Source organism: Lichenostomus cassidix, chromosome 26 (assembly GCF_008360975.1).
Source record: "Lichenostomus cassidix isolate B80296 chromosome 26, HeHo_3.0, whole genome shotgun sequence".
NCBI classification, from domain to species: domain Eukaryota; kingdom Metazoa; phylum Chordata; class Aves; order Passeriformes; family Meliphagidae; genus Lichenostomus; species Lichenostomus cassidix.
The window spans coordinates 89559-205586 of NC_139506.1; the positions used below are offsets into that span (position 1 = coordinate 89559).

At 55.1% G+C, this 116028-nt stretch overlaps 12 protein-coding genes, 1 long non-coding RNA gene and 1 other non-coding gene across 33 annotated transcripts; 7 read left to right on the top strand and 7 right to left on the bottom strand.

Moving 5' to 3' along the window:
* Window positions 1–534: 534 nt before the first annotated feature.
* ELAPOR1 (endosome-lysosome associated apoptosis and autophagy regulator 1) lies at window positions 535–14420 on the bottom strand. 3 transcript variants are annotated; one of them, XM_085083057.1, is made up of 23 exons: window positions 13840–13959; window positions 12890–12973; window positions 11370–11490; window positions 10161–10353; window positions 8753–8900; window positions 8309–8389; window positions 7951–8056; window positions 7725–7874; window positions 6686–6774; window positions 6435–6612; window positions 5901–6029; window positions 5723–5813; window positions 5529–5634; window positions 5316–5453; window positions 4958–5212; window positions 4278–4451; window positions 3362–3527; window positions 2514–2610; window positions 2336–2437; window positions 1651–1777; window positions 1403–1581; window positions 1157–1322; window positions 535–916 (listed from the first exon to the last, which is right to left on the bottom strand). In XM_085083057.1, exons 4-23 carry the CDS (start codon window positions 10319–10321, stop codon window positions 800–802), a joined length of 2760 nt encoding a protein of 919 aa, XP_084939183.1. In that variant the 5' UTR covers window positions 10322–10353; window positions 11370–11490; window positions 12890–12973; window positions 13840–13959; the 3' UTR covers window positions 535–799. The 3 variants fall into 3 exon arrangements, with proteins under 3 accessions (XP_084939183.1, XP_084939182.1, XP_084939181.1); XM_085083056.1 differs by lacking the exon at window positions 12890–12973 and having other exon boundaries at window positions 535–868; window positions 13840–14420; XM_085083055.1 differs by lacking the exon at window positions 12890–12973 and having other exon boundaries at window positions 13840–14417.
* Window positions 14421–16216: 1796 nt separating this feature from the next.
* LOC146426819 (small Cajal body-specific RNA 2) lies at window positions 16217–16572 on the bottom strand. The gene has a single exon (XR_014856652.1).
* A 607-nt stretch (window positions 16573–17179) lies between these two features.
* On the bottom strand, window positions 17180–24682 carry TMEM167B (transmembrane protein 167B). 3 transcript variants are annotated; one of them, XM_085083237.1, is made up of 3 exons: window positions 24582–24682; window positions 18270–18401; window positions 17180–17870 (listed from the first exon to the last, which is right to left on the bottom strand). In XM_085083237.1, the coding sequence occupies exons 1-3, from the start codon at window positions 24622–24624 to the stop codon at window positions 17788–17790; spliced, it is 258 nt and encodes an 85-aa protein (XP_084939363.1). In that variant the 5' UTR covers window positions 24625–24682; the 3' UTR covers window positions 17180–17787. The 3 variants fall into 3 exon arrangements, with proteins under 3 accessions (XP_084939363.1, XP_084939364.1, XP_084939365.1); XM_085083238.1 differs by lacking the exon at window positions 24582–24682 and adding an exon at window positions 18990–19126; XM_085083239.1 differs by lacking the exon at window positions 24582–24682 and adding an exon at window positions 18792–18903.
* Window positions 22040–24334, top strand: LOC146426821 (protein FAM107B-like; the record flags this gene model as incomplete). The annotated part of the gene is made up of 3 exons (XM_085083037.1): window positions 22040–22221; window positions 22315–22453; window positions 23038–24334. Coding segments are annotated over 3 exons (441 nt in total), but the record flags the coding sequence as incomplete, so codon positions are not given.
* An 81-nt stretch (window positions 24683–24763) lies between the features above and the next one.
* On the top strand, window positions 24764–32396 carry INAVA (innate immunity activator). 6 transcript variants are annotated; one of them, XM_085083236.1, is made up of 9 exons: window positions 24764–24819; window positions 25411–25470; window positions 26182–26306; window positions 26384–26503; window positions 27198–27402; window positions 28636–28704; window positions 29189–29570; window positions 30261–30828; window positions 32037–32396. In XM_085083236.1, exons 2-9 carry the CDS (start codon window positions 25425–25427, stop codon window positions 32127–32129), a joined length of 1608 nt encoding a protein of 535 aa, XP_084939362.1. In that variant the 5' UTR covers window positions 24764–24819; window positions 25411–25424; the 3' UTR covers window positions 32130–32396. The 6 variants fall into 6 exon arrangements, with proteins under 6 accessions (XP_084939362.1, XP_084939360.1, XP_084939361.1 ...); XM_085083234.1 differs by having other exon boundaries at window positions 24781–25309; XM_085083235.1 differs by having other exon boundaries at window positions 24781–24943.
* A 718-nt stretch (window positions 32397–33114) lies between these two features.
* Window positions 33115–37673, top strand: SHISA4 (shisa family member 4). Its single transcript, XM_085082994.1, has 5 exons — window positions 33115–33407; window positions 34441–34612; window positions 35768–35901; window positions 36985–37167; window positions 37255–37673. The coding sequence occupies exons 1-5, from the start codon at window positions 33335–33337 to the stop codon at window positions 37299–37301; spliced, it is 609 nt and encodes a 202-aa protein (XP_084939120.1). The 5' UTR covers window positions 33115–33334; the 3' UTR covers window positions 37302–37673.
* Window positions 37674–38242: 569 nt separating this feature from the next.
* LOC146426824 (uncharacterized) lies at window positions 38243–41618 on the bottom strand. Its single transcript, XM_085082993.1, has 2 exons — window positions 40904–41618; window positions 38243–38899 (listed from the first exon to the last, which is right to left on the bottom strand). The coding sequence occupies exons 1-2, from the start codon at window positions 41379–41381 to the stop codon at window positions 38370–38372; spliced, it is 1008 nt and encodes a 335-aa protein (XP_084939119.1). The 5' UTR covers window positions 41382–41618; the 3' UTR covers window positions 38243–38369.
* A 930-nt stretch (window positions 41619–42548) lies between these two features.
* On the bottom strand, window positions 42549–63404 carry LMOD1 (leiomodin 1). The gene is made up of 3 exons (XM_085082992.1): window positions 62346–63404; window positions 44245–45819; window positions 42549–43404 (listed from the first exon to the last, which is right to left on the bottom strand). Exons 1-3 carry the CDS (start codon window positions 62604–62606, stop codon window positions 43378–43380), a joined length of 1863 nt encoding a protein of 620 aa, XP_084939118.1. The 5' UTR covers window positions 62607–63404; the 3' UTR covers window positions 42549–43377.
* LOC146426826 (uncharacterized) lies at window positions 43450–53069 on the top strand. Of its 2 annotated transcripts, none has more exons than XR_014856605.1 (3): window positions 43450–43888; window positions 44738–48285; window positions 50928–53069. It is a non-coding gene; the product is annotated as an uncharacterized LOC146426826 (long non-coding RNA). The 2 variants fall into 2 exon arrangements; XR_014856606.1 differs by lacking the exon at window positions 50928–53069 and having other exon boundaries at window positions 43467–43888; window positions 44738–47155; window positions 47255–49935.
* A 6601-nt stretch (window positions 63405–70005) lies between the features above and the next one.
* TIMM17A (translocase of inner mitochondrial membrane 17A) lies at window positions 70006–81469 on the top strand. The gene is made up of 6 exons (XM_085083061.1): window positions 70006–70146; window positions 75201–75300; window positions 76713–76776; window positions 77502–77630; window positions 78174–78284; window positions 80350–81469. The coding sequence occupies exons 1-6, from the start codon at window positions 70121–70123 to the stop codon at window positions 80418–80420; spliced, it is 501 nt and encodes a 166-aa protein (XP_084939187.1). The 5' UTR covers window positions 70006–70120; the 3' UTR covers window positions 80421–81469.
* Window positions 81470–82373: 904 nt separating this feature from the next.
* ADIPOR1 (adiponectin receptor 1) lies at window positions 82374–89290 on the bottom strand. Its single transcript, XM_085083060.1, has 8 exons — window positions 89137–89290; window positions 88793–89010; window positions 88017–88133; window positions 87086–87257; window positions 85973–86159; window positions 84794–84981; window positions 83406–83599; window positions 82374–83111 (listed from the first exon to the last, which is right to left on the bottom strand). The coding sequence occupies exons 2-8, from the start codon at window positions 88940–88942 to the stop codon at window positions 82983–82985; spliced, it is 1137 nt and encodes a 378-aa protein (XP_084939186.1). The 5' UTR covers window positions 88943–89010; window positions 89137–89290; the 3' UTR covers window positions 82374–82982.
* Window positions 89291–90627: 1337 nt separating this feature from the next.
* LOC146426829 (tetraspanin-18-like) lies at window positions 90628–93161 on the top strand. Its single transcript, XM_085082754.1, has 7 exons — window positions 90628–90684; window positions 90912–91106; window positions 91649–91723; window positions 91969–92067; window positions 92282–92461; window positions 92690–92773; window positions 93114–93161. The coding sequence occupies exons 1-7, from the start codon at window positions 90628–90630 to the stop codon at window positions 93159–93161; spliced, it is 738 nt and encodes a 245-aa protein (XP_084938880.1).
* A 788-nt stretch (window positions 93162–93949) lies between these two features.
* Window positions 93950–99377, bottom strand: UBE2T (ubiquitin conjugating enzyme E2 T). Of its 6 annotated transcripts, none has more exons than XM_085083205.1 (7): window positions 99256–99377; window positions 97777–97913; window positions 97186–97255; window positions 96364–96469; window positions 95635–95733; window positions 95180–95260; window positions 93950–94253 (listed from the first exon to the last, which is right to left on the bottom strand). In XM_085083205.1, the coding sequence occupies exons 2-7, from the start codon at window positions 97880–97882 to the stop codon at window positions 94128–94130; spliced, it is 588 nt and encodes a 195-aa protein (XP_084939331.1). In that variant the 5' UTR covers window positions 97883–97913; window positions 99256–99377; the 3' UTR covers window positions 93950–94127. The 6 variants fall into 6 exon arrangements, with proteins under 6 accessions (XP_084939331.1, XP_084939328.1, XP_084939329.1 ...); XM_085083202.1 differs by lacking the exon at window positions 99256–99377 and adding an exon at window positions 98872–99011; XM_085083203.1 differs by lacking the exon at window positions 99256–99377 and adding an exon at window positions 98851–98996.
* On the top strand, window positions 99274–114494 carry LOC146426831 (cryptochrome-1-like). 5 transcript variants are annotated; one of them, XM_085083196.1, is made up of 14 exons: window positions 99274–99408; window positions 102115–102268; window positions 102359–102507; window positions 103234–103694; window positions 104601–104717; window positions 105187–105339; window positions 106722–106869; window positions 107124–107264; window positions 108562–108732; window positions 109266–109406; window positions 109864–110015; window positions 111161–111258; window positions 111734–111844; window positions 113536–114494. In XM_085083196.1, exons 3-14 carry the CDS (start codon window positions 102484–102486, stop codon window positions 113625–113627), a joined length of 1809 nt encoding a protein of 602 aa, XP_084939322.1. In that variant the 5' UTR covers window positions 99274–99408; window positions 102115–102268; window positions 102359–102483; the 3' UTR covers window positions 113628–114494. The 5 variants fall into 5 exon arrangements, with proteins under 5 accessions (XP_084939322.1, XP_084939325.1, XP_084939323.1 ...); XM_085083199.1 differs by lacking the exon at window positions 105187–105339; XM_085083197.1 differs by lacking the exon at window positions 102359–102507.
* Window positions 114495–116028: the final 1534 nt, after the last annotated feature.

Here is a 116028-nt window from a genome sequence, read left to right on the forward strand (position 1 = left end):
GAGTTGGGAGGAGTCCGAGCATCCTTGAGCCCCCCATCAGAGCGGTCCCCGCGGGTCTGCCCGCGCACCCCGAGCACACCCAGGGTTCCTCAGCCACACCCCAGGCATACTGGTGGGCTCTGGGGACCTCCTACCCGAGGACGCCCTGCACCCCAGTTGTTCACGGGGGTCCCAAGGCCCTCCCCCCGCCCCTCTACAGCACCCCATGGCACGGCTGTGGCTGTCCTAGGCACCACGTGTCACCCCATGTCACCCCACTGTCCCCTCCCTGGGGGTCCCGGCGGGGTCCTGGTGCCTCCACCCGTGTGGGGGATCCCATCCCACTTCCCCCATGAGGAGGGGTGCAAGTGGGAGTCAAAGTTGCGCTGCCCCACCAAGCGTGTACCCCTACCCCTACGCACCCACTCCCACGCGTGTGACATCCCGCGCGCACCCACACACGATCCCCCCCCCCCATTTTGGGTACCCACGCTCAGCTTCCCGCACCCCCTACGCGTGCCCCACCGCCCCCGTGTGCCCACACACACGGAGCCCTTGTACAAACGCCACTCCTGTATTTGGCTGCTCGGGATGGGGAGGACACGGGGGGGCCATGGGTGGGGACACACGTACAAAAACCGTAACGAAGCTCCGGTCCGAAGCGGGTCCCTAAGGCCACCTTGGGGGGACGCGGTGGGGAGGGGCCATGGGTACCTCCCCTTCCCTTCACAGCTGCCCGGGGGCGGGGCGTCCGTGTGTGCCCCCTGCCCCGTCACAGCTGCCGAGAGGGGTGGGGGTGCGAAGGTGCCCCCCTGTCCGCTCACAGCTCCCGATCGGTGCTGCTGGATGAGGTCTTGAGTGGGACTGAGTCGAATCCATCCGGCATCCGCTGTGGGGTGGGGAAACTGAGGCCCGGAGCCCCCCTGTGGTGGGGAAACTGAGGCACGGAGCCCCCCGGAGTGGGGAAACTGAGGCACGGAGCCCCCCGGAGTGGGGAAACTGAGGCCCGGAGTCCCCTAAGGGTGAGGAAACTGAGGTCCGGAGTCCCCAGAGTGAGGAACCGAGGCACGGAGCTCCCCGAGGGGTGGGGAAACTGAGGCACGGAGCATCCTAAAAACCCACCCCCCACCACGTCTTCTCTGGTGACTACTCCAAGGTTGTGTTCCCCCACCCTTACCTTTGCCGTCAGGGCTTTAAGTTTTCCAAAAAGTGACATTTCGGTGGCAAAGAGCAGCTCGTCCTCCGCGTCCTCCCCCTCCATGATGGCGCAGCTGTCGGGCGACGTCGTCTCACTCTCCCGGGCCGCCGCGTCCATCACCAGCTTGGAATATTTGTACTCCAACCTGGCAATTCAGGCAGTGCCATCATTCCCCCGTGACATTACCAGCCCCTGTGTCCCCAAATTCCGCCGCGAATTGCTCACTTTTGAGTCTTTTTCCAGAAATAAGCGGCGAGCGCGGCCAGCAGGACGGCCACGCACGTCCCAGTGGAAATTCCCACTTTTAGCCAAAAATCCACACTCCGGCAAGCCTGGATCACTTGCGGCGGCAGCGCGTCCCCGCCGTGGCACAGCCGGGGCTCCCGCCACACGTAGGTGGTTTTCTGGTGGGGGGGGAAACGGTGTTCAGAGGCGGCGGGAGCCGCAGCCCAGCCCGGGGCACGGGGCGGTACCTGAACGCCGCCGATACAGGCTCCGACGATGGGGCGATGGTGGGAGCTGGAGCAGCGGGGACATCCCTCGGCCGTCACCCACAAGAAGTGGAAGGTGCAGCCGTCGCAGGTGCCCTCGGGGCATTTGCTGGGGAGGGACAAAAAGGGGAGGGGGGGTCAGGTGGCGGTAACACCCCAAAGTGGGGAGTACAGCCAAGGTGACACTCCAGGGTGGGGACACCATGATAGTGGAATCACCAAAGCAAAGCACCCAAAGGAAGTGCCTACCCATGAGAGCAGGAGACCTTGGTGGTCCCCAAACCCAAGGTCTCCTTTGTTCCACTGCCAGCCTGAGTACACGCAGGATGCCAGTGACACAGCCAGGGTGACACCTCAGGGTGAGGGACTCTGACACTATGGCAGTGGTGTCCCCAAAGCAAAGCACCTCAGGGACATGCCCACCCATGACAGCAGGAGACATTTGGGTCACCTTGAGAGTCCCTTAAGCCCCCTCGGTGTCTCCAGTGTCCCATCCCCCCCACTTGGGGACAGCCAGGGTGACACCTCAGAGTGAGGGATGCTGACACCATGATGGTGGTGTCCCCAAAGCAGAGCACTCCAGGGATGTGCCCTGACAACCCTGACAACAAGAGATGCTTGGGTCACCCTCCGAGGACCCTCGGAGTTCCCAGTGTCCCATCCCCACCTGGGTACAGCCAGGGTGCCAGTGCCGAGGCGCAGGGGGTCACAGCGCAGGCGGATAGTGGTGGCCCGGCCACTGCTGCAGGGCTGTGTCACGTCATTGGACCTGCCAGGGAACATGGGGGGTCACGAGGACAGTAGGGGCACCCTGTGGGTGTCATCCCCCTGTCACCTGCCTGCACCTGAAGAAGAAGATGATGTCAGGCAGGTCAGGGTGGCCGGGGGGGAAGAGCTCTGGGGGAGACACGATGCCGTCCAGCACAGAGCTGGTGGTGACACCTGCAGGGAGAGAGAGGTGTCTCCAGTCCCACTGGGGTGTGTCCCAGTACCACCAGAGTGTCCCAGTCCCAACAGGGTGTCCCAGTGTAAGTGTCCCAGTCTCATCTATGTGTCTCCAGTCACACCATGGTGTTCCAGTCCCACTGAAGAGTCCCAGTCCCACTGGGATGTCCCAGTAACTCCAGCATGTCCCATTCCCTCTGCAGTGTATCCCAGTCTCACTGAGGTACACCAGTGACAATGTCCCAGTTCCAAACAAGGTGTCCCTGTAGTGTCCCAGTCCCACCAAGGTGTATTTCAGTCCCATTGGGGTGTCCCAGTGCTACCAGAGTGTCCCAGTGCTCCTGAGATGTCCTAGTGCTGCTGTTCCAGTCCCAGCAGACTGTCCCAATCCCACTGAGGAGTCCCTGTTCCACTGGGTATCCTGCTCCTAGTGCCACTGGGGTGTCCCAGTCCCACCAGGGTGTCCTGGTTCCTTGTCCCACCCATGTGTCTGAGTACCACCAGGGCATCCCGCTGCCACTGGGGTAGGCTACTCCTTGTCCCACCCATGTGTCCCAGTGCTACTGGGATGTCCTGGTCCCTTGTCCTGCCCAGGGTGTCCCAGTCTCAACAAGGTGTCCTACTCTCAGTGCCACCAGGGGTCCCAGTCCCACTGGGGTGTCCCAGTGCTGGTGTTCCAGTGCCTGTTTCGCCCATGTGTCTCAGTGACCCTTGGGTCTTCCAGTGGCACGGGGTGCCCTCTCCTCACCCAGCAGGCGGTCTCCCAGGCTGACAGGCTGAGAGGACACAGCTGCGCGGGCACCAGTGACGTCAGGAGGCACCAGAATGGCCTGGCACACGTAAGAGGTGACCACACGGGAAGGGCCTCCCCGACCTGCTGTCATGTTGTCAGCACACGAGGCCATCTTCTTGCCCTGTGGGGACACACATGACACACGTGTGTGGGGTGGGAATGTGTGTGCAAAGGATAGTAATCTCTGTGTGCAGGGCTGCAGGTGTGCAGGTGTGGCTGCACAAGTGTCCGTTTGTGTCTGCATGAGTGTTCATGGGTGTCTGCACAACTGTGCAGATGTGTGTAACTGTGAATGTGTGACTGCATGAATGCATATGTGTGTGTGCAGGTATGATTGCATGTACATCTGTGTTTGCACACCTGCGTGTATGAACATGTGTTTACACATGTCCTTGTGTTTGCATGACTATGAGCACATATGCACGTGTGCCTGTATCTGCCCACCTGTGTGCCCCTGTCCCATCCACATGCCCACATGTGCATATGTGGTCCCATGCCCTCCTGCCAGCATGTGCCCAAGTGTGCCCACCAGTGCTCCCATGCCCACCCTCCAGAGTGCCCACCCATGTGCCCGTGTTTGCACTCATGTGTCCATCTGTACCCACGCACCCCCATGTATGGTCATGTTTGCACTTGTGTACCTGTGACCAACCATCCATGTGCCCAGGCGTGTTCCCATGCATGCATGCATGTTCCTGTTCTCTCCTGTGTGTGCCCCTCTGTGCCTGTGCGTGCCCATCTGTGTGCCTGTGCCCACTCTCCTGACTGCTCACCCATGTGTCCATGTTTGCACTTGTGTGCCCAGGCCCACCCCCCGCATGCCTGGGTGTGTTCCCATGTATGGACACGTGTTTGCCCCCACGGGTCTCACCTGGTGCCCGCAGGGGCTCAGGTGGAAGCGGTGGCTGTAGCGCAGTCCCTTGGGGGTGAAGCTGGGCCCAGTGCCCACCCCAGCACCCATGCCCAGCGTTGGGAACTCAAAGCGCAGCATCTGGCCTGGCAGTGCCAGTGCCAGGCTGCAGTTGTTGTAGCATAGCGACCGCAGCTGGGGACAGCGACAGGGACAGCAGGCTCAGGGACGGCCGTGGCACCCAGTGGGGACACTCTTGTGGGGACTGTGGAGAGCTGACACCACCCCTCAGAGATGACAGAGGCATGGTGGCACCCACCAGGGTCACTTACTGCCACCAACCAGGGTCAGATACTGCCACCCACCCAGTCACCCATCTGAGATGGCAGGGAGGGGCTGCTGTCACTTCACTGGGGACAGCTGGGGAGCTGGCATCACCCACCCAGGATTAGATACTGTCACCCAGCTTGTTACCCACCCAGGATAGCCACAGAGCTGATGACACCCCCCGGCGATACACCCGGGATGACTAGGGGGGTTGGTGTCACCCACCCCGATGGTGTCACCCTCCTGGTGCTGGCCTGTGCCATCATCTGGGACATCTTGGGAAGGGGGGGCAGGCTCGTGTCATTCCTCTGGCCCATTGGCATCACCCATGGGGACATTTAGGGACACTTAGACCCCCTGCCACCTCCAGTCACCTGGTTGCTGCGTGTGCCGGGGCCACAGGGGTGGCAAGTAGGTGTCCCATCAGAGGGGTGACCCTGCAGGTAGGTGCCAGGTGGGCAGGGCTGGCAGGTGCCCAAACTGGGATCCACAGCACTGCCAGAGGGACACGGGGCACAGGACCCAGCAGGCTGGGGAGCACAGCGGCGGCAGAAGGACGCCACCCCACCCTGCACGTTGGTGACGTTGATGCTGTACAGCTTGGCCACATCGCTGGTGAACCGCCGGCCCTGGCACCAAGAGCACTGTCACCATCACCCACCCAACCCCCACCAAACCCCCCAAAGTAGGGGCCCTCCAGCCCCCACCAAAGCAGGGCCCCCCAGTCCTCACCGCCTCGTGGTAAGGGGTACGCTGGAAGGCCCAGGTGAAGCTCATGGTCGCGTTCTTCTCCACCATGTAGGTGTAGGATTGTTTCCCCGTGGAGCCTGTCCATGTTTCCACTGGAGTGTTGGTGCGGGAGTTGACACCCTGCGGGGACAGGGGGATGGTGGCACCCCCCCAGTTCACTGTGTCCCCCCCAAACTGTCCTGTCCCCCCACTCACCACCATAAAGTAGAGCTCACAGCCAACACTGCATAGCGTCTCGAAGACAAAGGTGATCCTGGCCACCTCCCTGCTCTCCGTGTCCTCCAGCACTGGGCTCGGAGGGCTGGGGACAGTGTGGGGACACTGCTAGCTCTGCCCCATGGCCGTGTCCCCTCCACTCCCTGGGGACAGCCTGGTGGTCCCCACCTCACCTGAAGCCGGGGACCACCAGCGTGAGGATCATGAAGTCGCTGTCGGAGGCTCCCGCTGCCGTGTAAATGTAGTCCCCGGCCACCTCCCAGCCTGCAGGGACACAGTGACACTCAGAGGAGTCCTTGGCACTCCCCCGGGAGGGTACAAGGAAGGGTCAGCCCTCTAGTCAGCCACTACCTGCGATGCCCTTGTACTCGAAGTTGATGCCGCTGAGCACGGTGGTCTCCATGTTGGGGGGCAGCACGTTCCACCACTTGTACTCCAAGCCCAGCGCCGGCTCAGTGCCCGCCGGGCAGCTGAGGCAGGCTGGGGACAGGAGGTGACAGGCCTGCACCGGGGTGGCACCCACCTCCCCCTCTGTCAGCTTGGGGTGCCCTGCTCACCCCGTGAGGCCAGTGATGGGGACAAGAAGGGACAGCCCTGCACTAGGGTGGTACCACCTTCCTTTCCCTGCAGCTTGGGGTGCCCTGGTAACCACCCCTTGGGGAAAATGATGGAGACAGGAGAGGACAGCTGTGTACTGAGGTGGCACTCACATTCCTTAGGCAGCTCCAGGGACCCCAGTTACTCCTTGGGGACAATGATGGGGATATTCTTATTGGAGCCATGGGGACAGGAGAGGACAACCTTGTACTGGAGAGGCACCCACCTTCCCCCAGCAGCTAGGGGTGCCCCAGTCATGCTTTGAGGACAATGACGGGGCTGCCTTACCAGAGCCGTTGGAATAGGAGCCGTAGGGACAGGGCTGGCAGGTGCTGCCGTTCCCTTTGGCGAAGCCGGGGTTGCAGGGGGGGCACCGGGTCTTGACCCCCGAGGGTGGCAGCTGGGCTGCCTGCGGCAGCTCCTCACTGCAGATCTTGGGCTCTGCCCACTTGTACATCAGCTGGGTCTGCCATGGGAGCGGGTGAGCCGGGGGGGACAGCGGGGAACAGGGGGACCACCCCAGAGTGCCCCTGCATTACCTCCCCGCCAGCGTCACAGGCCGTGTGCGTGTAGAAGAAATCCTTGTCCGTGCAGGGGGGACGCGGCTTGCAGGACCCTGAGCCGGGCTCTGCCGACAGGGGACACAGCAGGTGAGCCAGCACTGCTCCCACCACGGGGGGGTGTCCTTGTCTTCCCGCCCACCTAAGAGATGGTGGGTGCTCCCTACTCCCCACCTCACCTCTCCCTTCTCCAGGGACACCCCAACAAGGGAGAGTGGAGGGACACAGGGACCCCTGAGGATGTCGGCTCTGGGTGGGAGGACCCCCAGTTGATGCATCAGGTTCAAAAGCGTACTGCAACACTGTCCCCACCTTGCGGGGTGTCGTCGTCTCCCCACTCACCATGGGAAAATGGGCTCTCCCTGTCTCTGACACTACCTCTCCCTTCCCGAGGGCCATCCCTGCAGTGCAGAGTGAGGGGACAAGGGGAACCCCAAGGCTCACAGGTAGGGATTTCCTGGTCTCCTCTCACCAGAGTAGGCATCAGGGTCACAAACGGACCCCAATGCTGTCCCTACCACATGGGATGTCCCTGTCCCCACTCCCAATCAAGGGATGGCAGGTCATACCTGTCTCCCACACCACCTTCCCCACGGGCACTCCCTAAGGGTAGCACCTCTGTGTGAGGGACCCTTGAGTGTCTCCTCTCACTGGCGGAGGTGTCAGATTCATGAGGGGACCCCAACACTGTCTCCACCTTGGTGGTATCCATGTGGCCCCACTCACCGTGGGAAATCAGGTCCTCCCTGATGCCCAGATTGCTTCTCCCTCCCCCAGGGCCATCCCTGCAGTGCAGAGTGTAGGGACAAAGGATCCCCTGAGGGTGTCAGCTCTGGGTGAGGGACCCCTGGGTGTCCCCTCTCACCAGCATAGGTGTCAGGTTTGTGAGAGGCCCCAACATTGTCCCCACCAGGGGATGTCAGGTCATCCCTGCTCCCCTCATCACCCCTCCCTTTCCCAGGGGCACATACTAGAGGGACAGCTCTGGGAGGGACAGCCCCCGGGTGTCCCCTCTCACCGGCGTAGGTGTCAGGGTCACAGGGCTGGCAGGCGGTGGCCCCTTTGCCGGAGAAGGTGTCAGCGGGACAGGGCTGGCAGGCGGCTGAGCCGGCGGCACCAGCGAAGGTGCCAGGCTTGCAGGGGAAGCACTCGGAGGTGAAGGCCACCCCTGAGAGCGGGAAGGGGCTCAGGTGGTGGGGACGGGGGGAGCGACCCCCGAGACCCCCCTCCCTGGCCCCACCCACCTGTAATGCCGATGTTCCTCACCAGCACCGGTTTAGGCACCTTGGACCAGACGGAGAAAGCGGTGGTCCGCCAGTACAGCACGTTGTTCCCGCGGCTCAGCTCCACCTGGGAGAGGGATATCATGCGACTGGGTAATCCCACTGCCAGGGATGGGATTGGCACCATGGGTGGGGGGTCCCACTGCCGGGGAGGGGGCTGGCACCAGTGGAGGGGATGTGGCACCCCGTCTGTCACCATCCACCGCCCCCTCCTCCGCCTGCAGCCTTGTGGAGCATCTTCTTCGCAGGGGAGGAACAAGAGACCCTAGGGCAGCACCATGGGACCTCCCCGTCATGTCACCTCCCACCCAACACTCACGCTGTGGAATTCCCAGCCCTTCTCCGTCGTCCGCATCCAGCGGGACTCTTCCACCGTGGGCTGGCACTGGTCGTTCTGCACCTGCAGGGACAGTGTCAGGGACCCTATGTTCACAGGGACCTTGCCATATCACCAGGGACTCCCCCCATGCCCCTAGGGACCCTCCCATATCCCTAGGGACCCCTTCTCATTTCTCCATGAACCACTGCCATGTCTTCAGGGGCTCCCCTCATGTCACCAGGGTCCACTCTCATGTCCCCAGGGTCCCCTTCAGGTCACATGGGACCTCTCCCATGTCTCTAGGGACCCCTTCATGACATCAAGGACCCCCCTCCCATGTCCCCATGGACCCCTCCATGTCCCAAGAGACTCCTCCCATGCCCCCACGGATCCTCCCATGTCCCTGCGGACCCCCACCCTCTACCCCTGTCCCCCGTCACCCACAAAGAACTCGAAGACGATGCTGCTGTCAGGGTAGATGTACTCGAAGGTGACGGTCCCCGACTGCTTGAGGCTCACAGCATACATGAGGGTGGCCGTGCACTCATCTGTGTTGGAGGCCACATAGTCCCCCAGTGGCACCCACGTTGACCTGAGGCAAGTGACATGACCTGGGGACCCTGTCACCACTCCCAACCCCATGGCAGGCAGGATGGTGGGGATGGCTGGGAGGGTCCCCAGGAAGCAGGGGTAGATGGGGGGCATGGGGGCTTGGGGAGAGCTTGGGGACATGGCAAGGTGTGGTGGCTGGACATGTATCCCTGGGGAGCATTCCCCGGCCTGGTGAGAGCCACGTGGCCTGCAAAGCGAGGAGGGTGGGGTCTCTTTATACTGGGAATGTGGCTGGATGAGGAATGTGTTGCTGGGAGTAGGGAATGGCTGAGAGGGGCATCAATGGTGCAGTGTGATGGTGTCGGTAGAACCGAGGGTTTGGTGGTTGCTGGTACAACTGGGAAGGTTTAGTGGTTGTTCGTACAATCTGGAGGGTTCAGAGACTGCCAGTATAACTGGGAGAGTTTCCTGGTTGTTGGTATAACCAGGGAGGTTTAGTGGTTGTTGGTACAACTGGGAGGGCTCAGTGGTGTGATACAGCCAGGAGGGTTTGGTGGCTGCCAGTACATCTAGGAGGGTTTCATGGTTACTGGTGCAACTGGGAGGGCTCAACAGCTGCTGGTACAACTGAGAGGGTTCAGTGGCTGTGGTAAAAACAGGAGGGTTTGGTGGCTGCTGGAACAACCATGAGGGTTCAGTGGTTGTTGGTACAACCAGAAAGGTTTAGAGGCTGCTGGTACAACCAGCTGGTGGGAAGTTCAGTGGCTGTGGAACAACTGGGAGGGTTTGGAAGCTGAGAGGGCTTGATGGCTGTGATAGAGCCAGGAGCGTCTGGTGGTTGCCTGTACAACCGTAAGAGCTCAGAGATTGCCAGTGAAGATCAAAGGGCTGTGGTGGTAAATAAAGGCACTGGTTGGTGGCACAGGGGTATGGAGACCCCCACAAGTGCTGTGGAGACCCTTATAGGTGCTGTGGGTACCTCCATGGGTGCTCCACCTCTGAGAAGTGTTGATGTGAGGGTCCCATGGGGTTGGGGTCCTGCCACTGCTGTGGGGGTGACACTGCTGGGTGTTCCCTTGCTGTGATCAGGGTGCCCCCACAGTGTCCTGTCACAGGGCCCCCACTGCCCTGCTGGTGTCATCTCCCAGGGCAAGATGACAGAAGGGGATGGGGTGTTGGGGCAGCAGGGTGCTATGGACGCACAGAGGTGTCACAGCACCCATCCTGCTCACTGTGCCCCATGCCCAGTCCTGCCAGGTACCCATGTGCTAGTGTCACAGCCAGTGACACAGTGACTCACGCTGTGCAATTCTCTGCTGCGTCGCCAAAACCATCATCCACCTCCAGGTTGGTGGCCACGTTGGCAAAGCCATGGGGCACTTCGTCCCACTCATCGAAGCGGACACCAGTGCCCAGCGAGTAGGTGCCCGCGGCACAGGGCCGGCATGTCTGCGCCTGCATCTCCAGGAACTCACCCGCCTTGCAGGAGAATGCTGCCAATGGAAATGGGGGGCATGGGGGTTGGAGGGTCACCCCCTGATCCCCCTGGTGCTACTACAGCCTCATCACCCTCAGCTCTGCTTTCCCAAGTGCTTCCAGCTGGTGGAGGTGCTGAGATTTCCCATTGTGACCATTCCACAAAGTGGAATGAGTTTTGGCACCTGATGCCCAGCTCTGCCCAATCCAGGCAGAATGTGACCCTCTGCCATGGAGCCAGGGCACTCCTAAGATTTTGAGGGGGGGAGCTGTCTTTGGGATTCCCATCCTGCTTATGCCATGCTTATGAATGAGTTTGTGTTAGGGGGACTCTCATCTTGCTCATCCCATCCTGGTACATGTGTGGGGTGGGGGGATTTCCATCCCAGTGTGTGTGGTGGGATTCCTATGGCTCTCATTCAATTTGGTGACTAAGTGTGATTCCCATCCCATCCTTGTGCATATCTGTGCGTGATTTCCATCCCTGTTATCCCATCCTAATGCCTGTGTGTGTGGGATTCCCATCTCATCCTATCCCAGTATGTGTGTGGGATTTCCATCTCTATCATCCCATCATGGTGAGTGCGGTTCTGTGAGGGGGATTCTCATTCATCCCATCTTGGTGCACATGTGGGGTGAGGGGATTCCCATCCCTCTCATCCCATTGCATGACCGCATGTGTGATTCCCATCCCATCCATGTGTATGCGTAATTCCCATCCATCTCATCCCATCCCAGCACCTGTGTACGTGATTCCCATCCCCCACTATCCTGGTGCGGTGTGTGATTTCCATCCCTCTCATCCCATCCCAGGAACTCCGTATGTGTGTCCTATTCCATCCCACTGTTTGTAGTGCCTATGCCATCCCATTCCATCCTTCCTGTTGCTGCCGTTGGAGCCACTGTGCTGCACTGGAATTGATGATGACTGCTCTTATCTCCCTGCTCTCTCCCACCCCTCGCCCTCATGTCCCATGCCTGCCATTCCCACCCCCTAAACCTGACCCCATCCCATTCCTGGTGGGAATCTCACAGCACTCGGTGCCTCTGACGGGGTCAGGCAGGCCAGTGCAGAGTCCAGGCGTGTGTGGCACAGCCACCCTCCAGCGTGAGCCGGTGCTGTCACATGCTGTGTACTCATAGTGGTACTCAGACTGCAGGAGACAGAGAGGGAACACTGTGGGAGCTGCATCCCAAGACCCCCCAGTCTGTCCCCACACCCTGTGCCCCCTGAGAGTGGCATCCCCCCGTCCACTGGGCCCAGATGTGCCTTGAAGGGATGGTTTTGAGTTAAGGTGTGGCAATGTCCTACGGTGCCCAGGGCCCAATGAGGTGGGCTTGGGAGGGTGCTCAGGGTGGGTGGATACTGGGTTCAGTGTGGGGAGATGCTAGGTGAGGTGATCTGGGTGGGAGATGCTCTGGATTGAGGCGAGCTGGTGACCAGGGGGATGCTTAGGGTGGGGCGGAATTGTGGCAGGAGGGGCCAGTATGGGGAGATGTTGGGAAATGGGGGTGCTCTAGGTAGGCAGATGCTGGGAAATGGGAATGCTCTGGGTGGGGGCTGGTGGGGCAGGGGGTGCTCAGGGTGGGGTTACCCAGAGTGGGGGAACCTGGGCCATAGGGATGCTGGAGGTGAGGGCTGCCTGGCTGGGGGGCTGCTGGGGAGGCTGCTGCAGGCAGTACTTCAGGTAACATGACACCCCCTCCCAGGATATGCTCCCTCAGAGAGTGTTGTGGGGTCACCCAGGATCTCCCTGACAGCTCACGGAACAAGACCGCCTTGGAGCAGTGACAGTCCTGCATCCCCTCTCTGAGGTGGAGGTGAACCCCCGTGTCCCTGCCATGCTCCTGGGAGCACATGGCACCGTCATGGCCCTCTGTGTGCCTTGGCGTGACCCAGGCGAGGTGACACACTTCGCTCATCAAACAGCTGTGGCACAACCCAGATACAGTGTGGGAGCACCCCGGGCACGGAGTGCGAGAGCAGGGTAGACCAAGAGGAACCAGGAAGTGCTGGAGACAGCAGGGGCACCGTGACCCCCCCCATCCGGCCAGCTGCACCAAGCTGGGACTGGCTCAAGGCTATCGAGGTGATGCCAGGGACAGATGGTGTGGCCAGGGTGAAGGCCACATCTGGGGGTGGTGCTGGGGTTTGGGGTACATGGGGGAGCTTCCTATCCCCCACAGCAGCTCTGGGGTGTCAGAGCCAGTGCTGTGGCTTTGTGCTCCCAGCAGCTGCTGGAGCGTGGCAGGTTGATGGGAAAACAACCGCTTTGATGTTCCCGTCAGCTGGAAATGGGGCGATGGGGGGGAAAAAGAGGGATGAGAGGGGAGGGGGGGCGGTGGGGAAAGGGGAATTGGAGAGGGAAAAGAGGGATGGGAAAGGAAAAGAGGGGGACAGAAAGGTACCTGCAGCACCCCCTGCCCATGTACAGGCAGCACGGACCTTGCCCCCCCCCCCCCCCCAGCCCTGGGATGGAGATGCAGAGGGAGGTCCCCACCACGCTGGGGGTACCCAGAGAGTCACCCCAACTTTCAGCAGCCCCAAACTACCACATTGCTCTCAGTCACAAAGGATTTCCTTGGGGAGATGGTCTTTTTTCTCTCTTCCTAAACTTTTCTAGGTTTTTATTAAATCTAAGTAAATTGACCTAATTCAGCCCCAGAGCGGCTCTGGGGGCAGGAGGCACCCCAAACTGCCACTGTCCCCCTGCTATGGCCAGGGGAGGGAGAAGGGCTGTCCCTAGTGAAGGACAGGGGACAGGGGACACCCTCTCAGGGGGACCAATCCCTCCTGGGGCAGGTGCCAGCCCCAGTCTATTGTTTCCAGCTCCGGATCGTGGAACACGGACAAAAAAACTGGATCACAGCAAAAAAAAAACCAAAAAAAACCATTCCTGGCCCAGATTAAATGCAGCCGCAGGTCTGAAAAAGGGGGAGGAAAATCTGGGAGAGAGGGGGGAGACCGAGGGAAGGCATTTGGGGATTCACCCGCTGTCCCCAATGTGGACAGATCCTGGTGAATGACTGATTCCCCCCAGTTTTTCTTCACAGGACACTTTGGCCACCGTGTGCTGGGCTGGGAACGGCACGTGGCCATTGGGAATGTCCCCCACGCTCCTTGTCACCATCCCCAAAAGCACTCAGGAAGGGTTTGGGGAGACCCCCAATGTATCTGAGGGGTAGAGAGTTGGAGACAATGATGGGGTGACGCCAGTTGAAGTCTCCAATGAGACCCTCGGGGACGGGCTAAGCCCCTGGGAGCAAAGTCTGACTCCGGGCCCCCCGGGGTTAGGCCAGTCCCTGCCGGCTATAGGGGACACCCCACCCCTGGTGCCACCGGGAGCCCCAGCCCCTACATGTCCCATCCTTGTCCCCCCATCCCATAGGGACCGGCCCCCTAGTGCTCCAGGAGTCTGTTTAATCTCCAGGGTGTGTGTGGGGAATTTGGAAGAGGAGGTGGGTTACCGGTTTTCCCCTCCCGCCATTCCCGCTGCCGGTACCTCCTTGCAGACATGTAGCTGCTCCCCGGTGCATCCCGGTGACACGGTGACAGCCAGACACAGAGCCAGCGGCATCCACCGGGCTCCGGTACCGACCATGGCGGCGGCAACGGCGGCGGCAACGGCGGCAGCTCGGCCCGTGCGGGCACCGGCGCCGCGGCCCCGCCCCTGCCAACGGCCCGGCCCCCGCGCACCTGCCGCCACCTGCCCCGCCCCCCGAACGGAACACCCGGGAACGGTACCCGGCATCGCCCCCGGGAACGGGAACGGCCACCCCTGGGAACGGCACAGGGCATCGCCCCATGGAACGGGCACTGGATCACGAATAGAACCCCCGGGAATGGCAGCCGGCATCGCCTCAGGGAACGCTTGCCATGAGAACGGAACCGGGAATCGCCATCGGGAATGTTATTCACGGGTACGGCACCGCGCACTGGTATCGGGAATGGAACTCCCGGGAACAGCACCGGCAAGGTTATGCCCGGGAATGGAACCGGGAACAGGAGCCCGGGAAAGGCATCGGGAACCCCATCATCCCTGGGAACGTATCCCTGGAAACAGGACTGGGAATGTAATCCCCGGAACGTGTTCCTTGGAAAGGCATGGAGACTCTATCCCTGCAAATACACCGGAATTGGCAATATCATTCCAGGAACGGCGCCGCGACCGTCTCGGGGCATCACGCCACCGCCTCCCACTCCCCCGGGGCGGGGGGGGGGAAGTATCGGGACACGGCGGGGGGGGGGTTTATGAGCCCCCACACCCCGAAGCCGCTTCCACCCCACGAGGGACTGTGTCCCACCCGTGTGCTCCTGAGGCCATGTCCCCACGGATTCAGGCCAGTCCCGGTGCACTGGGGGCAGGACGGGCGATGCACACATGGCTGTGTGCTCTGGACATTCGGGACACAAGGGCCATAAGGGGTACAGGGGATATAGGAACACGGGGGACACAAGAACATCAGGGATGCTGCATGCAGAGCTGAGGGACACAGGGAGATGGGGGGTCACAGGAGGACAAGGGGAATCCAGGGGATACAGGAACATGGCGGACATGGAGGGACATAGGGGATAGAGGAAATAATGAAACATGAGGGACATGGGAGACACAGAGGAACACAACTGATACGGGACCACAAAGGGACACTGCATACACAGCTGACATGGGAACACAGGGAGAGGGGGCACACAGCTGGACATGAAGGATATAGTTGATGTGGGAACATGAAGGACATGGAGGACAAAGCTGATATGGGGATACATGGAGATGGGGAACATGGGAGCTACAGAATCACAAGGGGACATATGGGAACACATGTAAATGGGGAACATGGGGACATGGGGGACAGAGTCGTTAACAGGACACAGAGGTCCCAGCTCTGGAGGCACAGGAACACCCTGCAGGTTGGGGGACATGGGTGACACTTTTCCATCTGTGGTGGCACAGGGATGCCAGCAGGTACCAAGGGCATGGGGGACATGGCCACAGGAAGAAGACATTCCTGTCCCCATGGCAGCAAGGGGACAACACCACGTCTACTCTGCCATAGTTAGAGAGTGTGGCATGGGGTGACCATGAGCCTGCCAGGCACCGTTGAGCTGGTAACCCCGCTCTCAGAGTGTCCCCACATTAGGGCCACCAACAGCAGCCACTCCTTCTCCCAGCAGTGCCAGCATCACAGCTGTCCCCTTGTGCCCATCCTCTTGTAACCATTGTGGCCACCCCTTGGTAATCACCCTACTATCGCCTTGTCACTAGCATGGCTATCCTCTTGCTACCACCACAGTTGTCCTCCTGTTATCACCATGGCCATCGTCCCATTACCAGCGCAATTGTCCTCGTCCTCCCCTGGTTACCATCACAGCCTTGTCAGCACCATGGCTGGCCCTCTTGTTACCAAGGCCATGCCCCGGTCACCACCGTGGTTGCCCCCTTGTGGCTATCCTTTTGTCACCGCCATGGCTGTCCCCATAACCACACACACTCAATAAAACACAGAGGAGGCCACACTCGTATTGTCACACTCGACGTGTAGCCCGGAGCTCACAGCTCTCGTGAGAAGCCCCAGTACCCCGCGGGGCCAGCAGGGCCCGTGCCCAGCTCACGCGTGGAAGGGCGCCGACACAGCCCCGTGCAGAGCCTTTGTGCCCCACACGGCTGCAAGGCCCGGTGAACGACTCCAGGCGTGCCACGGAGCACGCACATCCACAACGCTGGCATATCCCCCTGGTAAGTCCACACGGAGCCTGGGGCAGGGCCCACTTCCCGCCGCCCGACGTGACCCGGCGCTGGCTAGGCCGGGATGAAGCCGGGGCGTTTTGTCTCCTGTCGTTGTCGGAGCCGGGCCGGTGCCGGCCCCAGGGCTGCGTGCGCGGGCACGGGTCAGAATCGCAGAGCGCTCAGCGGCCGCGGCCTCGCCTATCTGATCGACTCATCCCGCCCGGCCCAGCCGCACAGCGCCCGAGGGCTTCGCGGCGCCTTCTTCTCACCTCGGCCCGGCAGGGCCCGGCCGATCGAATAAGATCAACGTGTAGGGGGAGGGTGCTGGCGCCTTACACATGCACGCTCCTGACACACTAGCAGGGGCCTTGCACACCAGTTGCACTCCAGTTGCAAACCAGTTGCACTAAACGCACACACGCACACACGCACACACACACGCACACACGCACACCATGCACACCATGCACACCATGCACACCACGCATACACGCCGCTACCACTCCCCGCCCGCCACTTCCGGTACCGCTCTTTATATACGGTGGCCGCGCAAGGCATGACAGGAATGCGAAGCAGCACTCCCGTGCGCCCCCTTCCGCCGGGAGGACCGCCCTGCACCGTGTCCCCCGGGCACACACACGGCACAGGGACGTGGGGCCGGGCACACTCACTTTGGGGAGGGCACAGTCCCCCGTGCCCCTCACTGAGGGGCTTCATCGCTCCCGGCCCCAGAGAGCTGGAGGAACCGGGCCAGGAGACCCCATTCAGCAACTCCCCACCCCACAGCCCCCCCTGGACAGGGAGCCCACACTTTATTTGCACAAATCCCCCCATCGAGGACCCCCACAACCATGGGAGCACTCCACCCCATAGCAGCCAGCCCCCAAGGATCTCCTCACACGCACACAATGGGACCCCCACCCCACACAACAGGATGTCTGGACAGGGCACCAGCCTCACAGAACACCCCCTTTCCCACAAGAACTCCTATCCCATAGGAAACAGCCCCACAGCACCCCCCTGCCCCATGAGAGCCCCAGACAGGGTACCAGTCACACAGGACCCCACAGGAAAACCCCGCAGGAGGTCCCACCACCCCACAGGACCCCCAGCCCAGTGCTGCCACAGGGGAACCTCCACTTTATTTGCATGTGGTGGTCCAGTATTTACAATCCGTGGGAGTCAAACTTCCCCACGGCAGGGGGAGACACCTCCGAGGGCGCCCATGCTCCAGGAGCATGGAAAGATCCCACTGATGAGGGGGGACCCTGCCCAGCCCCTGAAGCCTGCTACAGTCCCACCAGGACCCTGCTCAGCATCAAGAGAAAGGGCTCACGGGGCAGATCTGGGTCCTCCAGATCTGGGGATCTCCTCACTCACTTCTCCACGGAATTCATGAGAAATCCTTTTCCAACAGTGCAAAGATGCCCTGGTGGTGGTTGCCCTCGGTGAGTTCAAGGAGGGTAACGGGCCTCGATGGTCCCCAGGTTGCCAAATGCAGGATCCAGGCTGCTGCCAGGGGCAGGACTGGGGGCGGGCGGGGTGGGTGGTGTTCAGGGTCAGTACCAGGGTCTCCAGAGTCAGCACAGGGGCCCCTGTTTGGTACTGGGACACTGGAGTCAGTACCAGGGTCTCTCATTCATAGTGGGGTCTCCAGAATCAGTCGCAGGATCTCTTCTCTAGCCAGCCCCAGGGTCTCTCTGAGGTCAACGGTGGTTCCTCGTGTGGTCACTTCCCCACGAGGACATAGAAGGCCATGAGCAGACAGGACACAGACACGACCACATGCAGGCGGGTCCCGATCACAGCAGCTGTGGGTGGTACAGGGTGTGGTGAGACTGCATGTCCCCATCCCAGCTCCTGTCTCCCCATCCTAGCTCCATCCCCAATCCCTGTGTCCTCATCTCAGAACCCAGTGTCCCCATCCTGGACCAAATGCCCCTGTCCCAGACCCTAGACCCCAGCATCCCCACCCCAGACCCCAGTGTTCCCAATATCCCCATCCTGTACCCTTGTGTTCTCAGTATTCCATCCCATCTCCCAGTGTTCCCAGTATCTCCATCCCAGACCCCAGTATTCCCAGTGCCCGCACCACATACCCCAGTGCCCTCAGTGCTCCCAGTGCCCCCACCCTATAAACCAGCGTTCTCAGTGTTCACGGTGTTCCCAGTACCCCCCCGCCATACCCCAGCGTCCCCAGTGCTCCTCACCCTTGTGGCAGACTCCCCAGACACCCCTCCGCTCGGACAGGAGCCAGGTGCGCAGCCGGGGCACCTTCCGCAGGTACGCGCAAGTGCAAACCAGGAGCAGCCCGAACACCAGGAGCCCGTCCAGGGAGTAAACTGCAGGAAGAGGGGCGGGGGGAGGGAGGTGCTCAGGGGGCACGCCGGGCCTCTGCCCAGCCCCCGCTCCAAGGGGATTCCCCCACTCCATGGGAACAACCTCCCAGGTATGGCTCTGTGGAAGGACTAAGACTTCCTAGTACTCCCCTGAAAAGGAACAGACTTCCCAGTATGCCCCTCGAAGGCAATCAGACCTCCCTGTACCCCGCCCCCAAAGAGACAGTCTTCCAGTCGTCTCCCAAAGCCTCCTCCCAGTACCTCCCACACCTCAACACCTTCCAGCCGCCCCCCCCGCCCCCGACAGCCCCATCTCCCCTGCCGCCCCCCGACACCTCAGCGGTCCCCCCACGGTGCCCCATCAGCAACCCCCGCATGCTGAACCCCCAGAACCTCCCGTTCCCCATCGCTGGTCTTTGAGGCCCCGGACCCACTCGGACCCGCCCGGTCTTCCGGGCCCCTCCGTTTCCCAGTTCCCACCATTAGTCATGGCGGCCCCCGGACCCTTCCGTTCCCCAACAACCCCTCGTACCCCACCTCCCACTACTGGTCGTGCCGGACCCCGGTTCTCCCCAGGCCCCCCATTCCCACCGTTGGTCATGGCGCCCCCGCACCCCCCGGGCCCCCGAGGCGCCAAATCGACAGCGGAAGCGGGCGACAGGCACGGCCAGCCGAGCGCCGATCCGCCCAGCGAGGTTCCCGAGGAGCAGGCAGCCTTAATCGAGCGCCTATTGGGAGAGGTTGGGTGTGCAGCACCAGCACCAGTGCCCGCCCAGCAGTACCAGTAAACCCGGGCGCTGCTAACGCCCAGTGCGCCCAGGAGCTGCCATTGCGCTCAGCCATGTGTGGGCCAGTCCCCATCTCAGTCCCCCAGTGACCCCTCAGTATTCCCAGTCACCATCCCAGTCCTCTCAGTAACCTCCAATACAACCAGATCCCAGTGACTGCCAGGTTCCCCAGTAACTCACAATCTCCCCATAACCCCCCAGCACACAGTGCTCATCCCAGCCCCCAGTAGGCCCCAGTCCTCCCAGTACTTCCCCAGTGCTACCAGTCCCCATGTAAGCCATCAGTACTTCAAGTCACCCTCAGTCCTCCCAGTACCACGCAAGTGCAGTCTTCATTCCAGACCCCAGTGAGCTCCAGTCCTCCCAGTAAACCCCCAGAGCAATCTGACCCCCAGGTTCCCCTGTAACTCCCAGTCTAACCCTAAGGTCCCCACTCCCAGCTCTTCCAGTAACAACCAGTCCCCCCAGTAACCCTGAGTCCCCCAGTAAACCCCAGTGCCTCCAGTATCCTAGTCCTTCCAGTAATCCCCAGTCCCCCAGTAACATCATGTGCCACCTAATCCCCATCCCACTATCCTCCATAAGCCTCCCAATTGACCCCCAGTGCACTCAGTAACTCCCCACACCCCCAGTTCCTAAACTGGTTTCTTCAGTAACCCCCAGCTCCCAAGATGTCCCAGTCTTCCCAGTGACCCCAGTACCCCCAGTGTTCCCAATGCCCCTAGTAGTCCCAATGTCCCCATAGTAGTCCTGGTGCCTCCAGTGGTCCCCCGTGCTCCCAGTGTTCCCAGGGCCCCAAACAAACCTACTCTTGCCATTGCCCTATCAACATCAGTGCTCCCAGTGCCTCCAGTGCCCCTAGCAGTCCCAGAGCACCCAGTACTCCCTGTGGTCCCAGCAGACCCAGTGCCCCAGCAAACCCCGTGCTCTTAGTGCCCCCAGTGTTCCCAATATCCCCAGTGTTTCCAGTGCCCCCAGTCAGCCTAGTGCCCCTGCAGTGGGTCTGGTGCTCCGAGCATTCCCGTGTCCCCAGCAGACTCCAATGCCCCCACAGACTCAGTGTTTCCAGTGCTCCCCGTGCCCCCAGTGCTCTCAGTGCTCACAATGCACCCAGCATCAGTGTTTCCAGCATTCCCAGTGCCACCACTGGGACTGGCGCCCCCAACAGATCCAGTGCACCCACAGTGGTCCTGGTTCCCCCCTGGGCTCCTAGTGCCCCCAGCAGACTCCAGTGTCCAGAGTGGGTCTGGTGACCCCAGTGCCCCCAGGAGCAGCTGTGGCCACAGTGCCAGCAGCCCAGCGCAGGACATGTGTCACCGTCCCTCAGTCTGATCAGGGCTAATCCTGGGGTTTAGTGCCTTTTGCTGATAGGAGAAGGGCCACTGATCACTGCCACCATCACTGTCAGTGGCAGGGCACAGGGACAATTTGCTGGTTCTGTGGTACCAGCCCCACCTGTGTTCCTGCACCCCTGGCCCCCAGGGCAGAGGGACAAGGAAAGCTGGCACTGGGGACATGAGGGGGACTGTGGGGACTGTGAAAGCACAGAACAAGAGGGTGAGTGGGATGCCCAGGGGACAAGGACACCTGTGCTCTGGGTGGCAGGGGCCATGCCAAGACAGGTCCCCAGGGCCAACATCTGTCTGTACCCTGGTGTTCAGCCTGGGGACTCCTTGCCCTTCTTAGGTTCCAGAGTTAATGTGGAGAATATCCATTCTCCTCCTGCTCCCTTGCACCCAGACACCATGGCCAGCCACAGCTCCCAGCAGGAGGGACACCGGGGGTGACTTGGTCCTCACAGGTGACAACTTTGTCTTTGGCAGGGTGACAACAAAGCCTCGAGGAGCAGCACTTCGAGGTGCTGGGTGGGTACTGGCACCAGGGCATGGGACTGTGGGACCTGGGGAAATTGAGATGGGGGGTGATGGATACTCCAGGGACAATGGGAATGCCAGGGTTGATGGAGACATAGGGACAATGGGAACCTGGAGGTTATGGGGACCAGAGGGTGGTAGGAATCCCAAGGGTGACAGGGATCTGGGAGGTGATGGAGACACAGGGACAATGGGGACATGGAGGTTATGGGGACATGGGGGTGGTGGGAACCCCAAGGGTGATGGGGACCTGGGGTCCCCAGGAGCAATGGGGAACACAGGGACAATGGGGATGCTGAAGGCAATGGGGACTCCAAGGAGTAATGAGGACCCTGAAGGTTGATTAACACTACAGGGGTGATGGGGATCCCAGGGACAGTGAGGACTTGAAGGGTATGGGGACACCCTGGGCAATGGGGACACCTGGAGTGATGGGGACCCCGGTGGTGTTGGGAACCCCAAGGGTGATGGGGACACAGGGACAATGAGACCCCAAGGCTGATAGGGACCTGGGAGTGAGGGAGATAGCAGGGACAATAGGGACCCTGAACATGACAGGGACTCCAAGAAGTAATGAGGACCCTGAGGGATTATGAACAGGGGTGATGGGGACCCCAGGGACAATGAGGGACCTGAGGGGTCATGGGCACCTGATGAGTGGTGGGTACCCCAGAGATAATGAGGACCCCAAGGGGTGATGGGAGGATATGGGGACCACAGGGTCACCTGGGATAGGGACACTTGCACACAGGCATCCTGAGGCTGCTGGGGGCAGCACGTGAGGACCCTGGGATGTGTCACCACAAGACTCCAGGGGCTGGGGGACACAGGGGCTAGTGTCCAGGATCTCACCCTATGCCAGCATGTGCCTCCTCCCCACCGCCCAATGACCCTGTCCCAGGTTGTCCTATCCCTTGTGGTGACTCCATCCTCCCTTGACCCCATCCCAGTGATCCTCTCCCGTTGGTGACTCCATGCTTTTGGTGACGCATCCCCTGCTGATCCCCCCACCCCTCCACAAGGTGACAGGAGTAATGTTCTCTCCCCTGACCTGGCCCCTGATGGCCACAGGGGCCTCATTCAACCTAAGGTGTCAAACCCAATATGGAAGTCCCGGAGCCACTGGGACCTGGACCAGGAGCTGCTCTTCAGCCACAGCAGGTGAAGGGAACAGATCCTGGGGCACAGGGATGGGCCGGTCCCCAGCTGAGTGGCCAAGTGGGGTGGCCCATTGATATCTGTCCATCCCCACAGGAGGATCCTGCCCCAGCACAGGGCTGAACTCCCGCAGATGCTGGAGAGCTGGCGGTGGAGGCAGCTCTGGGAGGAGCTGCAGGGACACCCCTCTGACCTAGAGCAGCAGCTGAGGAAGCACCACCAGAGTCTTGAGGAGGTCTGTGATGTCTCTCTGTCCTTGTCTGTCTGTTCCAGCCTCCACCCCTGCATCCAGGCCAGCCCTCCTGTCTCCACCTCACCATCATCCATGCATGCATGCATCCATCCATCATCCATCCATGCACCCATACATCCGTCCTTCCATCCAACTTCCTTGCATCCACGTATCCATCTCTCCATGTGTCCTTGCATCATCCATCCCTCCATCATTCTTCCCTCCTCTGTCTATCCCTGCATCTGCCCATGCATCCATGCATCCATTAATTCTCCATCCATCCTCTTCCATCCATCCATCCATCCATCCATCCATCCATCCATCCATCCTCCACATGTCCATCCAGCTACCTATCCATGTCCTTCCCTGGGGACAGCCAGGTGCTGATCAGGCTGTTGGGGCAGTTGGGCTGAGTAATATCCAGGGAACTTGGGGGGTGGCTGAGGGAAGCTGGACAGGGGTCAAGGGATGGCCAATGGTGACCAGGTCATGGTGACAACTGAGGCAATACGTGGGTCAGGAGACAGCCAGGTCATGGGGAGGGCTGAGGGGATCCCAACTGGGCTCCATGGCTGCCCCTACCATAGCATGAGCAGGATGTTGCTTGGCTCATGTTGCTTGGCTCAACCCCTCGCCCTGAGTTCCTGGCGGTGCAGGACAGCCTGCAGAAGATTAAGCTGGTGGGGGCAGGTGCCCGGCACATATGAACTGAAGCTAGCCCAGTGGAGGTCCCTGAGTTCCCTGGCACACACTGGGCTACCCCCATACCCAGCACATCCCAATGCTGGGAATGGCACCCAGTGCTGCTATTTTGGGTGAGCTTGTGGTCAGGGTAGAGTACTGGAGCCTTGGTGTCTCCATGGTGGTGACAACCAGGGTGCCAGGGCTGGAAGGAGCTGGTAAAGCTGGGGCAGTGCCGGGGGTGGTGGGGGATGTGGGCAACACCCTCCCCCTGACCTGCACCTGCCACAGCACCATGAACCAAAAACCATCAAATAAAGACTTATCTGGTTTTCTTGATGGAAATGGGCAGACACAGAGATGGGGTGACATTGCCTTGGGCTGATGGCACATGGTGGGGACAGAGGGAGGCCATGGTGGCCACTGGTTCATTTTGCTGGTGGTGCCACCAGCCCAGCTGCAGCACGTGTCCCACCCAAGGCCTTCAGCCTTCCCCGGGTGGCACAGAGGCTTCCTCACTCCTGCAGTCACCTTCTCCTTGCTCCTCTGTTTTCTCCTAGTGGTTTTTTTCCATTTCCACAGTTAAATGTGTTTCACCCCTGCCCCTTCCAGCTACAGCTGGAGCCCGCTGGGAGAGAAGAGACACTGGTTTGGGCAGGCCTCACACCCATAGCCCCAGGCTGACAGCACCACTCTGGGCACTGAGGGGGAGAACAGGCCACTGTTCTGGGAAGTCTGCACCCCCCAAGCCTGCTCCTTGCATCCCCCTGCCTGCACCCTGCCTGTTCCCTGCCTTGTCACCTCATCCTGTCCTGTCCCATCCCGTGGGGATAAGCCTCTTCCCCACCTTGCCAGGTGCAGCAATGCAGGATATGCCAAACTCACCCCAATCCAGCTCAGAGGGACCATGGTGGCTGCAGCACCATCATTACCATAGCCTAAGCACCATCCTGGCACAATCATGGCACCATCCTGGCAATGCCCTATCACAGTCCTGGCAGTGTCCTGCTGTGCATGGCCAGGGCAAGGATGGGGACAATGGTTCCTGTGCTTGGCCGTGCCCACATGGCACCAGGGATGGAGCCTCTAGCCAGCACCATGCTGGGCTGTGATGCCACACCACACCAAGCCACACCACCCCATGCAGTGCTGTGCTAGGCCATGCTGTGACACATCTATACCGTACCATGCCATGCCATGCTACTCCACACAGTTCCATCCTACACCACACAGTTCCATGCCCTGCCATACCACAATGTACCGGGCTGAACCACACCATACTATACCATACCATGTCAACACAAGCTATACCTTGGTAAAACATCCCATCCCATGCCATATCATACCATGCCATACCACATTGAGCCATGCCATCCTATATGTTCCTATGCCACCCACCCTATGCCAAGTAGTGCCATGCCGTGCTGTGCCATTCCATGCCATGTTGTACCGTGCAGTGCCGTGCTGTGCAGTGCCATTCCGTGCAGTGCCATTCCATGCCGTGTCCTGCTGTGCCATGCCACACAGTGCCGAGTCACTCCATTCCGTGCTGTGACGAGCGGTGCAGCCGCTGGGGGCCGGGACGGGGCGGGGGCTGGGGCAGGTTGCTCACCCCGCTCCTCCCTCCGCTCAAGCCCAGACCCGTCCGCGCCCCGGCGCAGGAGAACCGGCAGCGGCGGCGGGCCCAGGTAAGAGATTCCCCCACCCCGCCGGGACCCCCGGGACCCCCGCCCTGCCTCTAGCCGCCCAGTGCGACGTGGAGCGGGTTGGGGAAACTGAGGCACGGAGACGCGACGGCGCTGGAAAAGCGGGGTGAGCCCCATCCCCGCCGCCCCACTGCCCCCCTTTCACTCCATCCCCAAGAGTTCGGGGGTCTTGGGGTGCTGGGGACCCTATTTTCCCAGGCCGGCGGTCGCTCCCACCCTAGGATTCGCCTCCACCCCAGACCGAAAAGAAAGGAAAACTGGGAGAGGTGCCCAGCGAAACCAGCAGGGGCGGGAGCGAGGGGCCCTCCGCCCCCCCCCCCCCCATGCCTCACCCTGACCACCTTTGACCCCCTCGAGGGTGTCACCCTCCCCCCGCCCCGCGCTGTCCGCACCCTTTATTTATGGCAGGACCTACAAGAAGGCAAAGTAAACACGGCCTCGCCTCCTCCTCGCCGCCATCGCGGCACGCCCGGTGGGACATGAGGGGTTTTGGGGATGCAGGGTGGGGGGCACGTATGGGTGCAGCCCGGCTGGGGGCGTGGGGACGAGCTGTGTCCCTGCTGTTGCCTGCAGGGTCCTGGCGCGGCATGGGGGAGGCAAGTGACACGGACAGCGGGATCATGCTGCACTCGGGTGAGAAGGGGAGGTTAGGAGTAAGGGAGGTTTTGGGGTGCCCCTGTCCAAAGCCCGTGGGTGCTCTGATAGACATGCCTCTCCTTCCCAGGCAGAGAACGGGGCACTTCAGTGCATGGGAACACGCTGGGGACACACAAGAGCTGCTTGGGGAAAGGTTTGGGGAAATTAAGGGGTGGAGGAATGGGGGGGCCCCTGAGTTTGGGGACGCACCCCAAATGTGGCGGGGGGATGTTCCAGACAGGATTTGACTCAGATGGGTTTGGCTTGGGATGGCTGAGTCAGGCTGAAACTTTCTTCTTGTAGGCCCCCCGCCCCCAGCAGGGACGTCACAGGTGTCCCACGGGGGCTGAAGGACCCATGGTGCTACTTGGGGGGATTTCATGCATACCCTGGGGTATTGGAGGACCCATGGGTGCTGCTGGGGACAGTTCATGGATACCCTGGGGGGGTTGGAACACCAAACGGTGCTGCTGGGGAGGAAGACGCAAGTGTCCCAGGGAAGTCAGAACACCCACGGGTGCTTCCAGGGGGGAGGGGAGACACAGCTGCTTTGGGGGGGCTGGAGCAGCCAAGGGTGCTGCTGATGGGGGGGAGGGTCACAGCTGCTTTTTCCTCCCCCTGCAGTGGAGGAAAACCAAGGCAAGGGAGGCTGTGGGGTGGCGAGGGGGTGGTACCTGGGTGCTCCAGATGTCTGTGTGTCCGTTCCAGGCCCCGACAGCCCAGTGTCTCCCCCGAAGGAGCGGGTGCAGGCAGGGCGGCAGCAGCAGCAGGTGCTGGAGGCCCAACTTGATGGCTGCATCCAGGAGCTGCGGCGGCTGTGCCTGCGTGAGGCGGTGAGCAGGGCACGAGGACCCCCTGCCTGCCCCCACATTCTGTCATGGCTCTGCTCAGTGTTCTGTGCTGACCTCAGGAGCTGACGGGGACCCTGCCCCGCGAGTATCCCCTGAAAGCTGGCGAGAAGCCCCCCAAGGTCCGGCGGAGGATTGGAGCTGCCTTCAAGCTGGATGAGATCGTCGTTCTGCATGAGGTGGTGAGGGGGTCCCTGGGGTGCAAAGGTGGTAGGGATCCCATCCCATCCCATCCCATCCCATCCCATCCCATCCCATCCCATCCCATCCCATGCCATCCACTGTGGAAGCTGCCTGAGGGTCACCTGGAAATGTCACCATCTCCATCCTGTGGGTGGTGGTTGGGTGCCAAGCGCTGTAGGTGAGGGGGTGTGGGGGTTGGCTCCAAGCACGATGGATGGTTTTGGGGTGCTGAGATGCACCAGTGAATGGAGGTGTTTGGGTTCTGAATGTGATATTTGGTGTTGGGGTGCCCAGGAGATGGGACAAGGGATTCTGAGCATGATGAGTGGTCATGGAGTGTTGAGTTAATGGGTTGTCATGGGGTCCTAAACATAATGAGTGCAGTTGGGGTGCTGAGGTGATGGTGTGGGGGTGTTTTAGGTGTGATTGGTGGTATCAGGGTGGCAGCATTATGGGAGGACATGGGTTCCAGATATTATGGGTACTGGTGGGGTCCTAAGCATGGTGGGTGTTGTTGGGATGCCAAGCTGATGGGAGGTGTTGGGTTCCCAGAGTGATGCTGTATGTTGGAGTCCCATATGAGATGCTGGGAGGAGTTGGGATCCTAGGTGCTGTGGGTGGTGTTGGGGTGCTAAGCATGATGGGCAGTTTGGGGTGTTGAGGTGTGGTTCCAAGCGTGTCTCCTGCCCCCAGGATCCTCTGGAACGGGAGCGGGCACTACAACTGCAGATTGCTGAGGCCTCCCGCCGGCTCTGCCACGAGGAGAACATCGGCCGGCGGATGCGGAAGAGGCGGCAGACGGCAGCGCTTCGAGAGGAGCAGAAGCTGCGGGACCTGGAGCAGGTCCTGAGTCAGCGGCGGCTCCTGGCTGGGCAGCGGGACACCAGCATTGCTGAAGGTGAGCCACCAAGCCCCACAGCTGATGGGGGGGATGCTATAGGGCAGCGAGGCAGAATGGGGTACTGCTTGGTTGGGTGCCCCTGGGGACTGTACCTGAATTCCCTGTGAATGTGCCCCACTGGATGCAGCCCAGTCCTCCATTCCAAGTGCATGCACCCCATTGGATGGACCCCAATATGCTATCTACAGTGCACCCTGTTCCCCATCCCTGGTGAATACGCCTCCCTGGATGCACCCCAATTTCCCATTCCTGGTGCATACATTCCTGGATGCACACATTCCTGAATGCACCACAGCTTTCCATCCTCTGTGAATACAACCCAGTTCTACACCAGCAAAACCCAGTTCTACACCAGCAATGAATGCGCCTCCCCGAATGCCTCTCAATTTATGCCATGGGGTAGCCAGTTGGGGTGAATGCACTCCAATTCCCTATCCCTGCTGAGTACACCCCTTGGATGCCCCCTGGAATGCTCTCCCTGGTATGTGCACCTCAACACTCTCTCACTGTCAATGTACTCTGTTGAAGGTGCCCCAGTACTTCATCCCTGGTGGTTGCACCCTCGTGAGTGTACCCCAAAACTTCATCCCCAATGTGTGCACCCCGACTTACCATCCCTTGTGTATGTACTCCCTTGAATGCAGCCCAGAACTTTATCCTCAGTCCATGCACGCTGATAAACAATTCCTAGTGTACGTACCCCCTGAATGTGCCCCAAAACTCCATCCATAGTGCATGCATCCTGATAAACCATCCCCACTGGTACCTCACTGAATGCATCTTGGTACTTCATCTCCATTGAGCGCATCTGCCTGAATGTACCCCAGTACTTCACCCCTGCTGCTTGCACCCCATAACTCCCCGCAAACAGCCATCCTCAGCACCTGCACCCAAAGAGGGGCAGGATGTGGCCCAGCTGCTGCGTCCCCATCCCAGTGGTGGCCATCCAAGGGGGTCCCCATTCTCTCTGTCCCTGTCCCCTCCAAGGACTGGGGCCACTGTGGCAGTACCTCCTTCCCTGCTGGTACCCCTGACCTGCCCAGCCCGGGCAGGCTGGGAACCACACACGGCTCAGCAGAGCCTGCCTGGCCGGTACCGCCACTGTCCTGGAGCATGTTGGGACAGGTGGCGTGGGAGAGGGGAGCGGAGGCCTGTGGGGACGCGCTGGGTGGTGTCGGGGCCGTGGGAGCGCTTTGGCACCCGGAGGCGTCGCTGGCTCTATTCTCACAGGGCCCTGCCCCGCAGAGCTCAGTGCCTCCGACGAGAGTTCCTTGTCTGACACCGGCCTGCTGGAGGAGGGTGAGGGGACTGTGGGGACCAGGGGTACACCGGGGAACCCCTTGTGTGTTTCCTCCATCCCAACCCTTGCCGTATCCCCTCCATCTGAGCCCCCTCCTGAGTGTCCACTCCATTCCATCCCTCTCTGTGTGTATCCCCATTCTAACCTCCTGCATGTCCCCTCCATCCCAGTCCTTCCGGTGTCTCCTCTGTCTCAACTCCCCTTGTGTCCCCTCCATCCCAACCTCCTCCCAAGTGTCCCCTTAATCTCAACTCCCCCTGTGTCCTCTCCATCCCAACCGCCACAGGTCCCCTCCATCCCACTCCACTGCCATGTGTCCCCTCCATGCCATTCCCCTGTGTGTCCCTTCCATCCCAACCCTTCCACATGTCTCTTCCATCCCAGGCCCCCATGTGTCCCCTCCATGCCAGCCATCCACCTGTTCCCTCCATCCCAACCCTCTCTTTGTGTTCTCTCCATCCCAACCCGCCATCTCTCCTGCAGAGGACACATGGCCACCAGGAACTGCTACCCCACAGAGGTCCCCATCTCCCAAGGACCCCACCAAGGAGGAGGAGGGGTTGGGGCCTCTGATGGTTCCCTCCAACCCCTGGCAGGAGACCAGTCTGGACAGACCCTACGAGAGGGCCAAAATTCCTGGCGTTGACCCTGAGGATAGGGAAACTTGGAGCTCCCAATGCTATCTTGGGTCCCTGACAGCTGCCCCCACCAGCCCTAATCCCACAGGATCCCCGGGGTCCAGGATGGGGGACCCTCCATACCAGTTTGTCCCCATCCGGACCCTGGTGCTGTGCCGGCAGGCAGGTTCCAGCGCTCCCAGCACCCCAGAGCCATTGGGACGTCGGGGACAGACCCAGTCTCTGAGGTATGTCCTGAACATGGGGAGGACAGACAAGGGCTTTTGCAAGGGAGGATGGAGTTCAATCCATGGGAAGGAGGACGGGAATAACCCTTTGAAGATGATGGACCTCAGCTCATGGCGAGGATGTGGGAAGTAATACATAGCAAGGATGGAGATACTCCCCGTGGGACTAAGATGGAGCTAACCCTGTGGGATGGAGAATGGGAGTAATCCTGTGGGAGAGGATGAAGAGAACCTCACGGAGATGGTGGAGCTAAACCCATGGGGTGGAGGCTGGAGATAATCCCATGGGGAAGATAATGGAGAGAACACCAAGGGAAGGGCAGACTTTATAGGGAGGATGGAGATAATCCCAGAGACAGGATGAAGGTAGTCTTGTGGGGATATGAGAGAAAACCCTATCGGGAGGACAGAAATCCATGGGGAGGAGGTTGGAGATAATCCCATGGAGAGGATGGAAGTAACCCTATGGAGATGATGGAGGTCAGCCCCATGGGGAGGATGAGCTAATCCCTTGGGAGGAGGCTGGAGACTGCCCCACAGGGAAGGTGGAGCTAATCCCATGGGAGGAGGCTGGATCTCTCTCTGTGGGGTGGCTGCACCCCGCACCCATGGGTGCATCTTTCCCAGGGCTCGCCCTGGCTTTGGGGTGAGGGGAAGGGTCCTCCTGCAGCAACAGTGTCCTTTCTGCAGGGTGGACCCGTGCTGGCAACCGGCCGAGCTACGGGGCCGCAGCGCTGCACCCCGCCGGCGCCCCACCTACTACACGGTCACCGTGCCCACGTCCTGCATCCCAGCCCCCGGCCCTACATGCTGTTCTGGCTCCGATGACAGCATCTCTGACCTCTCCAGCGTCTCCCACGCCACCTCTCCAGGCAGCAGCAGCCCCGACGTGTCCTTTGCAGTTCCACTGCCACTTGCCGAGCCTGGTTACTACCCACGGGGTGCCCTCCAGTTCCTGCCACCCACTGGCCCCCCAACTTTCCTGTATGAGCAGGATCTGGCTCCACTGAGGTACCAGCGCCTGGTGCCCTCACGCAGCCGCATTGTGCGCACGCCCTCACTCAAGGACTATGCACCTGCTGGGGCCCAGGGGCTCTCCAAAGCTGCTGTCACAGAGGAGCTCAAATCATGGCACCAGCGTGCCCGGCTGAGAGGTGCCCGGCCCCACTCCCTCGACCGGCAGGGAGCTTTCCGGAGACCCCATGGTGGGACCACCAGGGATGTGCCCATTGCTCGTGGAGTCCTGTCACTGGTTCAGGTAGGACAGGGGGTCTGGCTGGGGCAGGGATGGGCATGGGATTGTAGGAGAAGGAGGTCCCACTGGGTACTGCCCTGCAGGTAACATCAGTTGTCACCCTGAGGTGGTGTAGGGACATGTGGCTCTGGTGGGGTCCCATGAGGTTTCCTAGAGCAGGAGTGAAGTTCTGAGGGGGTCTATGGGGTTGAACCCCTCCTATGAGGGTTGTTGGGGCAGGACTGGGATCCCACAAGGGACCCTGGGGCAAGGAGCATAGCCTCAAGGGGGTCCTGAGGAGAGGATCATGGTCCTCAAAGGTCCTTTGGGGCAGGATCAGGACCCTCTGAGGGTTCTCTGGGCAAGTCCAAAGTCCCATAGGTTGAGTCTGGAGGGTCCCTGATGGTCCCCAGGGCAGGACCAGGGTCCTGAGTGAGTCCCAGCGGGAAGATTAGGGTCCTGAGGAAATCACAGGGGAAGAATTTGGGTCCCAGAGGGGTCCCTGGGACAGGACTGGGTTCCTGAGGAGGTCCAGCAGCAAGGACCAGGGTCTTGTGAGGGTCTTGGGAAAAGAAGTAAGGTCCTTCTGGGAAGGATGAGGACCTGCTGAAGATCCCATGGACAGGTGTGGAGTCCCACGTGCATCCCAGGGGCAGAACCAGGACCTCTGGGGCAGGACTGGGGTCCCATGTGGGTCCCTGGGGTAGGACCAGGACCTTAAGGGAGTCTCTGGAGCAGGACTGGGATTCCATGTAGGTCTCTTAATTTCCTTAAAGGTTCCAAGGGCTAGACCAGGATCCTGTGGAGGTTCCTATGGCAGAACTGGGGTCCCACAAGGGTCCCATGGGAAAGACCAAGATCTTAAGGGGGTTCCACGAGAGGCCCATGGGAGGGACCAGAACCTCAAGGAGGTCCCTAGGGCAGGACCTTGTGTCATACCCAGGTTCTCACAAGCAGGACTCACGTGAGTCCCTGGGGCAGCACTGGGGTGCCCTGGGGTGGGAGGGTCCCTGCAAACATTTCAGGGCTCAGCTCCCCCTCTCCACCTGAGTGTTTTGCTAGGACAGATGTTTCGCTAGACCCATGGCACAGCTGGAACACATGCTGGGCAAGTGGGGACCTGTGGCCATGCCCCCACAACCCTCCCAGCCCAACCCCTGTCCTGGGACATGCCGCGGGGGGTGCCTCCACACAGGGTGGGGCGCTGACACCCACGGTCTCTGTCCCCCCAGGGCCCCCCGGTGCAGGTGCTGCGGCACTCAGCAGCCGGCGTGCCCGTGCAGGTCTACATGCCCGAGAACGGTGAGATCGTCACGCAAGTGTGAGTGCCCACACCCCCACCCCGGGGCGGGGGGCATATCCTGGCTGGCCCAGGGACGGCAGGGATGTCTTGTGCCTCCCCACCCTGGTGTGGGGGCATGGGCGGGAGGCACAGCAGGGTGGGCAGGGGCTGGCCCCCACCTTGCATTCCCTCACTGGCACTGTGATGCTGATGGTGACGCCATGACCCCTGTACTTACGGTGACCTTGGTGTCACCACTATCCTCAATTTGGGGTTCTGGTCTCTAATAAAGGTGATGTTTGGGATATGTTGCCCTCAGGATGTGCCACCTCTGTGTCCCCTCTGAGGTCCCCCCTCCCTGGGTCCAGTTGGCATTGCCAGGATGGGACTCTGCAGATTTGGGGTCTGGCTGTGCTCGGGGCGGTAATGGGGAGAATCCAGTGCCAAGAGGGTGCCTCAGATCCAGCTCTGCACCCCTGGCACTTAGTGACCCTGGCTGGGAGGGGGAGGCTGGGAAAGGGGCAAAGAGTAGACGGGAAGGATGGGATGGAGGTGAGGAGTGCAGGGCTCAGGTTTGGGGTGCAGAAGGGCGGACAGGAAGGGTGCAGGGTTGGGGTGCAAGGATGGGTGAAGGAATGGGGTACAGGGGGAGGGAAAGGTGTTCAGGGAAAGGATGGAGTTGGAGATGGGGTGCTATGAACCGAAGGGATGGGGTATGGGGAGGCAAATGAGTGTTGGGGTGGGATGAGGTGGGAGAAGGGGTACTGGAAGGGGAAATGCTGAGGAGCAGGAGGTAGGGAAGGGATTGGATGCAGGGGATGGGGTGCGGGGGGTGGGGGGTGGTTTCAAGGACGAGCGATAGGATGGGGCGCAGGAAGAGGGGAGATAAGGGGGGATAGAGGGTTGGGGGGCAGTGCCAGAGAGGCCACTCCGCTCCCCGCATCTCAGCTCGGTCCCGTCAGTTCTCGGAGCTGGCGGCACCGCTCCTCCCGGTGGGGGCGGACGGAGGCCGGTGGCTGCGGCGGGAGGCGGCGCCGGTGGGGGCGGGAAACGGGGGGGACACCGGGCAGCAACCGAGCGCCGCCGGGCTGCGGCGTCACTGCGGGCCTGCGCCGGCACCGGCCGGCACTGGGAGACAGCGGCAGAGGGAGCGGCCCCGCGGCACCGGCCCCGGGAGCGGCCCCGGCCCCGGTGCCGCAGCGCAGCCGCCGTCCCCACCCCGGGCAGCGCCTCCACACCGGCCCCGGGATGGGGCCCGGCGGCCCCGGGAGCGGCTGGCCCCTGGCCGGGACCCTGCTGGTGGCCGTGGCCGCCTCGATGGGTAAGAGACATACGGGGCCCGGCGAGGGCCGGGGGATCCGGTGCCACCCTGCGACGGGACACCGTGACACCGGGATCACGCTGGGTGGGACCCGGTGCCGCTGGCCGTGACTGTGAGTCGTGGCACACACGGCCCCTTTGACCGGGGGCTGCTTGCACCAAAGTGTCCCCCTGAGCACTGCGTCCATCCCCCAAAACCCACCTCCCCTTTGCCGCTTTCGGAGTGTCCCCAGGAGCCCCTGACTCCCGGGAACAGCAGGCACGGAGCCGGTGGCTGCCCGAGGTGGGATGCCCAGCCCTGGGGAATTTGGGGGCTTCCCACGCACGAACCCCGTGCCTCAGTTTCCCCACTTGCCCCTGAGCTGCCGCGGTCCCATTTTGGGGTGCATGAATGCCGTGTGAGACCCCTGCAAAGCCCATCCCCGTAGCTCCCCACCCACTGCCCTGGTGCCTCCGGCCGTCCCCGGGCCTCGGCCCTCGGCTATTTCTGGGAAGACAGGTGGCTCCGGCCAGAAATAGAGCGGGAAGTGTCACTGGAACACGCAGGAGGGGGGAAAACTGGGGGATTCTGGAGGGATCTGGAGTGATCGCGGAGCTGGGTGGAATGGAGGGGGGTCTGCAAGGGTGTGGGCTGTATGGAGTAGGGTGTGGGGTGCATAGGGGCAGGGTTTGGAAGGAAGTGAGGCAGGATGAAGTAAGGTTTTAGGGGATATGGGGCAGGATGGAGCAGGGGTTTGGGGGTACATGGGAGCATACTCGGGGGATCCATGGGGCATGATGGAGCAGGGTATGGGAGGATGTGGAGCTGGGTATGAGGGACGGGGCAGCGGGATGGGGCAGGTTATTTAGGGGTATATAGGGGCACACCTTGGGGATCCATGGAGCAGGATGGACTGGGGTGCAAGGGAATAGAGGCACAGAACACATGGGACTGTGCCCATGTGGGGGATGGAGGGCATGGGGTGCTGCCAGTGCTCCCGACGGTGGCAATGGCCAGGTGCCCTGAGATTCCAGTGATGGGCAGCCATCCACAGTGGCTGGGGGCGAGGACTGCCTGTGGTATGTGGACAGAAACGGGTCATGGCACCCCGGCTTCGACTGCGAGTTCTTCACCTTCTGCTGCGGCACGTGCCACCAGCGGTACTGCTGCCGAGACCCTCTGCGCCTGCTCACTGAGCGCCAGCAGCGCCACTGCCTTGCCTTCAGGTGCCACAGCCAGGGCTGATGGGGCTGGGGGCTCCCCTGGGTGGGCTGGGGGCTGGGACTGGGTGCTGTTCACTGGGTGCTGTGCACTGGGGAGTGGTGCTGCGCAGTGGGTACTGGGTGCTGGGCAGTGTTATCTGGGCCCTTGTACTGGGTATTGAGCACTGGGTGCTGTGCACTGGTATTGGGTGCTGGATGCTGAGTGCTGGGTGCTGATGCTGGATACTGTGCACTGGTATTGGGTGCTGGACACTGAGTGCTGGGCATTGAGCAGTGGTGCTGGGCTGTGGTGCTGTGTGTTGAGCACTGCTACTGAGCACTGATACTGAACGCTGGGTGATGTGCACTGGTATTGAGTGCTGGTAAGTGGTACTGGGTGTTAGACGTTGGTATTGAGCAGTGGCACTAAGTGCTGGATGCTGGGTTCTCTGCACTGGTATTGGGCAGAGGCACTGGGTGTTTGCTACTGGGTACTGCTTCTGGGCACTGGGGAGTGGTACTGGGTACTGCGTTGCAGGTGTGTTGACAATGGGTGCTGGACTCTGACACTAGGTGTTGGGCATTGAATGCTGGTCACTGGGCAGTGGTGTTGGGTGTTGGATTCTGGTACTGGGTTGTTGGGCACTGGTACTGGGCACTAGTGCTTTGCAGTGGGTGCTGGGCACTGCTACTGGGTGCTGGGTACTGCTACAGGGTGCTGGGTACTGGGTGCTGGGGTCTTGGAATTGGTAGTGGGTGCTGGCATTGGATTCTGGGTGCTGGACACTGATACTGGGCACTGGACGCTATGCACTGGGCACTGTACACTGGTACTGGGAACTGTGCATTGGGGAATGGATACTGTGGACTGGTCACTGGTACTGGGTGTTGGCCACAGGGTGCTGGACGCTGGTACTGAGAATTTGCACTGGGTTCTGGGCAGCAGTGCTGGTGCTGAGCACTGGTTACTGCTACTGGATGCTGGTAACTGGGCAGTGGGCACTGGTACATGGCATTGGGTGCTGGGCACTAGTCACTGATACTGGGTGCTGGTAGCAGTGCTGGACACTGTCACTGGGCATTGATACTGGGGACTGGGCAGTGTCAGTGGGTGCTGGCTGGGGGTGTGTGCCCCGGGTGGCCCCCAGGCCCTGCTCCCCACGCCCGGGGGTCCCACAGCCCCAAGACCATCGCGGGCATTGCCTCAGCCGTGGTGCTTTTCATCGCCATCGTCACCACCATCGTCTGCTGCTTCATGTGCTCCTGCTGCTACTTGTACCAGCGCCGGCGGCACCCCCGCACCCCCCTGCAAGGTGTGGGGCTGGAGGGCAGGGCTGGGGATGCGGGAGAGGGGGCTACATGAGGAAGAGGGGGTGCAGGAGGGTCCTGTAGGTAAAGAGGGTGGAGGGGGGCTTGAGGGGGCCTAAAGGGATTTGGGGGGAACAGGGGTCTGGGAGGGGGAGTCTGTAGGGATGGGGGATACAGGGATGGGGGGTGCAGGAGGAGGGGGATCAGGAGGGTCCTACACATAAAGGCGAGGGGAGGGGTTGAGGGGACCTGGAGGAATGGGAGAGTGCAGAGATGGGGGATGCATGGATGGGGGCATGCAGGAGGAGACTCGGTGTATGAGGGTGCTGTACGTACAGGCTGGGGAGACTGAGGGAGCCTGGACGGATGTCGGTGGGAACTGGGGGTGTGTGTGGGCTATAGCAGTGGGAGGTGCACGAGGGTCCTGTAGGTAGAGAGTGGAGTGGTTAGGGAAGAGGCAAGGATGGGGGGCCTGGAGGGATGCATGGGGGGATCGGAGTGTGGGGGTTGGGCAGCAAGGGTGGCGGGGTGCAGGAGGGCTCCTGAGACACAGGATGCTAGGATTTTGGGGGGGGGCTCGAGGAATGCAGAGAGACCTGGGGGTGGAAGGGGGGAGCTGCAGGGATGAGGGTGTGCAGGAGGATCCTACAAGTACAGGGTGGAGGGTCTGGAGGGGCTCTGGAGAGGTGCAGTGGGATTGGTGTGCAGGGTGGAAGCTGAAGGGATGAGCGGGAGCGGAAGGGTCCTGTAAGTACAAGGTGGGGGGGGCAGTTTGGGGGAGCCAAGAAGACGGGGCCTCTTGGAATGTAGGGGGGGATCAGGGGGGTGGGGGGGTAGACTGCAAGGATGGAGGTTTAGGAAGCAGGGTGGGATAGAGGGATGGGAGGAGCAAGAGAGGTCCTGAGGTACAGGGTGGAGGGGTTGGGGGTGAGGTGGGCAAGGTGGTGAGACCTGGTGGGATGTGGGGGGGGGAATATTGGGCACTGGGGTGGGGGCTGCTCCTACCACCCCAGCACCCACCACCACCCTTAGACACTGTCCCCGTCCCTGTGCCTGGGTGCGGCAGACCTCCCCAATCTCTCCCACAGGCCCGGAGATCCCACTGTCCAGTTACCCCCCTGCAGCCCCCCCAGCTCTCTTCCCTGTGGACCCCAAAGCCGGCCCCGCGCCTCCCCAGCCTGGCTTCACCCCCATGGCCATGTATCCCCCACCCGGCCCTGCCGCCCAGTACCCCATGTACCCCTCCGGCCCTCCTGTCTACAACCCCACAGGTGAGCACCAGTGGGGCACGGGGACTCTCCTGATTCCCCGGGAGGGTGTCCGGTGGCCTGGTGACACCCCTTCTGCTCCCGCCACAGCACCACCACCCTACGTTCCAGCACAGCCCAGCTACCCCGGAGCATAAGGCCCTGTGGAGACCCCTGTACTCGCCGCCGGCCAGCGGGGCCGGGCTGGGGACCCCTGTGTCTCCCCTGATGCTGGGGGGGTGCCCCAGCTGGGGCTGGAGCAGGCTCTTCCTGGCCATCCTGGGGTGATCCGATGCCAGCAGCACAGGGCAGCCCTTGTGCTGCACACTGGGCCCTTTGTGGGTGCCTACCCCCGCCCCCCCCCTTCCCCCCACCCGCTCTGGGTGCCAGTGGCCCTGAGCACCTGCAGGGGGGTCCCCGGGGGAGTCCCCCGAGGGCCGTGCATCTCTGTCCCCTTGCACGCCCACCTCTGGATTCACCCCTGGCTCTTCCTCCCCAGGACTGGCATTAAACCATGTCTTGTGCCCACAGTCTGGTGTCATCTTGGAGACTCTGTAATGGGGAGAGAAGGGGAGAGCAACGACCCCAACCTCTTCCCTCAAGCTGTAAGATGGGAGGACATTAATTCCGCCCTGTCCTTTCTGCTCCCAAGCCTTCTCCATCGCAAAATTCTGTTGAGATGAGTAATTCCCACTAAATCACCGGCTGGGATGAGCCAGCCCAGAGTGCTGCCGCTCACCCAGCCCCCCTCACTCAAAACGGGGCCATGAAACCACCCCGGGCATCTTTTGGGTGAGAAAACAGCAAATTCAGTGCTGGGATGGGGACTGCAGGAGCAAGGACAATTCCTCCCCTGGACAGGACTAAGTGGGGGAGGGTGGGTGGGCTGAGTCACTCCGAGGGTTGTTCCTGGCAGGATTCTTCCCCCTCCGCCATTGCTGGCTAAATTTGGGACCAGAGTCCATGGGTCCAGGAGAAAAGCCAGGCAGACCCACCTGGAGGGACAAACCCCTGTCCCATCTCCCAGGCCCCAGCATCCCATCACCCCCAAAAACCGTGTGGGGAGCCTGGGGGTGGGAGTGGGGGGCAGCCAAGGAGGTACAGATCCGAGTTTTATTGAAGTGGGATGGAGGGGAAAAGAAATAATAATAAAAATAATAATAAAAGCAGTGAGGTGGGTGCTGGGTGGGAGGTGGTGGGTGTACACAGCCAGCTGCGTGAGGGGCTCAGGATTTGGAGACCCCCCGCTCCCGGAGGTAGAGGTCATGGATTTCGGCCAGGCTGCGGCTGAGTGCACCCAGTGCCTGGGTGATGCCGCGCAGCACTGCCGTGGTCTCCCGGCGGCTCTCAGCGTATTCCCGGCGGAACGCACGCATCTCCTGCACCAGCCGCTCACTGGACTGCACGAGGCTGAGCTGGGGGCACTCGGGGGTCCCGTCCAGTCCAGCCCCCCTGGGGGGCCCCTTGCCCGCACCGCAGTGAGTAAGCTGCTTGGCCTCCTGCTCCAATAGCAGACTGGGGAAGTCAGAGCCCAGTGGCTCCTGCTGCCCTCCCAGGTCGCCGAGGGAGAGTTCGGGGGGCGCGGAGCACTGGGGACTCCGATTCCAGCCCTCGCCCAGCTCACTGGGTGGGCAGATGCCGGTACAGGGCAGCCGGCGGTCTGAGCCGTGACCAGGAATGCCGTCGGCAGTGGGGCCGTGGAAGGGCTCAGTCTTCACTTCCACAGGCTCCTCCTTCACCCGCTCCTCCTTGACACCTGTGGGAGGGATGGGGAGCACAGGGCAGCTGGAGGGATCTCCCGTGTCCCCAGTGCCCCGTGGACCAAGTGACAGACCCTCATCTCCATCCCTGTGCTCCCACATCCCCTCTCCTGCACCCAGTCGTCATTCCATCTATACATATCTCCACAGTCCTGTGACCCTCATGGTGGTTCAACCCCATACCATGTCCCTTGTCCCTCTCCTGGTCCCAGTACTCCCATACCCCTGTCCTCAGTGAGGTGTCCCCATGTGCCTGGGTGGTCTCAGTACCCTCATGACCCTGTCCTAGCCCACACATATCCCTGTCCTGAATGTGGTGCCTCCATGTTCCTGTGTGGTCCTGATAGCACCATGTCCCCGTTCCAGTCCCAGCACCTGCATGTTCCTTGTCTCTGTCCTGGTACTGTCCCATGTCACTGTCACAATCCCCTCATATCTCTGTCCTGTTCCCAGCCCCTTCTTACCCCTGTCCACATCCTAGTGCCACCTGCCTTTGGTCCGCGTCCTAATCCCAGTCATCCACACCCTTGTCCTGGTACCTTTCTGTCATGCTCCAGGTGCCCCTGTTACGCTCCCTGTCTCCTATGTCCCTGTCCTGATCCTCCCACATCCCTGTCACCCATGTCCCTGTTCCAGTACTACATGTCCCTGTCCCTTTCCCCTATGTCTCCTCTGTGTCCCTGTCCCCGTGTTCCTGCCCCAGTCCCTCCATGCACTTGTACTGGTCCTAATGTCCTGGCCCCAGTTTTTCCCACATCTTGGTCGCAGTCCCCTCATGTCTGTGTTACCATACCAGTCACCCCCCATCCCTGCCCTGTTTCCCTGGATCTGTGTTCCAGTCCCTGCCTGTACCTCTCCCAGGCCTAGTGCCCCCATATCCCTCATGTCCCTCTCTCAATCCTCCATGTCCCTGCCCCTGTCCCCTGTATCCATGTCCCAGTCCCCCATGGCGTGGTCCCAGTGTCCCTGTCCTGGTTCCTGTACACACATATCCTGTTCCCGGTGCCTTGGTACAGGTCCCCTGCTCTTGGTCCTGGTTTCCTGTGTCCTTGTCCCAGAACTTTATGTTTCATTACTGGTCCCCTGTGTCCTAGTTACTCCATGTCCCTGTCCTGGTCCTAGTGCCTCTGTGTCCCTATTCCAGTTCCCCACATCCCTGTCCTGATGCCCTATGTCCTGGTTCCCCAGGTGCTGGTCCAGGTCTCCTGAGTCCCTGTCCCCATCCCACCATGCACCTGTCCCTGTGTCCTGGTCTGCTGTGTCCCTTTTCTGATCCTCCACATCCTGATTCTGGTCTTCTGTGTCCCTGTTCCTGCATGCACCTGTCCTGGTCCCAGTGACCTCTCTCAGTCTCATTTCTCTTGCATCCCAGTCCCAGTCTCCCATGTCCATGTCCTGGACCCCCACAACCTGGTCACAGTATCCCCATGTCACTGTCCTGGTGTCCCATATCCAGATCCACTCACATCCTGGTCCTGGTCCCCTGTGTCCCTGTTCCTCCAGGCACCTCTCCCAATCCCAATGGCCCTGTGTCAGTGTCCTGGTTTCTCATATCCATGTCCTGATCCTGGCACTTGTCCCTCGTGACCCTGTCCCTCCACACAGCTGTCCTGGTCTCAGTGTCCCTATGTACCTGTTGCTTGTCCCCACTTAGTAATCCCATTTCTCCTTGTCTCATCCCACCTCATCCGTGGTCCCTTCTTGGTCCCCCATGTCCCACCCTGGTCCCCCAGCAAGTCTCTGCTCTGGTCTCCAACGTCTGTGTCCTGGACCTCCATGTCCCTGTCCCACCATACCCATCCCAGTGCCTGTGTCTGTGCGCCAGTCCCCTTGCATCCCGGTCCCATCATCCCCGTGTCCCTGCCCCGTTCTCCCCTGTCCTAGTCCCGGTACCCCATGTCCATGTCCTAGTTCTACATGTCCGTCTCTCCACTCCTCCATCCCGGCCCCAGCATCTCCGTGTCCTTGCCCCGTCCCCACGCCTCTCCCTGCGCACTCACCTTTCGGTGCCGACCCCTCTGCGCTGCGCACGGGAGGGTCGGTGCTGGTGGCGCCGCGAGGTCCCCAGCCGGGCGCGGAGGCGGGCCCCGGGCCGGACTCGGCAGGGCCGTTCCCGTTGCTCCCGTTATTCCCGGTGCTCCCGGTGTTCCCGTTCCTGGCGACGGCCCTGCCGGCCGGACCTTGCCGCTCCAGCCGGTGCCTGCTGATCTTGTCCCCGGCACGCCGGCGTAGCCCCCGCCAGCGGTTCTTCACCTCGCCGATGTCGCGCTGGTGGCGGCCGGCGGCGTTCACCTTGTGCGTGATCCGCCACCAGATCTTCTGCTTCTCGTACGCGTTTACTGTACCGGCGGCGGCGCCGAATAGCAGCGGCTCGTATCGGAGCACTTCGCTCATCAGCACCTCCAGCTCCTGCAGCGTGAAGTTCGGCTTCCGCTTCAGCAGCCCCCGCCGCGCCCCGCCACCGCCCGCCGCCGCCATGCTCCCCGCCGCCGCCGTCGCCTCATGCCGCCGCCCCGCCGTCCATCGTCGCCGCCTTGTGCCCTGCGTTGGTTCCCCGGTACCGAGCGCGGGGAGTGGGGCCAGAAAACCCCCGATAGTCCCCGCCGGGCGCTGCCGCTACCGGGGTTGGGACGGACCGGACGGACCAGGGCTGCAGCGCCCCCCGTGCCGGCCCCGCCGCGCACCGCTCCGCCCCCGGTTCGTTAACGGCGGCCCCGGTGTGTTAACGGCGACCTCTTCCGGCCCCGCCGCGCACAGCAGCGCCCCCGGTAAGTTAAAAGCTCCTCCCGCCAGGCCCCCTACGTCTCTCCCCTGTAGCTGCACTGCCCCTGTCCGCCCGTGGTTTTAGGTGACTCCGCCGGTGTTGTGGTGACGCCCCTGGTATTTTTAGGTGATGTCTCTGGTGCTCCGACCCCGGGACCGGCCGGATGCTCGGTGCGTGAGGTCCCAGTTGTCCCGCGGTGCCCTGCTGGGGTCCCTAGTTAGCAGGGACAGCCCCAAGGGACAGGAGCGTGGTTGGGGGGGAAAGGGCGCGGTACCAATCCCGTTCCTCCCGCCGGGGCCGCGGCGCTGACCAGCTGCAGGAATGCCTCCAAAACGACGTTTTTGCTGGTATCGGGAGCAGCCTCTCAGCCACACATGTGGGTGCCCCGGGACAGGGGGAGTCTCCCAGGCGTGCTGCTGCACCCCCAAACCTGCCCGGCTCAGTGGTGCCAGAAGGGAGAGCAGTTCTGGGTGACCACCGGGGTTTGGGGTGACCCTGGGGCAGCCCAAGGGTGCCCTCAAAAGGGTTTGGGGTGACTGTGGGGTGGTCCTTAGCTGTCCAGTTCTGGGTGACTCCAGGGTTTTGGGGTGTCTGCATGGCGCTGGGCACCTGGTTGTGTCCAGCAGCAGCAGGGTGCTCTATTTGGAGGGGTTTGAATGTCCCATTTGGGGGGTCCTGGGTGCCCCATTTAGAGGAGCTCTGGGTAATTGGGTTGACCAGGTTGGGGTGTCCAGGTGGTCCCAGGGTGACCAGTTCAGGGTGAGCTGTGGGTGTGGGAGAAGGAAGAGCTGCCCCCGACTGGGGGGTGCTGAGGCCATTCCCAGACACCCCCTGCACCCCAGTCTGGGGTTTGGGGGAGTGGAGCTGTCTGAAGGCGAAGAAAGCGTTGGGTGAGCTTTATTGCTGATGCAGTGGCTGCAGTCATACAAATCGTGATCAAGGCATCACGACAGGAAGGTGTGGTGGGGTGGGCATTGTGTGATTCCAAAGCCCACTGCCCACCTTGAGCTGGTGCTTTCCCTGCTTCCCCTGAGGCAGATTTGGTTTCCATGCTCTGAGGGCTCTGGGGTTTCCCAGCAGTGATGTGGGTGTGTACAAAATGCCCTGAGCTCCTGGCCCCAGCCTGGCTTCCCCATGTCCTACCACTTCCATGCCCCATCTCTTCTCTGGCTGCTCCCTTCTCCAACCCTCCCATTCCTCCTGACGTCAAGCCTGAATCCCCGACCCCACAGTCACTGCTGTGCCTGAATCCCAAAACTCTGCCAGCCACCCAGAAGCCTTGTGATAATGTGATGATGGTCTGGGTGTCCCCTGCTCCCCCCAAGGTTGGGGGTACTCCCACTCACCCCACAGAGTATATACCTCTATACCCTGGATAGAGGGTGCCCAACCCTTTCATCGTGCACTGAGGCAGGTTTTCCATAAGGATCAGCTCTGCAGATCCCTGCTCTGTTCTCAGCATCTCTATCTGGAGCAGGGCACGATGCTGGCAGAAGAAAGAGCTTGAAGGCTTCACAACCATAAAAAAATAAATACAGCGTCCTCCATCATGTCCTGCTGGGCCTGGCCCATCCTCCGTGTCCCAGAGAGATCCTTGCTCCTTGGCCTTGGTCACTGCAGGTTCCAAAGGGCTCATCATGGAAACAGTCACAAGAAAGGTGAGTGTCTGAGGCTCTGCACTGGGCTGCAGGGGAAAAATCCTTACGTTCCCTACTGCAGCAGCTTCGGCAACTCCACCTGCAGGGAAGGACACCCTGTTACTGGGAGAGAAATGGGAAGGGGTGCAGGAATGTCCTTCCTGTGGTCCAGGGACATCCAGGGCAGGGTCAGATGGGATATTGGGAAGAAATTCTTCCCTGTGAGAGTGGGGAGGCCCTAACACAAGTTGCCCAGAAAAGCTGTGGCTGCCCCATCTCTGGAAGTGTCCAAGGCCAAGATGGATAGGGCTTGGAGCAACCTGGGATAGTGGAAGGTGTCCCTGCCCATAGCAGGAAAGAGATGGTCTCTTCCAACCAAAACCATTCAATGTCCTCTTTCTCTTAGCCAAGCTGGCTGTCCCCACACTCCAGCCCATGGAGAGCCCAGCAGGGACACATACCACCTGGAGTGAGATGTTTCAAGGCTCCATGCTGGGACCAGCATTGGAGATGCAGCCTCTCCAGCCATCCTGGACCACCTCCCACCTCAGGGGCATGGGCTCAGCCACACCATCAAGAGCTCAGTGAGTTTTAAGTTATGGATGGCTTCTTCCTTGTATTCCAACCCCTGGATCCTGGTGGATCTGCCCAACACTGGAGCTCCAATCCTGGAGCTCTGCCAAGGAATAGATCTCCTGTTGGATGCTCTGACAAGGGATGGATTTGCTGACCCCATCTGCTCTCTAGGGATGGTGTTAAAGGATGGATCTTCCTTCCCCATGTGCTTGGCAAAGGGATGGATCTGCTCCTGTGTAGGGATTAGGAGCATGGACACCCCACTGGAGGACAGCTATCGCCTGTCCACTGGCAGAGCGACAATGGGTGTGACCTCAGCCCCCAGCCCCCCCCATGGGTGGGCCCCACCTGGCCTCACACTTGCCTTCTTGAGTTGTTTGAGGTTGCTGGAGCGAATGGCTGCCAGGAGCTGGTCCCGAGAGTTCTTCTCCTGGACTGGCAGCACCCGGTCTCCCAACTTCCTCTGCGTGGCTGGTGAAAGAGAGTTCTTCAGGTTTTCGTTGATCATCAGTGGTGGGGCAAGTGGGGGAGGAGGTGGGGGCGGTGCGGCGGGTGCTCCCGCTTTCTTGGGAGAGCTTTTGTGGGAAGCCTTGGGGGATGGCTCCGGGGATGCCTTGGGGGAACCCTTCAGCAGCGCTCCGGGCTTAGGTACCTCCAAGAGGTCTTTCTTCTCCCCCTGTTCCTGTGCCAGTTTCTGCTCCTGGAGGCGTTTCTGCCTCTGTCTGTCCATGTTTCGGCTCAGCAGGTTGGTGACAGTCATGCGTGGCCCAGCCAGCTCAAAGTGGTAGCCCAGCTTCAGGAGTGTGGTGTTCTCCTTCAGGAGCTTCGCAATCTCCATCTCTGTCTTTCCCCCACAGATGTGCCGCTGGTTGTGGAAACGCAGCTCTGTCAGCGTGTTGTTCTGCAGCAGTGCCCGGAAAATGGCCAGAATGCCCTTGCCTGTGATGTGGTTGGAGTCCAAGTTGATGCTTGTCAGCACTTTGTTGGACTTGAGCATGATGGCAATGGCAAAGGCCACGTGGTCGTCGGCACGGGTGTTAGCCAGGGCAAACACCTTGACCACAGTGTTGAACTCCAGTGCCTCGGTGAAGCGCACCAGGGTCTCGTTGTTGATGCAGTCCGAGTTGTTCACGTTGACCTCAGTCACCTCAGCATCGTTGTTCTTCACCTTCTCAATGAGCTCGTCGAAGATGCTGGAGGCTTCATCATCCTTGGCTTGATCTGCAGAGCTGCCAGAGGAGGGCTTGGAAGGGCTGCTCCCAGCTCCTGCCTTGGCCTCCTGTTTCTCTTCCACCTTTTCTGCCTTTTCTGCCTCTGCCTGGGATTTATCCTTCTCATCTGCCTTGGATTTTTTCACAGCAGAACACTTTTCCTCTTCTTTTTTATCTTTTTCTTTCTTACCTTCCTCTCTTAGGTCTTTTTCTGCCTGTTTCTTTGAGTCTGAACTCTTTTCCTCCTTTTTGTCCTTCCCTGTGTCCTTTGATGCTGAATCCTTTTCTTCTTCCTTTTTTTCCTTCTCTGTCTCCTCCTTTGCTGCTGAGACCTTCTCTTCTTCCTTTTTATCCTTCCTTGCATTCTTTTTTTTATCTGAACACTTCTCTTCCTCCTTTTTATCTTTTCCTGCATCCTTCTTCAAATCTGAGCTCTTATCTTCCCCCTTTCTGTCCTTCCCTGTGTCCTTCTTCAACACCGAATCCTTCTCTTCCTCCTTATCCTTCCCCATCAGTTTTTTCTCCATGGCCTTGACTTTATCATTCATGGCTTTGTTTTCTTTGCTCTTGGTCTCAGTCTCAGCTTTACCTTTTGTGTCTGTTTTCTGAACACTTTCTTCCTTTTTCCCCACTTTAGTATCTTGTTCCTGGGCCAGGTCTTTAGAAGGAGATTCCTTTCCTTTTTCTTCTTCATTTTTGCCTCCCTTATTCTCGCTCAACCCGCATTCCTAATGAGAGAAAAACACCTGGGAATTACAGAGACAGGTGCCTCCGACCTCCAGACTCACCACCCCAGTCTCATTGTCACATGGGAACATCCTGCAGCCTGTGGCTGGCCTTTGGAAGAGGAATATTTGGCCCAGCTGAGGTCCCAGCTCCAGGGAAGGCTTCAGCATCCGAGTGTCTTGAAAGTAGGCAGGACTCAAGTGTGATGAGGTCCTGCTGCAGCTCTCCAAGGCAGCTCTGCTCTCCTTCTGCCTCCAGCCCCTTCCCGAAGGGCTCCAGAGGTCTGTGGGACAGCCTCCCTAACAGGCCATAAACTAACAAGCTGTAGGAGGCACCTCCTCTCATTACCCATACAAGTAACCATTTTTTAATAATCTAACTAGAGATAGATGTAGCACCTGTCTCCCTGTGAGCCCCAGGTGCTTTCCCACCTTTCCTAATTGGTTTCCAGCTGGATGCTCAGTGGCTTTGCACAGTCTGGAGCCCAACACTTCCCACACTGGCCTGGATGTGTGTGCAAGCAGAAGAGCACCCACAGCAGTGTCCCAAGTAACATTGCTGACCCAGCAGTGACTCCAACCCTGGGCTGTCCAAAACCATTCTCCTTTCAACAGCAGTTTGCAGTTTTGAGCAGAAAGCTGAGGAAGTTGAAACACTGCATTTATTGCTTTGTAATGCATTATGTTCTCCCAGCACATCTGTTCCCAGTGTCCAAAGACATTATAGGAAGGAAGGGCTTAACTTTGAGGGTCTGAGGAAAGGTCAGAAAGAATTTTTGGTCATTTTTATGAGCACCTGACCCTTACCCTTGGCACAGCCTGTCCTGGGCATTGCTGCTGGCCACAACCAGCCCCAGCAGCTCGGGGACACAGCCAGTGCCTCGTTTCAGCCTTCACCCAAGGCTGAGGGAATGAGAGGAGTCTCCACCAGCATTGGTACAACCTTTGATATGGTTCCCATCATTCTCTCTAAACTGCCAGAGGGCAGAGTTAGATGGGATATTGGGAAGAAATTCTTCCCTGTGAGGGTGGGGAGGCCCAGGCACAGGGTGTCCAGAGAAGCTGTGGCTGCCCCTCCCTGGAAGTGTTCAAGGCCAGATTGCCTGGGGCTTGGAGCAACCTGGGGTAGTGGAAGGTGTTCCTGCCCATGGCAGGAGGGGGAACTGGATGAGCTTTAAGGTTTCTTTGAACCCAAACATGTCTGGGACTCCATGACATGAGACACGTCCATTCCCACAGGAGAAGAGCCAATGCTTCAGGTGGCTGAAGGCAGATGAACTTCGCACTGGGACTGAGTTTGCTACACAGTGGAGGGTCCTACCATAAATTACACATCAAGGTTTGGCAATTTAAACTCCCTTCTCCCTGCTCTACAGCTAGGGAACACACAGGTCCTCACCACTGGCCTTGCTCATCATCTTTGCTGGGGGGTTTTTAGGACTCCAGGGAAAGGAGGAAGGAAGATGCCTCTGGGAGACGCAGCTATTGATGCCTTTACGATCTCCCTGGACCCTCTCAGGATTAGGACAGCACTGTGGCTTCACCACACTGGTTCCAGTTCCCGGAACCCTCAAATCTGAATCCAGACACCCTAGTCTGCAGTCAGGCTGGCCTCCTTCTCTTCTCCATCCCAGGGCTCCATGGTGTACATGCTGGGGCAGCATGTGGCTGTGCTCTCCCCATGCACAGCACTGCCAGCCCTCAGGGACAGATTTTTTGTGGAAAGAACTGGCGTGGCTGTGCACAGGGCAGCCCCAGGGACTGTTTGTACCTGGTGTATAAACAGATGCCATTGGGGACGAGAGAGCTGTTTATTTAGTTAAGAGATTTCTTGGCTCCCTGGCATGAGGCTGAACAGGGACAGGAATGCCCATGCCAGACCCCTACAGAGCCTGGCCTGTTGTCCACACAGCTCCCACTGCTGCCACCCCAGGGGACCAGGGATGGGGCTCCCAGAGTTGTCCCAGGGGCTGCAGGGAGCAGGAGATGCCACCTCCTCTGGCACTGAGCTGGGGGTCCTTCTCACCAAGCCATGGCCTGTTCCCAGCACCAGGATGGTGTACAGATACTCAGTGACATCCCGAAGCACTTTGGTGGAGGAAAAGCCCTGGCAGGAGGACTGTGTGGGATGAGGACACTGCTGTTCTCCTGCTGGTGCCCAACGGGGCCCTCTCCAAGGTGTTTGGGAGTGCTCAGGTTGCAGGTTCCTGTGACAAGGAGCATTTGCCCCCCTTAGGGCTCTGCAACCCTTTGGTGACCACAGGCTAAGCCCCTGTCATGTCAGAGCCAGTAGCCTCATTTCCACACCAATTGCTTTAAAAATCTTTCTCCTTCCCAGCCCGAGCTCATCCAGCCTGACAGTAGGGAGCCCTGAGTCTTCCCTGGGTGCCTTGGGCACATCCAAGACCAAGCAGAACAAAGGCTTTGGCCAGGAATGAGCAGGTCTTAGAGAAAGGGAGAAAAACCCTGGTGAGTATTACTAGCAACATCTCCCATGCTCAGAGAAGGTGATGGATTCCTCCGAGCAAATGAAACTAGAGGAAAAAGAGATCCATGGCAAATCTCTGCTTGGGAAAGCTACTGCAGCATGTGCTGGGAATGTCCTGTCATCCCATTATCCCATCCTTCCAACCATGGATGTGTAGCCATGTGTCTAGGTGCTGTGGTGTGGGGCAGGTCTGGTGGGAAGAGAGACCTGGAGCCAGAGAATGGGATGTGGGAAAGGAAGTGGGGAAAAGGAATCAGGAGAAAAGGAGTCAGGAGAAAAGAAGCCAGGGGAAAAAGAGCCAGCTGTGGCCCCATGCCTAGGAAAAAGGGAATGCAATAGATACGCAGTGACCATCATGGGTGTTTCTGCCACTGTGGGTAGCATTTGTGGAATCGTGTGCATCCAGCAAATTTGAGATGCACCAGAAGGATCCCATCAAAGAGCTGCAGGTTGCTGGAGGAAGTGCTGGATGGTCACAGGGGGTGGGAAGAGCTCAAGCTGCTTCATCTGTGGAGCTGCCTTGGGAGGGCCCTTGGCAAGTGCCTGGCTCCAGTGACAGCAGAGGGGGAGGAATCAGGAGGAAAAAAATCCAGACAAGAAACCAGATCTATGTTTCTAAAACCAAGGGTCACTGTGGCCCATCTCCATACCTTGCTGGAGCCTGGGAACATCTCCAAAGCAGGCCTGCCCTGGGCCCTGCCTGAAGGGCAGGGAGAGCTGCACATGTCTTTGTCCCCTCCTGCCTTTCTACCCATCCCTGGGCTCTCAGTGTGTCCCACTGGCCCAGACCTGGTGCAGGTGCCAGCTTTGGGTGTTGTCACCAGCCAACGACTGGTGACAATGCCAAAGCCCTCACCCCCAGGCTGGAAGTACAGTTGGAAATGAAACTTGGCGGCAAAGCTGCATAGCAAGGGATGGAGGAGAGAAAAAAGCACCTTCCCCCTGCTCTGGAACCCCTGGCTGTCCCTGTGGCCACCAGTAAAGCTTAGCCTGTAGCCAGGGCAAGCTGTCCCCTCTTCATGGCCATCCCAAGTCCTGCCTGCTCACTTCTCACTGCCTGCTGGCATATTTACCTTGGGTACCTGGAAACCAGTGCCACTGCACCTCCTCTGTGCCATTCCCTCTGCCACAAGCATGGTTATTAGGAGAATATTTTTACACAGCATGTCAGACCTTTAAAAATAAGCCTAACAAAAACAGCCTGGTACTTGGTTGATTAATCACCAGTGTTTTGATGAACTGAAATGCCTTCCCGTTTCCTCTAAATAGACTAAAATGAGCATTGCCATGGCTTGTTAGCATTTGTAACCCTCAAACCCACTCAGATGTTGCCTTAAAAGGCAAAGGAGACTGGGAACTTCTTGCCTGGAATCCAAGTGCTTGCTCTGGCACTGAGAAAGGGATGGGGCTGGGGATAGAGCTGGGGATGGGGGAAGTGAAGCTGGAGGTGGAGTGAGGGTCTCACTTCCTGCTCCGAAGGCCCCACAGCTCATTTTGGGGTAGAAAATTGCTGGTTTAATTGTAGTTATTGATCTGGCTGTTCGCTCGACAGGCAGAATGTGGGCATGGTCACCCTGCTGTGCCCAGAGCAGATTTCCAAGGGAAAGGGGAACACACGAGAGGAGAGGAGAGGAGAGGAGAGGAGAGGAGAGGAGAGGAGAGGAGAGGGGACGGGTTACCCAGGGATTCACAAATCCAGAACCCAAAATGAGGGAAGGGGCACTTGGTGGCATGACAGCTGCTGTTATGTCAGCCCCTGGCAGAGGGGATGTATGGAAATAGGTTTGCAGGAGTTTTGTCTTTGGAAGGGGTCAGCTTTCCCCAGCCTGAAGTTATTTTCAGAGGTATGTCCTGGGAAGAGTCCCTCATGGTCCCACCACAGCAGGACGTGCTTGGCTCAGCCAAAGAACAGGATGTAAGGATGGAATCACAGGGGCATGAACACCTTCATGCTGGCTTCAGGAAGCTGTGCCCCACTGGGGTTCAAAGAGGGCTTGGCTGAAAGGGAGAAGCTAGAAGGCCCCCAATATCAGAAGAGTGTGGAGCTGCTGGAGTTAGTCCAGAGGAGGCCATGAAGGTGGTCTAAAGGCTGGAGACCCTCTGCTCTGGAGCCAGGCTGGGAGAGCTGGGGGTGTCCAGCCTGAAGAAGAGAAGGCTCCAGAGAGACCTTAGAGTTCCTTCCAGTGCCTAAAGGGGCTCCAAGAGAACTGGAGAGGGACTTGGGACAATGGCCTGGAGGGGCAGGACAAGGGGGAATGGCTTCCCACTGCCAGAGGGCAGGGATAGATGGGATATTGGAAGGAATTCTTTCCTGTGAGGGTGGGGAGGCCCTGGCAGAGGCTGTCCAGAGAAGCTGGAGCTGCCCCATCCTTGGAAGTGTCCAAGGCCAGGGCTTTGTTGGACAGGGCTTGGAGCAACCTGGGAATAGTGGAAGGTGTTCCTGCCCATGGCAGGAAGTGGAATGAGATGATCTTAAAGGTCCCTTCCCACCCAAACCATTCCATGATTCAAGAGTCCAGGAGGCTCCTCTGTGCAGGTCACTGCTGGGGACACAAGTCATGATGCTCCCCACAAGGAAAAGGGAGTGTCAGCAAAAGATCTCAGGCCAAACCTGCAATTGCAGCTCCTGTGAAAGTGGCTCCAGGAATAGTGAACTCAACCTGCAGTCATGACACTGGCTCAGTCTCTTATGTCACCTGCGGCTCTGGGGGCCTCTGGAAGCCGAGTGTGAGACATGATGATACAAGAACCTCAGGAGCGCAAGGGGGGAAGCTTGAGCCAGGATCAGGCCCATTCCAATCACCCATGCTGCTGGGAAATCCACAGTCAGCTCCAAGGTGGCTGATGGTGCTTTCTGCACGTGCACCAGAGACCACCGTGACCCTTCTCTGGGGACCCACTGCCTCTCTCCTATCTGGCAGCTACCCCAGCAGGGCTATGCTGGCTGTATGACACATGGATTTGGTCACCAACAAAGACTGTCCCCCCAGAACCATCCTCCTTGCAAAGCAACCAGAATCCCTCTAGAGCTGCAGACGCAGGAATAACGTCCAGGCCAAAGGGTTGTTCCTCTACCCCAGCCTCTGCTGGGATAATAAACTCCTCCTATGGGACATTTTCCAGTTAATCTCTTGGCAAGGTATGGCTTAGACAACACCAGCACAACTCCATCAGTCCCACACAAATCCTGAGTGGCTTTTGAAGGTGGAAAAGCTGGGAAGTAGGGAAGCCCAGGGATGAGGGGAGACCTCTGAGACACAGAGAGACAGTTCACCAAAATCTCTTGGTCAGCTGGGGGGGTCCCAGACTGGTCTGGTGAGGTAAGGAAGCTGGGTTGGATTACTTGAAGGAGCAGGTTTAGGGATAATTATGGGTCCATGACTAACAAGCTAATCTGCTTTCACTGCCCGAGGGGTTTCAGTTTGTCCTACACATGCTGCTGAGCCCTACAAAGTCTCCAGAGCCACCACAAGACTCTGGGATTGAATCCACAGCTCTAACCTTGGCCATCACCCTCTGGAGACACCTCCCTGCCTGCGGAACTCTGAGGACCCCCATGTCTCCTCTATCCCAAATCCCAGTCAGGGCCCATGAGTGAGACATCAGCATCCCTCCATCCCTCAGTGTGACCCTGGCAGCTGAGGAGGCTGAGCACAAACCCTGTAAGAGCACCCTGGGGACAGGGATGTCCTCTAAGAGTGTCCCACTGCATGGAGAGGCCGTTGTGGTGACCAGGGGGCAAAGGCAGGGGGATTGCAGCTTGTTTGATGTTCCTGGTATTTGGGTACCTGCTCCTGGAGAGGGTTGCTAGAGTCAAGCCAAACCACAACAAACTGCCCAAGCTTCTTTCCTCCATTCCTCAGCCAGTTTTGAGTAACTTAGGTACAACTCAGAGCCAAGGACATTCCTGGAAAGAATGCTGTGTCCTTGGCTGAGTCCTGGGAGCTGCTGAACCTGGATTGCCAGAGACCTACAGAGGAAGTGGGACTGCGAGACTTCTGCTGACCCTGGGACACCCCAGACAACCCTCCTGCTGCTTGTCTGAGAGCACATACCATTGAAAGCTTTGTGGGAGACCCTGCTCGTATCCCCAGGGCTCCTTGAGAAGACCATTCCCAGGCAGCAAAGAGTTTCTTGGCATGTTTGGACTATTTTGGCACAAAGGAAGGGTGAAAGGACCTCAGCTTCCAGTACTGGGACACACATGACCCCTGGCCATGCTCTGTGTGCTAAAGCCCAGAGAGATGTAAACAACTCCCTGCCCTGTCCTGCTTCACATATTATCCTATCATTTTAAAGAGGAACTCAGTTTTTCCCCTTCCCTTCTGCCCAGACCTCTCTGACCCCAAATATCACTGTCTCTTTGCATGTCAGAGGCCAATGTTTTTTAAAAATCCCCTTTCTGAGATGCAGAACTGTTCTCCAGAGACTGAGCTGCTTCTGGCCCTGATTTTGCCTTTTTTCCTGAATTAAGGCCGATAAATATTTCAACATGCTTTCCTTTAATAGAAGAGCTCCAGCCCTTCCATAGAAACATGCAGCCATTTTCCAGAAAGCTGTAAAGCCACTGGATACCCTGCAAATGGAAACTTATGCTCCTCTAAAAAAAAAAATCTGGTTTTAAAAGTCCATGTTTTTCTCTTCTATTTGCTGAATTTCCAGCCCTTCTCCCACGGCATACCCATGGCTGAACTGGGTATTCCTAAGATGAGACCTTCTCCCTGGTTGTCTCTTCTGCATCAGGGTTTGAAAAGGGCAGGGAATGCCAGGGATTCACACCACAAACACCTCTGGGCTGGATTTCTGCCCAGTGCACTTTGTGGGAAGCCCACAAAAAGCATTCCTCAGATTTTTAGGAACAGGGAAACTGCAATTCAGCCCTAGCAAGTCTTAATCTTTTTTCTGTCCTTTGTGTCATGACGGCTGGATGCTCAAGGAGCAGGACACTGCTCCCAGCCTCCTGAGAACACATGGACACATCTCCAGGCCCCCTGCTGGTGCTGGTATTCCTTGGATCACATTCAGCAGCCCATGACACCATTACAGGCACCCCTTGGCCGTGAGCACCTGGTGTTCTGGCACCACATGTCCTGGGAACTGTGTCCCAGGACAGAACACTGAGTGGGATAGAGCTGAGCATGCCAGCGGTGACCATCTCTGGTTCTTGGGAACTGGGGAATTTCCCTGTAAGGAGGCAAATGGCAACTCCCTCTCCTCAGCAGAGGCTTCCATGGCTGTACTGGTGCTTGTTCCCATGCTGGGCATGTCCAACATACGCCATGGTGCCCCTGTCAGGAGGAGGGACCCCTTGGAGGCCTCAACAGCATGTAGCATAAATCCTCACTGTGTGTCATCCCTGGGCTGCTCAACACATGGTCAACGGGGCTGCACAGGACACCTCTGTGTCCTGGGCTGGCACCTCTCCAGTTGTGTTTCTGGAAATCACTGAATCATGGAATCACTATGGTTGGAAAAGCCCACCAAAATCAAGCCCAACTGTTCCCCCAGCATTGCCATGTTCAGCATAACCCAAGTCCCCAAGAGCTATAGACACACAGCTCTTAAATCCCTCCAGGGACAGTGACTCCACTACTGCCCTGGGCAGCCTGCCAGTGCTTTAGAATCCGTTTCATGCAGGAATTTTCCCCAACATCCAAATTGAACCTCCCCTGGCACAGCTTGAGGCTGTTTTCTCTTGTCCTGTCCCTTGTTCCCTGGGAGCAGAGCCCAACCTCCCTCTGGCTGCCCCCTCCTATCAGGGAGTTGTGCAGAGCCAGAAGGTCCCCCTGAGCCTCCTTTTCTCCAGACTGAACCCCCTGCCAACTCTCTCAGCTGCTCCTGGTGCTCCAGACCCTTCCCCAGTTCTGTTCCCCTCTCTGGACGTGCTCCAGCCCCTCAATGACTTTCTTGTCCTTAGCAGCCCAAAACTGTCCCCAGGATTGGAGATGTGACCCCACCAGTGCCCAGCACAGGGGATGGGCACTGCCCTGGTCCTGCTGCTACACCATGGCTGGGACAGACTCTTCTGCTTCCACAGCTCCAATTCCTTTCTGGTTTGTTCCACATTCTGGACAGCGGAAAGAACAGAGCAGGACTCTTGACCCTCCATGGTGTGTCTGTCCCCTGCCATCCTGCCAGTCACACCTCAACTTCAAAACATGCGCCCTGACACTGAGATCCTCTTGCGCCATCCTGCCGTGATTCCCACATGGAAAAGGGTGGGATGGAGCAATATGACAGGTTAATCCCAGCATCCTTCTGGAAGCTGTGTCACTGAGATGGTTTTAGTACACAAGTGATGTCATAGCACTGCAAAAGAGAGGGACAAATAATGGACCCGGCTCTTCTCCTCCTCCATGTCGATTTATCAGCTCAACACAAACACATACTAAACCTCCTGGGAAGCTCAGCCCATATAAGCTAAGCATTTCCATGAATCTATCTGCATCCCAGTTGTGCTTCCTGTAAATACAGAACTCAGATTTTTGCTTTTTTTTTTCCCCCCAGGTTTACTAGAAATCCAGTTTTTTTCCCTGCTTGTGCCCTTAGATGGACCATGGATCTCCCAGACTTGAGTGTGCCTTCAGTGTGACCACCACATCACTGGGAACACTTTGTGCTGCCCTGGTCACACAAGGAAAAATAAGAAAAGCAAGGCTTCTGTGCCCAAGCGCATTACAAAAACACCAATCCAGTTGTGAAGGTCTTTCTGACATAATATTTTTAGGAAAACAACTCAAAGCTGCCTGTGTTCTCACTTCAATTTGTTCAGCTGTTCTCCACACTGCAGATCTTCCTGGTAGCTTGTTCTTGCTTCTGTGTTCACCTTGGAGGGTTGTTTTATCATCTGCTACAGGTGACAGCTCCTACTTCTGCTGCTTGTCTCTCTTGTGACAGGGTTGGGACTTTTTCAGAAACCCAGAACGAAACACCCAAGCACAGACAACAGTTTCCATTTCTGAGCATTGAAAGGCAACAAATAAAAGGGATCTCATGGATTTCACAGAATTACAGAATCAATTTGGTTGGAAAAGACCTCTGAGATCATTGAGTCCAACCTGTGACTAATTCTCCCACCTTGTAACCCAGACCAGAGCACCGAGTGCTACATCCAGGCATTCCTTGGACACCTCCAGGGATGGGGATTCCACCACTGCCCTGGGCTGCTCCTTCCAATGTCTCATCACCCCTTCCATGGAGAAATTCCTCCTGATGTCCAACCTAAGCCTCCCCTGGTGCAGCTTGAGGCTGTTTCCTCTTGTCCTGTCCCTTGTTCCCTTGGAGCAGAGCCCAACCCCCACTGGAATCCACCCTCCTGTCAGGGAGCTGGAGAGTGACTTGTGCAGCTGGAGGGACCATTTGTGGCCTGCTTTAAGGACCAAACAGGAACAACTCAATACCTTTGGTTTCTTTCCAAATGTGTGACTAGTTTGGATATCCCTGGCTATCATCCATGGAGGAACTCAAAGCCCAGGGAGCTGCCAGCTCTATTCCCCTCTGTGTGCTGGTGGAAGGACACATGGCTTTGCCCACTGCCTACTCCATGAGCTGGGAGCCACTGGAGAAGCCCTTGGATGGATATTCCGGTGTCACCCACACCTTTCACCTCTTTTGGAGACCAGAAGCTGATCAGAACAACTTTGTTCTGGTCCATTCTCCCCTGTGAGGGTGGGGAGGCCCTAGCACATGTTGCCTAGAGAAGCTGTGGCTGTCCCATCCTTGGAAGTGTCCAAGGCCAGGTTGGACATGGCTTGGAGCAACCTGGGATAGCAGAAGGTGTCCCTGCACATGGCAGGGGGTGGAATGGAATGGAATGGGCTTTAATGTTCCGTCCCACCCAAATGAGTCTAGGATTCTGGGATTCTTTGAACGTGATTATCTCAGAGGTCTTTTCCAATCACAAAGATTCTCTGATAGGGGAAAAGAGACCAGGTCAGTACATGGCTGAAAAAAGAAAGGCAAGAGCTGGGAGTTAGTAAAGACTCTTGGAAGGCAGAAAGAACTGTCTTGGCAGTTGACAGAACCAGCTGATAAACAGAAGAGTTTCAGTACACACATTAGGGACAAACTGGGAAGATGCTCAAGGAATGATATAAACCCTGCTATTCCCTTGCTTGCAAATTCCCTCGAGTCTGTCCCAGCAAGTTGAATGTGGAGCTTGTTTTTCCTCCAGATATTTTCATGAAAACATGACAAGTTTCAAGCATTAATAAGAAAATTAAATCCTGACTTGTTTTCCTATGGTATTCAAGAAGGGCTCACTGCTGAGGATCTCACTTTCCATGGAGGGAAATCAAGTGGCTGGATTAAAAACCACTCAGCAGCAAGTTCCAAGCCTGAGAGTTAGAAAGGAAGGCAGGACTTTTTACATGACCTTCCCAAGGCCTTTGAAATCCTTCTCCATGGCAATAGGACCTGCTGTCCTCTGGCACTGGCATTCTTCAAACACGCAGAATTTGGATTAAATAAACCCCCTGAGGTCACTGTTTTTCCCTCTGCATCCAAACCAGGCCATGAAGAGCCTGTCCAGCCTCCAGTGAGGAGAGCCTGGGAACATGGAGACATTCCAGGAGCCTGCAGGGATAAGAATGCATGGATCTGGAACAGGAGGTGGTCTTGCCTGCAGAGGAGTGTACTTGGGGAGTGAGATATCCGAGAGGAAGGGAAAAGGTGCTGGAAGATACCTGAACCACCTCAGCTTCTCCTGTGGGAAGGGAGTTCAGTCTTCAGGAGACAAAAATAGAGGGACCATCTGCACTGTGCACATCTGGCTCTGGCTGTGCACATCTGGCTGTGGCGATGCACAACTGCCCTGGCATCCAGCATCCCCTGTTCAGAGCCTTCTCCTCCAGGAAGCTGGTCCCTGGGCTTCCATGGAAATAGATACCCATGACACATGTATCTTCCTAAAAGAAGTGGGTTTGTGGTCCTAGGATGACTCCCCTCCATCAGCAGGATAATGCTCCCTCATGCAACTTCTCTGCACTTCCCAGTCATCTGTGCTTGAAGCTGCATGAAATCAAATCAACCAGTTGGGAGGCATGACTGGGAACTCTGATGGGCTTGGGATATCCAAGCATCCTCCCCTTACAGGTGAGGTTCAAGGAGCATTTGGACAACTCTCTGAAGCACACAGTGGCATTTTGGGCTTGTCCTGTGTAGGGCTAGGAGTTGGACTCAGTGATCCTTGTGGGTCCCTTCCAATTCAGGATATTCCATGGTTCTATGAGCTGAGAGAAGGAGGCTCCATCCATTCCCAGGGAAGATGGTGGTGCAGGAGAAGGGAAAGCACAAGGAGGGGCTGCCTCTGCCACCAGGTGCTCAGTGTTTTGGGAGCCACCAGGGCCCTGTGGTGAGTCCAGGTGGAAACCCAAGAAGAACCAAGAACAGCTGCAGGTAGATTTTGTGGAATGCTTTGAAAAGCAAAACCTCCTGTTGTGAATTTGGCAGCTGCTAAGGAGGACTCATCCATCAAAGCACCAGTCCATGGCACATATGGTTCACATGGAGATCCTTCCCATGTGAACCATATGTGGGAACTCTTCTCAGCCAGGTCCCATCTGGCAGAGGTTTGCTGAGAGTGTTTAGGGCTGACCAAACACCAGTGGTAAAGACCATGGAATTATAGAATGGTTATGCTTGGAAGGGACCTTAAAGATCACTCCCTTAAAGACCACCATGGAAGAGAGCCCATGGATGGGGTGTTCCCAGGGTAGCTATCACTGCTCTCTGCACAGACACGTGATTTTTATAAATGTCACCAGCAATAGAGGAGGAACAGGACCAGCTCCCACAGACCCCATCTCCTCACACAGCTCAGCTCTCAGAGAAACCCATCCTTCAAGGACACCCGAACAGAGCCCCTGTGCCCTGGCACAAGCAGCTCTTCCTCTTTAGGACAGAAATCTCAGGCATGACACAAGGATTTCAAGTGACAGCCAGTCAGTCATGCCCCAGGTAAAGAGGGGACTCACAGCCTGATTGGGGGGCGGAAGGGACCTTAAAGCTCACCACATTCCATCCCCTGCCACGGGCAGGGACGCCTTCCACTATCCCAGGTTGCTCCAAGCCCCGTCCAGCCTAGCCTTGGACACTTCCAGGTATGGAACAGCTCCAGCTTCTCTGGGCACCCTGTTCCAGGGCCTACACAGCCTCACAGGGAAGAATTACTTCCCAAAATCCTGTCTAGACCTACCCTCTGGCAGTTTAATACCACAGTATCAACTTCACAGCATGTTTCTAACCTGATTTCTTTCATTACGTCTTTGCCTGCAACAGTAAAGAGCCATGAGCTATCAGAAATCATCTCTTCATTTACTTACTCATGAATATTCATTTAATTCCAGCTCCTGTGACACATGGACCTTGTTGAGCACATCCAGAGAGAGGCACTGGCCCAAGCCCCACCCTTGAGCTGGGTTATACTTCCACTCATTAGCAACACAAAGTGAAGATTAATTAATTACTGCATCACCAAGATGCGAATTTGGCTGCCCAGTGTGGAAAGGTTGGGGCAAAGCTCATGTCTATTTTGGGCTGTTTATAATCTGCTTCCTAGTTACCCAAGTTTGTCCTTTTCATCACTAAGAAGATCTGTTATAATGTAGTTCCAATATTTATAAATATACTCACTTCTCCCAATATTTAGGTGGGAATGGAGGTGCCTGGAGCCAGTCCAAGAACAGGGCAATGACTGCAACAACACTGAGATGGGCAGTAACTCAACCCTTCCCTTCAAAATACCTTATTTTACACTTTGGAGGAATTCCCAGCTAACAGACAACGTCACCTACAGAGATACCCATCAGAAGTTATGTAAGAACAGCAGGGAGGATATGAGAAGGACATGGAACTCCTGAAGCAAGTCCAGAGGAGACCAGAGAGATGCTCTGAGGACTGGAGCCCCTCTGCTCAGGAGACAGGCTGGGAGAGCTGGGGGTGTCCAGCCTGAAGAAGAGAAGGCTCCAGAGAGACCTTAGAGCTCCTTCCAGTGCCTAAAGGGGCTCCGAGAGAACTGGAGAGGGACTTGGGACAATGGCCTGGAGTGACAGGACAAAGGGGGAATGAATGGCTTCCCACTGCCAGAGGGCAGGGATAGATGGGATATTGGGAGGAAATTCTTCCCTGTGTGGGTGGCACAGGTTGCCTAGAGAAGCTGGAGCTGCCCCATCCTTGGAAGTGTCCAAGGCCAGGCTGGACGGGGCTTGGAGCAACCAGGGATAGTGGAAGGTGTCCCTGCCCATGCCAGGAGGTAGAATGGTATGAGGTTTAAGGTCCCTTCCCACCCAAACCATTCCATGATTCCATGAACTATGGACAAACAAATACTCTGTAGTTCAAGGACAAGAATCTGCCCTCCCGTCCCTCCCTACTGAAGAGATATCGCAGACACAGGATAACATTTTCCAGATGTTCACAGGGCCAGTCCCATTGGAATTACCTCCCATTCCTTCCCTGCCCTCATGCCTGTGCCTCTTCCCCCTCCATGCTCACATATCTGCTTCTGGCTTGCAAAGGTTTCTCTCAATGCCTTAAATCAGGAATGCCAGGCACTGTGTGGGTCTGTGATGCAGAATACTGGGAGCTGTTGAGGGAGAGGGGCTGGGATGGACATGGATGGGGTGATGCCTGCACACCCTGGAGGAATGCCAACCCCGTGGGAGTGCAGCCACCGTGCCTGTGCTGGCTGGCACAAAATGAAATCTGCTGATACATGAGAGGGATTTGTCATCGGATGCCTCAGAGCTCTGAGCAGCTGGGGGAGAGCTTGGCACCTGCCTGGGATGCTCTGGATGGCTCCATGTTCTTATTCCATCCTGTAGCAAAACACAGCCTTGGACAACCCTAGCTTCCTTGGACAGAGGGGACTATCAGCTTCCTGTGCTGGATTTTGTGACTGTTCCTGTGGTCCAGTGATCCCATCCCATCCCATCCCATCCCATCCTTGGGCCCCCCGGCAGAGAACAGCCCTGCCTCACCACGAGCATGATCTGATATGCCAGCTCTGCAAGCTGGTGTTTGCTAGCTGGTAATCCCAGATCCTAACAATGCCAGGGAGGAAGGGGTGGAGCATATATTTTTTCTTGGCCTCCAGGGATTGAAATAGAAGAAGAAAGTCAGTTCTGCCCTATCCAGTTACTGCAATGCAATCAAACAGGTCCACTTTCACTGACAAACTTGACCTGTGGAAAATTTGCTTTGTCTTCCACAGCCTGAAACTCCTGAACTCAGAGAGGAACAGGAGAGCTTTTCCAGGACCCCTGTACTGTTCTCCCCTCAGCCAGAGCCCTACACTCTCTCCCAGGTGTCTCTCCTCCCCAGGCCATCCCAAGTCCTCTCCCACAGCACACACATTCTCAGGCATTTCCAAACAACATTATGCTTAACCAGGCAATTTGAAGATCTCTTTTTAACAAAACCCTCAAATTTCCTCCCTTCTTCCTGGTCATGGACACTTCCGTATGCCAATTCCCAGTCAACTCCTCATCTTCCAACAGTTAAAAGTGAAATAGCAACAATGTCAAACCCAAGCGTCCCCCCCATCTGAAAATGCAGGTTTTTCAATGTGAGCTCTCAGGATAACCTGCAAACCAGTGGTCACTGGGATGACTGGTCCTACATAACAGCATTTCCCTTTCCACCAGGTTTGTCCTGCAGTACCTACACTTCCCCATCACAGGAAAATTTTCCACTGGTGAGGAAATCAAGGCATGGCACTCACTGTCCCCCAGCCCACGCCAAGTGCCACATATAGGAGGTGAAGGCTGTGCCTTGTCCTCAGAGCTAGAGGGAGGTCTCAGTCTGCCCAGGACAAGGGTGCGGGGAACTATTTAACTCCTCGTTCAGCTCTCCAAAATCAACCTTCAGTTATTTCTCCTATAGGTGCAATTTTCATTTCCACTCCTCCCAATATTTAGAAGGGAATAGGGGTGACCAGGCCACAGTCAGGAGAGCACCCTCCTATATAAACTCCATAAATATTCAGAAAGAGAAATTTCTAGGTGCTCTGGGGTAGTTATGGCTTGATTACTCAGCTGGAAGACCCAGGGTACATCTGGGTGACCTGGAATAGATCGGGAATCAGAGCCAGAGTGGAGTAGTATGCACATAATCCTTGGCTCTGCTTGTGCTGCCAACACTCTCTAGTCCTGCCCTGACACAGCAGATGTGAATCCTGCCTGGGACATGAAACCTGCACATGACTACATGGATCAATCGCTGAAGAGTCACTGTCTTTCACTTTCTGGCTCAGCCTGCCATGAAAAACTAGGGAAATCAGATGCTTCCCAGGCTTCCACACACGAAGCACATACCAAATATTCTTAATGCTGAGGTTAACAAATGTAAAAGAAAAATGGGACTGGCTCCCACTAAGGCACAGCGCAAAAAGAGGAGAGGGACTGGCATAAAGATCTTGAGCTCCAAGTAAACTCTTAAAGGATTTGCCAGGTGCAGAGAGGGAGATAAATGTACCCAAATCAAAATAAAAGAAGGAATTTTAAGTGAACAATAAATGCAAAACAAATGGCATGGGGGTAAAACCTGCTTCTTGGGGTGATTTCCACAAAGCAGCAAACTTTTTTATTCCACAAGAACAAGTGACAGACTGTTAAGCTTTTGCACAAGAACTGAAAGGACCAAGAGTCCAGACATCTCCGAAGGAAAGAAAAAAAGAAAAAAAGAAAAAGGAAGAAATGTAGCCCGTGGGATCATTGTCACTGAAGTGGCCCCTCCCACCACCTCCTGGGAATCCCAGCTCCGCTCCCAACCCTACCCAGGGATGTTAGAGTAGGGGCAGGGAGAAAATCTCTAGCACCAGCACAGGTTTTGCTAGCAATACTGGGATTTTATGGGACACCCTGTTCCCTCCCGGAGTGCCTGGAACGGCTCCCTGGTCTCTCCGGGACAGCTATTCCTCCTCAGCAGGCACACCCCTTTCTCAGGTTTTGTTGTTTTCCATCTAGTCCCTCACTCAGCCCGGGGAAGGGGATCGAGGTGGGTCCCCACCTTTCCCACAGCAGCAGTGGGAGATCTGACTTACGTCTATCAAGTGCTCCCGCTGTAGGAGCCTCCTGGTGTCCTTGTCGTGGTGGTTGAGCTCCGTGTCACAATTTTGTGGGCCAGGTGAGGAGTTTTCCGATTGTTTTTTCTGACTGCGCTCCACAGGGATGCTCCCATCTGCCTCCACCACATCCAGCTCCTTTTCCAGCTCCTCCATCTCCTCTGGAGACAAAGTAGACAACAAATTGTCTATATCTGGATCTTCACTAACTTGTCGCCGGTATTTGGCCACTTTGGACATCTTGGCCCGCTGGCGAGACACGGTGGCGGTCGTGTGGTACTCAAAGCAGGAGAAAAAAAAAGAAGCCGAAGCTCCAAGGCTGCTTCCCGAGCAGCAGCAGGTGCTGAAGTGTTAAATCTCAGGAGCTCTGCAGCCCGGGATATGGTGGTTATCCAGAGGGGACACCCCTCGGTCCAAGAGTTGGCCAATAAGAGTATCCAGTGGCGGTTCGGGTGCTGGAAAGCCAATGGAGCCTGGCGGGAGGCGGGGAATGGTGCTATCAGAGGAGCCTGAAACCCGAGGACATTCCAGGGAACCATGCAGAGCTGCATGACCAAATTTAGTCCGAATCATTTCGCCTTTTAAAGGCAATGGGCCAACCCAGTGAGAAAACAGGGAAAAATGCACCAGCCAGCAGGCTGGGGATGGGGGTGGGGGAGGCGGCCCCAGCCTATGCCATGGGGGCTGGGGGGCTACTAAGTGGGCAACATGGCTACGAAGGGATGGGGGAGCCTCTGCTGTCACAGCTGCTGTTCAGCTCTTGGCTGAAATCGGCAAGGAAGCACCCACTCCAGAGGAAGTTTTCCTCTTTATCCCGCTGCGATCTGGGATCGGTGCCATTAGCCAAAGTGCTCAGCCCCTCGGGAAAGAGGTGGAGATGATGTTGGGGCAGACTGGTTCCATCGGAGGGATGGAGGCAGCAGGTAGCGAGTACTCCCGGCTGTGCAGATATGACCCCCTGGGAACTGTCAGGGCTCCTGCCGACCCTCAGACCCTGAGGGGCTGTTCCTGCAGCTGCCCTTCCTCACACACTCCCCCTTCCCCTTGCCAAGCCCCAAAGTCATCCCTCCTTCTGCACAGATGGAATGCCTGAGACTCCCCTGCTCCTGGTCCAGGCCTGCTTAGGCCAGTGCCCTAAGCCTGGGCTTTGGCTGGTGGCACCAACTTTCCATCTCCCTAATTCATAAAGAAGCTTCACTGGCACCTGGGAGTTCTTCTGCAGGGAGAGAATGAGACAGGCTCTTCTCTTCAAGTTTCCAGGCAGCTTTACCCTGTGTCCAGCATTTTGTAGCCATTCGTTATCCTGCCAGCTTCATCCTGATTTTCTTCATTCTTTATCATCCTCCTTATATTTACTGCCTGCTCTTATCCAAGCAAGGAGCCCTTTGGTCTTTTTTGATAAAATAAATTCCGCTAGGATTTTCCTCAGCCTAATCACCTACCTCCTCTGCTTGTCTCCCCAGCCAGATCCCATCCTGCACACAGGCACTGGGTGCTCCAGGTGGGTCTCCCAGTGCCATGTATTTACAAACTAGACATTTCCCATCCTGACAGGAAATGTACATTCTTGGTGCATTCCAGGATTTCCTTTATCTCCAGCACTGCAGTGCCCAGGTCCTGCTGTCCTGCTCGTATCCTTCCTATGACTCACCAGCATGGCTGAGATTTTTTCCAGATTGTAGAAGAAACTATTGGGTTTAGTTTCCAAGTGCACAAATGTAAACATTGCCATGGTGGATTCCATCCCCATCACTTCTGTTTCCCTGATCCTGCAAAACTGGTCTTGGTGCTCATTGGCACTGGGAGGGACACAGCCATTCTCTTCCCCTGCTGGCCTCAGACACAGAACCATAGGCTGGTTTGGGTTCAAATGGACCTTAAAGCTCATACGATTCCATACCCTGCCATGGGCAGGGACACCTTCCACTATCCCCGGTTGCTCCAAGCCCCATCCAACCTGGCTTTGGACACTTCCAGGGATGGGGCAGCCACAGCTTCTCTGGGCAGCCTGTGCCAGGGCCTCACCACCCTCACAATTCCTTCGCAATATCCCATCTGACCCTGCCCTCTGGCAGTGGGAAGCCATTCACCCTTTGTCCTGTCACTCCAGTTCCTGATGAAAAGTCCCTCTCCATCTTCCTTGACTCTCCTTCCCCAACACTTCCATGGCTGTGACAGTGCTGAAGACAATGGAAATCACAGTTAATTTAGTGTTTGGTGTCCATTTGGTGTCATCTTTGCCTGAAGAAGCCAAATGAGTGTCTTGCTTGTTCCACCTTAATACAACCCTGTATTAAGGTCCTCTCTAAGGTCTTGTCTGGTCACTTTTCAGGATACAAGGCTGGAAATGTTTTAACACTCTGTGTTTTGGAAGAGAAATTTGAGTTACAGAGTCTGGTGATGGACGAAATTAACTGACAGGAGGGTGGATCCAGGTGGGTGTCAGGCTCTGCTCCCAGGGAACAAGAGACAGGACAAAAGGAAATGGCCTCAAATTGCACCAGGGGAGGTTTAGATTGGATATTGGGAAAATTTTGTCCCTGAAAGGATTGGCCAGTCCTGGCACAGCTGCCTGGGGCAGTGGTGGAGACCCCATTCCAGGAGGGATTTACGGGGTTAGTGGTAGTGCTGAGTGAACAGTTGGACTTGATGATCTTAGAAGGCTTTTCCAACCTAAATGAGTCCATTATGCTATTCTATAAATGTCCAACCTTCCAGTGTTTCTATGGTGTTGTTGTGCTCAGTCATCAAGTGCTTATAAGAGGTGAGCAACAAACTGGAAGCTCATTTCCAGGTGGAAAGCACACAACAAAAAGGTAGTGAGGAATCACATCTCTGTGTCAGCCTCTTCTTGGAACAATACAAGCATTCCCAGGCGTGCCACACCTAGCTCCAGGGACAGGACATGTAGACAGTCCCAGGGATGAACTGCAAAGCAGAGAAAGAATCATTCTAATTAAAAGGGAAAATCTGGAATTTTCTGTCTGCCTTTCCTTCACAGTAAATAATTGCAAACTTCCCCATGTTGTAAACTAATTTTCAACAGAATGAAATCACACCTTGATAAAAATCTCTATTTTGTGATTCCTGAATCTTGATTCCTGTGATGAGAAGTACACCAGATTCCCTAAGAAGCTGTGAATGTGGGCTGGGAGACTCCAAGTTTCTCCTGAAGTATCACCCATCCTTTCCTGATCCAGGAGTCCACAACTCCTCCCCTGCACTATAGAGCTGGGCAGAAGTAACAGACAGCATACTTTTCTATTCCTATATATTCCAACATTAGCAGAAAATCTGGGAAAGAAGCAGGGGACACCCTAAACCTGTCATGGGTTGGAGTGGATGGTGTCACTGTGATTTGTATTGGCCATCACACAGCCCTTTTTAACAGGGATATTGGCACAGTTCTGTTAGACCATATTCCACAGGGTTCTTAGGACTGTAGAAAGAAAACACCAGAAAGAAATTTTGTGTTTTCACCCCCGGATAAGAGGAGCTCTGGATATGTCTGCACTGGCTAGTCCTTCATGGGCTACCAACAACTGGGACTGGGGCCTTGCTCCAGAGCTAGTTCCAGCCACCACAGTGTGGATTAGTGAAGTACAGAATCCCAGAACTCCAAAATGGCTGGGACTGGAAGGGACCTCTGGAGTTCACCCAGTCTGACCCTCTTGCCCAGGCAGGGTCACTTGGTGACACAGGAACACTTTCAGCTCGGTTTGGAATATCTCCAGGGAAGGAGACTCCACACCCTCCCTGGGCAGTTGTTCCAGTGCTCTGCCCTCCTCCATGGAAAGAAGTTCTTCCTCATGTTGGTGTGGAAGATCTTGTGGTTTAGTTTATGGTCATTGATCCTCATCCTGTTGCTGGGCACCACTGGAGAGAGTCTGGTACTATCCTCTGACACCCCTTGGAGATATGTGTCTGGATTGATGGGATCCCCTCTCAGTGTTCTCTGGACTAACGAGGCCCAGCTCCTGCAGTCTTTCTTCATAAACAAGATGCTCCATGCCCCATGTGGTTCGGAGCAGTGGGATACTGTCTAGTTTGGCACACAGGAGCTCCTGGTGCACAGGAGCTCTGCCAGTCCCGAATTTATCGGGATCTCATCTCCACAGCAACCAACACCTCGATGGCACTAATGAATATTTCCTAACCACTTCCAACCTTGAAGTGCCACAACAAGCCATTAGAGGGGAGGGACAGAGACTGAGGCAGATTAAGCAACTTTTCCAGGCATATTTGCAAACTCTGGCAGAGCTGAGAAAGCTTTCAGTGTCCCCACCTCTCTCATTGCCATCTGGGACCATCCATCTGCCTTTATTTTTCCCTATTAGCTGACAAAGGACAGCTGAAATTTGAATGGATTCCTCTAGCCTGTTTTCTTTTCCTCTCCTTCACAACCTGCAGGAGGAGGGGTTAAGAACTGATCTTTTAATCATTTTCTAAACTGTTCGCTGAAGGGTTGCATTTCCCTGCCCGGCCACGACAGGCAGTGTCCTGTGGCCAGTGAGAAAAATCGCTTCTCTTCCACACCCAGTGGCATCTTTATCCAAAACCTCCTCCCCAGACACGTGTTCACACGACAGCAAGAGTGGAGAAGATTTTATATTTTGGTAAATGAACCAAATCCTGGCTGTGGGGAAACTCAGAAATCCCTGAAAGACCTTGGACATCTTCCCTGAGCTTGCCCAAGGTCCCTTGAGAGATGCTGAAGCTCTTGCACCTCAGGGACTTACCATGTTTCACCAGTGCTCCCACAGCTTGTGAAAGGTGGGATCAGAATGACCGTTCAGCCTGATTTAATTAACCTACCACTCACTGGGGGAAGCAACAAGGGCTACAGAAAAGAATTGCCACCCTGAGAAGGGTCAGAACAGTATGGGAGCAGTCATAGAATCATGGAATTACTGAGTCTGGAATAGTCCTCTAAGTTCCCCAAGCACTGTCAAGGCCACCACTAAGCCATGTCCCCAGGTGCTCCATTCACATGTTTTTTAAATCTCTCCGGGAAAGATGATTACACCACTGCCCTGGGCAGCTGTGACCACCCTTTTAATGAAGAAATTTTCCCCAATATCCAACTTGACCCTCCCCTGGCACAGCTTGAGGCCATATCCTCTTGTTCTGTCCCTTGCTCCCTGGGAGCAGAGCCCAAACTCCATGTGGCTTCCCACTCCTGTCAGGGAGCGGTGGAGAGCCAGAAGGTCCCCCTTGAGCCTCCTTTTCTCCAGGCTGAGCCCCCCCAGCTCCCTCAGCTGCTCCTGATGCTCCAGACCCTTCCTCGGCTATGTTCCCTTGTCTTGGTTTGAAAGACAGGTGTCTGCCAAGAGAGGTTGAACCCTCCCTTAGGACAGAGAATGTGATTTTTTTTCCCCCCCCTCCGAATTATTTAATTTTGTAAATCAAGGGCTTTCAGGCAAAGGTATGGGTAAAAAGGAATATCAGTTCTTTACTAGTATCTATAAACAAGCAATAACAATAATAGCAACCACAACTAGAACCAGAAACCAATAGCAGATGACTTGTGAGCTGCTGAGCCTTTTCCCGTGTGGTGTAATCACGGTTGCAAGCAGCAGGGGCGCTGTTGAGCTCCCGGCCGGGCAGGGCAGGTGCGATGACTCCCGAGCGGCTGCAGGTGGCGCTGTGGCGCAGGGTCAGGTCAGCCCCCGGCAGCTAGCAATGGCGAGCAGGCCGAGAAAGCTCGGAGCAGCGAGAAAGCAGGGCAGCAGGGGGTAGGAGCTGGCCCTCTCTCTCTCGGCCAGCCAGCGAGGCAGCAAGGATTTCTGCAGTCACAGCAGACGCCGCGGTCTCGTGCGGCAGAGGGCGGGGGCAGGCAGCAGAGGCAGCCGGGCTCCCCGGCAGCAGCTGCGAGGAAACGCAGCCCGGGGAAGCGCGCCCCTCCCAGTGGGAAAAAAGGCTGAATCAAAAGCTCACCCGGCCAGGAGAAGAGAAAAACAGGTCACAGCTGAATTTCCCCCGGTGGCAGCCGAAAAGCAAAGAGCCCCCTCTCCTCTCCGCGTCCGAACCACAAGCCCGCGTTCCAAGGGCCGGCTCTTCCCTTCACCTGCCCTGCCCAAGCCCAGCTTTTGTCTTTTACAAAAGACTTGATGGCTTTAAAACACCCAACTATTTGTTGCTTAGTAACAGTAATGGGGAGAAATTCTAAATGTACTCAACCCCCGACATCCCTTCTCTGGACATGCTCCAGCCCCTCAATGTCCTTGCTGAATTGAGGAGCCCAGAACTGACCTCAGGATTCGAGATGTGGCCCAACCACTGCCATGCACAGGTGGATGAAATCACAGCAGTACTAGAAGACACTGGAGTGGGGAGAACTGCTCTAGTGGCTGGGAGAGGCTGAGATTTCCCACTTTTCCCATCTCCCCTTCTTGGCCAAAGCAGATGCCACAATACCACCTCCCAGGAATCTCCAAAATTCCATGATCCCCAACCCCCCACCTGAAATCAGGCCAAATACACCTGTTCGTGAAACCCCAGGAGTATTTTAAAGCCCCAGAATCTAACACAGCACATGGAGCATTCCATCTCCTTCATGGTGCTTCAGCCCATGAATTATTAAAACAATTAAGTCCTTGGAGAACAACTTACAGTCAATTATTGCTACCGGATGATTTGCTGCCTTTACAGGACAGCAGATCATGTGATGTTAAATTAGGAGTAGAAAAGAATAAGCAATTTACAACCTAGAGGGGCTGCAAACCACTGGGTGGGGCAAGGCTCCAAGGAAGAAAAGGAGGCTCAGGAGGGACCTTCTCACTCTCTGCAACCCCCTGACAGGAAGATGGAACCGGGTGGGGGTAAGGCTCTGCATCTAGGGAAAAAGTGATAGGACAAGAGGGAATAGCCTCATCTTGTGCCGATTGCTCTGCAAGCTGCCTGAGAGTCTCCTGCTAGCACAGACACTGTTCTCTGGATTCCAGCTCTGCCTGCCCAGGGAATTGACCTGGTGATAGAGACATCAAATACCAGTTCCCAGCTATGTGTGGAACCACAGGAGCATCCCCTCGGATATGTGAGGTCAGTCCAGCTCGTGCAGCAGCATCAGGAATCATCTGGGCTTCGACCTTGACATTCCAGGCCAGGCTGGACAGTGCTTGGAGCAGCCTCGGGTAGTGGAAGATGTCCCTGTCCATGGCAGGGGGTGGAACTGGATGAGCTTTAAAGTCCCTTAGTACCCAAACCACTCCATGAAACTTGGAGCAGAGTGGTTTGTCCTTGGAGCAGCTTGCACAGGTACTGTTCCTAAAAAGCTGGAGAGGGACTTTGGACAAGGGCCTGGAGTGACAGGAAAAACGGCTTCCCACTGACAAAGGGTTAGATGGGATATCAGGAAGGAATTCTTCGCTGTGAGGGTGGGGAGGCCCTGGCACAGGGTGCCCAGAGAAGCTGGAGCTTCCCCATGCCTGGAAGCTTACAACGCCAAGTTGGACGGGACTTGGAGCAACGTGGGATTAGTGGAAGGTGTCCCTGCCCATGGCGGGGCGTGGCAGTGGATGGGATTGAAGATCCGTCTCACCCAAGGGATCTCGCACTCTGGGATTTCTCCCCTCACGACCCGGCGATACCTCCGCCATAACCGTGCCTGTCAATCAGTGCCGGGGGCGGGGCCGGGGCATGACGCACACGTAGATACCCCCCTGACTAGTGCCTCGTCCCGCCCTCCGCTGCTATTGGCCGGCTCTGGGCCGCCGCAACCAATCGCGCGCGGGGAGGTGGTGGGGCCGGGCAAGATGGAGGAGTACGCGCGCGAGCCCTGGTGAGGGGATCGGGATCGGGATCGGGATCGGGATCGGGATCGGGATCGGGATCGGGATCGGGATCGGGATCGGGATCGGGATCCGTGAGCGCCGGGAAGGGGCGGGGGAGCGGTGCGGGCGCGTCCCGGGGCCGCTCCTCGTCGAGGGGGGGCGGGGGTGACCTTGGTGGGGCCCCTGAGGGAGGCGGTGGAGGCCGCGCCGCGGGCGGCCGGCCGCCGCGGGGTCCGCTCGGGGCCTGGGCAGCCAAACCCCGCCGCTGCCGAGCCCCGCGCGGCCTTCCGGAGCGGGGAGGAGCCGGCGGAGCCCTGCGGCCTGCGTAGCTCGTGCACCTCCGTGGGCTGCGAGCCCTGCAGTGATGGTCCCACGTCGGGCAGCGCTTCGGTCCTTCAGCACTCCCTTACTCGCAGCTCCACCTCGGTCCCTCATCCTCAGCTTCTCTTTCAGCCTTCCCTTATCCTCAGTGCCTTCTCATCCTCAGTCCCCCTCGGCCTCTCTATCCTCAATCCTCCCTCATCCTCAGCTCCTCAAATTCTCAGTTTCCGCTTATCCACAGATCCCCCCCCCCCCCCACTCTCAGCCCTCGTCTTCATCGTCAGTCCTTTCGTCATCCTCAGACCCTCCATCTTCAATCCCCCGTCATTCTCAGCTTACCTCATGTCTCCCCCTGATCTACAGTCCCTCCAGTCCTCAGTCCCCCCTTCACACTCAGTCATTGTCTCAGCCTCCCTGTCCTCAGTCCTCCCTCTCATACACAAACCCGCTCTCTCTCAGCCTTCCCCACGCCCCACTCAGCTTTCTCTCACCCTTAATTCACTCTCAGCCTCCCTTCAGCCACCAAGTCCTCCCTCATCCTTGGGACCCCCAGGCTCCCCTCACCCCCCCATTGCCCCTGCTCCTCTCCCTCCCTATTTCCATAAGTGCAGCCTGCCCCCCCTGGCCTCACCTCCATGCCAAGCTGGTAGTGTCAGAACCCTGTCATGGTTCAGCTCTGGCTTTGTAGATCTCCACAGCCACACTGGTTGCAAATCAAAGGTTGTATTTGTAGTAATAAATGGATTAAATGCAAGCTCAGATGGAGGGTTACTGAATTCTGGGGAGAGTTCTCTCAGCATGGAGAGGGATTTGGGACAAGGGCCTGGAGTGACAGGACAAGGGGGAATGGCTTCCCACTGCCAGAGGGCAGGGCTAGGTGGGATATTGGGAGGAAATTCTTCCCTGTGAGGGTGGGGAGGCCCTGGCATAGGTTGTTCAGAGAAGCTGTGGTTGTCCCATACCTGGGCTTGAACAGTTCCAGGCATGGGGCAGTGTTCAAGGCCAGGTTGGACAGGGCTTGGAGCAGCCTGGGATAGTGGAAGGTGTCCTTGCCCATGGCAGGGGGTGGAACGAGATGGACTTTGAGGTCCCTTCCCACCCAAACCATCCTGAGATTCTGCTCACCTTTGCAGACAGAAACCTGCAACTGTTCATGAGCCTTTTTCCAAACTTTTCAGATTGCTCTGCTGACATGTATTAAGTTTCTCCATAAATGTCACCCCTGCCTTTATACAGTATGAAGTCTGGGACATGAGCAAAGTAAATTGTATTTATTAATAGTGGCTGTGGGCTCCAGGTAATCCCAAAATCACTGAGGTTGGAAAAGTCCTCAGACTATCAAGTCCAACCTGTGACTGATCCCCACCTTGTCAAGCAGACAAGAGTACTGAGTGCCATGTTCAGTCATTCCTTGAACACCTCCAGGGATGGGGATTCCACCACCTCCCTGGGCAGCCTCTTCCAATGCCTGACAGTCCTTTCGGTGGAGAAATTCCTCCTGATATCCAACCTGACCCTCCCCTGGCGTAGCTTGAGTCTTTGTCCTTAATGCTGTGCAATACGTACATTTTGCTGCCAAGCTGTGTGGGGCTGTTGGTGTCCCCCATTTTTCTGACAGCTTTGCTGCTGGTCACCCTGTTATCCAGCCCCTGGGAGAAGCTGTCCTGGGGTCAGGCTGGTTCCCTATGAGCCATAGGCACTGAGAAAGGGCCCCTTTGTTTATTTAAAGTGTGGTGGCCTCTGATTCCAGTGGTTTTCCAGCTTTCAGGAGAGCTGTAGGATGCTGTGGGGCTTGGAGGGAGGACTCACCCCTCTCCCAGGCAGCCAGAGCTGGTGTGTGGCTGCCCTGGAGCCCTGGGAAAAGTGAAGTCCTGCCCTCTGCTCTCCTCATCTCTGAGCAATCTCTGGTGCTGTTAGGAGCAGGAACCCGACCTTATCCACATGTCATTTCCCTACAGCCAGGGCACCCCTCAGAGTCAAGGAAAAAATTAACAATAATATTATGCTTGTAGATAAGTGCCAAATTAATAATGGAGTCATCTCTTTCCTTCTCCAATTCTTTATGAGATCTAGCAGTACCAGGGTTGGGGGTATTTTGTCTCAGCTCTGAGGGAGTTCAGAGGAGCTGACACATGGGATGGCTGTGCTGGGATCAAAGAGGTTCTCTCATTTAAAAGCTGCTCGGAAAGCTTGGAGAGTAGTTTAGAAGGAAAATTAGGAGCTCTGAAGGTAACAGCTAATGAGGTTAAAGAGGGAAGCATTCCATGATTGGGGTCTCATTAATGAGGCTTCAGGAAAAAGCATCCATGATTTGTAAAATGGAATTCCTTGACTTTGTGGGTAAGGGAAGCCCACTTTACATAATCCATTTAGATTGCCAAAAAGCCTTTTAATGAGGTCACTGTTAGAGAGTTAACGAAGGGAGAGAGTTGGGATGAGATGTTTTATTCATAACAGAGGAGATCAAAATCTGCACAGGAGACATGAGAACAAAACAACAAAAAATCCCTGAGAAGAAACACTTGAGTTGCTTTTTGTCCCGGGTTAATGATAAGACTCTCTCTCCTCCGAGAGCGAAGGGCCCCAACACCCCCTCCCCCACCCACAACAGAACCTCTTAGATGGAAGTGAAGAAAAAACTATTTATTTAACAAAACCACGCAGAGTGCCCTACAAGGCACAGGGGAAGGGGAAAAAACAAGGTGAAAGGCAGTTATTCAACCTGATTAAAAAGTCCTTTTCTCAGACGCAGTCCCTCTCCTCCTCGCCCCCCACCCGGGGCCGGGTGGAGCTCCCTGGAGAGCTCTGCTGTCCTCTGGCCCTCCTGGGTCTCCGGGTGGCAAAGCAGATCGAAGAGAAGGGGTCCAAACGAGGAAAAAAAAGAAGAATGGAAAAAACGGGAACAGAGCTCACTCCGACCCCCGTCCAGCACGCAGTCTCTGCCGGGCGACGAATCCTCCCCCGGAGCAAGGCTTGGAGAAAATGTTTTCAAAACAACCCGCGTTTCTCTCTGCGGCTGGGTGCAGTTAAAGAGACAGGACCACACATTTTTCTTTCTTGGGCATATAAGCCAACGATAGGGGATAAAGGATTATCATATCATCAATCCAAGACACTTTTCATCTTGGTGTCTCTGACAAGAGTGTGCCTGGAACCTCTTCCCGATGCAGGAAAGAGCAGAAGGAAAATAAACTGTTGAATTATTGAATGCAGTCAGGGCTGGGGGGGTTGTAATGAGATGAGATCATGTGCAGACAGGGCAGACAAACAGGAGGTGATGAAGGATAAAATAAACCCCCTGCTTCCTGAGGCCATGTGGGTTTGGGATGTGCATGTGGCTGTCACTGGGGACACTCGATAGTGACATTTGAGTGGGGTCCTGGTGCCCTGGGAACAACCCAGTGATCCAAGGTACAAAAGCAATCACTGAGTGTGACCCGTGCACACAGGAGTTTCCTTGGGGAGGGGGCAGGGCTGGCTGCGGGGAAGAGGTTTGGAAGTAGGTAATGAACATGAGGAGCCTGGGAGAACATGCAAGGAGGAGGGACTGCAAACAAGAAATACATTTTTCAGGAAGAAAACAGCTTGTAGCAAAGCCTTCAGCACAGTGAGTGTCACCCCTCACTAGAGGAGGTCTGCGAGGTGGGGAAGTGGCTGGTCACTGGTGATGTATCCTCATGTGCAGGAGCTGGAAGCTGTAGGGGATCCTCAGGAACAGAAACATAACATTTCAAGTGAAATTGGAAATGCTCATTGATGCTGCTGCCTAACATAAACACTGAACCTGCCATGATTTGTGACCTGCATGCTGTTGTAGGCTGATTTTTCTGCATTTTCTGATTATTGGCTGTGTAGGAGTTATATCACCAGAGTATGTTGCTGGATGATCGTGATACAAGATGAGAGAAACCAAACAATTTTGTTATTTTATGCTCTGAAATTAACCACAGTGACAACAGAAGTTAATGCCATCTTAAAGCTCACCTAATTTAGGAATTTGGTTTAGGGTTGCAAGGCTCCAGTTCTTCGCAGAGGTTCTGAACCCCAAATTAAGGCTCTCCTGGCAGGTGCTGACAGCCTGTGCTGCAGGAAGGTGCTTCTGTGCAATGTTTTCCTGGCTGTTCTGTGGTATAGGAGCAGGAATTGTGGCTGCTACACCTCTGAGGGAATCTGTGTTTTGTTTGAATGGACTTCAAAGATCAGGGATGCATCACGAAAATCCTTTCCAGCTCAGCAAAGATGACTTTGAAGACTCACTTAAATAAGCAGAACTAATGAAAAGTGTGAGTGATTCAAGAAAACGTGTTTTGTGCCAACTGGGAACCGAGTCTCATGGAATTTGCCACCTCAATCCTCTGTAGGTCAAGAGAAGAATGAGATCAGAGAATTTAAAGCTATTTACACGATGTAAGTAGGGCAGAGCTGGAATTCTGCAGGAGTTTTCCATGATGGAAGTATGTCTCTCTCCCTTGTGTGAGGAGTTCAGGCATTTCTGTATATTTGGTACTTCTCACTCCAGGGAAGGGGGTCAGGAGGCTCTCGCAAAGGTTGAGTTTGTTTTGCCATAATATTCCTGTTTTTTTTGTTGCTGCCTGCTCAGTGAGGTAGATGTGAGACAGTACAGCCACCAGGCTCAATCTTCACCCCAGTTATACCAGTGCCAAAATGCTGAATCCATCCCAGTCACTTACATGGTTTAACATCATGGAATTTAATTTTTTATCTCTATTTTTCTTTCCAGTCCCTGGAGGATAGTGGATGACTGTGGAGGAGCCTTCACCATGGGGGCCATAGGAGGGGGCATTTTCCAGGCTATCAAAGGCTTTCGAAATTCTCCAGTGGTGAGTAAAATCCTCTGAAGGTGCATTGACTGCAGTCTTGCCTTCACTGTCCTTCCCCGGGGCATCTGGCAGTGAAGGGGAAGGAGAATAAATCCCTGTGTGGGGAGCAGGGCTGATTAAGTACCTGTACATAGTTAATCCAGACCATGAGAATCTGTCCTGGCTCAGGATCTGAGGGGGTCCTTCATCTTTTGGGATAAAATTGCTGCTTCCCCATGTTTGTTCTGGTGGCCACAATGAGGCACTGGTAGCTCGTTCCTCCCTCACTGAGGAATGTTTCCATCGGGATGGGGAAGTGCAGAAGGTAACATCTATGTTGGCTGGCCTGTGGTTCTGTTTGCATGGAGGGACATGAAGCCTGGGCTCTCCTTCCTCTCCTGGCCTCTCTGTATCTTTTAAATGTGGAACGACTCAAAGGAAGAATCATTTTCTCCTTCAGATTTATATTAAAGGGTATAATTTTCTTTAATTAATCTCTTAATTATTGCCCTTTTTATTAACTGGATTTTTTAATGCTCAGGTTTGGTTTCAATGCAGAAGTGAGTAAACATGGAAGAGAAGTTTTGCTGATGCAAGTCTTCACTTTCGGGATATCTGCTGCAAAATTTTGGCTATAAGCCCATTGCAGAGACATTTGTTAAGTTAAGATCCAATTTCTACTTGAACATTTGTTTTACAATTTCTTTGACTTCATAGAAAAGGTGTTTTTGCTGTTACTAAGTTGTTGGTTTGAGGTGGGTTTAGTAAATAACTGTTTCTAAACCAGTCATGTCCTGCAGACGCTTCATTTGAAAAGGACTGTGTGCTTAATTAGATTCTTAATTTTGCTTAAGACTTGCTAAATAAATCTGTCCTCACTTCTGAGTGATTTTAACAAAAATAAAACTTGGTGGATGTTCTTTAAACTGTGTTAAAGTGTGGGAAAACGTGTAATTGTAGTTCTGTGGGGTCCTGGGTGACACGGTGGGTATTGGACTCTGGAAGACTCAGCATGACATTGCTTCTCTTGGCTACAGAGACATGGTCATTCCATAGTCATTCCACCTGCAGGAATGACTAAACGTAGGACAACTAGTGGGATTGCCCATCAGATAGGAAGAAAAATGATACATGTGAAAAGTCACTGCTTATCCTGCTAAAATGTTACTCTAATGCCTCCTTCCTCAGCCACTCAGGCTGTGAACCTAAATTGTTTCCTGCCTGGTGACTGCAATTCCTGTCTGTACCTAACAGGAATATTGTAAGGGAGTGATAAATAGTGAAATAGGTGTAAAACACACTTTGTGTCAGCTCCTCACAGCTGCTGAGGGGGCTCAGAAATGTGTTGGGATTGTGGCACGTTTTTTCAATATAGACTCAGTTTGGCTGTAAGATTTTGCTGTTTTATTTTAACTAAATTCTCACTATTTTAGGGTGTAAACCACCGTCTGCGGGGGAGTTTGACAGCCATTAAAACCAGAGCTCCACAACTGGGAGGTAATGGATTTTTGGGGTTTGTTGCATGGAATTGACTGCTGGTAGATAACAGTTTGGTAATGTAACATGATGCAGGTGCACTGACACCTGAGCTGTCTAACCAGGTTTGTTGGCCCAAACAATGGATAAATACGGTTCTGATACATCCAAAATGAGTTTGGAAACAGTCTGTGTTCCTGGAGTGATAAGCTAGGGGTAATAACTGGTCATATCTTAAACAGCAGAGCTCCCTGGAGCCTCTTCATGGTGTGCGGGGGGTTAGGATAAAACTAACTCATTACATGAAGCGATCCAGCTTGGATCAGAAATAGAACTTGGGGGTATCCCTGCATGTGCTGTAGGATGCTGAGCTCCTGAGGCCCCAGGAGCAGGGTTGAGATGAGGTGTGAGGTGTGACATGGCTCTGCTTTGTCTGTGAGGAAAAGGGATAAATCTGGAAGTTCCCTCAGTTAATCTGGCATTGTTAGGATGAAAGTTATAATCGCAGTTTGATGAAGTTTCTGTAGTTAATTATATATTAGTGAGATGACATATAAAATGGGGGGCAGGGTGTAATGACATGAAATTGGAAATTTTCCTTTGTTGATTTTAACCTGTATTTGGTTCTTTCTGAGTTTGAATTTCCTTCGTGTCTGAAAGGGAGCACTGTAACACTAACACAGCACCTCTTGTGCAGCACAACTGGCTTCTCTGCTCCAAAGTAGCTTTGGTTTGATTTGGAACAGGTAGCTTTGCTGTCTGGGGAGGTCTCTTCTCCATGATTGACTGCAGTATGGTCAGGATGAGAGGGAAGGAAGATCCATGGAATTCCATCACAAGCGGAGCCCTGACTGGAGCCATTTTAGCTGCAAGAAGTAAGAAACTGGGGATATGAATTGAAAACCTGCTGTTCTCTAAATGTACAGTTCTCATTGTTATAGAAAAGCAACAGTGTGTGACACCCAAACTGCAATTTGTTGTCTCAGACACTGAAAAATAACCTGAAACTTTTCTCCTGTGCTTAGTAAAGTAATAATGAGGTTCCCAAATGTTCCAAGTGTTCCGTGAAGCGGGGTGGGAGGGGAGTTGCCCAGTAATTATCCTTTAATGCAGCTTAATGGATGCAAAATTACTGCTCTGAGTCTGCTTTAGGATAGATTAAGACTGCACAAAGGGGGATGAGACCCTGGCACAGGTTGCCCCGGGAAGCTGTGGCTGCTCTGTCCCTGGAAGTTTCCAAGGCCAGGTTCGATCGGGCTTGGAGCAACCTGGGATAGTGGAAGATGTCTCTGCCCATGGCAGGGTGTGGAACAAAATGAGCTTTAAGGTTCCTTCCAGCCCAAATCATCCTGGGTTTCAATGGATTCTAACATGCGACAAAGAAATTAGAAGTGTTGGTTTGTGCTTTTCATTTCCAGATGGCCCAGTTGCCATGGTTGGATCTGCTGCGATGGGAGGAATTCTCCTGGCCCTGATCGAAGGAGCTGGAATTCTGCTGACAAGATTTGCCTCCACACAGTTCCCAAATGGTAAGGAGCCAACAGAGGATGTGTCACAAGGATTTGCTTTGCTAATGTACCCCTGGCAGTCATCTGCCTTACCCTAGAGTGAATCTGCACTGTTCTGCCAGCTCCTGAGGCTGTGGAAAGCCAAGGAGGAGCTGCAGGTGCTAATGACACGAGATTTTCACCAACTCCTTCTTGTTGGGAGACTGGAGGTGGCATGGCTGAGAGCAGGGATCTCTCAGCCATGCCATTGTTGTCCCTGGCATCTGCCACACACCTGACACATGGTGGCAGCAGGGTTTTACTCAGGAGTGGGACACAAAGGTTTGAGGCAATTGCAGGCAGCAAGTTGTGGAGGAAAGGGGTGGTTCTGGCAGGCTGTGTGGGGAACTCCGGGGCAAATGACATGATAAAGACCAGGCAGATACAGATATACAGATTTCCAAGAAGGGTGGTGGTGGTGTTTTTCTTCTAAACTGCTTCAATATCTACATCCCATTTTTCTTTCCCAAGTAACATGCAAGCAGAACTGTCACTGAGTCAGAAACTGTTCTGTGAATGCTTCCTGTGGAAAATCCTAAATACGTTTCTCACAGAATCCCAGACTGGTTTGGGGTGGGAGGGACCTCAGAGCCTGTCTAATTCCACCTCCTGTCATAGGCAGGGACACCTTCCACTAATTCCACATTGTTCCATGCCCTGTCCCACTTGGCCTTGGACACTTCCAGGCATGGGGCAGCCACAGCTTCTCTGGGCAATCTGTGCCAGGGCCTCCCCACCCCCACAGGGAACAATTCCTTCCCAATATCCCATCAAACCCTGCCCTCTGGCAGTGGGAAGCTGTTCTCTCTTGTCCTCTCACTCCCAGCTTTTGTCCCAAGTCCCTCTCCAGCTCTCTTGGAGCCCCTTTAGGCTCTGGAAAGGGGCTCTAAGATCTCCCTGGAGCCTTCTCTTCTCCAGGCTTAACATAGCCAGCTCTCCCAGCCTTTCCTCATAGGAGAAATGCTCCATCTTATTTTGGGAAGAACACAAACAAACCTCTAGTGTTGGATGAGTAGCAGGTCACTAATTCCCAAGTGAATCCTCTCCTGGGTTTGTTCACCAATATTCTTCATCCAACCTAAACTATGACAATTTCTATTCTTCAAAGATGCTTGAAAATTAATCTGCCTTGGAGAAAGTGTATCATCTGTCCATGACAATTAACTCTCTCTGGTTCGTCCCACCACAGCTGTGTTGCTCCCTCCAGCGGCAGGCAGTGGATCAGGAAGCTGACTCCACACTTGTTCCATTTCACTGGTTGCTTTATTGTTGACAAGTCACTGTAGTTAAACCTTTCCAGAGGGGCCAAGGTCACTTCAAGGGCACTAATGTGGAAATTTTCAGCTCCTTTAGGTCTGGAACAGTTTCCCTCTCCCTGCTCTGGTTCATTTCCCTGTTAGAAAACCTTGTCTAGTACAAGGTGTCCCTGCCCATGGCAAGGGGTAGAACAAGATAGAGCTTTAAGGTCCCTTCCAACCCAAATCATTCCACAAGTCCATGATTCTATGAAACTTGGGGCAAAGTGGTTTGTCTTTGGAGCAGCACAGGGTAATTTTCTTAAAAGAGAGCTGAAAGAGGGGCTTTGGACAAGGGCTAGCAGTCACAGGATGAGGATGAATGGCTTTCCACTGCTAGAGGCAGGGTCAGATGGGATATCAGGAAGGAGTTCTTCCCTGTGAGGGTGGGGAGGCCCAGGCACAAGGCTGCCCAGGGAAGCTGTGGCTGTCCCATCCCTAGAAGTGTCCAAGGCCAGGTTGGATGGTGCTTGGAGCAACCTGGGATAGCAGAAGGTGTTCCTGCCCATGGCAGGGGGTTGTACTGGAAGAACTATAGGGTCTCTTCCAACCCAAACCAATCTGGGATTCTATGCAACTTTTGAAACTTTTTATGGTACCCAAACCATTCCAGAATTTATGATTAATTTTAAGAGGGATTTGCTTAAATAAACCCCCTGCGAATTCTGTTAATAGGAAGAATGTACTGCCTTTTCGTACATTTATTTGCCTTTATTTGCCTCTATTTGCCTTTTCTCCTGTCCCTGCTCCAGGCCCCCAGCTGTCAGAGGATCCATCCCAGCTCCAGCCACCCCCGTTCAGCGACTACCGACAGTACCAGTGATCATCCCCAGCGTCCTCCTCCTCCTTTTCCTCCTCCTCCTCCTTCCCTGTTCCTGAGCTGTCCTGCCTGGAGGATGTGGAGGGGGTTTGTCCTTACACCAGTGGTTGCCCCTTACACACGCCAGCAAGACCTGCAGCATTTCTCAATGTCAAACTGCTCAGGAGAACTTTTAGAAAAGAAAATCTATTTATTCCTGGTAGATTCCATTGCTGTAAAGTTACACGTGTGGTAGAATACAAGGAGGTTTGAGACAAGGACCAAATGGAGTCTTGTCATCCTTTGGACACAGACTGGAGTGAAAGTGTTGAAGTCTCCTCTGGGATGTGGCACCTGCAGTGAATGCAGCTGGAATGTGGCCTCTTCCCTGTTGGATTTAGGTTATGGGGCTGGAGGGGGAAGCATTGCACCTGCTGCCAGCACAGCCCCCTGCTTTTCATCTGGGATCCTGGCCTGAGCAGAGTTACCACATCTGCTCTGCGGTTTTGTACTTAAACTCCAGCCATGGACGCCCCTTCCTTCTTGCCAGCAGTTACAAAATCACATCCAGTGAGGTTTTCTGTTTAACTTGTTAATTAACTCATCGATTCTATTGCTTGCTGGTAGTTCCTGATACAGTATCCAGAAAGACTCCAATAGTGTTATCTGAGCAACTCCTGGCTTTTCCTCTGACCAGGGAGGAGAAAACCAAATCAGAGCCGTGTAGTGGAAGCAGAGGATGGAAGGAACAGAAATGCTGGGAATAATGTTGACAAGTGGATGGATTAGGGTTATACAAGGTGTGGACGCATGTGTGAGAGCCTGATCATCTGTGTCCTTAAAAGGGACATTTTCCCATTTCCACCCCGCTGCCTGCCAGAACCATCCCAGGACTAGCACGGCTTGTGTCTCGTCTAATTCGTTACAGTTACCACTGGTTTGTAATCAAACCATCATGCACAAAAGCGCCTTTTGTATGTCTGTCGTGTGTGTGTGAAGGCTTATCTTACTTTTCCGCTTCCCTGGTTTCTTGGGCAGATTTTGAAGATAATTTTCTTGATTTGTGTCACTCAGCTGGTGTCTTTTCTGTTCCCAGGTTAGTGTCTATGCAGTGAGAGAGAATTAATTTGTGGATTGCCTGTCCAAACGTGGGTGTTCATCCCTGATGTTTTCTCAACCTCCAGGGGAGGAGCACTTGGGTGGTGTTCAGATCCGTGTGCAGTTCCAGGGTGTTACTCCCAGGCCTGGCTGTGCACCATGGAGCTTTGCTGGGAGAGAGGGACACTCATCCGCGTCACCTCCTGGAGCACGGGGTGACCTCTCCCAGCAGTGCTGTGTGTAGAAGTGGGCTCAGCCTGGGTGAGATGTGGGATACAGGATCGGTTGGGTTCTGCCCAGGTGGGACAGGGTATGCAGGACCTGCTGCTGCTCACCATGGGGGCTCCTGGCAGCCCCAGCTTGGGGGATTTGCAAAGCTTGGCCACATCCAAACAGCTCAGCAAAGGGATGCCCTCACCTGTGGGGGATGGCAGGGACAGGTGGCAGAGGGGTTGTGGTGGCTTTGCCCACACTTCTCCCTCAGTCCTAGGTCAGGCAATAGCCTTCAGCTGCCTGAGCTGGGCTTTACTGTGCTGGCCTCTGCTCCCCCAAACTCCCTGACAGTCACTGTCCTCTGTGAACCTGGAGAAGGCTCTGAGTGGGGCATGGTCCTGCACTGCTCCCACTGCAGCTGGGCTGTGACACCTCTCTTGGCCAGCTGAGCCTTGAGGGAAGTCACAGCCCTGGAGCTGTCACCAGCTAGAGTTGGGTTTCCTGCCCTGTCATCACAACACCCCAATTTCCTGTTTTATTCCAGCCCAGTCCAGAGTCCACTGCAGCTGGAGGAACCCCACTGACCAAGGGCACTCCTGCCATGCTCCTCTGGGGGTGCCCAGATCCCTCTCTATCCCATCCCAAAACCAGACACAGACGCATCAGTGACACTGAACTATTGACCTTTTTATTTCAATCAGCTACAGCAGCTCTACATTCCCTACAATACTGTCCTTCCTCCCTCCCCCCCAACAGTAAAGGAGCTGAGGACACTACAGCGGCAGTGTCGTCTTAAAGCTTAGTATTAAATATTAAATATTCTTTCATTTATGTTTACATTACTTTGTCAAGGAAAACAAAACAAAAAGGACAATTAAAACTTCAAATTACACGAGTGTGTGCCTGTGCCTGGGGCGGCCCCAGCCAGGTGGTGCTGCAGGGAATATGCAGAACTCCTGGTTCATAAGGAGTGGGATGTGCTCGGCTGTGCAGGAGCAGGGAACTCTCCTCGTGCTGTTGGAGCAGTGGGTGATCCCGGTGTGGGTAAAACACTCTGGAGGAGGCAGGAGCCCCCCTGCAGCCCCAGTGCAATGCGTGGCAAAGGGGGTGAGGATTTGGTCAACAACTTTGCTAAAGGATTTATCAGTTTCTTATTTTTTTGTTTCCTTAAAAAAACAAACCAACAACCCCACACGGTTTTGAGTCTTCCTTTGATTTTAGCAAAGACGAAAGTTTAAAAAGCACTTAGGAAGCTTGTACTAAAACCAGGCGCTCTCAGAGGAGGGAGTCATCTGTGCACCCCCCTTCCAGGCCATAGCGGAATTCCTGCAGGTTGGACACCCCGTAGAAGTGGACAAAAGCCGCAGCCACCACCAGCACATGGAAGATCTGATGAGACTGGAACTGCAGGGAAGTGAAAAAGCCTTTAGACCAGACCAAAGGCGACAGCACCACTGTCAACACCTCTTCCTCCTTCCTTGCTGCTCCAGGACTGCCCTCTGCCATAACTCCGTAACTCCCAGCAGTGATTCCCACCCTGTGCTTTGCCCTGCCCTGCCCACGGACGGCACCCATTCAAGGTTTGCCTGCCAGCATGTGCTGGGGCATAGCAGGACACCCCCAGCATCCAAGCCCATCAATGCCCCCTCCCCCAACCCCACAGCTGCCCCCAGACATCCCATTCACCCCCACACTCACCCAGATGTCAAACTTGCCCGGGAAAAAGCGCTCAGGGATGCGGGCAGCGTAGAGCCCAGCGCCCGTGATGTACATCACAGCCATGAGGAAGAACCAGCCCATCTGCCCCACCGTGGTGGCCTTCACAAAGCCCTCGGCGATGGTGAAATGCATGGTGGGCACGACTCCGCTCAGCCCTAGTCCCAGGAACACGCCTGCAGCCCAGAGAGGAGGTCAGGGAAAAGAGTTTGGTGTGGAGGGAAGTTGCTCCTCCCACCAACTCCTCTTAATCCCTCATCCTGTGCTAGGGAAGCAGCTTTTCCCCAATGGGTTCATAGAATACCCTGAGCTGGAAAGGACCCATAAGGGATCATTGTGTCCAACTCCTGGCCCTGCACAGGAGACCCCCAAACAATCCCGCCCTGTGCTTGAGAGCATTGTCCAAACACTCCTTAAACTTCGCTAATCCTCGTGGCATTTATCCTTCACAAAATGAGGGATCCACAGGTCCACGTCCCAGGCAAACTGCCCCTGTGTTCATTGGGCAGAATCCACCCAGTGTCTTAATGCAAGGCTGCAGCAGCTCCCACTCTATCAGAATAGACATTTTGGAAGGTGCCAGCCCCTTGGATTGCATGAGGAACACAGGCACCCCTTCCAGGAAAGTCATTTCTCGGAGCTCCTGAGGAAGGAGCTCAGCAGCAGCTGAAATGTTCAGCTCTGGCCTCTCCTGAGTTGGCAGAAAACAAGTGGCCCCGTGGTGACACTGGCTCAGAACGGCTGTGGGTGGTACCCGGCTGGATCCTGCCTGTGCTGGGGGCACAGGATGCAGTGGGGAAGAGCCACGGGGACATGAGTCCTGCCTGTCTCTTGCCCTCATCTGAGTGCTCTCAGGTGGCTTCTGGCTCAACATGGTCTCTCCTCACTCATGTAGCCAGGAGAGTGCTCCAAGAAACATTTGCTCCAGGACCCCCGGGAGCTGGGGACGGAGGTGTCTCCTGGTGCACAGCAAGGCTGATGGGACCTGCCTGTGGGTAAATCAGGGTGTGGGGCTGGAGGTAGCCCACCACCCTACCCCCAGGTAGGCAGGGACCAGCCAATGTGTCTCTGGCAGGGAAGAGCTCAGGGATGTCTTCCTCCTCTGCCTCAGCTGCAGGTTCCTGCTGCCAAACTGCTTCCTGGAGAAGGCAGAGAAGGCACAGCCCCAGCCTGCCCAGGGCTATTTTTAAATTTCAAACCTCAGGTCTGCTCAGGAGATGAATCTCCAGCACAAGAAGAAAAGGCAGAAGGCTGCTCCCTGCAGTGCTGTGCTGCTCAGGGGGAATGAATCCTGCAGGTGTCCAGAGCTTTTCCCAAGTGGGATCTGCCCAAAGTGCCTCCCAGGACTTGGGGGAGGAGGGAGATCCTACCTGCTCTGGTCTGCCTGTGCTTGGGGGTGGCAAATCGGTCCCACTGTGCCACGATGATGGCAGAGATGCCCAAGACACAGACGATGGAGAGGTAGATGAGTCTTGGCTGTGGAGAGCAGTAGAACGAATAGTAGAGCCATGGGACGAAGCTCCCCATGATCAGCAGTGCAATTCCTGAATAATCCAACCTGCAGCCAGGGTGCAATGACAGAGAGCCACGGGTGAGCCCCAAAATCCACCCCCTCCAAGTGTGGGAACTCTCCAGCCTGCAACTGAGTGGAGTCACTGGGCAGGAGGGATGTACTGGGGTCCCATCAGGGCCAGGTGGGACAGGAGGAAGGGCCTGGGCACGGTGAGAACGCTGGAGATGAGCAGGAGGGGGCTGGAGCTCAGACTACCAGGAACAAGTTTCTGCACATGGATCTGTGATCCTCCACTCAAAGCACTGTGGATTGACTGATCCAGGAACCATCTCACCACTGAAACACAGCACCTGCACTGCCCCCACTGCCTTCCCAGGAACACAAGGGCTTTTCTGCTGGGTTTGTTCTGGAGACAAAATCACATGGGATCTCTGTGGGTTGTGCAAAGGGGATGGGCAGGATTTCCAGCAAGCAGCACCCAAAAAAACACCTTTAAGAGCCATGTGGGAGCAGATTATCACTTGAGGACCTCACTGTGAAGGCTGACACGAGCTTGACTCTCAGAGCAGCCCAGGAAGAGGCACCAGCCACTGGCCAGCCTTCCCATTCTGCTGGGAATTCTGTTTGTGTTCCTTCTTTCCATTTGGTTTCAGTCCAAACTGGATCCAAACCAGAAGTTTTAAAAGCATCCATTAAACTGGGACCTGCCAAACTGGCCAGTTTGCCCACTCTGCCCAGTGACAGCGAGACCCCCCAGTTCACTGCTACGAGGGGCACTGAGCCTGTTCCCTTGGGAGCTACAGGGTGCCAGAATCTTTATCATCCACCTGAGGCCCCTGACCTGGCAGATTTAAGGTGCTCAGGCAGAGCCCTCCAGAGCCCCATTGTGGTTCTCCCTCAGTTCCATGCTGGATTGGGTGGACACTCCCTTCCCCCAAGGATAAAACATTTGGGAATGCAATGCTTTCCCAGAGGAACTGCTGCAACAACCCAAAACCTCCCAGGAGACCACAGAACCACACTCATGCTGACTCACTTCGAAAAAGTCCGCGAGACCTTCTCCGAGTGACAGTAGACAGTGTGGAAAAGCCAGGAGAAGCTGAGGCACAGCACTGCTCCCAGGAAGAACATCCCGAACACCACCTTCTCTTGGAGAGGAGCCATGAAGTACATGTTGGGACGCAGCATGGTCAGGATCCCCAGGCAGAGGAACAGAACAAACCCTGCAGGAACATATGGAGCGACAAGTCAGGGGGACAGTGGGGGAGTTCAGCAGACCCAGGATGAGAACATCCCTGGCCATGCTCTGGGAGGTCCTGGATGTATCCCGGACATGCTCAGTGACCCACAGTGGGTCCTTGGCTGACGCCTTTGTTAGTGCAAATGAGCAGGGCTGAGGGCAGGGGCAGGCACAGGGCAAAGAGCTGCTGAACATCCCTGTTGTTTCACAGGATTATGGAATCACAGACTGGTTTGAGTGGGAAAGGACCTTTAAGATGATCTCATTCCACCCCCTGCCATGAGCAGGGGCACCTTCCACTATCTCAGGTTGCTCCAAGCCTCATCCAACCTGGCCTTGGACACTTCCAGGGATCCAGGGGCAGCCACAGCTTCTCTAGGCAACCTGTGTCTGGGCCTCCCCAACCTCACAGGGAAGAATTCCTTCCCAACATCCCATCTAACCCTGCCCTCTGGCAGTGGGAAGCCATTCTCCCTTGTCCTGTCACTCCAGTCCCTTGTTCAAAGTCCCTCTCCAGCTCTCTTGGAGCCCCTTTAGGCGCTGGAAGGGCTCTAAGGTCTCTCTGGATCCTTCCCTTCTCCAGGCTAAGTATTCCCAGCATTCCCAGTCTAGCTCCAGAGCAGAAGGGCTCCAGCCATCAGAGCACCTCTGTGGCCTCCTCTGAACTCACTTCAGAGGACATTCCTCTGAAGATTCCCTGTTCTCCCCAGGACACATTTCCCCATCCCACTCCTGCAGTGGCAAAGCCCAGCCCTGGTCCCTCTCTCCCACGGGACTCCAGGCACTCCATGTCTGATCCTCCTGCATCTGCACAGGGAGCCATGGGCATGGGGAGCACCGAGCCTGTCCTGATCCTAATGCAGCATCTGAGCCTCTCTAGCCACAGGGCTCCTCCTTCCCCCCAGTCACCCAGCAGGTGTGTCCAGATGTTGCCCGTCTCAGTGTGTATCCGGAAGATGCTCCGGAAGCAGGCACGGAAGGAGGGCATGGGGGGCCGGTGTCCATGCAGGAGGTAATCGTTGTCCTTGAGCCAGTCGGGCAGGACGTCATATGGGATCACGCGCCAGCGCCCTTCCCACACCTGCAACACACCATGGGGATCAGGGCAGCCCAGGACCCCAAATCCATGGGAAATAGCCCAGCGTTGGGATGCTCCTCAGGGAGACAAAGTTTGGCTTCTCTGACATTAGATGCCCTGTGGGACCCTGTAGGCCACTCACATCCTGCACTTTGCTCCCCACAGCCCCCTGGGGAGTGATTCCAGGTCCTCCCAGGGAGTAATGCCCAGCCCTTCCCCCAGGAATTATTCCAGGTCCTCCCAGGGAGTGATTCCCAGCCCTTCCCCCAGAAATGATTCAATGTCCTCTCAGGGAGTGATTCCAGGTCCCCCCAGGGAGTGATTCCCAGTCCCCCACAAGGAGTGATTCCAGAACCCCAAGGGAGTCAGGGGCGATTCATACCCTCAGCTTTAACCCTTCCATACCCACCTGCAGTGGGAATTCCCATTTGGTTAGGGAAGAAGCACAGGAGCCACAGTGACTGCAGGCACCGGGTGACACCTTGTCTGTCACTCAGTGCTCCTGGCCCCCTCCCAGGCCCGCAGGAAAACCAGGATTGCTCCCAGGTCCACACCCACCACGCCAGGCCAATCCCCATCCCGGCCATCCCCTTCCCACACTGTTCCCGGGGGATGCTGCTGGGAGCAGCCCAGCAGAGCCGGAGCCAGCTGCGGCCACGTGGAGCTTTATCTGCACACTGCGACACATTCCGTCACCCCAAGCCCTGGGATTCGGGAATCTGCTCCAAATCAGGACCAGGGGACCACCGTGGGCTCTGATACCTTGTACACGAATTCTTCCATCTTCTCCATGGCATGGTGAGCCTGCAGGGGCAGGGTCAGCACCCGCACCACTTCCTCTTCCTCCTCGCGGGCCACCGGGCACGGCGGATCCTCGGCCTGCAGGGAGAAGGGCCGGGAAGGAATCATTCCAGTCCCCGGGAGAAGAATAATTCCTGATCATCTGAGATCACTTGTAGCTTCATACCTCCGAGGGGACAGGCAGGACCTGCCCGTCACCCTCGCTTATGCAACACGCTGCTGCCTGACCCATCGCGGGCGGGCTAATCCCAGATTTATCCTGTAGAAAAGCGGGATTAGCGCCAGGGATTTTCATCTCTGCGACCAGGGCTGGCACAGCCGCTCGGCCGAGGCGGGAAACCCGAGCCTCCAGCCCAGCCCACCCGAGCACAGGCGGCTCCGAGCTGGGAAGGCTCTGGGTCCCGGCAGAGTGCCCGCTCTCCTCAGCCGGGAGAGGGTTCGGGAAGGTGATTCCCAGCCCTGTGGAAATGCTAGGGCACTGGGAACACCCTGGGAACACCTGGCACAGACACGGCGATACCGGTGATATCCATGCGAGAAGCTATCCAGCTCCACGCCTGCTCGGCAGGAGCAGAGTTTGGGCCGGCTCGGAGCAGCCTGAGGAACGACCCGGAGCCGCATTCTTCCAGCTGCTAATGGGATACAGGCAGATTCCCTGGACAACCCGCGGGGACGGAGCGAGGAGACTGAGCCGGGCTCTGGATCCCCTTCTGCCCGGGACTCTCCGAGAGGCTCACGCTGGCCGCGCCGACGGGTCCTTGGTCCCCCTTCTCCTCCAGTAGCGGTCCCAGCTCGGCAAGCTCGAGGTGCGCCCGTTCCCGCTCCCGGTCCCGGCTGGCGGCCGCCAGTCCACTGCCCGCTCCGGCGGGGGCCTTGCGGGACGCCATGGGGGCGGCGGGTCCGTGCGGGTCCGAAGCAGCCGGTTAAGGTCCCTCCTCGTCCTTCTGCCGCCGCGCTGGGGGGGGAAGAAGCACAGAGTGACAGGGACTGGCGGGATCGGCGGCAGAGTCCTCCCCGCTGAGCTGGAAACAGCGACCTTGCCCGTCCCGGGCAGCCCCCGGACCCCCCGCCAGTCCCTCACCGGCCGCTACATCCCGCGGGCGGCGGCGGCGGCACCGGAAGCAACGCTAAAGGAACGGGAAAGCAGAGCGCCACTTCCGGCCTCGAGGCCGCGCCTCCGCAGAGCCCCTTCCCGGGAATGACGTCTATGACTGACCAAGGCAGCTGTCTGTCTCTTTTCTCTCCCGCCCCGCCGCCCGCCGCCCGCTGCCATTGGTCGAGCCGCCCGGCTGCGGTGCAGGCGGAAGGCGCTCTGGCCGCGCCGCACGGTGTTGTTGCTGCGCGCTCTGCTGCCCCCTGCTGGCATCTCCAGGGTCCTGCGGAGGGCAATGACGGGACAGAGCCCCGAGGCGCCCTGGGGGCTGCGGTGGCACTGATGCTGTCTTCAAGTTGATGTCTTCGAGCTGCATTATCTGCCCTGAGGATGAATTTTCTCACCTTTTGCAAACATAACCATCGTAATTCAACTTCTTCAAACAGAAGAGGCTTTAATGAAGAAAAGAACTTTGTGTTTCAAGCATTGCGTAAAGTCACATCACCAAAATAAATATACATTAGGCAGGCGAAGAATATGCTTTAGATAGGTGGGTTCATGTAAATTTTACTGTATAAAATATTAACTTTTTATCTCTTGGTGTGCTTGATTTGCGGAAGCCTTCTCTTTGCACCCAGTGCAGAATAAGTAATGTCTCTTTTCTAACATGACTCTGTGTTTAGAGAGCTCCTAAAGTTGGCAACAAGAGGGGACCGACCCTGTCATCCATATGGGTTGTGCCTGTGTCCGCACAGCCTCCAGACCCAGCAGCACCACCTATCCGCCTTTGGGTCTCATGTGTGGCCATCAAGGGCTTCCCCAAATGGCCATGGAAATAACTGATGGCCGAGGTCACCCTGGCCTGGTGGGGCAGCTCATCTTTCCCTGCCCACAGGTTTAATTTCTTTGGCTGACAAGAGCTGGAGACTCCCACCCGCCGCTGACACAATGATGGATCCTGTTCCACATCAATCATTCATGGCCTCACTGCTGGAAGGGGTTTCTCGGGGGCTGCTGGACTGGGAAAGGGGGAGGGATTTTCCAATCTTCCTGATGTTATATACGTGCTTGCAGTACCAGGGAAGGTTGGAGGTACCTGGGTCATGCGCTATCCCCACAGGGTGAGTGGTGTGGGGGCTGAAGGGGACACAGGATTTAGAGGGAACATGGGATTTGTAGGGGACACGGGATTTGGTGGGGACACAGGGTTTGGAGGGGACACAGGATTGGGGACATGGGGTTTGAAGGGGACATGCAGTGGGGAGGGGACATGGATTTGGAGAGGACACAGGTTTGGGCTTTTTTGGGGTGTCATGGGAGATGGTGGGGATAGGAAATTATCTGGGAATTCTGGGAGGCTGCATCCCCCCACCTTCTGCTGGAGCCACGGGGTCCAGGACAAGTCAGGGCTGGCTGTGGCCAGGGCTCTGCTCTCCCCTCCACAGGGACAAACACTGCTGTGACCCTCCTGGTATCCCCATGGGTGTCTTGAGCTGCATGAAGTACCTGATGTTCATCTTCAACGTGCTGGTGTTTGTGAGTCTACCTGGGCCCCATGGGGTGCAGGGGTGGAGGGAACCCATCCCTGGGGAATGACATCTCCAGCTGGCTCAGGGTGGATGACACCCATGCCAGTGCAGGGACCAAGGGTTGAAGCCTTCCCCATCCCATGGGGTGACATTTCCATCTGACTCAGGGTGGGTGACAGCCATCCCAGGGAGCATCCCCTGACCCCACGGTCATGCCCTGACCTCCCCCCGCAGGCTGGGGGGACATGCCTGGCAGGTGTGGGAGTCTGGGTGGCTGTGGACCCGTCTGGTTTCCAGGACATCGTGGCTGCCAGGGCTGTGCTGAGTGTGGGCGCGTGGCTGCTGCTGGCTGTGGGCATCGCCCTGTCCCTGCTGGGCTTCCTGGGCTGCTTCGGGGCCCTGCGCCGGAGCCGCCCACTGCTGCTGCTGGTGAGGGAGGGGACATGGGCGGGAAGGGGCTGCAGGATGTGGGCAGGGGGTACTGGGGGCAGGAGTCACAGGCTGGAGGGTGGTGGGGGATGGAGGTGTTCCTGGAGGAGCCGGGAGCTGGTGTTCCTCATCCTCAACACATCCTACCATCCATTCCCCACCTTGTGAGTCTCAGTTTAGAACCCAGAGGATTTATAAAGCCATCAGGTGGGGTCACTTCCCTCTGAAGCCACTGGCTTATCCTACATGGCATTTCCAAGATATTCCCACTGCTGGTGAGGGGCAGAAGGCCCTATCTGAGCACCAGCACTCCCATTTTTTCAGCATCCCCAGCTCCTTGCAGATGATGCTTGTTTTTAACCCCTGCCTTGCAGCCACAGTGGTTGGAGATGTAGCATTTGTGCCCAGGAGCTGTACACATGTCCCTGGTCTTGGGGACACAGGGCACAGGCAGGGCTGGTGCAGAGGAGGGCAGGGATAATGTGAACAAACTGCTTGTGGGATCAGGCTGGTCTCTGACTGCTTCACCTGGTGCCTTCCAGTTCTTCATCCTTGTCAGCCTTGTCTTCCTCACGCAGCTCATTGGGGCCGTTCTCTTCCTGGTGCACTGGAAACAGGTACTTGTACCATCCCCAGTGTCACCAGCCTCCTTCTGTCACACCATGGCCATGGCTCAGAGTCCACCAGGGGACTGGGGCTGATGTAGGGACACCCTTCCCCTCATCTCCATCACCAGCACTGCAACACAAACCCCAAAGCGGGTGGGGGGGTTCCATGGGTGGGTGCCCACCTTCCCTCAAAAGGATCTGGTGTTGAGCAGAGTGGGAGAGGAACAGTCCCAGCATTGGCACCAATCCCACAGGTCCAGCCTGAGCGCTTCCTGTCTGAGCTGCGGGGGAACTATGGTGGGGATGAGGGTGCTGAGGTCTTCTCTACAGCCTGGAACACCCTCATGGTCACGGTGAGCAGCTGGAAGGTTCCTGGGGGCCTGTGGGGCACCCACAGGATCTACTGAGGGTGACCCCGAGGGTGGGTGAGGGGCTCATGCACCCCAAAGCAGGAGCCATAAGCTTGGCTGTTCCCCCTCCCTCCCTCCTTCCCTCCCTCCTCAAGTGATTACCCCCCCCCCCCCCCCATTTTGACACCACAGTGAAGGTGTTTCCCTTCTGTTCCAGTTCTCGTGTTGTGGCGTTTTAGGCCCTGAAGACTTTGGGAACGGCTCCCGCTTCCAGGAGCTGCACCCAGGGATGCCATGGCCACAGGCGTGCTGTGCCCGGGATGGGCTTCTGCAAGCAGGAGAGCTCCTGGGCTGGGAGCAGTGCCAGGACAGGAGACCTGGCTACATCCACGAGCAGGTAAAACACAGCCCTGCTGTGTCCATGTCCCTGTCCTAGCCTCAGCCCTTCCCAGGGCCTGTGGAGCAGAACATCAGGAACAGGAGCTGGGGACACTGCCTGGCTGTGGTTCCACAGCCCAGTGACTCCCAAAGTCCTCAACCCGTTCTGCCCCACAGGGGGCCCCCACTGCGCTCCCTGTGGCCGTGGGGAACACGAGAGAGCCCCTCCCTCCTCTCCCTGCCTCAGGGCTGCTTCTCCACCTTCGGCAGGACTCTGCAGAGGTACATCTCTCTCCCTGGGACCTGCAGTTTGGCCGTGCTGGGCATCGAGGTACTGAGGGGGGCCAGGGACAGGGCAGGCAGAGAGTTCCCTCTGTGTGGCAGGAGGGTTGCTCAGTGGGCAGGGAGAGCACAAAGGGGCTCAGGTCTGTTTCAGGGTACAGAGCCAGCTCTCCGCTGCAGATGGGGCAGGTGAATGGAGAGGGCGTGGTTTCTTTTGCTCTCCCTGGGTCTCCTCCTTGCCCTGGACAGGTGGCCCAGGCCCCTCGAGGAGCACAGCAATGGCCCCAGGCCGGGGATCCTCCAGCTTCTCTCTGCTTCCAACTGCAGCCAGGCCCTGCCCAGCTGGGCCCTGCCCTGGGGCTGACCCGCTCCCACCTTCATCATTCCAGATCTTCGCCATGTTCTTTGCCTTCTGCCTTTACTACAACTTTGACTGAGTGGAGCACGCCCAGGGCTCTCGGAGCCACTGAGAACATGGCCTTTCCTCACCCATCAGAGCTCAGCTCATCACTGAGCTTCATCGCTTCCCAGGCATTGGGAGCCTTGCCAAGTCCTGTCTCTGCTCCTGAGATGGGCCGGGCTCACTTTTCTGGGAGCAGCGACAGCACATGGATTAAATTCTCAGCAAGGAACCTGCACAGGAGGAGGCCAAGCACCTGATTTGCTCCTGCTGCGATCCGCCATCAGCCCTCATCTTTGGATCTGTGGAAGCACCAAAAATTGCCCTCCTTAGCCCAAGGGACTAAGGGCTCTTCTCGGGCTCCATAGCCTGCACGTCTCATCACTGACATCCTGCTCTTCCACATTTGTCCACACCCAGATCTCCAGGAATCCTTTGGGCTCTTCCTCACCTGCCCTGAGCTGGCTCCTGTGACTGGCTACCTCCTGGAGTCACAACAGAGCCAAGACACCATCCAGGTTATCCTAAATGGTCCAATTGGAACCTAACAGACTGTTCTGGAGAGCTGGAGTTGTAGCACTTGAGTTTAATGACTTATCCCTTGAGGTTACATGGAAAATTAACCCTTTCCTGGGGAAGGATTCCCACCAGCTGGTTCCAACCCAGCTCAGCTCCTGCTCTCAGTTGGTTGTGAAAATAGAAACTGAACTACTTGGTGCTGTTCCCATGTCTCTGAAAGTTGGAAACTGGAAGCTGAAGTGGTGCTTCCTGTTTTTTCTTTTGAATATTCCAAAACCTCCACTCAACAAAACGGAAAAAGAAATATAAATTAAAGCTTTATATTTTATTAATATAATGGAACTTTTCACAAAAAAAAAAAAAAAAAAAACCACGCCAAGGAAACAGAAACCCAAAGGTGGTGCAGCCCTTTAAAGGCAGACTCTTTCCCTGTACCTGTGTGAGGGTAAGGGGATAGTGAAAGCCCCAAGAGAACAAAAACCCTTCAGGAGTCTGGGCGGGATTTCTTCTCCTTCTGGCTGATGTTACCTCCTTTTCTTTTCTGTATGGTTGATTCACTGCTGGCACTTGTTTCACTTTGGTTGATTTTCTCTTCCAAAGGCTTGGAAGCCTGTGATGACCCAAGAAATAGATGAGCTGTGAATAATCTAATTTTACAGCCATTGGAATGCCCTGTGCTCCACCAAGGTCAGAGCCAATTGAACTCTGGCTCTTACACAGTGACCCTTTGTTATCCTGCTCCCACTGCTGGGATTTTTAGAAAAGGGGATGACAGGAGAGCAGGATAATGACTGAGCAGAGCAGTGGCACACACGGATGAGCTGGGTTGCTCCAGGGCTCCATGTATTGTTGCAGGGATGTCTTCACTCTGTGCCCTCCTGACAACCACAGTAAAGTTGGAAATGGGTTCAGAGCTGGAGCAGTGAACATGGCTCCCAGGGTTCCCAGAGGGAAGATATCCCCATCCCAGAAAAGGTGTTATCCAAATCAGGTGCAGGGAGGGAAGGCACCTAGGGAACAGAGAAGGCCCAAAGGTAACTGAATTTTGGGCACAGGTTTTGATCTGCCTAAGTGTGATCTATTTTCATGCGACTCATTGGTGAAGTGAGGGAGAGGAAAGGAGGCAGGAAGAGAGGAAGGGTGATGGGAAGAAGGCTGCACTCCACCAGAGAATACTGAGACCAGTCAGTGAATGGATGAGCAGGTGGAGAACAGGCACAGGTGGGCATCAGGCACAGCCACAGGAGGACAGGGAATAGAGCTAAGGGAGAACAGGGCTGCAGGATCCCTGGGAAGGGTTTATCCAGCTGTCCCTCCTCCTCATCGAGTAGCACTGCAGTTATTAGTGAATGAGCACATTTAATTGGAAGACGAGAATGTAATGAGCATAAAAAGTATGATGAAATTAAATACAGATCCAAAACACAGAGCAGAAGGGGAGGAAGGAAAGAACAAAGTGACTGTGAATGGGAAACTGAGACAAAAGGACTGCAGAATAAGAGGGAGCTACCCCAGCGAGCAGAGCGTGGTCCTTACCGTCGGCTGCCCTGCGTATTTTGCAGTCCACTCCCTGGCATTGAGCAGGAACAGCTGCTTGTTGTACTTGTACTCTGAGGACTAAATGGGAAGAGCAAGACAAAGACAGAGATTTAATTGAATACATGCCACTGAGAAGCTGGGACCAAGTCTGGCTTCAGGACTCCTAAACCAGACCAAACCCACCACAAGTATAAGTGTAAAATTCATTTAGTTTGAAGAACTCATGCTGCCATTTGCACTGGAGACAATGGCTTGAAGACAAGACCTTGGCCATCTCTTCCAGCCTCAGCTCCCTCAGGGAAGCCCAGAGATTTCCCAGCTGATCCAGGTGAGGCCACACTGCTAGTGTGTCAATCCAGAGTGAGTGAAGTGGAAGTTGAACCTAAATCCAGCCCCTCACTCCCTCCCCACCTTTGTCCATGGCCAGGAGAGAGGGAGAGGAGCTCACATACAATGTCAGCCATGAGAGGGTCATCAGGGTTGGGCTCTGCCATCAGCAGCTGGATTGAGGTCAGCAGGGTGGAGATATTTAAGGAAGGCCTCCATGCACCCTGTAAGGAAATGGGATGAGAGCAGCAGTTCAGAGAGAGAAACCAGCACATGGCAGACCAGAGATACCTCAGAACCCAGAGCACTTCAACCCCACCTGCCCACAGCTGCTTTAGGACTTCCAGCACCTAAGGGCTCATGGAACACACCAGACCCACTGTCAACACCAAGCTCCAAGGAAGCCCAACAGACAACCAGGGCAGTGGTCATGGCTCCAAGGCTGCCAGAGCTCAAGGAACATTTGGACAATGCTGCTAGGCACGAGGTGGGACTTTGGGGTTGTCCCATGGAAGTCCAACTCATGGCCCTGATGATCCTTGTGTATTCCTTCCAGCCCAAGAGATCCCATGATTCTGTGCGCTGTATCCTGCACATGTCTGCTGTGTTGGGGCAACTCATTTTCAGACCTAATGCCTTTTGACTCCAGTCCTTAAAGCCTTGGAAACTTATATGGAACAAGGAACATCATGTTCTGGCTCTAAACAAAGGAGATGCCATTAAAAAACTTCACTCCCTGCTCTTTGTAAATAAGTCAGGAGCAAACAGACATTCAATCAGGCTTTTACAAGGTGCAGATAAGGAGCTCATTATCCTGCCCAGGCTCACTTACCCATACCCAAGCACTGTCTTACCTTTGGGGGTAACTTAAGAACATCCAGGCAAATCCTTCCAGCAGAGTCGATGTTGGGATGGTAGATGGGGGTCAGGAAGCGAATCTTTGGTGGCTCAAAGGGGTACCTGAAGGGATAAGAGGTAAGAAACAAAAGGTTATTGTTCTATCTGCAGGCCAGTTGTTTTGCCACCCAAGTAATGCCATCGTTTCCTCCTCCTGGCCTACATGACACCCTTCCTCATAAATTTTTGGAGGAGGCAGTGCTCTGCCTTTGCTGCTTCCAGCTGTGTCCAGCTAGTACTTCCCTGGATAGCCTTCCACAAGGGAGCAACACAAGAAACTTTGTCCTGATGAACAAGCTCTTTGCAGAAAGTTTTGAGACGGTGTGATGAAGAAAAAGTCTTATCATTGCACTTTTAGGTTGTTAATCACACATCTTTGATGTTCAATGCAAAATAAGTGTATCATCTACAGGAAAAGCTGTATTCCTTAAAAAAAGGGTCTCAACCCCATTCCTTGTTGGAAGGATAAAGGAAAGCATTTACAGCAAATACGTCAGTTCGCTCATATTTGAAAGCAGGACTATACCAACTACTTACTCAGAGAATCAGACAGGTTTGAGTTGGAAGGGAACTTAAAGCCCATCTCATTCCACCCCCTGCCATGGGCAGGGACACCTTCTGCTATCCCAGGTTGCTCCAAGCCCCGTTCAACCTGGCCTTGGACACGTCCAGGGATGGGGCAGCCACAGCTTCTCTGGGCAGCCTGTGCCAGGGCCTCTCCACCATCACAAGGAACAATTCCTTCTTAATTAGTCTCGCTAGGCATTATTACCACTTACCTTTCAGGAACTATGATTTCCAGGTTGAATATTCCTTTGTCATATGGTGTGTCTACACCTCCTAAAATTTCTTTAGGAGCAAGATGAAAATATATGCATTACATTCAAAATCACAGAATCGTTTGGGTTGGAAAAGACCTTCAAGATCATCTCATTGTCCAGAAGTCCCCATGTACCTCCCACACTTACAGGGCTGCTCAGTTGACAGAATCATAGAATGTTAAGGGTTGGAAGGGACCTTAAAAACCACCCAGTTTCAGGAACACATTCCACTATCCCAGGCTGCTCTCAGCGTCATCCAACCTGGATACTCCCAGGGATAGGACAGCTACAGCTTCTCTGGGCAACCTGTGCCAGGCCTCCCCACCCTCACAGGGAAGAATCCAGGGATAAAAAAATGTCATCTTATGTGAGACAAATTCCCCTCCATAGCAATCAAAACTGAGGGCAGACCAGCCAAGGCACAGGCCAAGCTTTGTTTATAAAATCCCACACTTCCACACAGCCTATAAAGCCCAAAGCACACAGCAAGCACAGACCTAGCAGCAAACTGTAACCCAGCCCTGCCTTTGGGAACCCCCAGGTACATACGTGCCCTCAGATCATCGAGCTGCCCATTCTGCCAGCAGGTGATGCCTGGAGGCGGTTCTGTGGCCAGGAGTGAGAGCTCCCTTGTCAGCCGTGAGGCTCTCTGCATGGTGCTGGAGCTCTAAGACCAGATTCTATTCCTGACAAACATGAATTTTCAAAAATAACACTTTAGATTGAATTTTTTTTTTTTTTTTGCTAAAGACCTGGGTTTTGAGCTATGATCCTGATGTGATAAGAGTCACAGAGAGGCTGAGCCTCTTCCCAGAGCTGCTCTTACACCTACCTGGAGGAGGGGAATGAGACCCTCACCCTTTATAATCCATCCCATTCCCTCTGTCCCCAGCTGAGTCTAATAAACCTTGAGGTTTAACAAACCCTATTGAACTGGGAAGCCATGACCAGGCTCCAAACCACTTATGGGACTGTAACTTCTGCCCTGGAACCACCTGTGTCCCTTCATGGTTAAGAGTATCCACTGCCCTGCTGGGGCCACCCATCAGTGCCCCTTCCCACCCAAAGGCCCCATCTCCCCCTTCCTGTGCAGGGGGAAACCCCACAGCTGCATCAGGATTGGGCCGCTCCCTGCCACAGCCATGCGCCTGACACTTCCAAAGTAGGGGTCTGCCCTGCCTCCCCAGACCCCATGGATAGGGACATGGGAACACCTCTCAGTCCACCCCGAGGGGGACCTGGCTCGATAACCCACCAGAGCCCTCCCCACTCACCCTGAGGATGAGGGGATACTCCTGCAAGCCTAACTGCCCCCTCCAGGACTAACCTTCCCCTCAAGCACCATTAACACCACACACACCTTCCCCACTGAACATCCCTCAGTCTCATTGCACCCCCAGCCTGACTATCCCCACCGAAGAAGCGTTTCACCCTGCTCCATCAGTCCAATTAATCAGCCCCTCAGCCTAATGACCACGTCACACGGGCAAGGGCTGCGCCCCCATTCCCACTCCCCAAGTATGGGAAGGGCCTCCCACAGCCTCACCCCGCCAAGAGCCCTCACAAAATCCCTTCAAGAACGACCTCCGCCTCCACCCTCTCTGCTGACACAAGACTATTTACCCCTTCACTCTAACTAATTACCCGCCCCCGACAAAGACCGAACTCCGGGTTCTCGCCCCCCAGACCCGTGAGGCGGTGCGCGGCGGGGGCGGGACTTCCGCCATCGCCTGGCAACGGGCGGACGCCTGGCTGACAGCCCCGCCCCCTGGCTCGCCGAGCGGGTGTTGATTGGACTGCCCTGGTGCTCAGCACCGCCCCTTTATTCGAATTAGGACACTACCATTGGGTCAGCGCTGCGGGCGGGAACCTAAGCCACGCCCTCTCATTAAAATCCGCACGGGGGGCGAGGCCGGAGGTTGTGATCGGGTGGCGGGAGCCGGGCTAGGGCTGCTCTGGGACCCTCCAGAACCTCTGGCCCTGGGACGCTCTGGCCCTGGGGCCCTCCCACCCTGAACCGCGTTAAACCTCCGCGGATAGCGGGCAGGGCCCCGCCGGGAACGGTCCTTATATAACCCACCCGTCCCGACCCCTCCTCCCTCGGCTGGCGTTGTGTAACCGGCCCCGTGGGGCGAGGAACTGGCGCCGCTCCCGCCGCCACCACAGGCCGCGGTGAAGGAGGTAAAGGCGGGCTCTGGGAGCCCTCCAGGGAGGAGGCGGGGGGACCGGGCCGCGCCGGGTCGTTCGCCCCCAGCTGCTGCGAGGCTGGCGCAGGGACTACCCTCCCTTGTTCCCTCCTCGCCACTTCACAGCCCGTCTGAGGGGCCCGGGCAGGCTGTCCTGGAGCCCCAGCCTGTCTCCTCGCCCTCTCCGTCCCCCATGGTAGAGACTCCTGCGGGTGGTTCTCGATCCGCTGCAGATGAAGCCCCGGTCAAACCTCTACACTCGGGTGGGTTTGGGACTTATTTCACACTCTGACTCAAAATGCAGTTTTCTTGCATCAAAGCTGTATCCAGCACCGTATTTACCACCTGGAGTATTCAAACAGGGGAAAGAACCCAGAGTCTGGAACCAACAGTAGCCTCAGGTCTGACTCAATGTGGAGAGTGGGATTATGGAACCAGATTTATGCAAAAAATGCACTCTTAGATCCCAATTAAGAATTGCTCTCAAGCCTGTCAGATCAGAATAACATTAAATAACGGTGATAATTGTTCCACTTCCCAAGCCCAGACTGTGGTTTCAGAGAGCAGATATGAGGCTGCTCTCTCCAGGTGTCTGACACCTGTGTTACTATTGCTTCCGAAGCAGCCAGGATATAGCCGAGGAGCATTCATGGTTGGATTTGACAATGGTGAGTGCCCCGCAGAGCAATTTAAACTGTTAAAAGTTTCTCTTCCCAGTTCCTAGGCCTTGGTCTGCATCTCTGAGGTCTGTCCCTGCTCTGGCTCTGCCAACTCTGAGGGCCAGTGAGACCAGAGAGGAGCTGCCTGCAATCCTTCTCCTCTCTCAGGAATTACACAAAAGTTTGAGTTGCTCAGACAATCTTTGATGCAAAATCCACCTCAACGCAGATACTTATGGTATTTAAGGGTGTTTAAATGTGGGCAACTCATTTATTGATGCCTGTAGGAACAGGACCAGCACAGTGGGATTTGGATGGTGCCCTTGCAACCCTCCGGCACATCCCTGCCTGTGGAGAGAAATGCTCAGCAGCGGGAGAGCCAGGATCAGTGACTGTGTGACCTCATCTTTTGGGAGTGATGTGTTTTAAAGACCCTGGATTGTCAGCTGGGCAACCCTGTAGATAAGACCTGGTTTTCCCTGTTTTCTGTCTTGGCGTACCTGTCCCAAAGTGCAGGAATGAATCTAGTGTAAGGTGTATTTCCTGGCTGTCTGGTTGATTTTTGGGGAACAGATGGGATCCAGATGTGGCAGGGAGTCTGCCCAGCCTTGCTGGATGAATGGACTCGAGTCACTGGTTCACTGGTTCATGGAGACGTGGAAAAGTAACAGTGGATAAATCCCAACATGATGTCAGTGACAGATAGCACCTGCTCTGCCTTCCCTAGCATCCCAGAGGATCTTCTCCTTCCTTCTGACAGGGCAGGAGTGTCCAAGGGCACAGTTCCTTTCTGACACCACCCATGGCCTGCACAAGTGATCCCCCTCCCCATTCATTCCCACCCAGTAGGGGATCCCAGCCCGACATCTCTTTGGCTCTGGGCTCCCTCCCTCCTTCCCAAGTGAGCTCCAGCCCCTTTTAATGGAGCCCCTGCTCCTCCCAGCCCCTTTTAATGACATCCCTGTCCCCCCAGCTCTGATTCTCCCAGTCCCCTTTAGTGGGATCCCCAGAGCTGCCCTTAAATCAGGCCCTGCAGCCCACCCAGGCCCTGGCCTGGTGCCTGCCTGCCCTGTGCCCAGTCCCTGCTGTGGTGTGGTCCTGCTCCCCACTGCACAAGCAGGGATGCCACCACTGGAAGGGATGGGATGGACCTCACCCTGGCTTTGGGGTCATTCCATGGACTGTGTGGGGGCAGTGGGCTCAAGTGATCCCATAGGCTATGTGGGGGTGCAGGCCCTGGGCTTGGGGAGCCCTATAGGCTGTGTCCTGGGATAGCTGTGTTCCCAGAGGAAGTGTTGGGCTCAGCCCTAGACTCAGAGCAGACCCAGCTGTGTGAGACCAAGGGACACTGGGTGAGCATGATCCCACAGGCTTCGTGGGGCTGCAGGGCCCTGGATTTGGGATGACCCTGCAGACCCTGTGGGGCAACAGGGCTTGGGACTGCCCCAAAGGCTGTGGGGGCCTTGGAGCCCCTGAGTTGGGGCAGTCCCTCAGTAAGGCCAGCTGGTGCCTAGGATGCAGGGGACTCTTTCAGCATGCTTTGGATGGTTTAGTACCCAAAAATGCCAGCTGGGTGCTCCCCTGAGCAGCAGGAGTCACCTTGTTTTTCCGGTTCTCCCAGGAAGTGGATGTAGGGTGGTGCTGAGGTGGGGTGCAGGGCAGAGCACCCCACACAGCCCAGCCCTGCCTTGGGCTGCACCCCACACTTGTGAGTTTGGGGCCTTCACTTACTGGGGGGTTGTAACAAACTGGGTTTGTCTGGGTGCTGATGGTGTGTTTGTTTTTGGGAACGGAGCAAATAAGATATATGGAAAAGCTGCTGGATGTGGATTGAGCAGGGGAAAAGGTCTGAGTTGCCTGGTGCAGCCATTGGTGAGGGGGTGACTGGAGCTGTTTGGAAGAGCTGAGCAGGATTAGAGATTGTTGATAGTTCTTTGCTAATCCCTAATCTCTTAATTCTCCTCTGGGGGTAATGCTCAAAATTAGCATGAGGTGGAGACCCACCTGGGAGGTGGGCATTGAACTTTTTCAATTTTCCACAGGAGAGAAAATTTGGGAGGTGCTGCTGGGCTCGGTGCAGACACGAGGTGGCAGCTGGGCTCTTCCTTTGCTTCCCAGCATCTGCCAAGTCCATTGTCCTGAACAGGGCAGTCAGAGCTTGGGAGCTGCTTCCCAAATTCTACCCTGAGACCCAAGGTCAGTGTTTTTGCCAATCCCCTGATCTCAGCTGAAGTGGTTCAAAGGGGAATAAACGAATGAAGAGTTATTTTGTGTCATTATACTCAGCTCTGTTCTAGAGACAGGCTGGGAGAGCTGGGGGTGTCCAGCCTGGAGAAGAATCTGGGGAGACCTCAGAGCCCCTTCCATTGCCTAGAGGGGCTTCAGGAGAGCTGGAGAAGGACTTGGGACAAATGTCTAGAGGAACAGGACAAGGGGTAATGGCTTCCCACTGCTGGAGGGCAGGGTTAGATGGGATATTGGAAGAAATTCTTCCCTGTGAGGGTGGAGAGGCCCTGGCACAGGGTGCCCAGAGTAGCTGTGGTTGCCCCATTCCTGGAAGTGACCAAGGCCAGGTTGGATAGGGCTTGGAGCAACCTGGGATAGTGGAAGGTGTCCCTGCCCATAGCACAGGGGATGGAATTGGAAGAATTTTAAGGTCCCTTCCAACCCAAAGCAGTCTCTGGTTCTCTGAAGTCCGTAAATTCAGATGTCTCCTACTGCAAACCCCTAACAGAAGGAGTGTTGTACCAGGTCTCTGATGAGCTATTTGCTCCTGCGGACCTCCTTGAAATCGGCTGATGACTTTCATAGGGATTGCTGACAGCCACATCTGTGGGGTTAAAAAGTGTTTTTTAGCACACTGAATGGAGCTCTGGCAGCTTCATGTGTTTTGATTCCTTCCTTCTGGTGAGTGTTATTGGGATGTAATTTCATCGAGGAATTTAATTTAAGGATTTGATTGACGCATTTGGGGCAGAGGTCATTCTCTGTGGAGCTGGATGGTGATCCTGCTGCCAAATGGTGGGGCCAGAGGAGAGGTTTGGTCTTGTTCCTACTTTTATCTGTCATGCAAACTTATAGCAATAGGTTTGTGGTAAAAACTGCAGAGGATTTTTTTTTGAGCTCTGTTTCTATTTGTTAATTGACCTTGTCCTTTATAGGGATTGAGTATCCTGAAAGCCAAGGGAACTCTTCCTCCTGTAGCCAGGATGCTGCATCGCACCATTCACCTTTTTCGGAAGGGGCTCCGGCTCCACGACAACCCAGTGCTGCTGGCTGCCCTGGAGTCCTCGGAGGCCCTGTACCCCATGTACATCCTGGATAGGGCATTCCTGACCTCTTCGATGCATATCGGGGCCCTGCGCTGGCACTTCCTGCTCCAGTCCCTTGAGGATCTTCACAAAAACTTGGGCCAGCTGGGCTCCTGCTTGCTGGTTATTCAAGGGGAGTATGAGACTGTTCTTAGGGATCACGTCCAGAAGTGGAATATCACGCAAGTGACGCTGGATGCAGAGATGGAGCCGTTTTACAGGGAGATGGAGGCCAATATCCGTTGCCTGGGGGCAGAGCTGGGCTTTGAGGTGCTCTCCCTGGTGGGCCACAGCCTGTACAATACCCAGCGGTATGTGACTGCCCCAAACCCACAAGCATCCCCAGGGAGGTAATTTTAGAAGAGAAAAGGTCAATGTCTTGTTTTTTTCTGGATCCTGACTTGTTCCTTTGGAGAAAATTGGACTATCTGAGGTGAACATGGGGCTGTTTGCTGGAGAAGCTTTGTGTATTGCCCTGTTGGATGGAACAGAAGAGATTGTGCATGGATTTTAGGATTTTAGCCTAAGGAGCTGGTTTTTCCTTTTGGGCAGTTTAATTCCCCTAAAAACTTACTATTTTAAACAGAGTGGAAGAAATTCTCTAACACATGTGATAGGACTTGTAAAAGTTCTATTAAATGTGGTAAAGAATTTTTGGTGTCAGTTTTTTTAAATCTGTCCAATCAGCTTTCACTGGTGTCTGGATACACTTGGATCGAAAGTGTTAGAGCTAAAGGACTGAAGATATTGAAATTACTAGGAAGGAAGACAGTAATAACTAAACCAGCCTTAACACTCCACTTGGGCAAAACTCCTAAATTATGTAAATGAGTGGATGTGTGTAACTTGATGTCTTTAATTCAAGCTGTTTTCACATGATTGCTCACTGAGGACAGTTATTTACTGCCCTGAACCTGCTTTTTGTTACAATAGAGGTGTTCCATACCCTGCCCTATGTGTCCAGGCTGTATGTGGCTGTATAGGTGAAATCATGGCTGAATCCTGATCTCAATTTTGTTGTCTCAGGTCCAGAGAAACTGCTCTTGAGATAGATGTACATTCATCCAGGAGAATTTTACTTGTAAAATCTGTAATTTCCACATTCAGTTGCACTAATGGAGTTGTTACAGCCCGTGATGTCACCGTCCTGTCCATTGGCAGCTCCAGCTTCTTCCTTGGTTTCTGTTGAGTGAAAAGCAATCTTGGTTTTTTTTTAGGATTTTGGACCTAAATGGTGGGAGTCCCCCATTAACTTACAAGAAGTTCCTTCACATTCTGTCTCTGCTTGGTGACCCTGAGGCTCCTGTCCGAAACCTCACAGCTGAAGACTTCCAGTAAGTAGAAGGCAGTGAGTGGGAATTGCTGGTCCTCTTTCTCTGTCCAAAAGAAGAGCCAGGGCCAAATGACAATAGGGCATTTTAAACGTTATCTTGTTTTATTTCTGTGCATGAAGGGTTATTGCTTCTATGTACAGGGGATGTGACTGTTGTTGGGAGGGGAGAGCAGATGGTGCAATCGTCTGATACTCAGCTCTTTTAGTATTTGTGCAGTAGATTTCCCACCATGTGGGAAACCTCGTAAAATAATGGTTGGATTCAATGATTTAAAGGTCTTTTCCAACCTTAATGATTCTGTGATTCCATAAAAGTCTTTAGCTTTTACAAGGCACCTTGAGAAAAGCTTTTAAGAGATGTCAAACTCTAACAGAGGAAGGCCTGGGGAATTTACTCAAAGGCATGCTCTACATTCCTCTCAAGATGTTGGGCAGGAATTGGATGAACCACTATAGTTTGTTTTACATAGGAAGATCGGTGGAATAATCCTACTGTTCCCTCCTGGCTTTAAATCTCTCCTCCCCTCTGCTGTATGGGAAAGAGGGACTGAGCTCATGTCTCCCAGGATAGAGAAGAAGCTCAGAGTGAAGGATGTCTTGTGTTTAGATCTCCATGAGGAGAGGTCAGTGATCCAAAGGGAGGTAAGACTGGGGCAGGAGAGAGCTGGGATGGGACTGCAGGTGCTTGGGACTCAGTGTCCTCAGCTCAGTGCCCAGGCTTGGGTCTTCCTATCTTGGGGGAGTCCTGTTAATTCCTGAATGTTGTCCTCAGAATCTCTAATGACAAGACTCATGTAGGTACTGGGATATCTAAGTTCCTATATTTTTTCTAGCACTGGCTTTTTTCTTTCCCTTTCTTGCCTCATTTGTTTCTTTGGACTTTTAAAATGAATGCTGATGTGAGATAAGTGGTTCATGTGCTTCCCAGCAGACCTGAGCTATGTCAGTGCTCTGAGAGCTGCACTGACCCCACCTCTGTAGGTGTCTGCATCATAGCCAAGCTCAGGTTTGTACAGATAAGTACGAAGATCTGTTGATGTCTGAGTTAATTCATGGCTTGTGAGCAGTCTCTGTACTGCCAACACTTCCTTGAGCCTCTTCCTGTATGTTTTATGGGGGGAAAGAAAAACCAAACTGATGCTCTTCCAGCCTCACACAGGGCAGAGGCCCTGAGAAGCCTCAGCAGCTGAGGCTGAGGAGATGGGGGAGGGCTTCTTAGTGGTGTGGGTTTGGGGAGCCCCCACCTTAGTTAGGAATGAGCAGCTGGGGTGGCCCAGGGAGCTGATCTGCCTCCTTCCTTATGAAACTGAAAGCAAAGCAGCTTTGGATTAGATGTTGGGAAGGAATTGTTCCTCTGAGGGTAGGGAGGCCCTGGAACAGATTGCCCAGAGAAACTGTGGCTGCCCCATGCCTGGAAGTGTCCCAGGTCAGGTTGGATAGGGCTTGGAGTAACCTGGGATACTGGAAGGTGTCCTTGCCCATGGCAGGGGGTAGAACAGGATGGGCTTTAAGGTCCCTTCCAACTCAAACCAGTCTGAGATTCTGTGAAACCTCTCCCAGAGTGACCTCCCCTCAGAGGCACAGGAGCTGGGGTGGCCTTTGGAGGCAGCACCATAATTGTGTTTAGGGTCTGAGGAGGCGCTTGGCTCCCTCCCAGGGATGGATGTGACAGCTGGAAGCAGGTGGAGAGGAGCTGCCTCCAAGCCTTGTGTAGGGGATCGGAACCAAGAGGGGTCTGACCTGTAGGTCTGCAGCTGACTGCTCTGAGCACTGTAACTTGGTGGGACTGTTCCTCTTCCCCTGATTCAGGCTAGAATTCCCTGGAGTGATTGCAGGATGAGCTCTTCTTCCCCAGGAGAGTGCAGCCTGGGATTTCTGGCTGTGCTTTCATTCCCTGTATTCTGGCTGGGCCGTGACAGAGGAGACTTGGCATGTGCCATGGACAGAGGCTGCCTCCCTCTTCTGGCTCCTTTTCCCCCTTTCAAAGAGTTTTCTCTCACCTCAGGAGATGTAGGGCCCCTGACTCAGGCCTGGCTGAGTGTTACAAGGTGCCTCTCCCTAAGGACTTGAAGATTTCCCCAGAGAGCCTTTCCCCTTGGAGAGGAGGGGAGACTGAAGGGCTGCAGCGTCTGGAGCAACACTTGACTGACCAGGTCAGCCCTGGTGGAATATAAGGGATGGTGGTGGCTCCTGGTGGACTGTCAGTGCCCACCTTGGCTTGGAGGAGGGTGGCAGCTTGGGCTCAAGGTTTTGTTCTTGATTTCTGGGAAGCGGGAGTATTTTCCAGACATGACATCAAACAAGCCCTTGTGATACAGAAGCCAGTTCCAAGGGTTTTCCTCTGTTTATTTTACTGAATGTGTGTCATCTTGTGCTGCCTGAACCTGGATTTCTGTTTTCGTTTCAGGGCTGGGTGACAAGTTTTACTAAACCAAGGACAATCCCAAACTCACTGCTTCCAAGCACCACAGGCCTGAGCCCATATTTCAGTATGGGCTGTCTGTCAGTTCGGACCTTTTTTTATAGGTTGTCAAACATTTATGCTCAGGTAAGCAAGTAACTGGTCTTAAGTAAGCAAATCCAACACTATGACATGTCTGGCATGGGAGGCAAGATTTAACACTTGGATCATCCTGATAGAGACTTGATGTATCAAAAAAATGCTGCTTTGTTAATATCTTCTTACAGTGTCCCATGAAATCTGTGGAGGGGCTTTGTGTTGTGTGAAATGCCTGTGAATGTCTGCAGCTCTTCCCAATTAAGTTTTAGAAACAGGATAATCATATTCTAAATTCATATATTCATCAGGAACTGTAGTGGCAGGATAAGGGGGAATGGATTCAAACTGAGAGTAAGGTTAGATGGGATGTTGGAAATTCTTCCCTGTGAGGGTGGGGAGGCCCTGGCACAGATTGCCCAGAGAAGCTGGAGCTGCCCCATCCCTAGAAATGTCCAAGGCCAGGTTGGACAGGGCTTGGAGCAGCCTGGGATACTGGAAGGTGTCCCTGTCCATGGCAGGGGGTGGAATGGGATGGGCTTTAAGTTCCCTTCCAACCCAAATAATTCCATGACTATATGAATAGGGAGCAAGCAGACATGGAATCCAAGGGAACCCCAGGAAAACCTTCCTAAAATTCAAGGATTTTAGTTTGTCTGTCTGATGGATAAGGGAAGTTTTTTATCAGTTTATGCAGTTTTGGTTTTAGAAATCAACTGGTTTTGTCTTAGAAAAGTGTTAATTGCAGCATAAGCATCTCTCCTCCTCTCCAAGGGGAAAGGCTCTCCAGGGCAATCTTCAAATCCACAGGGAGAGGCACCCTGTAGCACTCAGCCAGGCCTGAGTCAGGGGCCCTACATGTCCTGAGGTGAGAGAAAATTCTTTGAAAGGGGGAAGAGGAGCCAGAAGAGGGAGGCAGCCTCTGTCCATGGCACACACCAATGACCTTCTGAAATCTTGTTCGATTTGTAAGAAAAAGTGAGCTTGAAACCAACCCAAGCAAACCAAGGTCCCCATGAACCTCCATATTAAGATTATCTCTTGAGACATGGCTGAACCACCAGAATTCAGTCAACACATTAATAAACATGTTTGGTGTAAAAAATCCCAGTGTTTTGGAAGGCAGATGGAGAATGTTTGAGGTAAGACTGAGGTCTAGCAGTTTGGCTTTGCTTTGGGCCAGACAACATTGCCTCAGATCTTCGATTTCCTTGACTTGAACGCTAAAGTACCTTGAGACCAGTGTTGTAGTCAGGTTAATATTTATTTTATGGGCCTGACAGTCACAAAATGAGTGAAGCTGCAATGATTTGTATGAACTGAAGCTGTCACCTCATGTCTTTTGCAGGCAAAGCACCACTCTCTGCCCCCAGTGTCACTACAAGGGCAGCTGTTGTGGAGGGAATTCTTCTATACAGTGGCATCAGCAACCCCCAACTTCACCAAAATGGCTGGGAACCCCATCTGCCTCCAGATCCACTGGTATGAGGATGCAGAGAGGCTCCACAAATGGAAAACGGTAATGAGGTGCACAGTTGCAGCAGCTGCATTGGAGCTTAGAGCTTTCCTCTTCCCTTGATGGGTCCCTGCTGGTGGTTTGAGGGGGTCTTGCAGTGGTGTGACAGCCTGGGAGAGCTGGGAATGTAAAAGCCTGTAGAAGTGAAGGCTCCAGGAAGACCTTAAAGACCTTCCAGTGACTAAAGGGGCTCCAGGAGAGCTGGAGAGGGACTTTGGATGAGGGATGGAGCCACAAGACAAGGGGGAATAGCTTTCCACTGCCAGAGGGCAGGGTTAGATGGGATATTGGGATATTCTTCCCTGTGAGGGTGGGGAGGCCCTGGCACAGGTTGTCCACAGAAACTGTGGCTGCCCCATACTTGGAAGTGTCCAAGGCCAGGTTGAACAGGGCTTAGAGCAACCTAGTCTAGTGGAAGGTGTCCTTGCCCCGGCAGAGGGTGGAATGAGCTTTAAGGTCCCTTCCAACCCAAACCATCCTGGGCTTCTGTGAAAGCAGTGTATGAGGGGCATGCTGATGTTGCTGTTCTGCTGCAGGCACAGACGGGGTTTCCATGGATCGATGCCATTATGACCCAGCTGCGCCAGGAAGGCTGGATCCATCACCTGGCTCGGCACGCTGTCGCCTGCTTCCTCACACGGGGAGACCTTTGGATCAGCTGGGAAGAGGGAATGAAGGTTCACTGCTGACTTTTATTTTCCTGTGTTCTGCCTGGTCCTGAGAAACCCTGCATAGCCTGAGCCTAGCAGTGGGAGGGGTCTGCAAAGCAGGGTTTTGTTCTGAGCCTCTCTGTGAATTTCAGGGCTTATGGAATCTCTTGATTTGTCACTCAGTGCAGTGGTGAAAACTCATTCCCTTCCCCAAATCCTCATGATTTTTGGCTAATGAGACTGGTGGAGACATGCTCAGTCTGTAGCAGGTCCCAAACCCAGAGATTTTGGGTTGTTCTGTCTTCCTTTTGTCTTTGTGGAGAGCATTCCCTGTGTGCCTGTGAGGAGGCAGGCCAGGCCCCACAGTGCTGTGCTTCCAGCAGCAACCCCCACCCTTCACCTCCCAGCCTGGTTTTGTCTAGTTTTTGCGATGTAGCCATTTCAGGGGTGCTTCTCTCTTTCTCTTCCCATCCCTGAGGTGCAGGTGTTTGAAGAGCTGCTTTTAGATGCCGACTACAGCATCAATGCTGGGAACTGGATGTGGCTGTCAGCCAGTGCCTTCTTCCACCAATACACACGGATTTTCTGCCCCGTCCGCTTCGGGAAGCGCACAGACCCCCAGGGCAACTACATCAGGTCAGGGGACACCCCCACCCCACCATCTCCTCCCTGAGAGCTTCCCAAGCTCCTCTGACAGCAGGTGCTGATGAACTAGATCTGTTTGAAACACACACACACATCTGTTAAACAGGGCTCATAGCAATGGTTTTGTTGAACACATGAGGAAGCAGAGGCATGGAGAATCAGAGAGATACCTGTGGTTCCAAGTGATGGCTGAGCAGGGCTTGTGTTCATTTGTGACCGCTTGTTGCCTCCAGCACCATGTTTGATCACCAGGCTGGCTCCTCTTTCTAAAGGATTAGACTAGAACTTCCCTCAGCTTTCCTGGTTCCTGTCTGCACTTTTTTTCTTGCTTTTCATAGAATTCTGGGATGGTTTGGCTTGGAAGGGACTTTAAAGCTCATCCTGTTCCACCCCCTGCCATGGGCAGGGACACCTTCCACTAGACCAGGTTGCTCCAAGGCCTGCCCTTGGACACTTCTAGGCATGGGGCAGCCACAGCTTCTCTGGGCAATCTGTGCCAGGGCCTCCCCACCCTCATGTGGAGGAATATCCCAATATCCCATCTAACCCTGCCTTTCTTTAGTGGCACACACATAGGTTTTGTTTTCTACTCTGAGTCCTCTTTGCTTCATTTCCTTGTCTCTCCATAAGGTGCTGATGGGTTCTCTCAAAGCCCTGTGGGGTTTCCTGGGCTCACTGTGTTGATGTTGAGCAAACAGCTCCATTTCCCTACACCTCTTCCTCCCATCCTGTCTAGATTTGGGTATTGCCAAGGAGAAGCCCATGCTGATGTACTTGACAGAGTGGGATAGAAAATTACTTTCCCATTCTGCAAGAATTCTTAAAAATTAGTTTGTTTTTAAATTTATTAATGTTCAGAATGAAATGTCTGTGAAAATATTAAAAAAACATCTTTTGGATGAAATCAAAACCAAAGTACTGTTTAAATCACCCCATTTATTCTACGTTGTGAAGTTAACTATTTGGAAGATAATACCTATGGAGGTTTCAGAACGTAGAACCAATTTTTTAGTGGAAAATGAATCAGAACTTACCCATGCATTATAATATCAATATTAACATGGCACAGATTGGTTTACACTTCTCTGAATGTTTGAGTATTTGCCTGCAGGATTATAAACCGCACTGTTTTGTAGGAAATACTTGCCTATACTAAAGAACTTTCCCTCCAAGTACATCTATGAGCCCTGGACAGCATCTGAAGAGGAGCAGAAGCAAGCAGGGTGTATCATAGGTAATTAATTCACATTCCTTGCTAAGGATTTTCCTGCTGCTAACTATCCAAAATATATATATGTATGAGATGGAAGCATCACACTTCCAACACAAGCCATTTGTCTTCTGAAAATGGATGAATTCAACAGCCTCCCTTCTGTTTATTCTCCTTTTTTTTTTTTAATGAAAGTTTCATTTCAGAGTACATATTTTTGCCCCAACTTTATCTCCTAAAACTCTTGGATCACTGTAGGCTTTTGCCTTTGAATTTATCCATCTTGGATGCTTGGCTGCTTTAAATAGTATCAGAACATCTTGTGCTTTTACTCCTGCTCTAACACATCTTTGAAGGCTTTTATGTCAAAGTAGGAGCTCTTCTCTTTGATGGAGAGGAGTAGACACTTCCATTTATTTTAAGAAAAGCTGGAAGTATTTCAAATCCAGAGAAATGTCCTTGCTGAGTCCTGTAAAAGCTCTGTCTCCATGTTGCCCAGGTCAGGATTACCCCTTCCCCATGGTGAACCACAAGGAAGCCAGTGACCACAACCTGCAGCTGATGAAACAGGTCCGAGAGGAGCAGCACAGAACAGCCCAGCTCACAAGAGGTGAGAGATGCTGCAGCACCCAAGTTCCCTGTGCTATGACACACAGGTTGTCCCCAGGAACCCAGGGCTCTGGGGCTTGGCTTTGGGTGCTTTTCCGGGATGCTTTTCCTCTTGGGATACCAGCATCATGCACTGCTCTTCTGGTTACTGTTAAAATGCTGTCCCAAGTAGGAGATCAAGAGTTTGAGCCTTTTCTTCCTTCCCTCTCTCCCTGGAGCATCCTTCTGCCTGCTGCAGGAATGCCTTGCCAAAACTAGATCTTCTCCACCTGCCCAGACTCCCCAGTGCTAGGCTGGCTGGGTGTGTCTCCAAGGTGCAGAAAACTCTGCAGCTCTGCCCATGCCTCTTGTGAACCAGAACACCCTTGTTTATCCTTGGTACCATTATCTGCCCTGTGTTGTAGCAGGGACTGAGATTCCCACTGAGCAGTAAGCTCTGGAGAGATGAGTTGCTCCAAGAAATTTACGTTTTGCCCTGGTTTTCTGCATTGCCTAACGCTATGGATAACAAACAGGCAGTTATCAGATAAGTCTGGAGCACTTGAACTATGCTGAGCCTGAAGTAATGAATCAATTAGGTATTTCCAATCACACAGATGTGTCACTTATGGCATCTGTGTTCTTAAAATTGAAATCCCAGGACCTATGCTGAGCTCACAGAAATTCTTCACAGAAATCATGGAATCTCAGCCTGATTTGGGTGGGAAGGGAACTTAAGCTCATCCCATTCCACCCCCTGCCAGAGTAGGGACACCTGCTATCCCAGGTTGCTCCAAGTCCCATCCAAATTGGCCTTGGACAGTTCCAAGGATGGGGCAGCCACAGCTTCTCCGGGCACCCTGAGCCTGGGCCTCCCCACCCTCACAGGGGAGAATTCTTTCCCAACATCCCATCTGACCCTGCCCTCTGGAAGCCATTCCCCCTTGTCCTTACACTCCAGGCCCTTGTCCCAAGTTCCTCTCCAGCTCTCTTGGAGCCCCGTTAGTCACTGGAAGGGTCTCTGAAGTCTCCCTGAAGGCTTCCCCAGGCTGTACATTCCCAGCTCTCCCAGCCTGCCTACATAATGGAATGTAAGTGACAAAACACCTTTTTATTTAACAGTGGCCCACAGCCCACAGCCTCTCTATATTATAGAAACCCAACATGCAGCAGCTGAGGGGAGCCTTAACTCTTCCTTTCTCCACTGCTCTGTTCTGAGGGAATCAATTGTTCCAAACCCTGGAATGGATACCTATTAATGTGTCCAGGAGGTCACACACTGGAACATTACAAATACTACCACAGTATGCTGGCAGTTCTTCCAGAAACCCTGTGGTACCAGGGACTAAATGTTGGGAGTGCTGTTGGAGATAGGAAGAGCCAAAACCTGGGAGGCAGAGTCCCTGACTCCAAGTGTTGTCCAACACCCAACTCAGTGTGAAAACCAGCTCCTACAGGCGAGCAGATGCTGAAATAGAGTAAGGGCTAAGGAACTGGATGGGACTTGGAACAACATGGAAGGTGTTCCTGCCCATGGCAGGGAGTGGAACAAGATGAGCTTTAAGGCCCCCTCCAATCCATTATCCATTAATAATGGGATTCCATTATTCTTATTGCCTATGAACAGGAGCATTATCCTGAATACTTTCTATCTTCACCTGACTGAAGTCAGAGAACTTGCAAACTTTAATCCTTTTTTCCTTCTCACTGTAGATGATGCAGATGACCCCATGGAAATAAAGGTAAAACGTGACCACTCTGAAGAAAACATTTCAAAAGGAAAAGTGGCCAGGATGACAGAATAAACTGAGATCCCTTCACGGATCACCTGCTGGAAACCAAAATCATGCAAGAGGCCAGAGTCAGGGGCCAGCTGAGCTGCCCACAGCACTGTCCTCAGTACTTTGCCCTGCTAATGGTGCCCTCTTGCTTGTGACCTAACCTCAGGAAAAGTGTTAGATTTTGAATAGTGTTAGTGAAGTTTTTTTGGATGGAATTGTTTATCTCTGAGTGGCTTCTAGACCATTGGTTGAGGCTGTTGGGTGAATACAAGAGGTGCCTGGTTGTGACAGGACCTGCTGCTGCAGTGTCCTTCAAATCCATGTGTTTCATGCACCTGTATAAATAGATTTTGTGATAAATACTCATCTTCATGTCAGTTGAAGACCATGTGCACATTAATGTGGTCACACATTAGTATTAGGACCTTGATTTGCTTGTTTTGTGGAGACAGAGCTTAGGGATGTTCAGATTATTTTTTTTTAATTCCCAATTTGTGATTGTAATCCTCAGTTTGAGGAGACAGCAGAGTGCATCCCCTTGTACCTTATGTGTAGTTTTTAAGTCATAAGTAGGAATTCTTATACATTCTAAGGACATCATTGAAAATGTCTCACTAACTTAGGGCCAATATACATCTTTATCACCATAACTCTCCTCCTTGTCTAATTCCTCTAGAACTGCAGGGTGGAGAATATTTCTATCATCTACCACATGGAAAAATTTCCCCTCCCACTGAAATGTCTCCTTGTGAAGTTTGACAAGGCCAAATTAATCAATTATGGTTGGGGTTTTGGGCGGTGGGGGAGTGCAGGGGGGTTTGTGGGGTTTTTGTGGCTGCAGGTACTATTTTGGGTTTGGAAAGAAATAAAACTTATTTCTGCCATGAACAATGCAAAGGCTCTGGAGCAATCTGTTATCACGATTGGTACACATCTGTCATCTCGGGAAACCTGGCCTCACGACAGCTCCGGAAGCAATCCAAACTCCTTGGAAGCATCCCGGGATCTAGTGCAGGAGCAGCACAGTATACATGAGTGTGGGGAATTAGCTAATAGAAAAGGGACATACAGACTTAGACAAGCTGTTTTTTAACAATAGCCGTACTCAGCTAATTATTGTCTGTATGCCAACCCTGTGTCCAATCAGCAATTTAGGGCACAGTGACCTTCCCTGCAACATTGGGATAAGACTGCTGATAGAGATGTGGAAGAACCAATAAGAATATAGAAAACTGGACAAAGTTAGTATGTATCCATACATAGGGCAAATAGCCAGACTTAGGGCGTTGAAGCAAATAACCAATAATAATATGCGGTTACAGAATATGCATTACCTAATTAACCACACTATAAGTATGTATGCTGAAACTCAATAAACCGAAGCTTGCTGTAAAAACTCATATTGGGTTGTCAAGTTTTCCTTTAAATCTCGGCACATGAGCACCAGGAGGAGGCCAGAAACTGCCCCTGGCAGGATCTTCTAATGCTGCTGGAGACCTGCAGGACCTGTCAGGGAAGAGTACACTGGCAGCAGGGCAGTGAGGTGTAAAAACAAAGCTGCAAGGACCCTCCTGCTACTCCAAACCCTTCCTGTGGCTGATGGGATTTATGGCATTGTGTCTGTGACCTGGCCCCAGTGCAGGGGCCCCAGGGATGCAGAGCTGGTTCCTGCCTTGTGTTTCAGGTACAGTCTTTGCCTTCAAGCCCTAAAGGGGCTGGTCTTGTTTCCTGAAATGTCTTTAGCTTGAAGTGTTTTGTGTCCCCAGAGTTTCAGTGAGTCCTGGGCCTGTGTAGTGCAGCAGAACTGTGGAATCCCAGACTGGTTTGGGTGGGAAGGGACCTGAAAGATCACCCAGTTCCACCCCCTGCCATTTGCAGGGACACCTTTCACTATCCCAGGTTGCTCCAAGCCCTGTCCAGCCTGGCCTTGGACACTTCCAGGGATGGGGCAGCCACAGCTTCTCTGGGCAGCCTGTACCACTCTTTCAAGGCCTCTTTGGGACTCCTGTTGTTGCAAAGCAGTTTCATGGTCTGGTGTGTTGTTGGGAAGAGCAAGACTTGGCCTGCAAACAAGCTGCTGTGAGAGTAGGAGCTGTGTTTGAGCAAGAAGCAGCAAGTGCAGTTGAAATCTGACATCTGCTTCTGGCTGACAAAGTAGCATTGAAGAAGTTTCTGAAAGAAGCAGAACTGTGGAATTACAGAATCCTTGAGGCTGGAAAAGCTCTCTGAGATCACCCAGTCCAAATCTTCACCACACACCCATGTCTCCAAGTGCCACATCTACACACTTTTGGAACACTTTAAGGAGTGGTGACTCCACCACTGCCCCAGGCAGCCCTCGCCATGGCTTGACTACCCTTTCCAGGAAGAAATTTTTCATAATATCTGACCTAAACCTCCCCTGGGGCAACTTGTAAAATCTTGT

Excerpts from the sequence above, each read along its gene's own strand:
- ELAPOR1 (XM_085083055.1), bottom strand. The coding sequence starts at position 14,193 with ATGCCGGCTGCCATTCCCGGGGGTTCTATTCGTGATCCAGTGCCCGTT. Across the intron at positions 7,875-7,950 it reads GAGGAACATCGGCATTACAG|GGGTGGCCTTCACCTCCGAG; the intron begins GTGGGTGGGGCC and ends TCCCGCTCTCAG. Across the intron at positions 1,582-1,650 it reads CCTGTATCGGCGGCGTTCAG|AAAACCACCTACGTGTGGCG; the intron begins GTACCGCCCCGT and ends CCCCCCCACCAG.
- TMEM167B (XM_085083239.1), bottom strand. The coding sequence starts at position 18,888 with ATGACTAATGGTGGGAACTGGGAAACGGAGGGGCCCGGAAGACCGGGC. Across the intron at positions 18,402-18,791 it reads CCAGCGATGGGGAACGGGAG|TTTACTCCCTGGACGGGCTC; the intron begins GTTCTGGGGGTT and ends CTCTTCCTGCAG. Across the intron at positions 17,871-18,269 it reads CTGGGGAGTCTGCCACAAGG|CTGCTGTGATCGGGACCCGC; the intron begins GTGAGGAGCACT and ends TACCACCCACAG.
- INAVA (XM_085083230.1), top strand. The coding sequence starts at position 25,239 with ATGGCAGGACCTACAAGAAGGCAAAGTAAACACGGCCTCGCCTCCTCC. Across the intron at positions 26,504-27,197 it reads TCGTCGTTCTGCATGAGGTG|GATCCTCTGGAACGGGAGCG; the intron begins GTGAGGGGGTCC and ends TCCTGCCCCCAG. Across the intron at positions 27,403-28,635 it reads GGACACCAGCATTGCTGAAG|GGCCCTGCCCCGCAGAGCTC; the intron begins GTGAGCCACCAA and ends CTATTCTCACAG.
- SHISA4 (XM_085082994.1), top strand. The coding sequence starts at position 33,335 with ATGGGGCCCGGCGGCCCCGGGAGCGGCTGGCCCCTGGCCGGGACCCTG. Across the intron at positions 34,613-35,767 it reads CGCCACTGCCTTGCCTTCAG|CCCCAAGACCATCGCGGGCA; the intron begins GTGCCACAGCCA and ends GGGGTCCCACAG. Across the intron at positions 37,168-37,254 it reads TCCTGTCTACAACCCCACAG|CACCACCACCCTACGTTCCA; the intron begins GTGAGCACCAGT and ends CTCCCGCCACAG.
- LOC146426824 (XM_085082993.1), bottom strand. The coding sequence starts at position 41,381 with ATGGCGGCGGCGGGCGGTGGCGGGGCGCGGCGGGGGCTGCTGAAGCGG. Across the intron at positions 38,900-40,903 it reads AGAGGGGTCGGCACCGAAAG|GTGTCAAGGAGGAGCGGGTG; the intron begins GTGAGTGCGCAG and ends TCCCTCCCACAG.
- LMOD1 (XM_085082992.1), bottom strand. The coding sequence starts at position 62,606 with ATGTCCAAAGTGGCCAAATACCGGCGACAAGTTAGTGAAGATCCAGAT. Across the intron at positions 45,820-62,345 it reads AGCGGGAGCACTTGATAGAC|GAATGCGGGTTGAGCGAGAA; the intron begins GTAAGTCAGATC and ends TTCTCTCATTAG. Across the intron at positions 43,405-44,244 it reads ACCTCAAACAACTCAAGAAG|GTGGAGTTGCCGAAGCTGCT; the intron begins GCAAGTGTGAGG and ends CCTTCCCTGCAG.
- TIMM17A (XM_085083061.1), top strand. The coding sequence starts at position 70,121 with ATGGAGGAGTACGCGCGCGAGCCCTG. Across the intron at positions 77,631-78,173 it reads AGCCATTTTAGCTGCAAGAA|ATGGCCCAGTTGCCATGGTT; the intron begins GTAAGAAACTGG and ends TTTCATTTCCAG. Across the intron at positions 78,285-80,349 it reads CTCCACACAGTTCCCAAATG|GCCCCCAGCTGTCAGAGGAT; the intron begins GTAAGGAGCCAA and ends TCCCTGCTCCAG.
- ADIPOR1 (XM_085083060.1), bottom strand. The coding sequence starts at position 88,942 with ATGGCGTCCCGCAAGGCCCCCGCCGGAGCGGGCAGTGGACTGGCGGCC. Across the intron at positions 84,982-85,972 it reads GTCTCGCGGACTTTTTCGAA|GTTGGATTATTCAGGAATTG; the intron begins GTGAGTCAGCAT and ends CCCTGGCTGCAG. Across the intron at positions 83,600-84,793 it reads GCACAGGCAGACCAGAGCAG|GCGTGTTCCTGGGACTAGGG; the intron begins GTAGGATCTCCC and ends TCTGGGCTGCAG.
- LOC146426829 (XM_085082754.1), top strand. The coding sequence starts at position 90,628 with ATGGGTGTCTTGAGCTGCATGAAGTACCTGATGTTCATCTTCAACGTG. Across the intron at positions 91,724-91,968 it reads TCCTGGTGCACTGGAAACAG|GTCCAGCCTGAGCGCTTCCT; the intron begins GTACTTGTACCA and ends CCAATCCCACAG. Across the intron at positions 92,462-92,689 it reads CTGGCTACATCCACGAGCAG|GGCTGCTTCTCCACCTTCGG; the intron begins GTAAAACACAGC and ends TCCCTGCCTCAG.
- UBE2T (XM_085083205.1), bottom strand. The coding sequence starts at position 97,882 with ATGCAGAGAGCCTCACGGCTGACAAGGGAGCTCTCACTCCTGGCCACA. Across the intron at positions 97,256-97,776 it reads GCTCGATGATCTGAGGGCAC|AAATTTTAGGAGGTGTAGAC; the intron begins GTATGTACCTGG and ends TTGCTCCTAAAG. Across the intron at positions 94,254-95,179 it reads AATACGCAGGGCAGCCGACG|GCTTCCAAGCCTTTGGAAGA; the intron begins GTAAGGACCACG and ends GGGTCATCACAG.
- LOC146426831 (XM_085083196.1), top strand. The coding sequence starts at position 102,484 with ATGTCTAGAGGAACAGGACAAGGG. Across the intron at positions 109,407-109,863 it reads GCTGGGAAGAGGGAATGAAG|GTGTTTGAAGAGCTGCTTTT; the intron begins GTTCACTGCTGA and ends CCTGAGGTGCAG. Across the intron at positions 111,259-111,733 it reads GCAAGCAGGGTGTATCATAG|GTCAGGATTACCCCTTCCCC; the intron begins GTAATTAATTCA and ends CATGTTGCCCAG.